The following is a 110792-nucleotide window of genomic DNA, read 5'->3' as shown; positions in this document are numbered from 1 at the left end:
TAAAACCCCAGCACTTTTAAGTTTGCACAACCGCACAGAAATTCTTTGCTGCGTGAAGGATAGTTTAAATTAGACTTATGTCTCGAACGCAAAAGATGCCGCAGCCTTTAACAGCACGAATTTACATTTTCTAAATATTCCACACACTACAAAATTCAAATTCGAGAATGATCATTGAATTTTTAATGATATCCAATGCTATCTCACTGCCGAGAGTTATCAATAGAAACTGTTTTTTTTTAAATAAGATTTCCCTGATGTTGTAGTGTGCGGGTTGATAAGGCCGAGGGTCATTCTGTTACCGACTCCACTTATATGGATGAGCACTGTCGCCCGGTGATGTTACCTTTTTCCCCCACCTGAAGATGTCGGATTCCTAAAACTTCGTAAAGAAAAACCATAACAAGGGGAAAGATTTAATAAACGGATGCAGATTAGGACAGGATTGAACACTTGTTTAGCATAAATTAAGCATAAAAGAGAGAAACCTTGAGCTTCGGATATAAAACGACATTTCTTATACTTTTCGCCTCTCAGTTCGTCGGAAACATCGGATGTGCTGGCTGTGCTGTAGTGCGCAATGCAGGTATAGTGAAGTTGGCGAACAATTAGTGCAGATTAAATCAAAGTGTAGTGGGCTGCCGGCAAGCAAGTGTACCAAAACGGCTTATTGCAACGCTAGAAATGTTTTGCTTTCTTCTCTCATCCATCAGATTCTGAAAGTGTTACTGGTAGTGCTGCTCGTGGTGAATCTGACCACCGGGTTTTTCTTTAAGAAGAAGAAAAAAGTGTACGTCCATCATCCAGCACCGGCGCACCCACAATACACCGCACCATATCCGTACACCTACAGCCATTACTATCAACCTGCCCCGTACTACCACTATGCACCTGTACACGCTGCCCCAGCGGCTCCTTCTGTTCCTGCTGCCCCCGTAGCTCAGGATATCCCTATTGAACCTATTGCCTATGATGTTCCTGCTGTTCATGCTGCTCCTGTAGCTCCTGCTGTTCCTGCTCCACCTGCTTTTCCTGCTCTACCTGCTGTTCCTGCTCCACTTGCTGCACCTGCTGTCGTTCCTATTCCTGCAGCTCCATCTGCTGCACCTGCCGTCGTTCCTATTCCTGCAGCCCCACCAGCTGCTCCTGCCGTCGTTCCTATTCCTGCAGCCCCACCAGCTGCTCCTGCCGTCGTTCCTATTCCTGCAGCTCCACCGGCACCGGTACCGAGTACCGATTCATCGCCAGTAACGCATCTGTCCAGCAAGCAGGCACTGCCCGTCTTCGAGCCGGCAAGCTTCAACACTGGTGCATCGAAAAATGTAGAGATCGTACCATCGCTCGGATTCCAAATGGGTACAAAAACTGATTTTATAGAGATCTACAAATCGGAGGGCAAATACATTGAGTTACCATCGGAGACCGTTCCAATCGATGATGTCGATAGCATTGCACCAATCGTGCCCTCGGCTATCCCGAACGTTGCTGGCGGAGTGACAACTTTAATCCACTTGAACAGTGCCGTACCCGAAAAATCGGACCCCTTACCGATCCTGGTGCCCAACGCGGAAACGACCGTGATTGACAGCACCGGTAACGCTCCAGCCATTCGCATTGACGCTGAAGACGCAGAGCCGATAACGATAGATGAAAAAGTTGAGGTACCGCCGCAGTCCGTTGAAATCACTGAGGCCATCAGTTCTGCGCCGCTAATTGAGACAGTTGTTGAGGATGAAATCTCAACCACCGAGGCTGCAATTGCAGCTGTATCAAACGATGCGCCACCATCCAATGTTGTGCTGCTCAACACGGGTGATTCGGTGCAGGTCAGCCCTTCGGCAGAAACCGGTGAGCTAGGTTCAACACCGTTGGATGTACTTCAATTCCCTGAGGTTCAGCAACTACTTAACGAGCTTATAAAAAACGAGGAGTTTGATGGAAAACGGTTTAATGTTGGTACCATAACTGACGGTGACCTTCAATCATCGAAGACGGTTGAAATTGATCCCCAGGTCAGCTATAGCCGAGTAGTGCGCCAATAAACGTTAATGCTGCATGCGTTACATTGTATACAATAATGATGGATGGCGGACGGAATTGCATGCAGTTAAGCGTGTGCAAACGTTACAGTAACGTAACGCAGCGCATGTTATGATTATGTTTTAAATACACTAAGAAGTGACACGTTTCGCAAGTTCTGGCACCAGGAGAGAGCATCCACACAAAGAGGTAACACTAATCTGCATACGTTATATGCCACTTTAGTGTTATTTTATAGCTGTTTCTTTGAAAGCACGCTGTCAACCATTGCCTCATTTGTATTACTGTCGTATACCTAAGGTGATTGATGAGCCGGTAGAATATCTGCTGGCCTGATCTTTGAAAACATGCAAAAAAAAGGAACAGCTATATGACATACTAACAAAGGTGGCTGATCGTCACGCTGATGGCGATAAGTAACACCTCTTTCTACGAACGCTCAGCTGGTGTCGCAACTTGCGAAATGTGGTCAGTTTTGAATAGCGGATAGTTAACGCTCTGTACGTCTGGAGCGTCTGGTAACTTATACGAATGCTTGTTGTTTTGCAAATAAAACCAAATCAATAAGAGATACACAGTACGGCATGACCTAGTAAAGTAAGTAATTAAACATACTTAAGTATATTTTTAACATCAACTAACTAAACCGCTGGCACGTCTAAACACTTTGGGATTCACACTTCAGTGAGTAGTGCTAAGGGTTCGTCTTTAACTATTCAAAATAAACGTTGGCATCTCTTTCCACGTTGTTGCGTCCGTAAATAGTAAATACCTAAAGGTCACATCTTCGGTATCGTGGAAAGGATAACCGAATGATGCCGGAAGACGCGGGCAGAGAGTGCGGTTACGTCACCGTCGCGCTGGAAACGGTCTTTGCCTGTAAGCTATTGTTTATCGATATGGGGTGTTGAAAAGCTAAACCGGCCAACTGGTTTCGCTTCTTTCTTTCGCTTACCAGCGTCCCGATGCGTGCCGTTTTATTTACCCATCTATAAGTCAACTAATCAATCAACTTAGACACGGTCACAGCGAAATTGGCAGGTTCACACTTAAGGCACTCGAGGCGAAAGATTGCCTTCAACCGGGTACAATTTAAAGTACCTGCAATCTAATGGACGGCGGGGTGAGATTATCAAATGACATTGAATTGCAAGCAATGTATGCGGTGATCGGGTGTGTCGCACATACCGCACAGTAGAAATTGTTTACCGATGTATAAGGGCGTCGCAGCGTCTGCTTAAAACGCCCACTCTTCAAGCGCAACGTCACACCGCAGGCAGGTGTACCACCCGAGGTCGCTCCACCGAAAGTGAAAGTGAATTCTCCTGCAATAGCAAGACCGCCGCGGTGTCATGGCGCGATGTGCAAGATCATGGTCCAACGTCATATTTGCAGGATGTTTTAACCTTGAGGTGCGCTCAACGCAGCTGTATATAGAGCGGAGAACATAGAGAGAAAAAAACGTCATTATTATGCAGCTCGTACATATTTAATTGACGGTAGGTTGAAGGGCAAACCGGAAACAGTGTTGAAAGCGATGTAATGTCTGTAGCGAGGTCGCTTAAAAGCTGTATTTAATGACTTATTTAAGGCTATTATTGTTGCAATTGTCCTTAATGCGTGGAATGAGGATGGGAAATTAGTTCCCATGCCACTATGTGATTATTTTACGCACCGCTGCTACTGCCCAGCAGGATATTGCCGATCTCATCGACCCGTCCCACCCCAAAAGGTTACCAAGAAGCGGGAGCGATAGAGAGAAACCCCTAGCCGAAGATACCTGAACAATGTTAGGGAGCACTTGCGTAACTTCCTGCAGAGGAGGATTGGTTTTGACGGATCTACGGTTCATACGGATCTTCAGACGCGCGACTTGCCGCAGGTGAAGCTGGTGCGTACGATGAAGTCACAGACCTCCAGTCATCTAATCGATGATAAAACAACGCAGCTTATCCTCCAAAACATGTTCATATCCACCCATTCACCCCACCCCTACCCTCCCGACATTCAGCTATCCTAGGAACCCTCCACATTTTTTTTATGTCATCAGCAGCGGTTCGATCTTGTTCCCAGTTTTCACCTTTCGAATTCGTCTCTAAAATTTCACGACCCATATATGCTTCCTCGGGTACGCCCATTGCGTAATTTCAACCCAATCGGGCCCGCGACTGAAGTGTGCCCGAAGTATGCTGAAAACATTTTTATTTCCTTGCCCCCGTACGCCATGCAACGGTGTTCAGGAATTCGAACCGTGATGTTTATGAACTTTTATTTCAAATATATGAAATGTTTGTTGGGAGTGTTGACCAATCGAGTCTGCCAACTGCTGATGAGTAAATCTAATTCCGAATTACAAGTTTGAAGGTTTCTGCACCTTCGAGTGGATGATCCTGAGTCACCACTGTGAAGATGTATGGATTTGGTTTGTAAAAGTCAACTTCATCAATTCCTTGGTGATTCCTTGGAGCTACATGGACCTTCATAGACTTCAAGCTTCACGAACCAGAAAACGAATATAACTTCTCGCAATTCAGAGGACACTCAGTAAAGAGTCATGAAGCAACCTGACATGACGCCCTAGTAAACATCTCACAGAGCGGTAACTCTGGGAACTTTGAAAACTTTATGACTATTTTGAGAGTAGCCGCGAATGACTCTTCACCAAAAAATCGCAACGCACCAGACTAGCTTCCATGTTCTATTGACTCTCGCTCATATTCTGTTTAGCTAATGATCTAATACAGCTCACAGTATCGGTAGCGGAGTTTACCTTCAAGCAGTTTGTTTTTCCGCGTTTACTTGGGAATTATTGTCCACCCATAGATCATTAATTGCTTCATGCTCGTGGTGAAACACATCCAAAAGCTATGCGCAAGAATTTATGATAATATCACCCAAATATTGACACTGCTTGACCATAAGAAGCATAACTGTTCAAATTTCTCATTTCAAACGGGCAGAGCGAAAACGTTTTGTTCTGCCGCAAATGAGGGCCACGAACGGAAACGTGTTGTCACACGTGTTGTACGAACACAGTTGATAAAGTACGAGTCCCGCGTGTGGGACGCACCTTATTGAAGTTCCAATTGATTCCATGGTCAATGTGGGGCGTCTCCTTGCACACGGCGCTGTGTGTTTAAATGTGCTTGCAGTTCGACTAAACATGGTCTAACGACGAAAACATTGCCTATTGACATACGCTTGCATTTGATCATCGATGATTTCGTTGTTAAACATACCACACCGCGGCATTCAATACCAGCACGCGGTGTGCGGAAAGGGACCAAACACCTTCCCATGCCGATTCGGTGGACGAGGGCGTGTACCTCTGAACCGGGCGAGATGGTTCGGCCCCTGCGGTTGCCTAACGTTGACGCTTAAGTGCCAAGGTTGTTTATCGTTTCCAACTTAACCAGCCTTCGGGGGTAGCTGAGTGTTATTGACATTAACATGGTAACCTGCGCGACGCGGATGTTGAAGAGTATTCTTTTTCGTTCATTTTTCTTTCTTTTTGCCGAACACTGACCAACCTGGTAAAGATGTCACCACCGGGTAGCAGCCATGCGCCCCGCATCGACATCGAAAGTAAAATAGAAAGGACATAATCGGCTTTGCGCGCGCGGTTGCCGTTGCTGACCCAACGGGTGGGTTTTGGGTGTTGTTTGCTTTTCCCCGATCGAGGGTCACAGGCATTACAAAATAATCGCAAATAATGAGAACGCCCGTTACCGCTGGGTGTTACACCGCGTACACGAACATTACATGATTCATGCGTGTTGTTAAAGCGTTAGCCGGATTATCGGCTTCCTAGGTCATCTACGATTGTTCGGACGTAACTGGGATAATGTTTTCATCACAACGCCTAAAGTAATTGCATCTTGCGCGTCTTGACAACACCTTCCGCAAGAAAATGTGGTGCAATGCAAGGTGCTTCTGTTGCGGATTCCTCCAATATTGCTCTGCTTAAACATGTTTGCTATCGTTCTGCTAAAGGTCACACGTTGTTTAGGCGCGTTTGATATCCGTTTCCGGAAAGGACATTTACATGCGATCGTACATAAATTTCTTCGTGCCGGTTCCAAATCCCAACAGGCAGGTGATGGTAAATATTCATGAAAACAATAGCCATAAAAAAAAACTTTCTACTGACATGCAGTAGATAGACACATATAGAGAGCACGAGCACGAGCATCGCCATGAGGAAATTTCGCTTTTTACACATATACGTAAGGATTTTGCAGATTGAATAAGAAATATCAAATTAAGAGAAAAAAAGGTTGCTTTTCACAGCATTGGAAATTTGTGGCCTGTTTGTTTCGCTTTTTTTTACGCTTAACGAACTGGTACGAGATGCCGCAAAGCTGTGAAGCCTTCCACAATGTGCTCTTGTTGTTAGCTAACTTCACAAATTTATGGTTTTTATTTGGAATACCATAACGAACTGATAATGGCTGAAACGAAATTGGTCCTGGTGTTTCTAGGATATCTAGGGGACCTAAACGAAAAATAGTGCTCTTTGAAATTTTTGCCTACAATCGACAACTCTTTCGGCTGCTATCCCTAGGGGAACTGAGACACGTCTAACGGCAACCTGCTGGTGGCGGCGCCGGTCTTCACACGACAGAACCGGTCCAAAGTCCCATTCGAACTAATCCCCCGTACGCAGGGGACTGACTGTCTAGCTAGGAGTTATTACATTCAAAGAAAGCCAGAAAACGCAGGTCTATTCTAGACCTCTTGAAGTTGTTGTGAGCTTTAAACCTTCATTGATTCACTATAGGTACTATAACATTGGAACGTTGTGTCTCATAAACTTCCGATAACAGTAGACATTAGAGATGTGCATAATGAGTCAGATTGAATGAATGAATTGAATGAATTGTGTTTTTTGTGATAGAGTTCATTTGAATTATGAAAAAGAGTTGTTTTAACACATTTGTGATATAAATTGCTCGCAGAGTTCTAATTGTTGTCCTTTTACCTGCCCATAAAAAAACAATACGGCATAAATATTCTGTATGCCTAAAAACCCTGCAAAAATATCAATGTACAGGTGAGTTGTTTTTATTGAGCAACAGCCTTAATACGGCACATCACATCATTCTGTGTAACACATATTTCGATACTCGTGAGTTATCTTTGTATCGACCATCAACTCATCCATGTGTGGGTGAGTCATTAGACTCGTGGGTGAGCTGTTTAACACATGACTCTTTGTAGCGATTCTCCACTCATTCGTGTGTGAGTCGTTACACTCATGAGCGAGTCATACTACAGGAGTTAACTCATTCTTATCTGAGTTGCTACATTCGTGGGTGAGCGGTTTGACACATGTGTCACCCATCCTTTACGACGTCTATCAACACATTCGTGTGTGAGTTGATACACTCATGTGTGTGTGTTGTTTAACATATGGGTGAGTGCACTAAGAATGGGTTACTATTTGGCGATGAAATTCAGCGATTTAAACAGTTTTGTGTTGTTGGAATGATATATAAAGGTAAAAGAACATAAATCGGTCTAAATGAAATTAATTGAATCATTGGATCATTTGTAATTACATCGTTTTGTTGGTAGTGGGTTTTGAGAAGTAAGCAAGAATTCAAATGAGTCGCCCAGCGTCGGATAATGAGTTGCAAGAGTTATGTAAAGAGTTGACTCTTGTATGCAATTCATTGACTCTGAGTTGAATCTTGAAAATGAGTTGATATTCCCGTCTCTACTAGACACTTGAAAGATTTCGTTAATCCTACAGTTTTTTAAAAACTCTTGCAGAATGTATTACTTCATTAAATAAGGTGTCACTAGTCCGTACGATCGGCAGACATAAGCATCGATCGTCCTTGCAGGAGGTATAAAGATCGATACACCACATCCTCACACCCATTTGTGATGTAACGCTACCAGCGTGAACAACCGTTGGCCAGAGTTTTTAAAATGCCAGCGTCAATGAATTCAGCAGCGGTCACTTCTCATCTGGCAATCGTTGGCCAGCTCCCACTGGCGTTCGATGTGTGCGCAGTGTATATACATATACATAAAAAAAAACAAGGAGAAGTAATCCATAAGAGCACGCAGCAGCGATCGGCAAACAAATGACTGATTACAAGGAAGATGATCGTCGCGTGTGAACTATGTTTGGAATGATATGTGTTTCAAGTGCAGCAACCCATAACAACATAATTCCTCATCATCAGTTATTCCTTTTCATTCCTTCCTTGCCACAAGCTTACATAATCGATACTACACACACAGTACACAGTGGGTCGCGCGTTTGGTTCCCTCAAAACAAAAAAGGGGAGAAAAAAAAAACACACACACACACACACACACACACACACACACACAAATCACTTCCGAACACCAGTGCGTGCTCTTTCATATTAGATTCATCTTCGGTTCGATCGGACCGTTAATGCTCGGGCATGTTGCTACCATCCCCGGGTGTGCTTGGGGGGCCACGTTATGTGGTTCCCCCATTTTCCCCACTGGCGGCATGTTGTCGCTGGTTTTGGGGAGCGGGTTTTCACTTTTCGTGTTAAATTGCGCATTGCCTAACCTCATCTCTCCTTTCCATCATCAATGCAATTCGAGCCAATTTTATTTGTTATATATTTCGCTACATTCGATACACCGTGTTCGCTTACGTCGAAGCAATCACCCTTGTACATTGCTTTTGATCTTCCGACTTGGTTGCAAGAGTGATCTGAATAATCTGCCCTTTGCAGTAGCAAGTCTTTGGAGAACTTGATCACTGTGCCAGTTAACCATGAGAATAACATTGGAAGAGGATAAAACCGACCGGATTGCATGTCCGGAGAGGTGGTTCCAACGATTCATTAATTAGTCTCTAATCTACCTGAAGTACCTGTTATTTGGAATGCGCTCACCACGATTGAGTTAACTTTAGCCATGTTGGAATTTTATGTAAATTAACGAACCATGGAAAACAAAGGTAGACAGCGAGGCAACGTGTGAGATGGGCTTTGATTAACTCATCGTTAGCTTATTGTTATTGGTAAAATGCCACCAGCTGCAGCGACTCGGTTGACCTCCAGCGAGACGTACGTCAAAACCCCTCGTGTGCCGTACTGCTACCAAGTGTGCCGAGTGTGGAATTTTGCGGCTGGAAGGAAGTCCTTACCGATCCCCGGGGAAGCCATCGTCACTATCTTGACGAGTGAGCCACAAAAGCTGCGTGGTAGGGTGCCTGCCTTGTACACGGTTATGCAATATACGAACCTCAGGCACCGGGGCACGACGCGCGAAGTCTTTTTGCTAGTCTCCACGCCCAACAACACCGCATGCCTGGTACGTTTTGGATTCCGACCACAAATGGCTTAAGGCGCAGGATCGTGTTTTGGTTGCGTGCGTACCCAGAAACATTTCTGACTATGCCAACTACTAAAGTTATCTTAACTTAACTAGTTAAGTCTATCCCATCGTGAAGTCAACGTGAAGTTCTACGTTTTTGATAACAACTCCTGCACTAAATGCATTCAATACGGTGGACCCATTAACGTTACAAGCATCCGTGTTGTAGTCCGAACAATGTACTCACCAAAAAACCCGTTCCCAATCCGGTTCGGCTTTGGCTATCGGCCAAAGATGAGTTAATGTTTGGGAGCGTGCAATCGGTTACGAAATGTTCGAAAGAGAAATTTTATTCAAATCGTAGCCTCATTAGCCTTAACCAGGGAATAGCGCTTTAGTCTACAATGTTTGCCGACCTGCCTTTTGGTTGCGAATATGCGTTGACGGAAACGAGTCCGTTTCGATGTATGCGTATCCGTGTGTTGACGCAGGTTCTAAGAGCGGATTAGGGGGACTCACTCTCACTGAATGCATTACTATTACAAATAACCTTGATGCACACAAAAACTCTACTTTATTATTACAATCGTCTTCTTTTTCTTCTTTATCAGTACAACAACCTCCAGAGCTCTAGAGGCCTGCGCCATTTCTGGCATTTTTTGACATTATTTACCCGTAGTCCTTCGCGTACGAGGGATTGGTTCGGAAGGGATTTTTGGACCGATACTGTCGTGTGAAGACCGGCATCGCTACCAATACACCATCTTTCTCCAGCATCTTCTGAGGTTTGAATTTCAGGACTAGAATAAGTTATAAATGCATTCTTTACTCTGCTACGATTCTTCACGACCTAGTGTGACGTTATACAACTTTAGAGTTCCAAAATATCACTGATGGATGGATGTAGATGGACTCACAATAGGCACTACTCGAAAATACAATCTGGATGCACAAAACTCTACTTAACATACTTTAGCTAAATAAAGCTAGAATTAGAATAAGTTAAAACTAATTCTTTGCTTTGCTCCGATTCTTGATGACCTAGTGGGATGTTGTACAACTTAAGAATTGTCTTTGGTTTGTCAAGAATTGTAGCACTCTCCCAAATACATCACTAATGGTTGGGGTCTTTTTCTAGTTAAGATCTACTTCCTCTATGTTTGTGAAATCTTTCTATCTTTATAGAAAATGTATTTGCTTTGGTTAATGAATTGTGCAGATATTACTTAATTATTGTGTTAAGAAATCGATAAAAAAAAACCTAGACTGAACTTCTGGTCAGTAGCGCATGAAAAACACAATCAAATCTAATAAGATTGGAACCAATGAATGTGGGAATGAGCAGGAATAAGCGTGGTACTAGCGAAGTTCACACAAAGTTCAACAAAAGGCTTTGTTCGATATTCAAGCTATTAAGTAATCGAAACGAATTTCGCCTTTGGCTTGCCCAAAAACTTGGTGGTGGGTTCGTCCAGGTCACTGTCATATTGATGGAAATCGTTATGGATACCGGTTAACATCACCGAACGTGGATGGAGACTGGATGGGGGAAAAACTGCGTGTGGGGGTGATGGTGGACAGGGTCGTCTTCACACGGAACACTTGATCGTGGGGAATCGAAAAGCCCGACAAACAATTCCTCCTGCCAAACGGTGTTCGGGGCTCAGCGAGATGCAGAAAGAAGGAAGATGACAAAATAATCATTGACACACATAACAGCGGACGCACACCCCGTGCGCCGTGTGGGTTCGACGTTATTAGACGATGCAAAGACGCAGACATTTTAAGGTGCACTATCATTGTATCCTACGGGGTGGGGCGAAATGCCGGAAAGATATACTGATACAGGTTGGTTGTTTGGTAAGGTTGTTTCATAATAGAAAAATGCAAATACAATAAAAAAAACCATCTCTCCACGAAAGAATGTCCAACGACTGGAAGGATATTAGGAATACACATGCATCGGATACCGCGAGGATCAATTGCTAGATCACGTGTAGGTATGAAAAGGTTCAGATCATTGCTTGAATTAATTAGCAAAACAAATTTAATTAACCAGCCGGACGAGAAGAATCTCAAACCTCAGCACAATTCTCAATCAAAAAAAAAAATGTTTAATGTCAAATTGATCTTCGCCCGATGAAGCGCATACATTCGATTCAAAAACAATATATGCGTTAGATTGCCTGGGCATTTACATGATGGTGGAGAGCATCTTCCTTCCCTTTCTGGATCCCAAATCCCACCTCGAAAAAAAAGAAGCTTTGTCGAACTGTTTTGTTCGCACGGCAACTTCGCGTGGAAGTGGAAACGATGGCGAAGCTGACAGCAAATCACACCATCCGGAGGAGACAGTTTGCGGGTGCGTTACACAATGATGCGTTGCTGAGATGAAACTTTCCACCGTTGGCGGGACATGAAGATGCTGCCCGCCGGTTTGGTTTATTTTTTTTTCAGCCCCCTCCGATAGAGCAAACGGCCGATGCCTATTGTTTGGTGCGAATGGCACCTGGTGGACCACGAACCGGGGATAGTATAAAATTGAGCGCAGATGCGTTACCAATTATCAGTGTGGCAGTGTCTCGTGGATCACAAACAGCACGCAGCCAACAATGAAGGTTAGTGTTCGGTTATATACCGAATTGCGACTGTAACGATCGGTGTGTTGACGATCAGTGTGCCTGATATTAGGGAAACGTTCTGCTAAGCAACTAGAACATTATTAGTGGCGTTACGCAATCACGCAGTATTATTTGGTGGTTAATAGTTAACAAACGCAAAGCTGAAATACGTACGAACTATTAGACAGCAAGTGTGCAACAAAGTTTCAAAAGCAAACTCCAGCATTAGTGTATTGTGTTTTGTGTGTGTCAAATATTTTACAAAACTTTATGTGTTGAACACTACCAAGAATTGTGGTTATTTTTTGGCCGAAAAGTGATGCACCAGCTGCACTTATATTTGTGCAGCTTGCAAAAGGACATTAATTGCATAGACATCACAGCGCATCACCACCAGCATCGATCAATATTTCATCACCATTCAAATATTACCGTTTGAGAGTGCACAAGGATTTATGTTGGCAAAGAATATTGGAACACATGGATACGATACCTTTTAACCTCCACCAACATGACGGATTGTTGGATGTACTTGACATCCCGTGTTATTGGGATAGCAAGATTCAACCAACGCGGTTGATGTACTGGAGCTATTATACATCCTTTATTGAGAGAATAGGATTTTGTGAGATTTCCTTATCCTATTTGGTGGGACTCTCGGTTTCTCGAATTACCCAATTGCTGATATTGTAGAGTAGAACAGGATTTAGATATCTTCCTCCTGTTGGACTATTCCCACTATTAGACACATGACTCTCAAGATCTCTGACTGATCTGATCAAGACTCTCAGTGACTTAAAGTACCGAGAGGTTGGTAGTCTCGAGTATTTTACGGTAAAACAGAATTTGGAGATGCGTATTCGAGAGATTCGTTTATTCCCCCTATTAGTTCCATTCTAGGGATCCTCGGTAACTGTAATTACCGAATTACCGAGTCCCGTGCACGGTTGGAGCGGTCTAACAGAGACTCAAACCAAGACCAGACGAGGTGTAAACAGGTTTACGCCTCTGTTATTTAGACCAATAACCAAGAAAAGAGGTTGAAATAATTGTTGTATCGAAGATGTTGCGTAACGCAACATTGCGTGTTGTTGTAACGCAATGCGTAACGCCAACTTTGTCCTAAAAATTAAAGTATTCTTCGAAATGCTTGTAGGGAACTGCTCGATAGCAGGAAACAGCGACACACGTGTTATAGCAAACAGTAACTACTACTTCATGGTAGCACGAACTGAGTGATACTCCTGCAATTACTCACCAACAGGTCTTGGCTTTATCCACTATCCACTAAATTGCAACTTGTTTCATTCTCTGTTCCATGCAGGTCTTACTAGTACTATGTGCACTTGCAGTGTGCACATCAGCCACTTTCGACAAGCTTTTTAGCAAAAAGGACTTCGACCTCAGCGGGCTGTTCGATGGTCTCTTTGAAAAGGAGAAATCGCATGGTCCTCCGCCTCGACCAGTCTACGGTCCACCACCTGTACACCACGGGCCACCACCACCAGTGTACGGGCCGCCCGCACCCGTCTACGGACCGCCCGCACCATCTTACGGGCCGCCCGCACCAGCTTACGGACCCCCACCAGTACATCACGCACCTCCTCCACCGCCACCACGGCCAGTATACGGTCCGCCAGCTCCGGCATATCATGCACCTCCGCCACCGCCGCCGCCGCCACCACCACCACCGCCACCGCGCCCAGTCTACGGACCTCCGCCAGTACATCACGCACCTCCACCACCGCCACCACCGCGTCCAGTGTACGGCCCGCCAGCCCCGGCATATCACGCACCACCTCCGCCACCACCGCCACGTCCAGTCTACGGACCCCCGCCGGTACATCACGCACCTCCTCCACCACCACCACCGCCACCACCACCACCACCACCGCGTCCAGTGTACGGTCCACCTGCCCCGGTCTACAATCCGCCGCCACCGGTGTACCACGCACCTGCGCCCGCTCCTACCTACAATGCACCACCACCAGCTCCTGTCTACAATCCACCGCCGCCAGCACCAGTATATCAGGCACCGGTATACCATGCACCTCCGCCACCACCTCCGCCACCACCACCGCCACCACCACCACCAGTTTACAGTGCCCCGGCACCGCATCCTGAACCAATCCAGCTATTGCCGCTACAGAACAATCCTGTCAGCTTTTCTGGCGCCAGCTCAGCCTCAGTTGCTTCCGGTTCTGTTACCGATGATGGCTATCACTATGGCGTTGGTCATGGTTCTGGTCACTAATCCCACCAGCACAATTCAATCCATCCTTTTCGTCTCCCTTTCTTACCCTCTCTTGTCCAACCCCGCTACTATTTCATCTTCTCCCTTCCTTCTAGACAGCCTGAAAAGGAAACAAATCCGTTCGTGGATTGTACAATACCAAAAGTATGTTTTATTTTGCTAAATGTTTCACGCACTGTACTCAAAAAGGGTCGTGCTGTGCTAGAGCATGAACAGATACCTGTCGAACTGTGCGCCCAGTAAACACTTTCCTCTGTGGAAAAGGAACAAAAAATATTCCCAGGATATTGGGACCGATCACACTGTATGTACTGCACAGTAGTGATTACCAGACCATTTCCTTGAATCGAACGGAAGTTTCAGCAGAGTAATAGCCAAGTCAACAGTCTAAAACAAAGTCACAACGACCGGTCAACAGTGTAGTGCTTTTAACACAAATGTACAAATATAGAAGCGACCTTAAATCCTCGTGAGGCTAGGCACCGGCAAGAAAGATGAAAGTGATATTTGCAGTCTTCACCTTCGATAAGCTCAACCGTGGTAGTTCCGATCACCGGATACCATATGCCATAACATTGCTTTTCAAGCGGCATGCTACATGTACTGAATTCAGTTTCTAATAAAAAAACATGATTATGTTATCGACAGTGTTAGTCTAAAATAATGGAGAATAATGAGAAATATTTTATCTATTACTGAAAGAAAAGATAGGTTTGATTCACATTTCATCGGGCTCTAGATCCATTACGCTATCGCTTGTTGAAATGCGAAATTTTTATCAATAAATTGTACGATTGAACGCATCTTTCTGCGAATTTTGTCCTTGGCGGATTCAATGAAACGTCATACAAAGACGAATTTAACTGTATGGAATGGAACTAATCGAAATTTCCCAAAAACTTACATGTTAGAATGGAAAAACTATAACTTTAATTTAACCATTACGCACATTGAAAACTGGCAAACTAACCGGCAAATCTATTGTTTACATGAAACTGACAATTTTGCAAAGTTTGTTTACGATGGTGTTCGTATTTCGAAATGGTTTCGAAAAAGATGGCTGAACACAAGATTGTTCGAAACAGTCCGGTATGTATTTACCTTCGGCTTGCATATGTGTGTGTGTGTCTATGGAATTAGCTTGAACGGAGAATAATTGTGTGAACATTCTTGTGTTTTCACATTGCCCGCAGTGACATTCTGGTTGTACATACCATTTCCCATCTCGCCAGCTCTCTTGAACTTTTTAGGACATCAGGAGCAAAACAATTGAAAGAGTGCTATCGACACGCCGGCGTTTTCCAGTCGCGATGGCGCTGTTACATAAAAAGTCTTCAGAAATTCCGGAAGACGCTGTCCGTTTGAGCGAGGAGGATGCAATCCAGTACTTCTTGAGCTTGGTAAAAAATTGGGAAAACCAATCAGAAGTCTGGCCAATCGTTTACACACCTGGGATACTTGGCGCTGGCACGGTAATTTCTGGATTTTACATCAACAATTACTACCGCCGGGTGCTGAAGCTGGCCAATTATGGCAGATTCTCAAGCTATTTGCCAGCGGTTGCGCTACCGGCGATCATGGCCACCGTATTTCACTCTACGTTCGTGCTACCAGATGTAATGCTGCGAAAGGAACCGTGCCCAGTTTGTCTGCAAACACGTGCTGCTGCATTTCAAGGTGCATTTGCAGTAGCATATCCAATGATGCTGGTGCCGCTCTCATCATTTATGGTATGTCTGTGGAAGCATTGCCCCAAAGCAAACGATGCAGTTTTCATCGATCTGGTTTTCTTTTGCAGTTTGCCACTCGACATTTCACATACCGGCTGCCATCGATTGTGGAGAAACCGAAGGAGGTGTTGAAACTGTATAGGAAATTGTCCGGACCTATTATGCTGCCGGTTACGTTGATGCTTGCATTTAACGTTGCACTGGCCATTTTCTTGACCGGCAAAGAGTTCGAAACGGTTTATAAGATAAACTTCCGGATGCTTGAGCTAGAACGGCAATTTGAGGATCAGGCTGCCTTTGTTGATCAGTCGTAACTATGATGGGATAAGGATGTTTATTCCTTTACGAAGTTTGTACAGTAAACCAAAATCGAACGTTAATAGAGAGTCATAGCGTAAATAAAATATATCGCGATTTACTTCTACGAGAAAAGTACATGCTTATTACAATTTTATAATTTAAGAAAAGTTATAAAACATCTAAAATAAATAGAACAAAATGCTAATTCTTCGGTTGTTTGCATAGAAACGGAAAAAACAATCTCTTTTGTCGATTATGTATAGACCTTTACCAAATGTCTCAACCTTGAGCATTTGACACTCGTCTGTTTTTGCTATGGCCACAGCTTCAGACATTACTTCAGCGTGAGATGAGTTTTCTGCTGTCAAGTTCTTCATTTTGAATCAACATCAGGCGCAAGCGAGACAGAGTAAGAGCAAATGCAAATTGAATTTCGTTCAGTGTTCCCTGTATTTGTGATTTTCCTTTGCTCTGTTAACTATTTTTCATGTCCATAATGTCTTTTTTGTACCGTAAGCTGGTGATGAAAAGTTATTCCGATTAGTCAGAAGCGATTCCAAAAGACGCTGGAGAGGGTGACAAGTACCGGCGTAAAAGAGACGTATTGTAACGTTGTGTACTTCGTCACGCATTCCAGCTGAGAAACGTAAGCGCGTCTGGTACCATTAAAGAATCTACGCGCGACGCGAATGAGATCAACTGTTGCAGCTGTTGCCGAAAAGTGTGGCTCTAACTTTAAGCTATCCGCAAACAGATTTACCCATCGTTCCTGCTACAAGTTTGGACTTTATTGTACACAAAGCAGGTAGGTCAATTGAAAATATATGTGGTTTGTATAAAGGTGTTGAATCTGGTAGGGTAAGTACCAGCTGTTTTATAAAATATTTGCTACTGAACTATGATATGTGCAAAAAATTATGTTTTCTCTTATGCATTCCGACAGGAACTCACCGTAAATCGTCAATTTGGTAGCAGGCAGAATGAAAAATGCTGCCATAGCACCCCCAATCATGTCTTCCAGTACTACTTCCGGATCATCTCGGGGCATCAGCAATAAACGTCAACAGCAGATTTACAGTCCAGGTAGTGGACCGCTACGGAAAACCGACTCAAGTGCGAACAACCGATCGCATCATTCCGATCAACCAGACGATCAGCCAAGGTCACGTTGGACGGTTGAAGAATCCGATGGCGTAACAAGTGGTTCAAACCGGGGCAGTTCTTCTGCCCAAGTCCAGCATTCCACGATGGACCCAGGCGTGTCCGGAAACCGTCCTGCAGGAAGCGTTAATTGGCGGCTGGCAGGACAATCAAACTATGCTAACAATCATCCGGCACGCGACGAAATGAGTTCAAGGAATTTTTTACCGAATAACGCCCCGGTAAACAGCCGGGCAGATCGAATGCAGCGTGACACGCGAAGTGTCGAACCCCGGTTTGTTGGCGGTTCGAAGAAATCTTCCATACCCTCGCTTTCGCACCTAGAGAACCTGGCACCCCGTTTACTGAAAAAAACACTCCAAGATCTCGGACTTCCGCAGAACTATCTAGAGATTAAGCGAGCTGAACATCAGCAAGCGATGTCTCAAACGATGCCGAATCGTAACTGTTCTCGCCAGAATCGAGGACGTATACGCTATTCGGGCGGTGGACCTAGTGGTGGAGCAGGAAATAGTGGCTGCTACTCAAACACTGCATATAATGCTGGACGAGCAATGGGCGGTGGTCGACAAATGAACGATGACTATTATCCGCGTCCACGTAGTCGTTCGTCAGAGGTTGATACCGTTCTGGAGAGAGGTTATGCACCGCGAAGAAGTCAAAACAATAGGGAGAGGAATTTAGATGCCGGAACAAGCAGTCGGAATTCCAGTTGTGACCGATCCAGGGGTACACCTATCGGATATAGCGGTGACGGTAGTAGAACTGGAACCCGATACAGACAGTACTCGACTGATAGTAACTCAACAATGCCTGATATGCTAAGTAACGACGAGCTTAGCGGTTTGGTTAACGATGGTGTTCCTTTGTCAAAGTCAACTAATCATTGGAGTAAAAAGGAATCATTGGTAAGAATGTCTACCTTCTACGTGAAGTAGACCTCATTTATAATTTTATGATATTCTTGCTTTATACGCAGGACTGGGCGGATGATGGAGGTTTGGAATTGAATGTGGCAGTTGACCATCCGGGTAGACGATGGCAAGGAAACGTTGATATGGACCTAGTACCACCGTCCTCTAGTAAATCGGTCCCACCTGTAGGCAATTATCGCAACCGACAAAGAAATCGAAGGTAACTAAAGCATTATATGAATGGATTAATCTAACATGAAAGCATTGGATGAATTGTGGCATATGTTATCAAAATTGTTATGTCATTTGAATTTTTTATGTTGATGATGATCAACAAGTTCTACCTGATGCCCATACAGGTTTAAGAACAACACAATTACCTTAAAGGTATTTTTAATCTATAATTCCAATGTTCGTAAATTGGTGATATCGAAGCGTACATCTAAGAAGTGTGTACAAGTCTCATTCCTAGTCTGGCGTTACTTGTTCAGTATAATTAAATCTTTAGAGCTCACTGTATAGCTCGGTACAACGCAATTTGAATTTTTATTCTACTGTCGGACGTACGGCCTAGTCGTATTTCTTGAATTTGACGAATAATTTATAGTGATTTATGGTAATCGTATTGAAACATTTTTTTATCTTTTGATCAATAACGCTTTGCCGGTACCAAGACCTGACCGTAGGGATAAGCTTAAACGATCATCGTAAGTTAATTTATAGAATGATATTACCGTAGAGTTGTTTAATTTGTATTAAAAGATAGAATGTATGGAAGTATAATGTTTTTTCTTATGTAATAATGTATAAGTTTTGAAATTACTGATTGGTCACATATTATGAACATTTTCAATTGCAATGGATTGTGCCACTGCGATAATGTCCAATTATATAAATGTTCGTACTAATTCGAGCATTTTCTTATTTATTTGCAGTGATTCTCGATCCCGAAATGATTATTACGATGAATTTAAAGTGCCGTACCAACCGCAACGAGCTTCCAACCGCAGCCGACGAAATTCTCAATCATCTAATGTAAGTCGGGATAATAGTTCCGAGCGAGGCTACCCACGAGGCCATGCTAATCGACGAGGACATTATCGAGACTCTAGCATCGATCGAAACTATGAATCAGGCGGACGGTTTCGAAGACATTCACGCGATCGGTACATGAATCGTAGCCGGGATAACAGCCTGAAGCGGGAGTCAGGTAATCGACAGCACGATGAAGATTATAGCGACAACTGGCGATGTGCTAGTAACAATGGAGCGGGACCGTTGGTCCATAAAACTGAACAGGCGATTGCTGAGATGACAAAACAGTTCGAAAGCTCAATCGGTATTCAAAAAGCTCCCGGTGTGTTAGTCATCCCAACGCGACTGCCGTCCAATAATACTGACACCATGTCAACAGTGGGACCAGATAACGAACGTGGAGCAACAAAGACTCTGTTTGATCCAAAAAATCCATCCCAACCAATTATCGTAACACGTACGCAGGCAAGAACACATCCGCGTGAAAGTTTCAGACGTGATGAGACAAGAGACTTCGAATCGAATTTCAATTTTAAAATATCGAGTGGACCGGCCTGGTACGATGCAGAGCAAGCGAAACTGCTGCGTGAAAAGAACCTGGTCTACCAAGTAGTGGAAGCGGACGCGCAGCTTCAAGAATTGGTTGAACGCGGCAACTTGTTCACTGAATGGGATGAATTTATGGCGATTCGACACCGGTTGCAGCAATTGCTTGAAATTTTCTTGGTAAAGGAAATGCGTTTCGCGCAGGATGTAAATTTGGAGCACCATTTCTGGAAGCTGCTGTTTTACGGCATAATCGAACAGCTACGAAAGATGCTAACTGAGACGCAGGATGAGCAACAGAAGCAGTTCTTGCAGGAACGAGCACTCGAAGTGGTTGAAGGTGGAACGAAATATTTTGAACAACTTTTAGCATTACTCGAGCGAGAGTATCGATTCAATTTGGAACAATTCATTGGTGCGAATGCTGCATCGAGCGTGAAGGGTCTGCGCTATGGGCTGGCGCTCGTCTCCTCCCAGAAAATTTTCTTATTTTTGGGCGATCTGGCAAGGTACCGGGAACGGATCACTCAAGGTCAAAACTACCGCAAAGCCACGCAGTGGTACGTGAAAGCACAACAAATATTGCCAAAGAATGCACGGCCGTACAATCAGCTTGCCTTACTATCGGTATACGCGGTAATGTCGTCTCTTGATTTACCCTTAGCTGGTTGTATTATATGTAAAAATAACTTTGATATTATGTTGTCCCCTTTACAGAAACGAAAAATCGACGCTGTTTATTTCTATATGCGAAGTCTAATGTCTTCTAATCCCTTCGAATCTGCACGGGAGAGTCTAATGGATTTGTTCAACGAAACGAAAAAGAAGGTATATATAGAATTATTTGTTAATTTTTTTAAACACATTTTTAACATTTTTTGCTTTTATGCTGTGGCACTATGATTATTTTTGAATGAGTGTTAATTTGGAGTGAAAACTATGCTATTAGTGAGAGGTTTTAAGATTAAAGTTAAACAAATTGCTTTCGATTTCCTACGAACATATGATAGATGTCATTCAGATAAAAAAGTGATTCAATTTTTCCCTTTTTAATCATGCTTACAAACTGGAAATGGATATTTTCAAAAGTATAAATTAGTGGTGAGTGTACGGAGCTGCTCAACGCGTGTTAAAGATCATTCAAATCAATTTTCGTGTTGTACCGCACCTTATGTGAAACATGTATTCTAATCCCTTGTATCATTTTTCTTTTTTCATCAATAACACTGAATAGTTCGAAAACAATCAACGCAAACGTGCAGAAAAATTAAATGCAAAACGCAAGGGAAAAGAGCAACAGCGTGTCGAAGGTAATTTGCGACGTGAAATTTGGTTTCATCCAGAGGGTGGATTGCGTTTGCATCGAACCGGGCCGATGTATCCGATCGGTGCCGGGAATTCTTGTGATACGAGCGACGATGAGGAATTGAACAGTCTCAACACGATCGACCTGAACAAGCGATTTATTGTCAGTTTTTTGCATGTGCTCGGCAAATTGATCACAAAGACGGGGTAAGTTTCGTGAAGCGTACATGCAGCGAAGTGAGCGTGTTGTAAACATGATTCATTTTCTATTTGTTTAGCATGGAATCATTTACCCAGTGTGCTTATCAGATGTTACGTGAGTTCCGTGCCTTGATGCAGTATGCTCCAATCGCTGTTACCAGTTATCGACTACTCCAACTAATGTCGCTGAATATGTTTGCGATCGAGATGACAAAATTAAAAGGTAAGTGATAAACTTTATTAACTATATGAAAATATTAATTCATTTTATTTCAAGTGATGATGCATGTAAAATAATATTTGGCTTTAGAGTAGTTTTCATCGTTTCAAGTCGAGCTGCGACGAGTCTACAAATGTGTGTTGTTCATTCTTATCTGCTAGAGATTAAAGTGTGTTGGCCTATTATTCGCATATTGAATACATTCAAATGAACAAGCAATATTACGTGATAAGTTGCTAGTATTGTATTGTCAACACGCAGAACGTAATAGCGATAAGAAAATAAGGGTAACTTTCCAGCCCAGAAATTATAATATTTCGTGATAATGCTGTGATTATTACGCTGCATTTCTAAAGCTGGCGCTAAATGTCGTTGATATTACAGTACGGCGTTGTGATGAAAGTTATAAATGAAATAGATATAGGGGATAGTTAAGATCAAAATCAGAAGTAACGTGCGCGAATGTATTTATTTACTTCCGCCGGTTGCAAGACGTTTTCTTTTCTGATCTGGTCACTAATCAATTATCCTGATGTTCTGAATCATCTGAATTGAGACGGCCAATAGGCCAACATAACAGAGCCTACAGCTAATTATTTTATCTTCTTATCGTGTTCTGAAGAAACAGGACCTTCAACTGATACATCATACTAATTAATTTCAGATGTCAAGTGCCAAATGTATCTGTGCCCTCATTAATCTTGGCCAATTTAATATTTCAAATAACATCACCAGCGCTAATGAGTGGCCGATTTTGTGTGCCGGACTTTAGTTTTCGATCGGTCCTCGGGCAGTAACAATGCGACTACTACACCGACGAGAAGCCACTTAATTGGGTATGATGATAGCTTGTTTAAGCCGAGCGTTATAGCCGTCAATCGATACGTAATTTTAAACAACTATTGCGCGAAAATGATTGAATTGCGTATGTGGGGTAGGTTGTGCCTTACAATATGCATCTCGAAAATGGGAGTGCTACTTATCGCCTCTTTGAAATGGTTCGCTAGAAGAACGATACTCCAGTACCAGTACTTGGGCGAAGATGTAGGTAGATATTGAGTCGAAGTAAATGTATTTTCTTTATGTGTTGCACAATAACAATGATTAATTAACATTGTTCTTGGGTGTATGTACGTTTAAACAATCTGTTGATGTATACATATTACATATAACATGCCTTTTTGTTGCAACCGAACATTAAATTAAATTTACTATTGCTTGCTAGTTGTAAGATTGAAGAGAGTCTGGTGCCACGTTGTGGATCGATTTTATTGCAACGCTCCGTTTATCGGAGCCGCACAACGATCTGTCGGAATGGATGAACTCTCTAAGGCATGCCCTTACCGCAATTTGACTACGTCCGTGCTGCTGTCCCATTCGGAACTTTTGCCGGCCTTCTGTCTGTTTTTCTTTAAGATAGTTTAAGAAGTTTTAAAATAGTTTTGCTATCGCTTTTTAACAACACTGTCGTATAAATGATTGCATAATTTATGTTAAACTGGGCATTTAATCTCAAAAAATTCTCTTGTTGCAAAAGGTACAACAACACAGCTAAATCGTTTGTTTCTTACCATGACTAACGCGCTAGAACGAATACTGACTGAGCCTTTTTTGAAATGAAAATGAACCTTTCAGCACGTTGCGGTTGGTGGGGTTTTTCGTTTCACATTGTATCGCTTTTGGAGCGAACGAACAAGGCAGTTTTTAACAGTTTATTTTAATGACAAGTTGGGGCGAGAGCGCAAGATCAGCAGCAGCTGCTTCTGGGAGGGTTTAAAGCTTGCATGCTTAACTCTCCACCCGAATGGATGGTTGATAACGGAAGTGTGTGAAAATCATTACAATGAGTGAAAACCATTCCTGTGTTTTCGCACATCTTACTTCTTTTGTTTGCGCCTTTCTTTCCTTCCCGTTTGGCCGGCGGAGTGCTAGATTATATTGTTCTGTGGTGTGCCTCTTTAGTCCAGGTGCTGTGTCCTAGCACTTTCGGATGTGTATTACGGTCATTAGCACGGTCAAGACCCTTTGGAAAAAAGTAAAGGTAGCAAGAAGCGTACGGTAGAGCAAAGCTCCATCCAAGCTCAAGCAAAACAGAACCGCACATTGAACCCATGCTTGTTATGTAAACGAACGGGATCATGAATATTTGAGTCTTTTTCCATGCCGGAATAAATGAGGCTTGCTGGAATTTATTGTAACAAGTCATCTGCTCCGCACGACAACATGACATTACAATTAATTAGTCAATCAGTAAGGAAGAAACAATTAATCAAATGTAATAGCACACTGTTTTTTTTTGTCTGCAACCGTCATGTAATACGTGTAGGAATACGCAATATGGTGAAACCCTTTATGTACATTGCACGATCGGTACAGGAGTTTTGTTTTCCTCTGTATCGGAGGCCGAGTAGCAGTGTGGTCGCGCAACTGGTTTTGGGCAAGATACCATGAATTAGGAATATCTTTATAATTGTTCAGAAGTCCACTGGAATCCTCCCCCGATGGAGGGCAGTTGACGGATGCTTAGGGAAGTGGAAAAGAAAAGGTAGATAAGCATTGATTGCGTTCGTTTGTTTGCGAACACGACCCAGGGCCGGGGCCGGCACATTTCAATAAAACAAAAACCATTTGCACCCTCGTAAACAAGTAACGTGGAACCGGGAACCGGGAACCGGGTGGAAAACAGCAAATGCTTACCGTCCAGGTGCATAAGCACTTGGAGGCACACAAGCGTACGTACAGGTTGGCATGGCAAAACGATGCCTTGGAAGAAAGGCCGCAAAGGCATCTTTTTTTTATTATTGAAGAAGGACGGCTAAGCCGTACTGCTCGCAAAGGCATCTTGCAAGAATTTAAATTTACGGCGCCAGGTTCATATTACGCACTCCGCGCTCTGCCAAGGGTCTTATTATTTCGCTTATTTCTTAACACTAGAACCGCCATATGGGACAATTTTGTATTCGTTATGTATACATTTTTAGATATGTTTATTATTACCTAAGTGTTTTTTTTGTGGTAAAATAATTAATAAACATCATAATTAGGAATAATAAAGCTTTATTAGCAACTTAATCAATAATTAAAATTGAATTGAGATCATATCAATCGCATACCAAGGATATCAAGGCCAAGTTTTTTACATTAATATAACATTTTAGGACTTTTAGTGATAAACGCTTTTAATTATTCCTTATAGGATTGTACGACAGTGAATATAGGCTTATAGCTATTAATTTTTTATACAATCAAGTGATAAGTAAGGTTTTTATGATCATAAAACAAGTCTTTTGTTCTAAGTTGTTTGGGTCTACGCGGGCGTATGTGACTCCCTTTAGAAACATTACAAAAATTCGATGTCAATATAGCTCTAAATGACCAAAAGAAGAGGACAAAGCTTTTTTCGAAAGCAAAAGGAATACCTAGATTAATTATGTTAAGCATCTATAACACATCTTTTGGTTTGGTCAGAATCTGGCTCACATGAAACGCATACGTACGAAACTCTCTGAGTACATTTTGTACATACTGGTCTATTGCATGTAAATCATTCGTTAGCACTTTTGCCCTCGTGACAAGACATTTGAACCTGGCAACGCCGACGACCACAAGTTCTGGAACACACCTTTTTCGAGTGCGATGGGACAAAAAAGTCCCATCGGCGGTTCTAGTGTTAAGGTGCATCCACACCCATCCAATTTCTATACTGCAAAAGTGTATGTGTGTGTGTGTATGATTTTTCCTTCTTCAGCAAGGAATAGTCACACTATCGAATCCAGCATAGTTACTGTATCAATGTAAATCTTTATCACATTGTAATATGTTATAAAAGCATATAATCATGGTTTTATAGTTACAGCGTGGTAGCTGTTTAGCTGTAAGTTTTATTTATAGAAAGCAACACAACAACAAAAAAAATCGCCAAGTTCAAGACACTGCGCTGTTCACCTTTCTGTTACGTCTTACGGTGACATCTTCACAGCAGACGCGTTTGCCGTACGCCGTCCTTTCCGGCGCAATGACGTTTTCGTTCGTTTAACCGGTTTCTTCGGTGCACTCGTGGATCGGGGATCGCATAAAAACCGATTGTCCGGTCCGCTCCAGGTGATGTGCGGCGGTCTGCCTTACCGGCCGGCCCAACCGGGCGGTGGAGAAGGTTTGAGAATTATTACCCTTAAATCACGTCCACACAAACGATTACATACGTACGTACCGGTCCTGCAAGTGTGCGTTGTTTCTCGCACATGCACATTCCGAATTAAAGCAACGATGGGTTGGGGTTACGGGTCTCGGAGATACATATATTCCCGCACCGATGCCAGGGATGATCGTTTGTTGGGCAAGCGGTTAAAACCGTACTAAAATATCGAATCTCGCTCTTTTGTTCTGCGAACACAACGATAGGAGATTTGAAGTGTTTCGTTATGCTACCGCAGCACCGATGTCTGTTGTGCTGTTACTAAATAAGTTTACTGGTCAGCCGGTGGGGGCATTATGGGGGGCATTAAGGAGCAACAAAAAAAAAAACATTCCTAAGGGTGCACTCATCTTCCACCGGAGTTCTGGTACCGGTTCACCCCCCGTACCGTCTTCCCCCTCCCCCATTACGTTGTTCGCGTTGGCCGAAAGGGTTGGGACTGTTTTGCGTAAACTATGTCCTTGAACTTCCGATTGTTGCCTGCGGTCAGTGTACGGGTTCTTCTTGCTTTGCGACGGGCAATTGCAACATCCCTTAGTTTGATGATCCGTGTTTTTCTCTTTCGTGTTCTTTGCGTCGCCTTATCCTGTTTCGTGCGATTGATGCAATCATTACACAATCTCGCAATCCCATGTGCAATCCCACCGTCGTTGCTTTGGTGGTGTTACAGTCGATTTCGGACGGGCATTGCTGTAGAAGATTGCGTTTCGGTATTGTTGGGTCGTATTTATATATATGTATAATTTATATACGACGTTATACTGGAGATCCTGTTATGCTCAACAGAGTTCTGGAGAGGAGAAAACATAAATAGGCGTCAAAGTAATACTGTAGTCAAGTTTGAGGTAGATTTGTTAGATATTTTAGTTCGTCTACGACTCGATCAAAATTCTCGCTTTCTTTTATAGAATTGGAAATATTTCGATTGTCGAGGATTATTTATAATAATAATTATATATTATTTATTTGTTCGTGTCTAATGAATTCATATTATTTTTTAAACACACCAATAAATATTTAATACCTAATTAAAAGAAGTTAAGATGGAATGTGGATGAAAACACAAAAAAGAAAAAAAGAAAAAAGAATAACAGCACACAAAAGTGTGTACAAACAACAACAACCTCCTTCGGGAACAACAACGGCAAGAGAAAATAATAATAATAACAAAAAAAAACAGGATCCGTGGGAAGCAGTTGGTGAAGGTGATTTAAATTAACCAACTTACTAATAATTACTGACTGCATCCACATGCAGGAAAGAATCCGGTTTATGCACCATGCTACACCCCGCGGCTGGGGGAAAATCGCCGGGCTATTTGGAATGCGAGAAGCCTTTGGCGAGGAAGGGTGGAAATAAATCGCTACTAGTAGCTCATCAATTCTATCTCCTTGTGTGCGTGCAGTGTTCTAAATTTAGAGCAAAAATACTATCAGCAGCACGGTGGGCTGTTTTCGCATCCCCCCCAACCGCATTGTGGATGAGGATCACACTCTCCACCCCTCACCACCTGCTTGGGGAATCCATTTCTGATCACCAAAGCTAGTTCCGTTGGGACGTGTATGTGTGCGGAAAGCAGAAAATAGCAATGGTGGCGTAACATTTAGCACCGTTAGCAATTTTCCCTAAGATACTGTTTCATCAGCGCGAACACTTAGTGTTGTTGGAACCCTTCTGTGAACGAAAAAAAAAAACAACAAAAAAGCAACGTGTGGTGCGAAGGGGAGATGAGAAACCACCAACCTGATCTCGATGCGAAAAGGGATGCGAATCAGAAAAAAACGGTGGACAAAGAAATTTTTCTGCGTTCAGCGCTGCTAGGGATTAATGCGTGCAGCTATGGCCAGTTGCAACATAATTGCAACCATGCCGGTACGGTTACAGACGTATTTAATGTTACATAAATTTCATGTTTTATAAAAAAAAAAGTGTTTACAATAGACATTACACAGAGAATCGATCTACGATATTAATGATATAAAACATTCTCTTTACACAAAGCGGAAGCATGAGGATAACGATCATAGATATTGTTTTTAAATAGACAGTTTGAAGATTCGATTATTTAAGCAAACAAACACTTCATTTTCATATTTCAAGAATTTCGGCGTTAGACATACACACTACTGTTCGGATCGGACAATACCATATGTTGCACCAAGAACGAAATGTCGCACAGGTTTCTTTATTATTGCCGCAGTTTATCTTCATCGTTCACTGTCATTGTTAATTATGATTGAAGGTGAATTAGCCTCTTATGCTTGACTCGCGCTATTGCATACGCTTCGCCGCGTACTCGACAGCAGGCATCCTTCGTCATCGTACATGGACGACCTCAGATGTTGTTAATGTTTGAAGAAAGTTCTACTTGCTTTACGAGAAAACTCGTTATGCGGGCGTTATGTTCATGTAAGTTGTTTATCAACCTGAATGAACATTTATTGTTGTGATGCTGTGACCTTCAACTCACGATTTTTGAGCTAACTCCGAATTTAAATCTTCACGGCGACTTTCAACTCACGGTTTTAGATCAGGGAATTAACGAGTGGTTCCAACCAGCAGCGTACAAATTCGACTTAATTTTCGCAACATTTACGTTTCGGTATCTACGAATTTCCCAGTGTAAGGACATTTTTTGGAATTTACACTAATACATGGAAGACACTTTCTGATTATTAATCTATTTTTTATATTTCCATTATTACGGCTTTCGCCGTATTATGATTATTAATCTAAATCTTATTTTTTTAGATTACATTCTAATTGTTATTATTTTTTAGATTACATTTCGCCAAGTAATTCGCAAATTTGTAATACACAGCGATTGATTCTGACGAAAAGAAGGAACATCGAACATCGGTTAGCCATTTCCGATCCAAATCAATCTCGAAATAGCAATAGTTCACCATTCGTATCGAATGCCTTAATGACATGAAAGTTTACGAACTCAACCGACCAAGAATATCAAGAATAGTGGAGATTTGTTTAAACTTTCTCCCGTTACCTTTTTTTCTGTCGCGAATATATCGTTTAAATCTTCTTCTATGGTCAGTATAATGCGCTTGTTTAACAAAAGAAAAAAAAACAGCATGAAAAATCACCAACGAATCAACTCATTAAGTGCGTGTTTATGCGCATACATTAACATATATATTATTCAAATGACATGACACAATTTAAAACGGTTCGTGTCTTTTAGGTCATTGACGTGTTCGAGGATCTGTTGATTTCAAGTATTGTTGTTTTTTTTTACATTTCGTTTTGTTGACTGTCCAGTATTGTTTTAGTCTAATTTTTTGTACATCCTGGGGCACTTTAATAACAAGAATCGGATTTAAATAATCTGTCCTTGACTGATGGTGGGATAGCCAAACTTTTAATCGTTCTTTTGTTTATCTATATTTCTTGTTTAATTACACTTGAGCTACACATCGCATTATTGGTGCACTTGATGATAATTTGGTAGATGAATTATACATCGTGTAAACGATAGTTGTATGACAATTGGAGGAAATTATGCATCTCTTTTTCGCCTTCCTCTTGCGAAAGGAATAAGTTCAAAGTATTCATTACATCTAAGCATTTGATTAAGTATGATGTACGTCCATTCTGCTTTGTATACACATTCTTGCTTTTTTATAGAGCTGCTTGCGCCCAAGATCCCACGAAGATGGTGGCAGTTACGGTCGATGGCGTTACTCTACTTTATTATGTATGCAGTATGTAACACTCCAGTTGCAATTTTCTCCTGTGTGCCTCTCCGAAATGTTCGCTCACCTCTTTCGCCTTTTATAAGAAGAGACAGTTCACTGCTGGCGATCTTAAACGGTTTGGCCAAAATTCGAACCAGTTCTTGCGAAGATATGGATGCTTCCATATGTGACTTTTCCTACAGTGTATTGGTCGGGTTTTAATATTTGTATAAGTAAAGCTAATAAGAACTGTAATCGCAAATTACGCTTATCAAAAAATTTAAAATTTTGATATGTTGTCTTGTGAAAAAACCCTGCCAGCGCTTTGCGCCGGTCTGCGTTCATCGCTATCAGATCTGTTCCTCTTTTGTTGTTTTACCTTTCCGCTCGATTATGCTCGATCCAATTCGAGGAATCCACCCGGCTTCAAGTGGAAATAATTAAATGCTCATTACATGACAATTATACAACATAAAGTATGTTTAATTACGTTCTTAACGGCCATTCTTGGCTGCGTTTTCTGTTGGTTCTGGTGGCACGGTCGCATTACGCAGAGCGTTGCCTTTATAATGGCCACGAGCATAGGCCGATGAAACGATGACGCCAACTGGACGCCTCAGCTGTCTGGACAGATTTTGCTGTCCTTTTTGCTGGCGCTCCGCGCATGATATCCAACGGGAATCTTGACAAGAGTGGCCCGAGCCGATTGAAAGAGGTAAACGTAGGTTAGAGTAGGAGAAAAGAAGAGAAAAAGAAGAGCAGTAAAAACACACACACACACATAACAGGCAAGAAAAAGGAAAGGAAAAACAAGAATATATTTAATAAGGAAAGAAGAAAGGAGAAAAAATGCTTTAGCTAAAGAACTTCGCGATCCACGCATGTACGTTCGTTTAAACCAAGGTGTTCACATAATTTGTTTGCAAAAGTTTTAAATTTAATTTTTGTTTTGCAAATTCTATCACTAAGATTAATTTAATTGTGTTTATTTAATGATAAATTGAAAACAATAATCGTTGCGAGACGATTTTGTGTTGGTTTGTGTTTGTTATACAAATTTGAAGATGCATTTTATCTAATCTTCCAATCAAGGTTATTATAACTAAAAATTAAATTTTCCTTTTTGTATTCTTTTAACTGTTGAAAGTTTTATTTCTATTAGATTAACGTTAAATATCATTTAGAATGTGTTTCTTCTTTCTATTGAGTTATCGATCTTACGCCACAAAATGTTGCAATAAGTGTTGAAATGTTTAGTGTGTGGGTTAAAGGAAGAAACTCTATAAGAAATTTTTGTATCAATTCCTATTATGGAATTGGACAAATAAATGTTATATTTAAATAATTACTTCCAGGTATGTTATCAAATATATTTCATGAAAATTTCAATATGTCAAGTTAAATCAGACACAAAAAGATAAAAGCCTTCTTTTAGTTAAGTTAACGTTAACTAGTTTAAATTTATTTGTATTTTTGTCTTCGGTAAATATTAACACGACGTCTTCGACATCCTCGAGTTCGAGGTGCATAGAAATTCTATTCGCCGTCAGTCGTATTCAACCAAACGCCTGACATAGTTCAATAAAACTAACCTAACCGTGTAATCTATCGCATATGATCATGCTACACGCTAGATTTCTCCTCGCGGGTCTGATTACCTCCGATTCCAAGTATTTTAGCGACGACGCGCTAGCAATAGGTGCGAGAGAATGTTACTGCGCCTCGTGATTTATTGATTTTATTCGGTTACAATGCCGTTTTATGGGTTTCTATTATGGTTCGCATATGTTCAATATCGGCATCGCGAAATCTTTCCCTTATCCGTGGACTACTTCACGGTGATTAAAAGACGGTGCGGCAGCCGTTCCTGGTGGTCTCTTCGATGATCGTTCGCCTCAAATCTTAATGCTGGGGCAAATTTAATGTCCGTAGCGCTTTGACAGATAAAGCACACCACACGGCTGGCGGAGAGGATTATTTGATTGATCGCGTTTGGTTTGGATGCGATGCATGATGAAAAGTTTATCCGACAAGCTGTAACCAATTTCGACAGCATGTCATCGAAAGGATATGGAATACAGAATGTCGGTAGGGAAATAATCGTTCTTATGTAGGTCAACTCACCAATTGGCTAGGGAACCATTCTAGCACAGTTCCAAGCAACTGCAGGCAAAGACATGATTGATATTGTGAGTAAAAATATTATGACGGCGCGTGTAAATCAAACCCGTGTACAAAAGAATAGACCGCTAATAAATTGCTTTTATTGCGGTGTTTCTCCAGCTTTTATGTCAAGCTGTTGACTATGATGTATCAGATTAAACTGTTTTGGGTGTTTTGAATTTATTAAAACGAATGCGGAGTTGCGCTGAAGAATCAAAAGGAAGGAAAGCTCAGGAAACGAAAAGCTTTATTACACACGGGGAAGCATTAGGTAGCAGAGATTCGGACGCAGCTTATGTCAGTGGATTGATTAATTGTTCTAGTTCGGTTTTGCGTCGGTGTTACAAATCAATCTCACAATAAACTCGTTTACAGCTATATTTGAATAAAATGGTAGTCGGCTAGTGACAATGGGGCGGCAAAAAAAAAAAAACACACACACTGTGACAACACTGACAAAATTTATGACAGTTTTGACAGCTTGTTGAATTTTAAATAATCACACAACATGATTGATGAGCAATATCGTGAACAGAGTCGTCGGACCCGCTATCTGAGGCGTTAGCGATCAAACGCAGCCGGCCCGGTCGGCGTTGCGGGATGTTTAGCTTGGGTTATTCCTTAATTTTAACAAATGTTTTATGGCATGATTTACCACATGATATCAGCGTTTTGAGGTCGGGATGGTCACTGGGGCGATATTTTACCATATATCACTATTTTGTGCTAGGGTTAATCAGGTCATTCTTGACCGCGCGCGACATATGGGTTAAGAGTCCGCGGTTGAGCTTTTGATTTATTGTTTCGGCCGGTTCTATAATCAGCATGTGGGTCGTATGATGGTTTTGTTGTGGCCGTGTCGCTTATCGAAATAAACAGATTGTCCTCTTTTTTACAAACATAACTGTAGTTTACCATGCGATGGTGAGGGTTGGTTTATTTTTATGGAGATTAGATGCTGTGGAGGTTGGCAATAGGGCTCGAATTCTGATGATGTGGAGTTGAAGGTGATACACAAAACCCTCCATGAGTAATAGATAGTCCAGTGATATATGAAGTTCGGTAGATCGAAGAATTTGTCGGCAACTGCGAATTGGCTTAGCAATTTTCTCAGTCCATCGTATCTTAAGTCTTGAATGTCAGATCACCTTTTTTGCCTATTCGGTCACGGTTGAGTTTTGGTGAGTACTGCATATATTACGTATAAAGTATTGGAAGTTTGGAGAAGAAGTGTCTACATTAAAGAGAATGCAACTATTTTTACCAGAGTTATGACGCTGAATAAGCCATTTCTTCTGTGCCCATTTGCTAGATATTCGTAAAATGCACATAAATAGAATATTCGTAAGATCTTTGACGGTTTTCCACCGTTCCAGCTTCTTTCTCTGCTTAACGGTTGCAGTATCCCTCTGGTAACGCTTTCCATAGTTATCGGATGCTGATCTAGAGTTACTGTTTAGAACTTTACTTCGATATCGCGCTGTCCCCCCGGTATGCGATCAACCTGATCGAAAAAGGGAAGAAGGAAACATTATCACCTGCAATCACCCCCTTTACCACCATTTTTTTTTTGCCGGCACACCTTCCCCGCCATGTTTGTTTGTGTTCACCTTGAATGGGCCCATGATGGTGTACTGCCATGCCTTCAATCCTTCGCAAACGCTAAACACAATATCCACGTTAGCGAATTCCTTTTTTTTTTGTTGCTGAAGGACAGTAATACAAAACAGAATGCAGAGACGAAAAACTAGAAAAATTAAACGAGATAGCCACCGCGGATATGTTGTGTGTGAAGATCAAGGGGTAAGGGGGGGGGGGGGGGGGAGGTAGCAGTGCGAGGGGAAAGGAGAAGCAGATAAGAGTCGGGCTGTCGTATTGTCGGGCTTGCCAGTTCATTCACCTTCCGTTCGGTGATGAACCCCGTCGGTGTGTATATACCAGCGCAGCACCGCAAGGGCCCCGCGTATCTATATCGTTGCTACCGAAGGAAAAGCCACCAGGTCGGTGGAATACTCGAGATAGAGATAATTCAAGACCATTGGCTTTGTCTTTCGGACCATTCCCTGGCTGGCTAGCGTCTGAATTGGTCGTTTGCAGCAGGAGCAGCAGTAGGAATTCACCCTCAGCACCATCATCATAATATTTAGCAGAAGGTATCGGCCACCGGATGTAACGATCATCGTTCCAAACGAGCGGCGCGTAGTAATTTCGAAACTAACGAGGTTTTTTTTGCAGAATATTGGATGCTGGTAAAATGGCATTATACATAAACTTGCTAAAATGTGCAGGGCTGCGTGTGTGTGTGTGTAAGGAGGTTAAAAGTTAACGTAACTTAATTATCTTTCATATTTATCGCTTTCATATACCGTAGGCAAAAGCGTCAACTTAATTTTGGCATATCTTGTGCGCTAATGTTGCGCATTACTTAAAACACAACGCTTGATGAAATATATAAACAACATGCATGGTAATGTGGTATCAGCATCATTTCGCCGGCCGCGGCTAGTGTGTGTTTTAATGAAACGCAACGAACGGCATGAAAAACGGCAAGCCAAATTTCAGGGAGTATTTCTTAGAACCCATAGCGTATCGTTTCGCGACCATGCCCACATGATACATATCGTTTACGTTTGGGTCATCGTCACCGTACATAGAAAGGATGGAAAGCGAACCAGATCATTATCATGAGCTGGCATGATTGGTTGCCTGATTGTTGGTTGCTTTATCAAGCACCAGATAGTTATTTATTTGTATTTGTGTGCAGCATGGTGATGTGTGTGTGTGTGTGTGAAGCTTTCCGTTGTAAAAATTATATTGAACTCTTTTTGTGTCTTTTTTTTCGTTGTTATTTTATTTTGCTAACCAACAGCAGACGGTTCACGAAACAGCTAAACATTCTACCCAAAACTCATTCAGATCTGTCGGATGTGGAAGGCCGATAGACGGTGTTTTCTGTACAAAAAAAAAAATCTCATCTTTCCCACTGGTCTGTGGAAGGGTTTGTTTTGATTATATAGCACACATTCACTTTCGTGTATTTTTTTCGCTTCCTTCACGGGGTGGAGATTTAATTTACCCATCGATAAATGATACGATGAAAAGGTTGATGAGCTGCCCCGGCCAACCGGGGGTCCGGCAGCATATATTTGGATACGCCGCTGATGAATGGACAACGCACCCAAGTGTACGCAACTCAAGATTTTTTTTTCATTAAAAAACCAAAAAAATATTTTGGATTGAATGAATTTTATTGCTGTTAGACTTCGCAAACATACATCGCAAAATGTGAGCCTTATTGTACTTTTTTTTCACAGATGATGTTTTATGTAATTATTTTTGTTTTGTGCATAAGCAAATAAAATTCTCTCTGCAATGGTCAATGTATTGTTTCTGTAGAGCAGCATAACAGCATATTCCTGAACATGCTGTTTGCTTTACTGGATAAATACGGTAAGAGGGTTTTCAAGCAGACAGAACGTTGCACGAAAACGGAATGCGCGGGAAACATAATTATGTTTATCATAATTGAGACAATCAAAACCTCTAATTTCAACGGAGCGAGAAGGCTCCACGGTAATGCTCGATTGAAAATTTCCTCCGAATTTATCTGCGCCCCTTAACTCCTGCAAATGCGCAAGACGGGGGATGCGATCATGCTTGCTGCTTAGCCTCCATATTTGGTAGTTAATTCAGCGTCAGTAGATTCGTTGGAATTAGTCTGTTTGCTGCATTTGCACCTATCATTCACATCCGCATATAAACGCAGTGAATGTTGGCAGATCTTGCTATCATCTGCTCAGGCACCCTCGTGTGTTACCCTTGCCGTAACGTTACGTTCGAGACGGTTTCACGTGGCCACCAACGTTGAGCAGGAAAGGAATGCGAACCGTGACGGCGCAAAATCATTTCGCATGACATTGGTTTTGACACAGCCAACCAGTGCAGGAGGATGATAACGAGTCGCTCCCATCATCCATGGGAAGAAGTCGCAAGGAACATTAGGGCACCTGGAACTGCTGCACCGCGTGATGGTTTAATATTCTCAAAATTCCTAACAGCTTCATCTTGGTTGAAGGAAAACGATAGCATAACTCCAACTCACTAGTTATGCTCCAACAGCTAGTTCCTGTCTCATGTGTAATCGTACTCATCTATTTGCCTATATTGATATGTATTTAAGTTAGTTTTTAGCTGTCATTATGAAATAGATAATATGTAAATTTTTGGGAAATATGTTTCCGCATTTAGATACATCCACAACGCCGGTAACTCGGTCGGAGCTGCAGCAGTGTGCGCTCTCATCCGGATTGCTCATGTTTGGGATATTGCTGGAGCGCTTAATTTGGCTAATACAGGAAGCGCTGGAAAAGGCTAATGATGATACGAATGGAACGAATAACGATGCGAACAGTGCGGATGAAGTTCCGAAGCTTGTCCTGCCCGATGATGCCAAAGTGATACTACCAGCAATCAAGGTAGTTATAATAGAGCTTTAAAAGAGTGATTTAAGAATGTTCCATTGAAAAAAATGCTTTTTATCACTGTAACGGCTCGTAACGCCCGTTACGACATACAGGTCTGGTGCGATTGGATGATGTCTAACACGGAAATTTGGAACCCACCGCCATGCTGTGCTGATCTAAAGATCAGGTAAATTGACACATCTTTCCCACACTATATGATACACTGTTTTGCATGCAATGTCTAATTGTTTTTTTAAATTTTTGACAGAAAATCTAACGCCCATGATCCGTGGTCCGAATTGGCGGTCCTGATGAATATACTCAAGTGCTTGGATACGAACCGGAGCATACTGTCCGTGGAGCAAAAGCATGGTGAGATATCATTCGGCATCACTTCCATCCGTATTCTTAATATCCTCATCAATTTTCCTAGGGTACGAAACAGTGCGACTGCCGGAAGATGTTACCCTTGCCGGTTTCACACCACTTATGTACTACGAACCGGAACCAATTTTTGTGCATCCCGACTGTGACATGGAAGAGGCACAAGTAATTATTCTGGAATTTTAAATTTATTCGCATGAAATATTTATTCTCACCGCTCATTTTGTTTCGCTTCACATAATACCTTTTTGGCAGAATGTGCTACGCATACAGAAGTTGCTTTATTTCGGTACCGATCGTTTGTGCAACTGTGATCCGCCGGTGCTTTGCCGGGAGGCTGTACTAAGCGGGACGCCGGAAAGTGCTGCCCAGTTTTACAGCGTGGTAGAAAGTCGTATCGAAGGGGTAAGGAGTTTGAGTGCAGACACTAACGAAACTAACGAAAACGAGTAAAAGAAAACCTGTTACTGATGCCTGATGTTGGTCCATCTTTACAGCTGGGTGATATTGGTTCATCGGTGGAAAGCTTCAGCGATGACGAAGCGCTACCAACACCGGACGTCCAGAACGATGCCGGCAATGCGCCGGAGAATGCGGAACGCACCGAAATACAGGCCAAAGTTGAGGGCTGGACATCACCTTCTGCCGATAGTGGCGTTCTAAGCTGTAACAATAGCAACAGCCCGAGCAGCCTTGAAACGCGCAAGCTGTTGCGGCTGAAGGATGAGCTCGAGCGCAAGCAACGGATGCAGGAGAAACATAACCAGCGAGTGCAAGTGAGTGATGATACGACCGTACACTTATACACGTTCTAATCGAAGACCTCTATCGTGCAAATCGCGCAATTCGTTATGAGCTTAGTGCGCTCCCACTAAGAAACCACGTCGGGTTAAATGACCGGAACTGTCTTTTGTCGTGTTCGGCATGGTTTATTGATAGGCAGCACTTCGCCGGTTGCTGATTGCAACTTACGACCATTTCATTAATTACATATAACTCACACTTCCGGGGGAAACTGAAGAGCACGGGTACAAACGCCCCGGAATGAAAAGCGCGCTAGGCGAGCAAACAAAAAAAAGGGCAAAAAACTCGAACGAAATTAATTTTTGATATGATGAGTCTTCTTTTACCCATAATGCTCGAGATTCTTATAGTTGACCTACCCGTGGCCAGTGCCAGTGGGACCAGAAAAGCCGATGCTTTCTGGAGTGTTGGTCTGCACAGCAAAAAAAAACGAAGCAAAAGAAACAAGAAGGCACACCGGCGGTTCATAAGCGCTTATGAATATTAATCATAATTTGCTCACCGGCACCCATGCCTCATCCGACGATTTTTATTGTTGTGCGCTCGCTCTTGTATCAAGCAAATTAAAGATCAAGTGCGAAAGAAAGGGTGCGCGAGAACATGCGAAAGATTTGCTGTTATGGTATCGTGGCTTATTAGTGTGTTAATAGGCTTTTTCGGGTTCATTTTATTATACCACACCGCGCGCGCGTGTGTGTGTCGAAGAAGAAAGGCAGAATCAACGGATGCCCGACGGCCCCATCGCATGGTGTCTTTATTTTGTTATTGTCGGCAGAAAAACCGGGCAAACCTGGGCAACCCATCCCAGCGCCTTCTTCACAGCTATCAGACCGATCGTGTCAGTCTCTAGGGAGCAGTCGCGGTGGTTGACCCGCCGCTGTCATGTCTTACCCCCTTCCTTTACACATGCATATGCTGTGTCGCGGATGCCCATGGCAACGGGCGTTGGATAGAAGCTCAACTAAAATTGCAAACATTCGGGCTTCCTATCGAATTGCTTTCCAATATCTGTCAAATGTCCTTGAAATTAGCTTTCATGGAAAATGGGTCAGTTAAATTTATTCCTTAAAGGGTAATTTAAGCTTAAACACACTACGGCGCGTCACGTATCGGGAAGGAATATTCTTGTTTGTTGTTATCACAAATGATAAGAATTGTTTTATTTTAATTCTCTGCGTTGAATCGTCCCAACGGAATGATGATCCACGCATGCAATTTCATTAAAATCTAGCACAGTTGACCAATTTGACCGTAGCCGTTGAGCGATAAGACTAAAAGCAGCTGCCTGCACAATAAGACAAATTGATGCTTTGTCCCGGGGGTGGTTCCCCCCCCGCTCCATTCCCTTTTTGAAATCGAGGTCGTACGCGATACTACCGGAATAGACTAAACTTTAGAGTTTCTGTTACACACCGACGCCCTCCTTGCCGCTTTCCATGCGCTTTTTCGAACATACCGTACCGCTTTATGTATAAACGGAGCATTCCTGAACACTCCATCCTGAAATGGACGCAGCGAAGAGCGTACGCTTACAAACGGTTTAAGCTTTTTTTTGCAGAGGGAAAATATTAAAAGAAAAACGCCCGGGTAAGAAGCAAGAATTACCACAACTTCGTCACTTGAGTGTGTTGCTCGTGCCACGTATTGTAATTCCACTATCCCACTGTGTGCGTTGTTGTTGTTTTTTTTTGGAATCTTGCCCTGGATGGGGGACTGGATGGACAACATGGTGAACGCATATTGTGTGATCTGTTCCATGTGCGCTATTTAGGTGAACGAACGAGTGAAAAATTCATGGTTTGCGAGTAATGTGAAAAGTGAAACGAAGCGTGTGCGGAAGGAGTGTTAAGCGGCAAGCGGGCAGGGTAAATTGAAGTCGCCGTAGCGAATAGTTTTCGCCACGGTTTGACCCCGTGTCTTGTCTTTGCGTGCGGGAGAGAAGAAAACAAAAATCGCAGCGATTCACGTTACTTCTATTGGAGCAACCGGTGGGGTAGCTTTACTTCGGCGGCGTAAAGATCGAAGCGAGCGAGAAAATGGAGAACAAAAGAACATAAAGAGTGCTAATGGGGTAGAGGATTTCGGGTGATGTTAGATAAAGGTAGGAAGCGGCTATCAGCTCTCCCTCATCACAAACGAAACGGGAACCCCACCGTCTGCTGCAGCTTTATCGAAATTTGCGGCCGCACTTATTACACATTAAATTAATTGTTATTATGTTAATCGATTTGAAATGTAAAAGACGCAAACAAATCACACCATCGTTTCCCCCTTGTACCGGGTTGTGACGGATGCGGATGCATTCTGTCCCTGGTGGTGATGTGCACACCGGGCATACTGAGGAAAAACATCAGCAATAGAGCCGCTGCGCGTTATGTAGCTTAAAAGTGCTGATATCCTCCTTCACCTTATCCGCCGCAACAGTCGTCACTGCCAGATCAACAATGCCTGTTGCGCAGGATAAAGTGCAAGAGCAGTGGGTTGTGCTTTAGGGCGAAGCAAGGGGAAGAAAGAGGACGAGAAAAGCAGAAAAGCGGGCGGAAAAAGATGGTAAAGATGGAACAGAAATGGATAAAGCAGTGTACAGCAGAGACCAACCGAGGCGCGGAGAATGGCACCAAAGGGTTGGTGTTAAGTAAGGGGAGGTGGGGGCGCTTGTCAGTGGCGGAAGGGCGAAGGTGAAGATCGCGAAACAGTTGTGGAATGCACACGCGAACGAAAGGCGCCGACGGTTTCTTGATCCGGGAGAAAGAGATTGCGCGTTTGGCAGCGCAAAGGGCAGAGCGAAGAGAAAGAACGCGCATAATAGACATTCTCCGTACATAAAAGTGCCTTCATGTAGTGCTTTTCTTTTTCGTATTTTCCACTGGCCGCGCTGGGAAATGGGCAGTGTTTGGCACACACGCACACACACACACACATAAATTTCAAGGGCATAAAGCGGGGGGCGGAGGGGAGGGGGCGACGGTGGAAGATAATGAAACGCTACCTTTGCCCATTGTCTGTGTGTGGGGGCAAATTAGGTATTTTTTTTGTGACTAATAGATTGGGCGGTGCGGAATTTTCCGCAGGACGGAAGTCGGACACGGACACGGAAGGATGAGTGGGTGGATGCGCTGTAACTACTATGCTATGCTAAAAATGTGCGGATTCATGTATCAAAGCAGAATGATTGAGGTTATCGGTATTACTGATGAAGGGTGACGATATTGAAGTATTTTTTTTGACATAGAATTCCTTATTTTAAAAAAAAAACTTTAGTACAGTAATTCCTTCTTTATTTCACTTTCGTTTCAAGCATGTTGATGAGTTTTGTGTTTTTATGTAAACTTATTTCGCATATTCCATACAACGCAAGCCTATATGCATGCTCCGGCTCTCACACTAGGGCAAGGTCTCTCGGTTGTCGTGTTGCTTTCAGGCTTACTCCTCTTTGCACGATGCTGAAACAGGTTTGCCTGCTTTGCTTCCAGCATCATAGCCGCTGTCCGTATCATGCTCGTAGCAATTGTTCATCAACCATCAAACTTGGATTAGGTTGATTCGAACGGGCGAATAGAATTGAGAGAAAGTTCGGACAATTCTGTTACTGCCAGGTAGTTCTCCAAGAAGCGTTTCCGTACGAGAATGGAGTGTAGTCTCACGGTGCTAACTTCGTTATATGTTGGTGTATTGATTTTTGCTCAACATTTTTGAGTTTAGCAGACTTTTTTCATAAATGCTGACTGTACATCTCCGGTTGGCAAATAAAACCTCCAAGTATTTCACTGCTTTGATTTGCCTATGCGTTCTTGGCAAAAAAAAACTTGCACCAAGAGCTATCATTAGACGCCTCCTATGGAGGCCCCACTCTAAATCTACATAACCCTTACCACTCGTCAGTAGTTCCGATAGCGCAAACATGACAAGAGTAACCACAAGATTCGTTGTCAAACATAGAAAACAAAAATATGGTTTCGTTTACCACTGTTTATTTGCTCATGTAGGCGACTTGATGCATGCATGGCAAATACACTTATCTGCAGTCTGTTGAATAAATAGTTATCCTACTGAATGAAAATATTATTCAAACACACAACACAAAAAAGCGTCTGCTTCCCGTACGAAAGGGAAATGAAGTTAGTCGAAAAAAAAAAACAATCTCAATTGAATTTTATACTTTTTTTTATAACCTTATCGATTGGATCGGTTTAAGGCCCTGTTTGCCCTACAAGAAATTTAACCCCTGTAGGGGTGTTGTTTTCATAAGAGATTCATCAGGCTATGAGATTTGCTTTTGCACACTCACGTTGCTTCCGTGTCATCAGCAATCGATTATTCTGGCTAGCAAGCTTCTTAGACACCAACATTGTTCCGGAAGAAGCTACCTATATTTGCTCAGGTCTCCAGAGTTCTGCGCTTAGTGCCAACTATTTATAGCGCATGATGGCTTGGTAGTATATTTAAATCAACCTGCGAGATGTGGCTGTTAATAGCGTATGAGTAAGTGAAGATATGCAGCGCAGCTGGAATTGCAACGAAGTTTACCCCGTCCCCAACCGAAGCTATTACAGCACCATTGTTTATTTTGTGCCTTTCTTAAGCGTTCGAAGTGCTTTTGATGCCGAATGTTTTGGGGGTACGAAACACGGGCGCACACACGCGGAGTGTCAAGGTCGTCAAATTTGACGTATTAAAAAATAATGCATTGAAAGCTCATTTGCGCGCTGTGTTTGCACTTTTCGGACACCTCGCAATTCCAGCCACGAGATGCGTATTCCGCTGCATCGCGATGACGTCTAAGCGAGCCGCAACACAACAAACACCAGGAAGGGGTGGCAAAGGTGGTAAAATATTGACTACCTTTTTGCGCCTTACTTTAATTAAGGGTAAATAATAAAGGTTTCACCAACAATTGCGGTTAGTTTTGGCGCTCCGTACCGGCGTGGTGGAGACCGATATGTGGCGATGGTGATAGGTCCACACCGCCAATATTATGTCGTCTGCTCGATGCAATCGGCGGGGCCGGGTTCATTGCGTCCAGCCGAGCAAACAAACCGTTTTAAATGGCACCATTTGCATAAAATCTGCCGTCCATCCGGTCCGGGCAATGGAAATTATAATGCGTCGGGCCTGTTGGCAATTAGGAAAAGGTTTTGCCCCGCATTCAATTTGCTCTATGCCAACGATCTTAAAAACCCTTGGCATGGTTTTTTTTTTGCATTGCATCAGGCAAATAATGCAAGACGTAGGAAAAGTATGTTTTTGACGATTAGCAGCGGGTGGGAGTAGGAGGGGGGGTGGGGGGGGACCTGTTGTGTTTTGAATCGCAAAGAATATATAGAAATGATAAATCACGTCTTGCATGATTCGGCTTTTGGTTCGATGGTTGATGTTGGGCTGTCGTGATTGCCCTTTGAATGGGCTGCGTTAATCATCAGCGCATCCTTGAGAAGGTTGGCTGGTTTTCCGACCTGGTGGTAGCAAGTGTATCCAATATAGAAACCAAAAAAAAAATATCTAGGTTAATGTGTTCAATTTTATGGGAGTTATGTTAGACACTTAGATAAAACTCACTTATACTCATGCAACCTATTTAGAGAACATAACAAGTTTCATGTATCCTACCTGTACCACGTAATGTCGAATGGCTGGCTATCTGTGACTTAAACTAACCCTTAACATCAAGATACTGTCGCGATATTTGAACCCTGACCGACCGTATTTGGTAAATTTTTGGGTTATTTTCTACATTACAGCGTTTCTCAGATGATATTGTAATATTTTTACCGTATTATGTAAACGCTTAACATAAAATGGCACACACGCTTATATGACATTGTAAACGCTTCAGATGTCTTTGTAGGTCTTGACGTTTTTTTTTGTAATGCCACCATATGAAATGGCATCTGTAGCAGATGATATTGCACAATGGTTTTGGAGAGCATGGGAAAGTATTTAACTTAAAATTCGGGAAGTATAAACGCATTCTGAAAAGGATTTTGGCAACCAAACGATGTTGTTTTGATCCGAAGAAACATTTACTGCATTTATCGAATTAAATATGCTTTATTTAATGAAAAATACAGTAAGTGTTACTAACAATCATCGGATGGATGTGAAAATACATCCTCAAACACGTTTATACTCCTCGGATCGTACTTCACTTCTACCGTCGTACTGGTGTTGTGGTAAGCTGCGCTGCGATTGTGATATCATGTGATTGCATTGGAGTATGCCTGGTGCGGTTGTGGTGTCTAGTGAGGTCATTGAAATATCTTGTGCTGCGCTTATTGTGCTTGCGTTGTTCTATCATCTCATTAACCCTGTATACACCACATTCTGAGGATCAACAGAAACGACTTATTTAAACGATTATTTACGTTACCAATATTTTATTAAAGTGTGTAACCACACAGAGAACGATCGTAAATAGCTTAATTTTTTACTTGTGCAAAACGCACCCCTAACCAGGAATTAGGGATAACAGTATCAGCTATTTGCATAAGAAATGGTGCTCAAATTTCGTGACGCACACCTATAAATTTTGACTGTTTTAGCATTGTCTCGTGTGTAAATGTAGTATAATCTTGCATGGAATCTGTGTGTATAAGTATTTGTGTCATTGTGCTCGTTAAATACATTGGGTTTAGGCAAAATACCACAAAAGCATAAGGATGAATGAACGGGAACATTCTTCTTTTAAGCGGTAATTAGAATATTTGCGATTAGTCTCATCCGGAATGATTGAAGGAAATAGTTTTGTTCTAAAATATTTCACAGTCTTAGCTTTACACACATACCGTTACCTGTAACCGTTGTGCTATTCATTATGCATTAATAATTCAGACTGACTTCTGGCAAAGATCAAAATTATGATAATGTTGTTGAGCTACCGGATAGAAGTTGACAATGTCGCAGATAGACAAGAGTATTCGGACGAGCTAAAAACTGGCAAAGAATACGCATTGATGAAATAACCCCATAGCAGCGGCAAGAGAATCTGTGAACTATGGATGAGAACCTGTACCGGGCGTGTGCATGATGATGCCCGTCATAAGGGGAGGGTTAAAAACAAGGATCGTAAAATCGCATGACAGATCAATCGGATATCAATGGTGTTCATTATTTAACTTTGTCTTCTTCGGCTGTTCTGGTAGGTTTATCTTATGGGATGAGAATCGACGAAGAACAAAAATCGTTCACGCGCCGCTTAATGAGCTCTCCGGTTGCTGAAACTGGTTCTAGCGTAACGGTGGTTTGGACGATATAATATGCCATTAGTCCAATCATTTGTTTAGTTTTACGGTAAGGAATGTACCGAACATTAGCGAGATTTAATTCGCACAATGTCGTGCAACTACCTTGAACGATGTTTTTTTTCTTTCTAATATAATAATGAGTGTTCTTTTGCAAAGAATTGCAAATGGGTGATTTACTGTTGGGTAGTATGTACACGGATCTATTTAGATTTTGTGTAGCATATGTAAGATTTAATACGTTCTTAATGTCTTAGTTGTAAATTAAGTTACATTTCGTTGTTCGTAAAGATTTTTATAGAAAGTCGCCTGTTTTGAAAGTTGTTCGTTTGTGTCAAATAACATTCAGTGGAGCAACGCCTCAACCACCGTAAGTTAAGAAGGAACTAGTGCATACACCCCCTTTTGATGTGTGAGCGTGTGCATATATGTAACATTGTTGCACATTTTGCTTTGTCGCACCGGTGTGTATGCGTCTTGGGATCTTGGTCATTGATTTGCTTCCTTTACCCTGTCACATTCCTACTTTCTTTGGAGGGTTGTATGTTAGACTGTTTGTTTGGTGCGATTTGTTTGCGCATTTGCTCGCCCTGCTTTCCTTTATTGTATGCATTGGGCCAGTGGGATGCATTGCACGAAGGGACGAAAGGTGTGGGAGTAGGAATGTTCAACAATCACCAAGTTCCTCCCACCCTGCCGGTGAAACATTAAGGTTTCGATGCAGTGTATCGGGGCAAAAGTGTGACAGTCGTGGAATTGCTCAGCAGCCGCAGATAAAAAGGAATGTGAGATATAACAGCAACAACAACAACAAAAAAGAAGAGAAGTGTTAATGGGTGAAGGAACTGGGTACGACTATGCGCAAACAGTGTGCAACATGCAAATATATGTTTGCATTCTTAAACACACAACAACCGCCATTTCGTCTCTGCCGGGTCAGGTGTCCTTTTCAAACACGGCGCAGAAAGCTTACACACAAACGTTCAGCGTGCAGCAGCACTTGTGCCGGAGCTGCCAAAGAGTGCCCTGGTGATGATGATGATGAAACGGATGTGCGGCGGAAATTGGTAATAGTTGATACGGGTGGTGTAGGATACGCTGCGCCGCCAATTTACATCAGCTGACTGCCACGCACGATGCGCGTTCTAGCTTTTAGTGTCATACTGTTGTTCATTGATTCTTCTCCTCCATCTCGGCCAACCTCGGCCTCCGACGAATGTGCGTGCGTTTGTTGGTTTTACTCCTTCGCACCTCCGGTGCCAAATCGCTCTTAGAGTGCTGTGCGTTTCTGCAAGTCTGCAAGCTGTTCTGAAACAATATATTGACATAAGAGAAATTGGCGGATAGTTTTGCATTATAGACAACAGCAAGAAAGTTTATCACTATGTTATGGGTCAAGCTGTGAGGAAATTAAATTAAGCTGTACGCATCTCGAATGATGTCTTAACGCAGGTTCGGGTGTCAGTTTATACGTCTGTACTAATTTGAAAATTTCATCCGTTTTTCCCATCCATAGGACATTCTTTCGCAAAGTACGATCGCGGTCACCATTGAAGTTCGCCCAAGGTTTTTAGTTCCAGACACGAACTGCTTCGTCGACTATCTGTCAGCCATTGAAATGATCGCAAAAGCGCATCCACTTTACCAGCTAATGGTACCAATCATCGGTAAGCGATTTATATTCCCTCCCTTGAATTTCAACACTCTTTTTTTAACACTGGAGTAACACTTAAAATGTTTCTTCTCCCTCGTCCTGCTCCCCAGTGATTAACGAGCTCGAGGGCCTTTCAAAGGGAATAAGACATCCGACGCCGAAACAGCAAACGTTGGCTGGTACAGCAGTGAGCGAACTGTTAGTGCCGGCATCGAAATCATTCGCACTACCTACTGCGCCTGCCAGTGCGGCGGACCCGGTTACACTACCAACCAGCAGTAGTGCGCTGATACCTAACCTTCAGCATGCCGCCAAGGTCGCCGAATCATCGAAGAAAGCGTTACTGTTCATCAACTCACGCAATCCAGCCGTCAAGTAAGTCTCTTTGCTGTTCTGGATTGAAAACTGGATTAATGTTTTACAGTGTGTGAATATACCGGCAGCTCTTAGCAGTGCAATCGAACTGTACACTACATGTATGCTGATATTTATAACTTTGTCTCTTTGTATGGCGTATTAGATGCGTTACGACTAAAGGATCCATATTGAAAACGTCATCATTCACGGAGGAGGATGATGTTGGAGAACTCAAGTCCAATGATGATCGTATACTGGAGACGGCGCTCAATCTCTGTCGCCACAATGCGAAGGACAAACAGAGTAAGTACACCTGTTTAATACAGTAGAAATTGTCTCGTCTAATGATTTGCTTTTAGTAGAAATAGTAGAAACATTGACATCCCATTATGTTTAGTTCCATACAATACGCAACACCTGCATATCCATTTCCAATTTTCTCTACCATCCGATCCAATTCGATGAAGTTAATAAGTCTTCAGTTGCTAGCTTCAGTTGCTCTGTTTCTTTCTATCTGTTCTATCTATTTAATTATTTATCTACTCTATCTATCCATTCTTCATGTATATGTTATTATTATTATATTTATATTATATTTATTATCATATTTATTATTATATGTATTATTATATTTATTATTATATTTATTATTATATTTATTATTATATTTATATTATATTTATTATTATGTTTATATTATATTTATTATTATATTTTGAGTTATTATTCGCTTATCTTAGTTATTATTTAGAGTTTAATCGCTCTTATTCTACTTAACACGCTCTGTCAGCATGTATCATTCATCCTTGTCTAACCATTGTCCTTAACTATCATGCCCTGTCTGCTACACATCTAAGGTCTATTGCATATTCAAGTCTCGTAATAGGAGGGTTTTGGAAAGTAAGATGAGAGTTAAAGGGTGACCCCGAAAGTATAAGCACGATTCAAAAATTAAACAAAAAATAAAACCTGTTCCAGAAACTAAATGTTTATTGGATAAACAGTGTTTGTGGAGTGTTTTGGACTATTTCCAAAAAAAAATTAAAAAAAAAACTCAATTGTATGCTAATGATCGTACTTTTGATCTGACGCCTCCCATTAGGTTCAGCACAAACTTGTCCTGAACGATTTTCGACACTTTCTTCCAGTCTTTTTGAAAACTGTCGATGTCCTCCGCAGCTTTAAAATGCTTTTTCAAAAGTGTGGCTTTTGATGTACCCAGTTTTGGAGCCACATCGCGAATGGAACTTTCGTTTCTCGTTCGTTTTTCGCTTGAACGCTTTTGCTATGTCCCGGTCCAACCGCTGATCGGCAGGACCAGGATTTCGGCCACTTTACGGCGCATTCTCGAAGCTGGACTCCTACCGCGTATACACGCGTATACACGGCGTTCTATTCCTTTATGAGGACTGCTATCCGTAGTAAAGGTAGTTTTCTGGAATACCCTACTATAGTCTATCATTTTTTGTTTCAACATAAATTTGGTACTATAAACTAAGTGAGAATTAAATTTAAAAAAATATTAGTTACAGTGTGTCTCAGGAGCTAGTTGTGCAGTATTTTTTTACCAACACATATCGGAGGCCGCTTCACTATCAGAATTGAAGCCATGATGTCTATATCAGCATTGGGCTATTACGAGACTTCATTACCTTCATTATTTCATTACCCTTACCACCTTGTACATACCCCAAAATCCGCATGATCTGCAAGTGTCTTACGCTAGTTTGTTTGTTGTAGAGTTATTAGCTATTTATAGTTCTTTATCTTGTTCCGAACAGTCGAAAGTCGCAACCTTACTCTTGACGTCGTACTGCTAACGACCGATAGAAACCTGCGCGTGAAAGCCATATCGAACGACCTTCCGGTGCGAGAATTACCAGATTTTATCAAGTGGGCCGGACTGAGCGCTTAGCAAATGGCGTCCCGGTTGGGAAACAGTTGGCTGGTAGCATTTCGGTAGCGGAAGCGAAACATGCAAGTGAGCATACCGTGTACATCTTATTTAGTTAATACTGAGTTTAAAAATAAACGCAAAATAGCGTACATGGGTGGTTTCTTACAGTGCTTATAGCACGTTCGGGTTTAAACTCGTTTTAAGGACTGAGTATGTACAGCAACGATCAAACGTATAGTAAAGGTTGCAAAGAGTAGACAAGACCAGTAAGGTGTTACGCGAAAAAGAAAAAAAAATAACAAATTTTCGCAAAGGTGATTTATCAAATCGTGGGTTTACCCCCTGGAAGAATCATTTTGCCACAAAGACCAAGAAAGGAATAAAAATTAATAATATCTCCCAGGCGCGGTCATGTGCGTTAGTGCTATTTTATCATGCAACTTGACAAAGCAGCCTCCGTCACAATAAGACGATTGTTTTGCACGGAAATGTATCCCAACTAAAGGTATAATAGTTTACCCAAAAGACACATAATTTATCACAAACCCCGATTATGTATTGCATGATTAAACGATTTATTTTGGTTAATTATTGAACCCAAATGTTCATACCTAACACTTTGCCGTCTGGCAACACTGGAATCGTGTTGAAAGATCTGAATGCCATTCGATGATCTATTCCGAGAACTCACAAATCAAGCACAAAGTTGTGTTACCGGCAGTATACATTCTACTATGTTAATGCTAAAATGTTCGCGTTCTAAACTACCAGTGGCTGGTAAAGTGTTAATGCTAGAATCTATCAATATTTACCGAAAATCCCGATGAGAGAGAAATTCTAATGACAGTTCTAAAGACAATGTTCGAAACAGTTGTAATGCAAGCCATGCAAATACAGCCTAGGGGATCTCAAACAGGATCGAAGAGTTTCCATCAATATTAAAATTCTGTTTTAGAAATTATTAACTATATCACTCCAAAGCCGAAAAGAAAATGTTACTATAAAAATACGACCAATTGAAGAATAACATATCTAGAAAAATACGATACGAACGATACGATCGGGGTTGTGTGTTTAGATCAGAACTGACCTTCTAGAATCCACAATTCTAGCAAGCTATTAGTGTACGAGCCGTTATGGCCAAGCCCATGCCGTTTCGTAAAAACAGCAGGCAGAGAAGATCAGTTGTCATTTGTTTGTTTGTTTTTTTAAAGAAAAGAAGGTTGTTAGCGCGTGAATACCTTAAGACGGCCACTAAGTTTACAGTTAAGGTGCTCTTAAAGTGTTAAGTTCGTTGGTCCTTTTAACAAGTGAAATGTATCAGAAGTGCTATTACTCGTCCTGAGTTTAACTATATGAATATTAATATTGGTTATACATAATATTGACATCATTTTACCAAGTACTCGTTACTCGTTTCGCTGCTTTCATAAAGAGAGATAATTTATGGGGGAAAAAAACTATTTAAAAAAAATACTCACTGTCTCACTGCGCTAAATATGTGAGTAGATTATGGTCTTTGTATAACATTTCTTTTATTTCTCATATTCTATTTAAAGTTTGGCTATTATTTTTTTTTTGCAATCTTTTTTGAAGTTCTAGAAGTAGCCAGTGGGCGCTAGGATTTTGCATAAAGCGAACATTCTATGCTTTGTTCAGTTAAAGGGGATATACGTAACACATCTTATGTTCAAATCAATTGATTGTTTGTTCTTTAAACTACATGTGTTTTTAGTTTCTTTCTATTCGTTCGTAACTCAAATGCACTTTCGACTGATGATTATACAACAGCAACTAGGCAAGATGCTTTGTTTGCAATGTACGCGAAACAATTGCGAAAGGCTTAATTTTTTTTATTAAATTAAATAAACACATTATAATTTAAAAAACGTATAAAACGTTGTGTAAAGTGGCGCGGCGCTAGTACAACATCCGAAAGCATAAAAATACAAAAAAAAAAAAACATTAAACGATGCGAAAATAAAATGGTTAGCAGAGCACACACTTCTCCCAGCAAATTAGCAAGCTCATTCATGCCTAAACATGGTTTACCGCCTATTTAGGGGATGATTTGACAATTAGGTTTTTGTGTGCTTACCTCCTTTACGACGGTAACACCTTCGTTCGTTTTTGTTCGGTTGGCTGTCCTTGATCTTCTTGAAATCATAAACAAAGTGCATTCTATATACGCAAAACGCATCGTAAATACACAATGAGGAAACTATTAACGCGGTTGATGAGGATTGCTTTGTTGGGGGTTTTTTTTTTAGGTTTTTTAGTTTTGATTTTTGCCACGATACGGCTGTGTTTAGCTTCCTACCGCTAGCCGTTAATATAATTAATCCGGAGCCTAGGGGCGTTTAGAACCCGAGTTCTACGGGATCCAGGAATTGAGATCCAAAACAAGAGTTCAAAATGGGATCGTTTTGATAGTATGATCTGTTATAATTGGAACTCTTTAAAATATGAATATGTCAATCGAAGATAAAGTGTACCATTTTCTATTATTCGGATTCGGAAGATCGGACCGGATATTCTCATCACTATTATCGAGTAGGGTGCTCATCGGACCGGATATTCTCATCACTATTATCGAGCAGGGAGCCGTCGTAAATCGTTCATGTTGATCACACTTTTATCGCCATCCCGTTGTGCGTGATCCAACATCAATTTTAACCTTATTAAGCACTTTAGCACAAACAGTGAAATTCGTAACATCTCCCAATAAGCATTGCTTTTGTGGAATATTCCCTCTGTTATTCACACGCCAGTGTTAAGTGGTGCAATTATTTGCTAGAGACAGCATACACCATCAGCAGGATATTCTACGCTGAGCTCGAAAAGGATTGGATTGACGTATGATGTGCTGGTGTGGGGCAGAAAATGAACTTAAAGAGGCTCGAAGACTCGAAGAAGTATCAAATAAACTATCAAACCCGGTATGGGGAACACCGGGAGGGGGATGGGAAAGGAAGAAAAAAATATGTATAAGCTCCATATTGCCATCCCCCCAACCCAGGGTAGATGGCAATTTTATGGTAAACGCGTAGAAAAATCCGAAGAATCAATTACCGCTTCCTTCTGACACATTGAATTAACGTTCCTCTTCCGTCTCGTTCTTGATTTCTGTTCTCGTTTCTATCCCTGTTTGCATTTTTCTGTTTCCAAGTCAACGCGTTACACATCATTTGCTAACTTCCTGCTGCTTCACCCTCAGCGTGCTTTAGGTTCTGCTAACGCGCAACACCGCGAGCGGGAGGAATGAGACAAAAAAAAATAGAGAAAAGAAACTCAAAGAACTTCCTCATTGTGGTAAGCGACGAACCCGTCCGCGGCGGGTTCCCGACCCCGAACAACCGGTGGGTCATTTAAAGCAGAATTCACCTCCAAAGCGGTCCGTTTCGCGGTTGTTATGCGTCGTACACCTTACGACCATTACGAACCAATTGTTACCGGATGCGCCATTTGTATGGTGGTTTCGTCCGTAATAAGGGTAAACATTGTGTGTGATCGATGCATCGCGATGACAGCTACTTGACACTGATGATGATCGTCGATTGTTCGATCCGGTGCGCGTTGAAAGGAAGCTGCACATTGGAGCAATATATTATTTTCGAAGAGCGCTAATCCTTTCATGCCCATCTACGGCATGCTGCACGTTAGCATCTCGCTTTCGTTGGTTGTGTGTGTGTGTTTTTTTGTTTGACAAGATTCAAAGATATGTAAATGTAATTGCATATTAATAACAATCTTTGCAATCTTTTGCGGGGCTCCGACAGTGACGCATAGCTATTATTGATTAGCATGTATCAATTATCAATGCCTTGAGAGGGCAAAAATTAATTACATTTAAGTTTAACGCAACAAAGCAAACGACAACATCTTCGGGCGGTTTCAGTATCAAATGAGAATATGGCTAAAACAAAAGTAAATAAACAACCAGTTGGAAGTTGATGAACTAAGGTACTTTTTCCACGAATCTCTCACTCTCTCTCTCTCCCTGTCTGTCTCTTCAACCCTTTTGCTAACGAAAGCTCTTCTTATCCTTTAACCGGATGAGCACGTCGGGGGCAAAAAGATAATCGTATCTTGCGCTTAAGGCTAACGTTCGATCGCGGGGACAGCATAATACACTGTCTCGAGCGATCGATGACCGACCTAACTGCCGATTACCTGTAGAATAGAGCACTGGGCGGGAAGAATGGAAGAAAGAGAAAAGCAACGATTGAATCAGCACGAGAAAATCGGGTTTATCAGCAAACGCTGGGAAATGCTGTGGAACAAACCTCCAAGACCTCTCTGCTTATACCACCATTGAGAAGGTTCAGAAGGAAAAAGGGAGATAGTTAGAGAAGGCCAAGAACAAGAAGGAGAGATAGAGAGAGAGAGAGTGGGGGGAAAGAATAGGGAGACTTAAGGACAGCACCGAAGTCATCGCCGTTCTATTACTGATCGTCGTTCTGTTATGTTTGTTCCCAGCCCCGTACCATACGCCTCGTTTTGAGGCGCACGGAGCGCACAAGGATGACGACCTTCCAAGGCCGCAAAAGCTCCTCCATAATTTGTGCACGCAGCAGGGCCAAGCATACCACTGCCGACCGGCACCGGCCGGACGGGCCTCCACATTTTCGTCTTCTAGCGTTGCGCCCCGTGTTACATAAACATCCGATCGTGCGGATTCCTGCTCGAACGCTATCGCTGCGTTGTAGCGTTTCGCAGTACCGTCCCGGCCGTGTCAAGTAACGAAATGTGGGGTTCGTCGCTTGTACAGCGCAACAAGCGCATTGATGTCTATCGTTTCAGTGCTGATCGGCGTACTGGCAGGCGGACAGACGGGCACATGATTATGAAAGCGCGAGTAGGTGAGGGAGAGAGAAAGAGAGAGAAAAAAAAAAGAGAGAGAGAGAGCAGATAGAATGGAGGAAAATATTTGTAAAAAATACACACCACACACCGCAAAATACACATTTATATCCACAATCCACCAACATATTCCGCATCGAATTCTGGCATGGCAACATGGCAATCGGTTGTTTATGTTCATTCGTGTGCATGCGAATGTTTGTGCGAGCATGTTGAACACGTTACATAACTTTTAATTCAAAGTTATATGTTGCATTCGCTTTTTTATTGCTACTATTATTACGTTTTTTTTTCGCTCTGCTCTAATGGCACATCGCAAGAAAATATCATATTCTCCTCGAGAGAACGGCCCGATCTGCACACTAATGTTCTCCTTATGCTACATTTTCTTTTCGATTGAAATTGGTGGTTATTACAAAAAACGAGAAAAGTTTGCTGTTGTTTGCTGCGAAACGAAACGAATTTTAATGCCAGCTTTTCGTGCCAAAAGTCATTGCTAGCGTTTGCAAGATTCGTGTATTGGTGGTTTTCGACACGGTGGAAAAATGGTTCTTGATTCCACCAAACATCCCCAAACTCCCCTCCCTTCCACCCCTGTTTTAGACTCAACCTCCATCCTCCACTACCACCAAAACACCCAAGGGTGAATGACTCAAAGGACGTACGGGAACAGCAAAAAGGGCAAAAATTGCAACGAAATCATTTAGGCACTGGTGGTGATGACGCCTCGCTGTTCAGCGGTGGCCGTTGTATTACAGCTACCTTCAAGGATGCACCAGTGAGTCGGCGCGGATAGTCATTTAGATCCGAAGGGAGAATTGAAACATAAGTACCGATGATGGAAGACATTTTCGTCCTGTCTTCATTATCGACCGAAACGTGGGGAAGGAAGGGAAACGCGGTACCGGGGGAAACGTTGCCAGGGGAAGGGATACGGTGGTTAATTTTTGATTGATTCGGATGGATTTATGGGTTTGTTGACTCACAGCCGGCGGTGGCCTTGTGTGTCTCCGTGGCATCGATCATTGCTGGAATGAGTGGAAAAGTGGCTGGTTTGCGTTTTTCCTTCTTCTCGTTCTGATTTTTCATTCGTTGAGAAACAAAACGAAGAAGAAAAAAATACAGCATCAAAATCAAGCGAAAGCGGATGCATGTGTAAACACCAATACTAATTATGCCAAACTAATGTTGTTTTTCGTAAAGTTTTAAAATAATGGGAACAGTAATTTAAAATGCCTTTTTGACAGTTTAACTAAGTTATAAATATGTAAAAAATATGAATCTTTTAAGAAGAGCGGCTGAAATGAATCTTTAGTAAAGAGTCATTTCAATCATGAGTCGACTCCCAAATGATTCAAAACTTGCTGACGATAAAGAATTCAGTTTAAGACTACATATGTTCGCTTTACATTAATATTGAGTACATTAAGCATTAAGAGTCATTTCAATAAATCTTAATTGAAGTGTACTTAAGTAACTCTCGCCTGAGTCAACTCTCGGTATTTTTGTCAACTCATTCTAGATTTCTTAAAGCACCCAGAACTTTGAATCTTTGAAGATTTCTTGAATCTAGAATTAAGAACTAGAATCATTCAGTCGGTTTAAAGATTAAAGGCTCTTGAATCTGCATCATCAGTTAGTGAAAATGATTGATCTTTTATTTGTATCTTGTTAATATACGACAAATCGGCCGTTAACACTCGGAATAAGGTGACCCTTCATTGTTTGGAGCAGGAAATGACTTCAAACGAATGTGAATTGTATACAAGATTACATCCTTAGTTACCTTAATTAAGTTTCCTTTGATTCTAACCAATACGGTCTGGCCGTTCTTCTTGAATAAACACAAAAAAAAAACAAATGCGACAAATACGACAATGTCTCGAGGTTAATTATTCCTTGAATTGTATGTCCAATTGTTCCTAATTGCCTGGGTACTTCAACCAGTATTACTTCCAACTCGTGGTAAAATTGTCAAGTTTTACTCAATAATTGTTTAATTTACGTTTCTGCTACCGCACTTTTTTTTTAAAAGCGGCTGCAAATGATACTTTTTGCATGTCAAACATGAAGCAACCACTCGGACATTAAAATAAAACACACAGTTATACCTGATTTCAACATCATGATGTCATAGCTGTAAATGAACACAAAGGACGAAAGAAGATGAACAGACACCAAAACGTAACCCAATAAGCGAAAGAAGACCACAAGATGATGATATGCTCCGATAATGTAAAAAAAAGCCCACAATCCTCGTACTAATAAAACAAAACAACAGCCAAATGGAAGATAAAAACACCTTTCGCTAGTGTGGTTTGGTACGCGGAATGGCAGAAGCGTTTGGCCCACAGCCATCACACACGCATGTCGAATACCCTGCCCGGAGGATCGTGTGCCACGAACGAGCGCCGGATGACGTGACGTGTGCGTGACGGTTCTAAAGGGTCCACGGCACACACCGAACGGCATGGGCAAGCAAAAATAGGAGGAAGATCGTCATCGGGCTCCATTCGCCCCGACGCTCTTACTCATCATCATCGTCGTCAGCGGACGGCCCAGCATCGTCATCAGCCGTTAAAAACACAGATGACCTTCGCCGAGGACAACAATGATGATCATCATGGAACGAACGAACCAAGTAAGCTAATCATAGTTCAAGTTTAAGGTTGCTGAAACCCCCTTCTCCCGCTGCTCCACCCCATTTGGTTCCTTCCCACCGCCACCTCGCGCCCAGCAGAGACGACCCCTCCGCTGCTGAGAAAATCCTTCCGGTGGTTGCAGTGCACAACAAGCGTTTCGTTGCCCGTTTTCATCGGACACAAAAAGCTGCACAGTGGGTCTGCACCAGCAGACCAAACTTTTGGGGTGTTATTTTATTTTATTATTTTCAAGTTTATCAAACATTTCGCAGCACTAATCGCAGCGAATTGTGTACGCACGTTAATCGCGCGGTAGATAAGTCTGGCCAAACGAGTTTGGACAAATTAGCTTTACCGCCGCTACCACTGTGCGATGAGGTTCTTTTTCGTCACTGTACGAATTGGTTTACAGCGGGATGGTTCGATTAAATTTAATTTTTTGTTCGTTTCCTCTAAAATTTTACCTACCATCGGACGAGTAGGCAATGTATGAATGTGTTGTTTTTTTTTGTTTTGGCTTTTTTTATTTTTTTTTGTGTAACTGCGCTCTGCTGCGTCACTTCAAATTCAACAATGATGCGCGGTGCGTTCATCATCTGTTTTGGAAACGGCAACAGCATAATAACGGAAAAAATTTAATGTGGAATGCGGTGGTGATTTATATCTTGTGCGATGTCAGGCGTTTTTATTCTCCGATCTCGATTCGCTCGTATATTGTTTCGGAATCTTCTTTACCATCCCCCCTTCCCCCTTGGCCGGCTCATCTTGCGTCCTCATATTTCCCGTTCCCCTTTTTTCCCAGCCGCTTCCCACTTAAATACTATTGATTGGCCACCCACTTTGGCAGAGGAAGAGGAAATGCGGGTGGTGGTGGGGAAAGGGCTGGGGAGGTGGTTGAGGCTCAACAAAAATGATACTGATTGGCGTCGGACGCACGCGACACGGAAATTGGAATGCTACGCAGGGTCGGTATCGTCTTATAGTCATCGATATAGTTGCGTCATGACAAGGGTTTATTGTCGATGGTGTTGTTGCTGTTGTTGTTTGCGCGTGCTTGTGGCTGTGTGTGTGTGTTGTTTTCAATTTTTCCTTCCCCAAATCACTCGTTCATCGTTCGCTGCGTTTCCGCTTGGAGGTGGAATTTTAATTGCATCAAAGGGAGGGACGGGCGGCTGTTTCGGTGGCGGATTCTTTCGGCGGCAAGGGAAGTTTTATAGTAAACAAATTAGCTAAATTATAATTCGAAGCGATTTTTATTCCGTTTTTTGTCTGCCAAGGCCGGCCCCAAGGTCGACACTGCTCGATGGTTTCGTAGTTAGCGCTTTGGCGCTGATGAGATGTTATTGCTCTCTTGGGAAGCGGGATTGTAATTCCCGCCTGTCCATCTTCATTCTAAATGCGATATAAGCGCATTGCGCAAAATAAAGCAAGTCGTTTGGCGTTGCTGAAAGAAACACTTTTGCATGTTTCATGTAAAGCTGTTCATGCTGACGGTAGACGGAGTTTTTATGGAGTAATTAACTATAGCAAATAATATTAACGACGAACATCAATAAATACTTAACTTCGTTAATGAATTGGATCGCAGAAGTGGAAAACGTGGTATTTTAGTAAAAAAAACGACAAAATCTTAAGCCACTTGAAGAAAGTTAAAATGGAGGATACCAAATGTCTGATAACTTGTTTTTTTTTTAAATTTATCAAGCTGTTAAAATATCAAATTTGACAGATTGTCGCAAAATGCTTAGAAAATTTACGTGAATTTTTGTTATTTCTATCAACAACAACATACTGTTTCTGACCAATTGAATAGAACCATACCATGCACATATGTTTGTTTGCTTAAACCAGAGGTCTCCAAACTTTTCAGCCCGCGAGCCCTAGCGCGGAACTAGAAATGGGCAAAGTGAGTAAGAGTGAGTGAGTTGAAACGTACTCATAAGGGAGTTACACTCACTCGTCGCTTGAAGTTTTAACGACTCTTTTCGGTTTTACTCACAGATGAGCATTTACCAGTGGCAATGCGTACATTTGCAAAATAAGTATGTGTGCGAGTTGAAACGATAACAACACGTTTGACTCACTCGTGAGTGTTAACTAGTCGCCACGGTGAGTCGTTTACGAAATGAGTTAGAGAGCGAGTTGAAACGAAAATGAGCGAAAACAGTTTCAAAACAAATAGCGCGTGTCACTTTTCGTGGTGGTTTAAACATTCTCTTTTGAATAAAGGCCAAGAGGGAAAAGTTTCACTATTAGTTTTTGGATACTTCTGTGTGAAATGTTTGGAAAATGATTAACAAAGGAATCATAATTTTGCACTATTGGGAGGGTTCCAAATAGTAGCTGTTATGTCGTTCATTACAAATAAAATCGAATGAAAACTTGGATTCTTTCTTTTTGGAGATTCTTCTTGGAAAACTAATTACATAAGGATTTTTCTATAACTTAAATTAATTAGATTCAACAATAGAGTTATAATCTTGTTTGTTCACATAATATGTGAAGACATATTGCAGATTATTATAATTACTCCTCGAAATCGACTTGAAAATTTTCAGTTGTATCCAAGTAGTTGTACCAAATTTTTATTGAAGCGTAAACGCTGGTAATGAACCAAGAGACTCTCAAGAGAGTCGTTAAACGAGTTGGCTCATTATAACGATTCATTTTCTAAGAGTCAACTCACTAAAAAGAGTCATTATTCCCATCTCTAGTTCAAACTACCGGGCCGCTTAAACATTAACTCACGGCTCGTTTACAAAGATCTTTCGGTCAAGGTGATTTTTTACCGAAATTTCTAGTGTTTAATGTTATTAACTTTAATATAACATAATATTTGAATGGTAAAACAATAATATAATTATTGTTTAAAAAGAATATTATAACTATGGTTTCAAATAATATAACCTCTTAAGATTAACATTTGGGGACTGCTGGCTTAAACGATTTGTTCTTTGGCTCTTGAGTGAATTGTGGCTAAGCAACGGGACATGGCTAATTTATCTGTAGCGTGCAAAGAGTACAATCGGATCGTATCAGTATTGCATGGGCTGCAACAAAACAAACACATTCCAAACCCTTTTACCACACAACCCTCTATTCGGTATCGTAAGCGGAGAGACGTGGTAAAACCGCAAAAAACAATTGCGTTTCGAAATAGATTTCATCCTGAATTGCTGATAGGGATATGATTGATTCGAATGCACGTAATTTTTTGTTCCTACTTTCCATCAGTCCACGCGTTCGCTCGCCATCCATCCATCCGGCCGTCGAATCTGTCGAATTGCGCTCTACTGCTTGTGAATGTGTCAGTGTAGTTTTTTTTTATTATTACCATACCCTGTCTCGACGAATGATGACGGGATTCGGGATAAAATGTATTCCTGTTTTTCAGAGAAAGGATGTGAAGGTTGACACATCATGGGTTTATATGCTACGAGTGAAAGGAAATTTGTTTTCATTCATTAGCGAATTTTGCTAATGCCGAAAACGCACAACGGTGCGAACGCAGCAGAAAGGCACACACACCGGAAAACGGCGATGGCCCCGATTCCCCGTGGCTCTGGCACATGTGTGACGAGTGTTATTGCATATATGCACTCGTTTTCGCTGCCCCAGCATCCCGCGCGAAAGGACAACACTGCGCAATCATCGTTGATTGCTGGTGTATTATTATGCTGGCCCATTTTGTGAACGAGGTTTGAAGTTGCGAATAAGTTGAACAAATCGATAAGCGTAAGGGCACGGTAGGCGAGTGAAACAGCGCAGCTGGAGGAACAAGAAAGAAAGAAAAACCCCATCACTGATGCACTGATTGGATGCAGCTCGTTTCGAATGTTTGTTAAGCAATAGAGCGCGTTGTTGCTGCTTTTTTGCTTTGGATTATTTGCAACAGAACACTTCTTCGGCATTAGCGATATGGATGTGTTGGATTAGGTGTCTAGTGAACGAGGGAAATGAAGGTAGCATGAATCAATTCAATGCATCAAAACAACCTCGATAACATGGCAATGGAATCGAACCGATTTAGTAGCACCAGCAGGGGTAGCTGAAAGATGAAAATTGTCCACAATTTAACCACACCATTCAACAGAAAAACAATCAGAGGATGGTAAGAGGGCAAAGATATCTAAATATGAGAAAAAGGGGAGAAAGATCGGTTCGTAGTAAGTTTTGTAAATATAACTTAAAATATAAATTATTTTTGAGTAAGCTCGAAATCAATTTAGAACATATTTTGTAGTGATTTGATAATAGAATCTTTGAAGAGATTCGAATCATCGAATCCAAATCCTACTGGGGAATTTGGATCCCGAATCCCAATCCCACATAGAAAAGTGGGATTTAATTTAACATTTTTTAGTTTCAGTAAAATTTTTGAAAATAAATTAATAATCTATTATCTAATAAATAATCTCAACATTTTGACAGTTCGTATACTCTTGTACGTGGAATTGAATGCACATTACATTTTTATATTTTAAACATATTACATATTATAAACATAAAATAATGCGCTTTGTACCGTGAAAAGAAGAAATCGATCACTGAATACTAAATATAAACGATATTATAAAGGAAATTCAAGTTTCGAATTTGGGAAAAGCCTGTACTTACTTTAGGTTATGAAAAGCACTTTGTTGTGTAAATTACATATAATTCTAAAATAATTATTTTTGACGTTTTATGATTTTCTCGAAAACGAATCAAGTTAGCAATCATAAAATGAAAAGGGCATTGTGTTAATTAATTAATTAATTTTCATCAGAACATTGCATCGATATTGGTAAACGTTTTCATAAATTATAAGTCACCAAAGTTTCTAACTACACGAGTAGCCGTTTGCCTGGATATAAGTTAGGCTTTAGCTTTGAAACAAGGGATCGGATTATCGAATCATCCGAATCCCAATCATCCCAACACCAGTATTTTAGTAAATATTAAAATATAAAATTATATTAATTATAATTAAAATACTTATTAATTATTATTTATATTAAAGTATTAAACGGGCCGGGACGCCCCGTAATACATATAAGTCAATCATTCTGTTCACAATTATTGAGCGAAATTATGAATTTTGCAAATCATAATTTATCATAAATGTGGCAGATGACATCACATCAGCATTTCAGAATATGGTATGGTATGGATATCACGTAGATTTTTCCATTCATTTCCAGGGGAAAAAAACCTCTTCATCGCATTAATTGCCTTGGTAAATCGTTCGCATTGGTTACTCGGGTGATTTGCTAATTGATTATTGACCAGGAGGTGCGGAATTATTGGAATTAAAATCCCCCTCCTAGCATCAATTTCATCGTCCCTTAACGGTCCATTAGCAAGGGTGGCGAGGGTGGCCACCCCGTTTTCGGTTTTTATATTCCACTAAATCATTTGCATTTGCATCCCTCGCTATTTTTTTTAAACCTCCCACATCGTAGAACAGTGCAAAAATTCATTCCGGACAATCGCCTTTGCGAGAGAGCATTCGATCGACCGAACAAAAAAGGACCAATAATAGACCGGGCGCTGCATCCACCACCAGCGATCGGGCGTGTGCGTGTATGTAGTGCCAAAAAGAGGGCGGACAACAATGCATGGATTTCTTTTTACATGCTCGGCGCACATAATAGGACTCTTTCATCCTTCGCCCACGCTTCGAAGCTAATATTAGCTTTCGTTTAGCGTTGGCAAAAAGGGCTAAACGCAGCACGGCGATGGATTGCATTTCCTTAATTCCTACCCATTATACACGCGCTCGTTTCGGCCAGGGGAAGGAAAAAAGAAAACCAACAACGTACCAGAAACACTGGGCAAAATGGACAGTCGAAATTTACATGCAACTGGATAATTGATATTAATTCCTTGGCATGGACTACCCGGTTATGTTTTCCTGCAACCGTGCGCCCTCGGCGGGTCAGCATGCGCTGCCGGTGCAGGATGGGGATGGGATTTTTTTTGCGCTTCACAAATACCCCATCGCCTTGCTTTTGACGCCACCCAAATAGGAGGTTTTCCATCCCTATCGCTCTGTGTTCGTGTTCGTGTGTGTATGTGCGGCGCTTTTGTTACTTCCATCGGAAAACTTAACCCATTATACGTGTTCCCCCCCCCCCCCCCCCCCCCCCCCCCCACCATGGAAGGGAGGATGGGATGGAAAGCGAGCTGTGCAGTATCGGGGCATTGTGCGGTAAAGTGGCCGGTTTCGCACACTCTCCAAAAAGGATGATGATTTACGAGCGGTCGCCCGGTCCAGGCAGACTGGCCTGGTTCGGGATTAAAAGCATATTTCGCTTCCCGAAAACCTTCGCTTCGAATCGATAGAGCTGGCCGGCCAATAGGGCCGGAAAGGGCGAAAGAGGGAGTGGGAGGGGAAGCGTTCCTAGGCCGAAGCTTCCAGAACCATTCCGATTGCACTCGAGAGCGTGTCTGGGCGGATGGCGATAGTAGCATTGCCGGGTATTAGGCCATTCGAGTAGCACTAATCCGCCTATAAATTGTCTTTGCTTATTCACGTGTGCGACGGGTGTGGTTTAGAGCATAGTGCTGCAGATAGGAAGATGCCAAAGCCTAAGCAACGGGAAACTGGCCGCAAACAAAAGCGAACCGTTTCTAGTAATGGAAAGATTCAAACGGATGGGTGCAACAACAATATGTATAGCAAAACTTACGAAATTCTCATAATTTATACATTTAAAAATAGAAATATTGTATATTCGACAAATGAAATTGCCTCCAAAGCACCGTAGAAGAAGTGAATAATTTAGATTATACATTTACATTTTAATACATTCACACATAATGTTGAAAACCACCTCAAAAACCCGAGAAAATATTAAAAAGAAAATCATTACATTACCGTTTAACAAAACTCATCATATTCTGTTTTTCTTGCACTTGAACATTTTCGCCGTGTTTGTTTGTTTTCGTAAGGATTAGCTCGCTACCGATAACAAGCGAACATAAATTAGAAAGTTCTCCATCGTTTAGACCTATCGGATGGAAAATAAACGAATGTTTTGCGAATAAATTAAGCGTATCCATTTCACTTGATGGTGAAATTTTTCGTCCTCAAGCGAAACATCTGGTCGACTGTCGCATCCCGTACCATGCTGCACACTACAGCACTAGACACTGACACTGCTGTGCGAATGGGGGCTAAAAGATTCAGAAGGGGCTACAGAAACTGAAAAATAAATTATATTGAAAACCCCCAACAACAATAATAAAAAAGCTCACCCCAAAAACAGGCTTCCTCGCCATTCTGCCCGTTGAAGTCTTTCGTCTTTGGATGGCAATTTTTTTTTCTTCCTTCGGGTTTTTCATTCACACATCCGGTCGAAATGGTAATTAGTTGATTATATTTTAAAGTTCTTCTTGCTTTCTTTGCTCCGTTTTTTTTTTTGCTACCTGTGGGTTATTGCTTATTTGCCCCATTCACCCCCGAACCACTGTACGACGTGTTGGTATAGCCACTTCCTGCTGGTGAACAATATTACAGTACGAAAATTTATTCGAAACAAACGATAAAAATAAATTCCGATCCAAATCATCATTGCAAGGTAGTGGATGGGGGATTAATGGTGGGAGGGAAGGGGGGGGGGGGGGGGGGGGGGGCAACAACATCTCTAAAAAAAATGCCAAAACAAAACCGCCTAGGCGAGAGAGATCGAAGCGCCGTTATGATGGAGACGGTTTTTATTTTTATTGTTGGAAGATTCTTTCTTTGCCCTTTTTTGTTTTGTTTTTTTTGTTGGTGGGTTTTGGACCGTGCTTTCTTCCTGCCCCGATATCACGTCACACCAGATCGTTTATCGCGCCCGACGGACGGACACACAGAAGGACGGACACACGCAAGGTAAAGAAAGCACCGAAAATTGCGACCGAAACAAAACAAAAACACGAGCGAGCTAAGAAACCGCTTAAAAATTGGCATAAAACGTTGCCCGGTTAATGCGACAGTTTGCAGCCAACAACAAAAAAAAACATTTTGAATTCGGGCGGTACGGGGGAGAAAGGGTCGCGAGCGGGGGAAGGTTGGCGAAAGCCAAAAAGGTAGATGTAGAAGCAAAACAAAACATATATTCCGTGAAACAACCGTTACGACGTTCGCGCGTTGTGAATGCATCCTGCATGTGTTTCCCTCTGGCCTTGATCTTAGCCTTGATCTTACCCCTGATTCTGGCAATCTCTTTCTCTTGCTCTCTTTTTCTCTCTCTATTTCGCTCTTTCGCTGGCTGTTGGTTGACACGCACTAACATTTCGTTGTTGGACGATAGTAAAAATAAACAAAACAAAACAGAGCAGCAACAGTAACAATCTTGCAGACAAACACACCACACTACACGGCAACTGCATTTCGTTTTGTTCGAAAGAAAGCATGTTGGATGATCGTTTTTTTTGTTTTTCGGGGAGGGGGGGAGGGGGGGGGGGGGTTGGGCGTGTATTTTGCATGGATAAGGCAAAAAAAATCAAACGAGAAGAAAAGAGGAACTTTTGGGGGATGTCGCGCGTGGATGATCGCGCGTTTTGGGTATTTTTATTTGCAAGCCGCAAACAAGCCATCGAAGCAGCCGCAAACAAGGACTTCCTTTTGTGGCAATATTTAATGATCATGCTTAACAGAAGGCAAAGTATCGCACTGAATAGAAACTTACCGATACGGAATGGCGGGCCATTAATTTATAGCAGCAGTGAAACGAAAAATAATATTAATTTAGAGGTTAAAAATGAGCATTTTGCATGGGCCAGAAAAGATTTCAACCATTTTACGAATCTGAAGTTACCGTTCCGTTCGCGGCAGGCCAGTGAAAGGACTGACCTATCGAAGTCAGTACTGACAGAAAGAAAAGCAGACAGATAGAGAAAGAGAGAGAGAGAGAGAGATGGGGAGGGGGTACCTTTCCCGGGAGTTTGATTTCCCCTCTCCGATTTCAGTGCTCCATCCAGCATCAACCCTCACAAAACCACTCGCATATATGCCCGTAAGAGAAGAAAGCAACAGCAAAAAGAAAAAAAAACGTAATACTTACAATAAAAACCGCGCCCGGAAACAAACGATTGGCAGCCAAAATATCTTTCGATTTGTCTTCCCTTTTTTTCCACCCCAAAACAAAAAAACCACCCCCCATCCCCTTCCACGAGGTACTTCAGCGTGCCAGATGCCCCAACTTCTCTTGGCTGTTCTATTTTCCACCACTGCTTGGTCGCGGGTAGGTCTCTCGTTCACGTCTCCCCCGGGATCATCTTTCCCGGCCCGAAAAGCGTGGCCAAGCAGCAGTGGCCGAATGTTGATGTGGCAACAGTTTTGCTCTGATTTTGGCCCGGCCCGCTGCCCTTTTTCTTTTCCGCAATGCCGCGCGAATTTGGGAGGTTGAAAAGGGGGGCCTGGGGAGGGGGGGGGGAGTCCTTTTACCATTCCGCGACCATCGTGTCCATCTGGTCGGAGAGTGTTACCGTTTGCGGAGCACTTTTGCGGTCCATCCTTTTTGCTTTTCGTGTTTTTGTTTTTGGTGTGAGCGGATTTTTATTTTGCTTCGTATTTCGGTCGTTTCACATATTTAACATCATGGTTTGCATGGTCTGGACGCAGTGTACCTTTTTCCGCACTTGACGGTTGACCACCGTAAGGGGGGGAGGCCCTCTATATCTTTGTTTAACGGCTTTGGATTTTAGCTTCTTTTTCGCCTTCTGTTATTTTTTTTGTTGTAACAAAGCTGAAAAACTTTCGTTTGGTTCTTCCTTTCTTTTTCCAGCGTACGTAGATTGTTTGTTTGCTTTTATTGTTGTTGTTGCTGTTGTTTTTCTTTACTCCCCTTTTTTTCTTAGTTACCTTAGTGACAAAACGTGTACGCATACATGCATGTCAACCAAAGGCGCATTCTTGGGGATTTGCTTTTTGACAACTTTCTTCTCACCGTGTCGCTGGTTGCATCAACCTCCTACTTACGGATGGCATTTCATCCGGGTGATGTCCGGCGCGATTGAGGGGGTGGTGGGAAAGGTGGTAAGGAAGCCCAGCGAGAGGGGGGGAGGTACGTTGAAATTAAGCGTGACCCTTTGTCGTTCCATTTTTTCCGTTTTGTGCATGTTAATGCTCTATGCTGTTTTTTTTTGGGGGGGGGGAGGGGGGGGGGGAGGGGGGCTTTTTATTTGCTGCTCCATTTCACTGGAAAACAGACCCAAACGGTCTGCTGAAGTGCGTCAACGCGATGTGATTGATGTTTAATTCAGCCACCACTCGGAGATCGATGGTTGACCATCTTGCCACGGATGACAAGCGCCTTGTGGTAAGAGTTTGACTTGCAAATTTTTAGTACACAGTTAGTAGAACATTTACTGAAACCATCGGCAACTTTGACAATGTGTTCACAAGAGACAAGAGAAAGATTTGACACTACGACGTACGAGGTGACAGGCATTTTTTCATATGGATTTTAACAATACGTGCGATGCCGTCGTGTGAATCTTCATTACTACTTAATTAATTAATTTTTAGAGAGATTTAATTTTTAGAAATTTGAATCAGAGTCAAATCAAGAGGTTTAAGAATTTGAAACCTTAACTCACTCTTTAGAATTTCAGTAAAAAAAAAATTACGCTGTAAAAAAGTTTTTACCACTCTTTCGCATTAATACTCACTCCTGCTTCCTGTGCCAACAAGAAACTCCCTTCCTCACTCACTCACTCACTAACTCTTTGGATTATAACCACTTTGTAAGAGTGAGTGAAAGAATATTATCACTCTTTTGGGATTGTAAACACTCAACAAATATACTGGTATTAAAACGTTTGTATATTAAAAATATATAAAGAATTATTAATCACACCTACAGAACACCACAGAGCATTCTAATCCAAGGAAAAAAAACACTTTTACTCACTCCTGAGTGAGTTCCTAGCTGGCACAGAGTGTAACGGCAAAAGTGTGGTAAAAGGAGTCATAAAAATTCTTCGTACTGAGTTATATTCATTCACTCCCTTGAAGCTTTCAACAGAGTGATTCACTCACAGAGTGATTATAATCCAAAGAGTAATAAAACACTTTTGCTCACTCCTGTGTGAGTAATGTAGCAGGCACAGAGAATGAGAGTCAGTATAAACGCAAAAAAATCATAATAGGAGTCATAAAATACTCTTCGTACTGAGTTATATTCATTCACTCCCTCGAAAGTTTCAACTCACTCACTCACTCTTACTCAGTGCACACATCTCTAATCTCCAGAATCGTCGGATTGTCATTTTGCTTCCATGTGAGCACAGTGTTACAGCTCTGCTAGAGCCTCCTTACCAAAAGTGACAACGCGACTGGAAATAGTAGTTGCCAACCGCTCGCTACTCCACACACGCGTGCAAAGACACACACGAAGGTAACTGGAGCATTGCGTGACCTCTTCCTTTAACCCTTCCTTTCTTCCCGCCTGGCTCCCACCACGCCGCCCAAGTTCCGTTCTTCATCACCGGGAAGGATTTAGCATGGATTTCAGCGCGCGATCGTGTGTGTCATCCAGCACCGGGCTGGCTTGTTTAAAATTTCCGTGCCCGGAATGATATTTCGAGACGGAATTTCAATTTCTCAAGGTATTTCGCTGGCCGATAATTCACCACTGCTCGCCCAAGAAACCGGAGCACACACGCGGGCCGCGTTTGCTTTCTCAAATATTCTGTGCACATTTCATTTGCAACCGGGGCGCGCGGAGGTTTGCGGATATTTTTGCTTCTTTCGGACGTTTTGGGGTGTAATGTTTTATGCTTTTTTGCTGGTTTTCATACACAACTTTTCCCTCCCGCCGTTCTTGTGAGGGTTTTCTTTTTACTCCAGTTTTTTTTTTGCATGTCCGCACTGGTTTGGCGTTGGTGTGCGTTACCCCTGCTTTGGGGTTGTTTTTTTTTTGAGGGTATTAAATGCTATTTAGTTTCATTTAATAGTCAATTTTGCACGTCGTGTGGTTTGTCTCATCAAACGTCTTGCGTATTCTGGGCACATACACGCTTCTCCGGTCGCACCGGTGTAGCGGACCATTGCCCATTTGACTCTTTTGCGCTTGTTTAGCGCCCGTACACGCAAACTAATTTAATAGGTCAGCAGTGAATTTGGTTGGAAATTCCACCAAAATGGGTTCCGTCCAAAAATTCAAGCAGAATGCATTCTTCGTGTAAATTTTAAACGTGGCCGCTTGATTGTTTTCTCAAATATTCACCGATATATGGGGTTTGAGCTTGTGTTTTATTGTCTTATAAATAGCCCACCACTAGTAACTCAACCGTAACATACCATTTACTACGTTCCGAATAAAACCCATTTTACGATTTGCCGCATTACCGACGATAAGGGTTTGTGCGTCTGTAAATGAACAAGGCTGGAAGAAGGCATAAAAAAAACCCACACCCCCCACAAAATAGATAGAAATCCTAGACAATCGCAATGGGGGGAGATAAATCCCAGCTCCGAAAACGGCCGTAGTGCCGTAGTTGGTATGAGTTCGCGCGCGTTTTGCGAATGAGAAGATAATTTTAATCCCTTAATTAATTAACTCAATTGACCTTGAGGCGAACGGTTGGGGCGTCGTCTAAATCACGGTTGCAAAATTGGTGTGGGACGGGTGAATATGAAACCCCAAACACAGGAGTTTCAACGGGAACAGGCCGAAAGCTAATAAGGGAGCGATAGTAGCTTACCGTTACCCCTTGCTGACAACTTGTTCATTAAATTAATTTTCCAATGTGATGAAGACACGCTCGCAACTGCGCAAGGAGCACACTGGTGACAAGGATATAAAATCAACGCGCGCGAAAGAAAGAAAGACAGAACGCCCTAGCAGGGAGTTAATACAGCAGACCAACGGTGCAGGGAAATCTCGTTTTCGGGAGCTATTTCCCGAGTTTCATCATTCTGCGTCTTTATCGTCGGTAGTGTGCCTTCAATTTCGGCTATTGTATACCGCAAATCCCTTTTGCAGACGCGGACGTATCATGATGCGGTAATTGCAAAATTACTACGAAACGGAGCTAATCCACCTCCAACCCACATCCACATGTTCCAAAACGCTAGGTTCGTATAAAATATCAGGAATGTGTGATTTGTCGGGTAAATGAATATATTTATATATATAATTTTATTTAACAGTAAGAAAATTACCGTTTGTGCTGACAAAATGTATTTATAACAACTCAATTTCATTTATTTATTGTAAGTTAGTTAGTTAAATGCCCAGATGTACCGATTTTAGAGTCATCAAAGTCAAATTATGGGAGTAGTAACTTTTCCGATCTAGCCGAATGGATTAACGGTCGTTTTTAAAATTTGTCGTTGCGAGACTTGAATAGAATCACGAAAAAAACAAAATTTTGATCTAAATCATATTGGTAACATGGACGAAGCTCCGCTCATACGTGATGTCTCCTCAAACAGAACTGTAAATTTGAAAGGAGCTAACCGTTCACATCCACTTAGTAAACTCTCCCTAGGGAAACTGAGCTGCTCGGTCCCCAAAACAGACGGAAACTCGTAGGAAACTGGTAGGAAACTGGTAGGAAACTTTTGACAGTACTAATGTCAAACCGATTGTTGATATCTGCACGAGTTACACGATTTTCATATAGTAAAGATTAATTTTGGAAAAAAAACTCTAACTATATCGGATGACGTGGATCGTGATGACGGGGATGATGGCAATGAAAATGTGTTTGAAAACACTAGTGAGGACGATATGGAAGAGTATTATAAATTATAATGTTGAAAATTAATTAGTACAATACAATTGTTCATTTGTGGTTAAAAAAAAGAGAAAAACTATACACTTATGTGAATATATGTGCAATTTAGTATTGGAACAAAATTGTGGGACTTCTTGACCTGAAAATGGCCAGAGAGTTTAATGATTCAATATGCATTCAAAATATTGTCGTTTGCGATGCGAAATTTGTAATGAAGTACAACTACCTCGTATAGTGTGCCAACACCTGTCTGTGCATGAATAGAATTGCAGCTATTTAAAGAAAAGTCACTCGATATGCGATACGCAAATCATTTTCGATTCACACAAATCAGCTACCGGCTTAGTTCAGTTGCTGGTTCGATTGCATCTTTGGACGAAAAGCGTAAAATTACACAGGCTTTGTTTTTTTGCCGTTGCGCACGTTTTTTAAAGGTGCGATGGACGCTATGCGAGTTCTTGCAAAAATTAGCATCCTCATATCAAGAATAGTTTCATCGTCATCGAGCATTTCTGTTTGTTAATAAGACCAACACACACGGCATGATGCATACGAACCAATTAGAGCTATGTGTAAGCGTTTCAATGTGACCCGTCCATTTCGAACTGCAATTAGTAACATTTAGGGAACGTTTTCGTCTTTTATAATTGTTTTGTCATCATTCTGCGCCTGAAATTCTCGTTTTATCTATCATGTTACTTAGATTTCAGCACTCAATTATACAACCACTGGTTCATTGTGTTATTTAAGATATAAAACACAATTAAATAAGCCTTATAAATAACTATCTATAACAGATAACACTTTACATCACAGAGAATATTTGGGGAATGGCCGAGTGCACCCGGGATAAGGTGACCTTTCACTGTTTGGAGAAGGAAATGTCTTCAAACGAATGTGAGTTGTATATTAGATTAGGTAAAAACAAATCTCCAGAAACAATTGGGAAATGTTGCTTTTAAACGTCTATGAAGGAGGGAATCAGAATTTTAAGCAAATACTCGAGTACTCCATCACGGTAGTAGCTCACTTTTGGTCACTCTTGCTCAACTTGCCTATAAGTTCTTGTTGTTTTCTGTTCAGCTTAAAATGTTAAAACAAAAGTAAGTTGAAAAGTATTCATTCAATACACACAACGAGTGATTTCATTAAGCCTTCTCATATGTTGAAGGTCCTAAACAAGGAAGTCTTCTATTTCCAAGTAAGAGTCGTTGCAGCCGTAGGTCAAGGAAATGTGTTTGAACCTGAATTGATCGATCGGTCGGAATGGGCAGATCGCGACCGAAGATGCGAGGTTCTCAAGGTTTCTCTCCGTTCATCAATGCTCCAAGGGAAGGCACATCACACTCCAAGGTCTGGGTTGGGTGAATGCATCGCATAGGTCCATTACTGTCACATTGCTGCACGCCTGTCGCCGCATGGGAAAGCTGGGCAAAATACCTGACAAGCCTAAAGGGCACAACACCACCATAAGTACCAGCCATCAGCTGATGGCGAGAAAAGTGTCTGGGCCTCTGGGTGCGCGACGTCATTTTCTCAGGACGGTGCACCGCGTTGGGGTAAGTGCCTGCCCGGGCACTGCACAATTTATAGCGTCTAGCGCAAGTGGGCAGGCGAAATTGGGAACGAACCATTCCGATAGTGCGGCCTATGTGCTACTGGGCCGCTGTTGTAGGTTGTGCTAATTCAATCAATCAATCATACAATAAATGCTGCACGAATTCACGCCGAATATATGTGGCCCCGCGGGGGGCTATCGTTTTCTTTAAAGCAAAAGGGCGAAAATATGGGGGATCTCTCAACAATCGGCTCACGTCCTGCGCGAACCGCTCCTGCGTGCGTGCTCCCGTACATCCACCAGGTGGCGGCGGAAAGTTCTCCGGTACGCGCATGTCAGCGTATACAACGCACGGACCATGAATAGTAATGACGCGACGCATGGTAACCCAGCTGCAACAAAAAAACCTGGGAAAACGGTGAACCGAATGGGCGAATTTGGCGCGATTTGACGCCAGGCGAAGTTAGCCGCCGAGCCAGTGACGCCAATTATTCTAGGTTGCATCCCCAATAGTGGGCACTGTGTTATGCGTGACCAGTCCTGGGAAACATCACCAAGCTAGCGCCCCATTCGCGATGGTCTGATTTTGTTTTGTTTGTTCTTCCTGTAAGAAATACGGGCAAATGTTTTTTAAGCAACGCACCAGAACCAAGTTGTCGGTGTCTGAAAATTCTTAGAACCACGCATCGTTTACGGTGTTGCTAGCGTGACAGCGAATAATTGTTACTGCGAGAAATATCATTACAAAAATTAAACAAAAAATATTCCAATCCAATCTTGTGCAGTTGCAAAAAGAAAAATACAAACGGTACTCGCAACACAACACTCTGCTGCCTGTGAATCATTCGGAAGGCATATCCTAAGAATATGCAATGTGTATATACCAGGTTCTACGGCTCTAGAACGAACTCCTCTTCCCGGATACTGCAGTACGGACGGATTTATTGATATTCATGCCTGCTGCGAAGGTGATTGCCTCATCATCATCCGCACCAACATGAAAGGTCGTTTAATGTTTCGCGTGACTCCATGACTCAGACAATGTTGCGTTGCCGTCCGCTTACAACCTGTTTGTACGATGTGCTGTGATCGCGCACCGGGGACCGGTGTAACAAATGCGCCAACCGCGGAAGGACTTGGGTCACGATTTTTGGATGCGTCCTTGCGTCGTTTACTTGGCCGGCCGTTCGCTTGGCCGCAGAGGTGAACGCTTCGAAAACGATCGATGATGTCGGTTCCAATTCGCCGATGACTCACAAAACCCCTACCGATGGCCTGGAATTTGGGGGGAATCGTTCGTTACGTCCGAGGCATTAAATCAAGCATCCATCTTCCGAATCCACGCGGACGAAATCGCCACAGCCAAAACGCAACCGGCTGTACCGTTTTCAGGTTTTGGGGCCACCGACGGTCCGGAATTGGTCGACCGGAAGCTCGGGTAGTGGTGAAACGAACGCGTCTTAAGGTGTGGGGTGCCTGCGTGGTTTTGTGGTAAGGGATGAAAACAAACCGACCGATTTCTTCATCTTCACCTTCCGCGCACACTTCCGTCCGTTGCGCAGCGAAGAAAGCTACGGCGAAAGCAACAGGCAAACACAACAACTAAAATTATCGCAATGCCACCGGATGCTTCCGGATCGGGTTGATCGTGATCGTTTACTTATTTGAGCGTATTACTGCAAGCATCGCTAATTGCACTTAGTTCATGCAACGCAATAATATTGATTAGCCGTAACGCTAATGGCACTGGCTGGTGGGAAGTATTATTGATGGTAGTAATGAGGGGTACGGGGTTTTTGATTTGTATGTCACCTATGTTTTAACAGCACATGCAAGCATGTTGAACTCTGCTGAAGATTATTTTCCATGTCTGTACAACTTCACGCTTTTCACAATGTTTTCAAACTTTAAATTTGGATTCTCCCTCTGTTGGTTTTGCATGAAAACTGCGCTCAAATATTGCCCAAGAATTCCCCGAAACCTTCAGACTAGTGTTGTGCTTTTGAATCTTTTGCGAAGAGTCATTCATGTTAACGAGAAGACTTTCAAATCATGAGTCGATTCTCAAAAGATTCATGAATCTTAGAGATTCCTCGAGTTTTAGAAATCCATAGAGATTCATGAATCCTCGAGATTTATCTTCAGATCTTCGGAATAGAGATTCAGATTCATTCATTCTGTTCAAAGATTCATTCAAATTCATGAATCTGTATCTGAGTTACCCAACACTACCTCAGACAATGAAGGGTCCACGAGAATTGCAATGTCCAGACTAGTTTCATTACGCGAAAATGTTCGTTCCAGCAAATGAAAAACAGTTATCCGGGCGAATGGACGCGAAAAAGCCACAAGGGCACTAACGGGGAGATCACTAGTGATGTATGTCCCACCGAACGCACGGGTTCCGGCATTGCACAAAATTGTCTTGTCTGACCCTCGTTTAGCAGGATATTGTATCTATGAAGCAGAAATAGAAGACACAAGAAAAAACAACATAAACAGAAACGATTAATTTTTTGTTGCTGCTGCTTCGTTGCGTGTGGACGTTAGTTCATCGGTCGGGTGAACGAAGCCCAGAAATTGGAAATCATAAACAAATTAATCCACCTTAAGCAACGACGGCAAGTACGGAACGCACGCTGAACGTTGCGTCCTTGACCGTTGCCACTGTCATGCCACCGGTTTGGAGGTTCATCTGTAATAGACGTCTTGGTTGGAAATGAATTCCTTCCTTTTGAACAGGAAGCGCAAACAGTCGCGCTACACCACAAAACAGGGCCCTTACCGACTTGAGTCATGAGCATGAAAAAGAGGGGGGTTACTCGGAAGGTCTTAAAAGGCTGGTAAATTATTTATCACCTGTAACTATAGCGGAGAGGAAATAAACCATCAGCACCGCCTGTCTCTTTGACAGGAGGAGCGGATTGATCGACAAAGTTATATCATCTGCCAGAACTTTATCCGGCCGAGCTGGCGAGTAATAGGCTAGGCGGCATGATCTCATCAACCACCGGGCACAAGCATCGCTACGGAAGAGTTTAAAAGTATGCTGACGTCGTTTAAACAAGATTGAAAGCAACAACAACCACAACAAAAAAACATATACATTTTAAGATGATGTTCCCGTCTCATCGTGAACTTTTGAACTTAGGTGCTCAATGCATCAATGCCATTCGTCTTTTTTAATATTCGAAATCCAATAAAAAACGAATGTCCGAACCTGAGGTTAGCTGTTTGTTCAATTGTAAAACTGACGATAGGGTACGTTTACAAATATGGAAGATGCCGATGTTCTTCAAACATAGATATGTGCTGATAATGTCATACAAGACGTTGAATTATTGTGCTATTTGGTTTAGTTCGGTTGTCACGATACGCGTAGCGTGTGTCCATTCGAAACGGATAATCTGAGCGACGGGCCCTACGGAGTCTGACATATTCTTGGGAAGAGTGTTTTATTCACCTCGCACATCTGCCCACAATTCAATGCTTTCTCACAAGTCGATGCCATTTACACCGACTTCCAATCCGCTTTCGATCCAATATCTAATCTCGCTTTAAATACATTCGTGCTATGTGTCTGTTTAATTTCTGATGTTATTTGTTTGATTTCCACCTCACTCTGTCGTCCTATCGTAATCGTCTTCGACCTACTTTGTAACTACTTCCCCTTTTTCTTCTTCTGTTCTATTACTTCGCTGCTTTTCGGTTAGTTTTTGCTAGTTTTATAATTGTTATTTAATTTTTGTGCGTTATCTCTAATTTTTTATATATAATATATATTTTTCTTAATATCAATTATTAATGAACACTACGAATCTAAGAATTTGTGTAGCATTAGCAGACAAATGCGCAAATAAGTGAAATGAAATGAAAAGAGTTGTTGTACGTTTAAAACCATTCAAACCGCTAAGAAAATACTTTTCTTTCCACGTTCCAACAAAACTTTGTATCCTCGGTACTGTAGCAGTTACAGCCTAGAAGTATCTGGGCGTCGTAATTATGCTTTGCGATGAACCTCTACCTCCAACCTACTATTTCATGTTCAATCCTTCTTGGAAGCATTTCTCAAAGTGGTTGTATCCCCAACGCAACATACAAAAAAAAAAAAAAGAAACTCAACACCGCAACCCCCGGTGCTCTCTCTCGGTGTCACTAATAGCACTGCTAATTGAATCGCGCGACTGTCTGATCGTACAGTGCCCAATTATCAGCAGTTGCGCGGCGATGTTGTCCCTCGGCCGACGCAGGGTGGCGGTGTTCTGTCCTACCTTTACTGATTGATTGCAGTCAACTAGAACCAATCTGCCCGCCCGTCCCGGGGGCGATGCGTTATCTAGACGCCTGTCTGTTGTATGAGCTTGTTACTCATCATAATAAATAAATTGGCCCCTTTTTGCCACGGCGAACGAGGGAAGAGAGATGATTGGAAATATAGCCACCCCCCCCCTCCCTCGAGAGGTGCGGTGGAGCAATAGCGTCCTGTTTGGGGCGTCCTCCTCCGACGCAAGTCACGAGAATGAGCAACTATAATAAGTAATTTACATACCAGTTGCCCACCGGTCACCTCGGCGCCGGTGCTCGGAATTGATCGGCGTACCAATCGCCCCTCAACGGTTGTCTAACGGGAACCGAACGCTGGAGAACCTGTAACACAACCGGCAGTGCTTCGCCCAACGGAAAAGCATGGGTTTGTACGGGGGAGGGCGCAAAACAAAACAACGAACGAGAAACAGCAGGCGAACGGATGGATGGAGATCACGATGACGAACGATCCAGGGGTGGAAAAAGCACCAGAAAGCAGAAACTGAATGACGCACGAAGATGGTGACGACAACAACTGCAAACGATGCAGATCTGATGTCGTGTACGATTTCATTGAGCGAAATCAATCGGAAAAGGTATTTGGGTATTACCCTACCTATCGTATTAGGATTTTGGATGATTAAACACGGGCAATGGGAGATATAAGCGGGCTGTAGCAAGTTTTGAATCATTGGGAAGTTGAAATCGTACAGTCGGTGAAGTACAAGTTGGGATGTCCACAACTTCAATTGTAGACAGTATTCACCTAGACTATTCACACCTCAGATCCCAACCCATGGTCGGTCAAGACCAATTCCACTGTTAACTAGAGCTAGATACAACGAAACAAGTGTTTAGAACTTCGAATTCCATTAGGAAAAGCCTAGAAACAGGAGTTCTGGAAAGATAATTAAGTTGTAATTTTTGCAACACCTCCCGTACAACGACGACTTTAAGGTCTTTTCGGTGGGATTGGTCCTGCTAGGTGATGAAGTTTCTCACGACTAACCCAAATTTCACCAATCTCCACTGCATCAATCGTACCCAACCACCTCAGCCTTGACCCAGTGCTGACCACCCCGGGGTTCCGCCCCAAGCTCTCGACCGAGCTGAGGACATAAAATATTGCAGCATGGGCGCATGAAGATCGGTAGCGCATGAGGACGAAAATCTTTGTCGCATTGTTTTGGGTGGGATTGTTGGGTTTCGGGTGTAGACATGCACCGGAGCGGAAGCACTACGGCACGACAAATACGCGGAAGTGGCTAAGGTTAGACCAAGAGTAATGACTGCTACGTCTAACCCCATTATCGGCTGCCAAATGGGCCCAACAATTTGTCAAACCTGGCAATGGCCGTACTACTGTGGTGGTCGCTTATGTGTGTCTGGGGTAGGCACGTTTTGATTGCTCCAGTGGATTCTCAATGTTTGAGATGGAGATTCAGAGTGGTATTTCCGATATTGTGAAGAAGTGCTAGCTAACAACTTCAAGACACACTCAACTCAACTCCAACAACGTTTCCGTATTTTTGAGCAAAGTTCTGAGATTTTTGCTTACCAGACACTCAGTAGGTTCCCAGCGTGTTCTTGCACCTCTTATTCAGATCAGTTATCAGCACGGCAACGGGTGATAGTGGAGTCTCTAGCATGCCACTTTAACCCAGAGGTCGCTGGCTCGGTAAACCGTGGCTGAACCCTTCCGTCAGCTTTATGTGGTGGTGAAATTCTGAAACCGCCCGGCGCATTGATGCGATGAAAATTATGCAGCAGAAGAAGATGATAATGAACTTTAGGCGTACAGTTATAGGCCGGACATTTAATAAACGGTGCCGCTACGGAATCACCATTGTTGCGGATAGGGGGGGGATTGCACGGCCTGTATCTTGGCATGTACAGTTTGTCCGTGCCTGGGATCCGTTGTGCTACCCCGCTTGCGTAATCGTGTAAATCGTGCACGCAACTCAGCGGTACTATCCATCCTGTTGTTTTCTTTTTTTAATTTCCCCTGCGCTCTCTTTTATCTTTACTGGGGTGGTTTTTTTTTCTCTTGCAGGGGTTGCTACTCTGATTTCATGGTGCTTGTATGATGCAGGCGAATGGACAATTCTAAACATTCTACCCGTACATTCTCACCAATAGCCTTCCGCTCAAACAAAGCTTCCACAAGAGTTACAGCTGCTAAGATTGATTCGTTGGTAAAAAAAAGTGAGTCGTTTGTTTGGTTTGGTTGTTTCAATACACCCATCGACACCCCTGCATTTCGTCTTCGACCAAATAGCGAAGGCGAGGGCAGATGAAACATCTGATCTGTGCGCTGCTCTCCATTAGTCTCGTGGAGGATTTTCGTCTAGAAAAGCCAGTGAAAGGAAACGGAAGAAGCAAGAGGAACTTTTCTTTGTCGAGGAGAAGGAAGAAAAAAAAAACGCACACAGCCAGTCATTGCGTACTCATCTCGATCGCTCTTCGCCGCTTGTTCTTTCCATTCCCATACGGCGATCATTCCCCCGACTGCCGCTGCAACGTGAAACGCAACGGGAAAAGAGTTCTACTTTTTTGTTTTGCCTATTTTTAACTTCATCTTATTGTGTGCCGCTACACACCGCGTAGCGAACAAGAATCACTTTAACTCTGACGCCCCTCCCGGCTGCTACGCCCGAACTGACCACGCATAGCATTGGGGCACGCGCTTGCTTCCGCGGCCGCACGTTGACATTCTTCGCTCGCCTCCACCTCGCTGTTTTTTGCTTTGCAAAAATTCATTGTACCATGTTTCTACGGTACCATCATTCATAAATCTAACGTTATTTTGCTGGCTGGTGGATTAATCGTGCCGGCCGATTCGAATATCCCTTGCAGGAACGTGAAGCTTTTCTCTTTTAACAACCGCTACCACTATCTAACCACCATTTGGTTTCCAAGGTTGCACTTGTATTGCATGGTTGAAGAACAGGGCCGAAATGCCACTCCACTGCGAACTTATCCGGTGCGAAAGGAGGCTCTCAGAATTGCTCACAGAAACTCAGAATATTGGAGCTGATAGTACAGCGTAGCTAACTGTATCTGTGTAACAGGAATGTCTATTCCGATACGCAGACATTCCTTGCAATAATAATGCGTGAACTCGCATTACTTTTGCTGGATGTTTGGAGGATTTCCTCACAGGCAAGCATTACCTGTAGATTGCGTGCAACTCATCCGACGATAAATACTCAGAAGCGATTATTTATTGTCTACCACCACCAAACCACAAGCTGACCAGAACGGTCAATATTTTGATTTGAGAACATTGCACTTGAGCAATGCTATGTCAGAATACCTGAGGATTGCTCAATACAGGCACTGACGCTTCTTCGTCGAGCTCCGTGTCAGGAGGGGGCCACTCACTTGAAGAGGGGCTACCGGCAGAATAGTCGTCGCACGGCTATTCTTAGACAGCCATAGACAGCCGCCACGTCCTTGCCGGACCTTTACTTATCTGCGTGGTGCTTCGTGTGCGCGCGGCGAGAACTTCCACACCAAGAACGCCCTGAAAGGAAGGAATTAAAGGTAGAGAGCATCGCATCGCATCGCATCGGTGCGGATGGGGCTCATGCCGTGACCTTCGTGTCGAGAACAATCGCCCAGGAAGGCTGACGAATCGAGGCTTGGGAATGGAGGGGGAGGGCAGACAGGTGCCGGGGTCGGAGGGATCCGTGTGAATCAATAATTTGGCGCGAGTCGAGAAACACGTGGTTAGTTATTTTTAGCGTCCGACGTAAACGGACCCTGCAAACTCATCAATTTTTGCTATCATTCGCCAGTCACGAACCGCTCGCCTGAAGCCTGGAAGATGAGTAAAGAGGGTAAGAATGCGAACCACCAGGCCCGTGCTTGGGCGGGTAGCGCATGGTAAGGCTGGGAATGGGGTTGCTGATGAGTTTGACGAGGAGGCAAGAAAAGAACCTCCGTTTGCTTGTATCTCGCATCTCTAGCGGCCGGAACGACCGCTCGCTATCCTTCAATGATGATGCGGCTCTCCAGCAAAAGATGTCTATGCCACCACGGGCTAGTGATAAGGATTCGTGCTGGATGTGGCATTAAATTATGATGAAGTAACATCATCTCCAACTGTCAATTCGAAACTCATTCTCGCAAACAGCATGCTGCCCATGTCCAGACCCGCGTCGCGTTTTGATTTCTGCTGAAACATTCTTGCTTCAGGGCGGAACACCACCGAAACAAAAACTGTTTCCCATTACGCTTGCTCAAACGCGCGATCCTCCGCGAATAATGCGAACAGAACTTTGGGCAGACAAATATGGGGGAAAAAAAGAGCGTGACTCTTGCTTAAATTCGACACAGTCTGTTGACGCGGCAGGACTGGAAAGTCGATCCTTTGCTGTCCAAATACTTTTCACGCATGCTTCACGCAAAGCGAGTCGCATGTTTCGGGTGAAGTTTGAGTAATCTGTTTATGATTTTTTAATTTTTCACTGCTGTCCCACAGTGCACACAAGACTGAGCATCATATTTCGCACAGAGGACGAACCCTGATCGCGAATGCTTGTGGTTTTTGTACATTTCCAGCATCAACCCGAACTCCTTGGACCAATATGGCTGGTAGGTGAAGATAATACCCCAGCACCAGTCACATTAACATGGAGTTTTAGCAATGCAACACGGTTTCCCGTTGGCCAGTTGGGGGAGGGAAAGTGATGAAAGAGAAGCCGAATCAGCCAACCTACAGCAGCTTCCCTTTGATAGGGTGGCCATTTTACAACTGGCCACACCAAAAATGGTAATCCCATTCTCCCGCTCGTCTACATCTGCGGTGGGAATTAGAATCGTATTCTGCATCCTATGCCAGGTCCGATCGGCCAACTCAAGCGGTGGAAATCTTCCAAATGCACAGCAGATGATTGTTGCCGGCGCATCGGTTACCATCACGAGAGCCTCAACGGTTGCGACCTACTTAACCGTGTAGAGAAAATTAAATACGCTCCGATGTCATGTTCCACTGGACAACTCCAAGGATGCTGGTACTTCCTCTCGCTTGCGAGACGTGCGCGACATTATTGTATTAGGCGCTGCCGCATACATCGAACAAACAAAGATTAATCGTTTCTTCCATTTCTGTCCACCTTGAGTGATGTTAACCTACGGCTGAAAAATCATTACGTGTACCGCTCCAGCGCTTATCGCATCATTTTCTCAAAGCAACTACGTATCATCATCTAAGATTTCACTTGCCCGGTCGCTAACGTCGGCCGATAAATAAAGCCAACATTTTTGTCGCTGTTGCAGCTGTTGATGTGATGCCTGGTGATCTTTAAACAAGTCACTACCGGTGCTGTCCGTAGCGCATCATCGCATTGACCCGTCAAGATCGCTGTGTTTTCATATTGACGGAGCCTATCAAGCTGGTCATCGTTTCCGCTGGCGAAGCCATTTCATTGGACGATAAATACGCCGACAGTTAAATCGATTTGCTTATATTTTCCGTTCAGGAAGGACCCGAAGGTCATGGTCTAATTGGGTTAAAATATGACGCGGCACGGCACCGTGTTGCCCTTTCGTTCGCCCGTTGATGCCCCGACGCTAATGAGGTCGAGGTCTGAGGGGACAAGAAGGTCAGAAGGTCCCCGGTTCTTCCTTCGTTTGGACACACTTTGATACACATTTATTTATTCTGAGTCAGTTAGCGCTAGGGTTTTTTTTAAAAAGAATATGCAATTTGCACCCCAATTCAATTCAGTACATTAGTAAGCGAAATCCCACAGGAATGCGTCGAACAATTCGACTGCTGGAGGTTCAGCGAGGTGTATTTTTGTTGCAGGCACTGTTATGGTGTTTGGTGTTCTCACTCTTTAGAATAAATTAAACCCATTCCGGATCGAACGTTCCGTTCGGATCGTCGCACTAGCAGCAATGCGTGAACATTGACCAACGGCTCGGGATATGGATATTAATTTTAATCACCGAATATCAACATCAGCGTCGAAATCATTCCAACTCGATGTTCCCACAGTTCCTTATTTCGTCCGTAAATTTCGCCGTCCGCAACGTTGACGGTTGGCTTGCGGGGTTGTTTGGCAAATTATTTTTCTCATCGTTTTTTTTTCTTTTTTGCTTTTCACGCAAAACCCCCAGCATACATATCCATCAAAATACGTGAACGTTTTGTGAAGATTCGGACAAGGTTAGGTGAGTTTATTGAGGAAACTCGAAACCTAACATCACCGGCAAACCTATTGCAATTCTCACCGACCACACGAGTTAATTAGATTCTGGCAGGTTTACAGAGCTTCAAAACATATTCTCACACGGTTGATGTTGCGTTTCGCACACCACACTAAATCACAACTTCGCCAATCGAAGCATGCAGACAAGAAACTCCACATATAATATAATAAAACAAACGTACTGCTTGGAAACAAATATCTGCTCATCTATCTTCATATCAGGCGGTCTTGGATGAAGGGATCACATTTGTTTTTTTTTGTTGAAGAAGAAATATTTTAATCTCAACTCGCCGGGCAATGGGTACAAATAGAAATCCCAAAAAAAACAAAGAACACTGTTATGGTTTTGTGATGAAAATGAGCACCTCGGACATGGGAACTTTTACCTGTCAAGAAGGAATGTATTCCCCAAAAACAGACAAATGGGATAACGCAACGCATTGTTGAGAAAATGTGAGATGTGTAGAACACCTCATCACTTACAGCTCAGTATTTTAAATTTGGTTACATCTGGTACCTATATCACATATGAAATAACCTTCTTGTTCTAGAGATATTATCTAAACTATTAATTCCTTCAACATCAATTATTAATCTTCAGAGCCTTGATGAAATTTGGATGTCTGTCAAGTCAAAACTTGAATGTCTATTTTGAGCCATGGGTAGTGTAGTAACAATTGTCATACGAAGTAAATCTGGAGATCCTTGGTGAATTGTGGATATCAGACAAGTAAAACCTTCGATGCCTGACATGTCCAGACTTCCAGCATAATCCCGATGTGTAAATAACTTGGTGGAAAATAAATGAGCTACACGCAGGTCAGTAAACTCAGTATCGCTACTGTAGAAACAATTGTCATACGAAGTAAATCTGGAGATCCTTGGTGAATTGTGGATGTCAGACAAGTAAATCCTTAGATACCCAGAACTTTGACATATCCAGACTTCCAGCATAATTCTGATGTGTCAGTAGCTTGGTGGAAAATAAATGAGCTACTCACAGGTCAGCACACTCTGACCGACCAAACGAGAAACGAAAAAAAAGAAAAAAATTAAAAAAAGGTCATAAAAAACAAAGACAGAGAGAGAAAGAGAGAGAGATAGAAAGCAAAAAAAAAAAGCAGAATACCCGTAGGAAATGGAACAATTTCCTTTCACCTTCACGATGGGGTAAACCAACATACCGTGTCAGCGTTAGCTTTAGTTCTGTTCCTTCACCGTCATCAATATACTGCTGCAAGTACAAAAGGTTTGGAGAATTGAGCGTTCCTCCGCTGGCAACACGGCCACGGAGCGAAGAGCAGCGAAAAAAAAAAACCACCCAGCTCTTGGACACACCCCATCCGCTTGGGACCCACCACCACCACTAACCCCCCTAGGCATACGTAGGGCGGTACGCAGCTACCAGCAGGGCCTTTCTATTCGATGGGGCACGGGGGGTGGTTGAAGGGCAGTGATGGGGGGGGGGGGGGGGGGGGGGATACACTTTTGGGAGCAGAACGAACCACCCGAAATGATCGCGGCATCCCAGTTTGATTCATCATCTTCACAGCGCACTCGGCCGTGTGTGTGTGTGTGTGTATGTTGGCTTCGTTTTGGTGAATTTTAACTTCTTTCCTTTCGCGTACGGTTGCGTTCTTATTGCACGGGGTTTTTGGTAGTGCGCGCGGCTTTTGTAGTGGACGCTTCATTTCTTACTTTTGCGATTCCTGGTTTTGATTTTGCTTTCGGAACACCACTGAATTCCTTAATTTGCCGCTAATTTTTGTTTCTTTCTTGATGCCTTACATCTTCTCCCCCCACTCCTTCCCCCCTCCCCCCCGGCCCCCTCCGCATGCCATCTTCCTTCTTCTTCCGTTTGTTGCCTTCGTATGAAAAATATGTTTCAAGCTTTTTGGTCGTTTATTTTTTTGTTGTTGTTAAGGGCATAGTTGCCAAATTCGCCTTTTGCTAGCTTTTAGGGGGGGGTGCTTGGGTGCAAACGTTTACACGAGAGTGTTGGACGCTGTTTTGTGCTGTTCGTAAATCAACAACAAAAGGCGAATTTTACACGCCACAGCAATATGCGCGTGCATGATCCTCGCGGATTCGATAGATTGGGGCGATATCGTTCATGTTGCTGCTGTAGTGATGTCATTGGGTGCTCCTTGCCGGAGTTGGGTGGTATTCGAGGTGAGGCTTCTCTCTCAAAAAGCAGAAAAAAAACCCAACGTTCATTGATTAATAAATGTTCATGAATTATGTTATTGTGTGCGGTTTTCTCAACAATACCAAGTAAATATTCAATTATGTTGGTTGCTGTTAAAAAAATCAAACAAAAAGCTGGATGTAATAAATTAACAACTCTACCTAAATTTTCCCAACCAACACCTTACAGGCGGTTGCCCCACAGGGGAAGGGGGGAAGAATATCACTGTTGTTAACATGTTTGATGAAATATGTTCTTTCCCCTAGGTAACGTAACGGTTTTCCCTCGGACACGCTGAAAAGACATTGCATTCCTTGCATACCCGCGGCTTTTAAAGCGTTGCATTTATCATTCCCAGCTGAACACAGAAAGGAAACGATGAAATTGGCAAATCTTGCAACTAAAAGCCATCCTGGCCATCCGCGTCCAAACAAGTAAATTTGCGCCGATACCGCTCGAGACGGAGCTGGCGTGTTCTAAGGCAGTACCAGGGACGGGATACTGCACGCGGTATAATGATGCATGTGTACGTACGTGTCGCGTTCTAGCGGAGAGAAAGGTATGAAGCGAACGCAATGGCAAACGAAGACGCGACCATTACCCATTACCCGCACCGAGTGGTGGGGGGGGGGGGGGGGGGACTATACTGCCCCAAGACACCAGAAGTCCCTTGTGCTAGCAAAACAAAACAAAACAAAACAAAGCAAAAAAAAAAACACACACACACACACGACCAAAACATTCGACAACTTTCAAAACAGGTCGACGCATTTGGTAAAATGTGGTTGATGTTGTTGCTGTTGCTGTTGATGAAAGTTTTCTGTGTTTTTTCCGTGTTTTTTTTTTGGTCGTTGATTTTCTTGTTTTGTTGCTTTTCTTCTTTTTTGACCCTGTTATTTCATCCCGCCAAGAGTGTGCGCGCGCACGTGTGTGTGTTCCCTTTTACATTTTTTTCTTCTCTTAATAAAAAAAAACACAACAACCCGATCAAAAGTTCGGAAGATCATCAGTTAGTGCGAAGATCGGCCACGTCACCGCATTCTTCCCTCCAGAAAACCCATTTCCCCCTTTGTCCCATTGCATTGCATTTACTGCCACCTCCCCCCCCAAACAGGAAGTGAGTTATTTATTGATTGGAGACTATTGGAAGGAAAGTTTAAGTGTGCGCACACTTTAATGATCGCCGTGGGGATGTTTGGGGAGAGGCTCTGAAGAATAGAGATGCTGTAAGCACCCCAGCATGACCGGTCGCCCTTTTTTTATTGTTTTCAAATCGCTACCCTCCTGCGTGAATGTGGCCATCGTCCGAGAGATTCCAAAGCCGTCCCCGTGGCATCGGACACGCATGTTTAACAGTGTTTGGGGATGTGGAAGGCCCCCAGCTCGGTGGACTACCCAATGCGTGCGAACAGGTTCTAACGAAATGCACACCGAAGAGTGGGGCCACGGACCGAGAGAACCCCGTCCGGCATATGGTTTCGGTGTGGTGTAAAGGACGCCCATCACAAAGAGCATCCCTATGGCCCATAAACAGTGCCCGTGCGAAACCATTCAGCAAAACTGGTCAGGGGGGAGAAATTACCTAAGCGACGGTGGGGGGAAACGCTAGAAGCGAGAGCGGAAGAGCAATAGAATGACATTCCTTGTAACGGGGCAACAACCAACAACTCTCACACACACACGCCGGGTTGCGTCGCTGCAATGTCCACAATGGACCGAAGTTCGAAGTTGTCATAGATCAATAATAAAACATTCTTCTCCCCTTTATTTTCCTGCCCTTTTTCTTTTTCGTGCAGTTTCCCCCGACCAGGGTCCAGATGACTTAGCAACTGTATGCAACAACGCTCTGTGCTGGCGTTTCCCTACAACCAAATCCGATAGCGCCGTCTCATACGGTGCCTCGTGGGGCCGGATCCACCATCCACGCGAAAGCCGCCGCGGTCGGCCGCCGCTACATTACACTTGCTCGCCATGCTTATGTACTTTTCTTTTTCGAGCTTCCTCGTTTATGTGTCACACCGGGGGCACAAAGGAAAAGCTAAGTCGTGGCAAAGTTCCTTCGCCTACCGATAAGCCCTCCGCCTTTGCATTCATGCTCGCCTGCCATGTTGACCTGACACCAGGCCCCCCCGCCCCGGCCAGCGTACCAAACCAAGCGAAAGTAGGTTAAGGTCTGGATGACAAAACCAACACAGTCCCACCGCAATTTAATGGCCGGCCAGCCAAGTCGACATTCGCCATCGGCGTATATACATATGTATACATTTCTATATACGACACGAAAAAGGCAACACCGATCCGTTTGACCCGGTGTCATCGCCACTCGGACACATAATTCGTGGAATTTCGTTTCTGCTGGCCTGGAACGATCGGCGCTTTTGCTAGCGGTGACGATACGCATTAAAGGAGGCACTTTGATGCCACAGTGCCAAAGAATGCGCCTCTTCCTAATTGTTTTTCTACACTGCAAAAGAAACCAGCAAACGGCACTGCGATGTGCGCTGGAATACGATCCTTCCCAAATGCAGTGCCTGCTAGGCAGACGGTTCCTAACATTGTGCCGGTTCCCCTCTCGGTTAGCTCAAAAAGACCGCCCCGTTAATGGTTGAATGATTTCTTCATTTGACAGACCAACAGGGATCACTCTGGATGGGGTTTTTTTTTTCTTTCTGGCGAATTAGCAAAACTCACAGATTTCACGGTAGACGAACCACGCATCCACAGATTTTGCCGCCTTCAAAGCAATTCCCGCCACTGTCCAAAAAATTGCGAAACCGTCTACCGGAGTATTGTTTGCGTTGCTCGCAGTTGCTTCTTATCCTGCTGGAGTTTTGGCGCAACAACTTCCTGGATATGGTATGATTTCACATATTTGTGCGCCATCGGACGGAAGGGCTGCTAACGAAATGAAGTAAATGTGATACTAATGTAGTTAGTATTAAGATTCACGAATCTGATTGAATCGTGCAACTGAATCACTTTTGCGAATCTGAAATGCGAATTTTTGTTTCTTTTACGATAGAGTACTCAAATAGCTTCCGATAGTTGAATTAGTTGCTTTTGATGAATCTGCATAAATCTTCGAACTGAATGAATGAATCTGAATCTCGTTTGCCAAGATTCGTCAATCGTGCGATCTCCGAAAATGTTTTCAACTTCAGAACCTCCAGAATAACAACTGGTGGAAGAATCATTAAGTTGAGAAATCATTTATAGAGTTGTGCTTAATTAATCTTTTGAGCAGAGTCACTCAGATGAATCTTACGTAAGGAATCATTCATATGAATCTTACGTGAAGAGTCATTCATATGAATCTTACGTGAAGAGTCATTAATGTGAATCTTACGTGAAGAGTCATTAATGTGAATCTTACGTGACGAGTCATTCAAATCAGGAATCGACTCAAAAATGATTCATCAATCCTCAAAGCAGACGTGAATCATGCCTCATGACCTACAGTGGAATGATAGTCGGGTCCATTTTGTGGCAACTGAAGGGCTGTTTTTGGCTGAGGAAAGGAGAGGGAGGAGGAAGTAAAACTGTGATGAGTTCTTTGGAGACCATACATCTGGGATGTTGTATAATTCGTAGAGGATACATGAGAGCGATTCTAAATCATTCATTCCGTTCAAAGATTCATTCAACTTCACACAACACTGTGCACACAACCTTCAAAAATTCTCTGAAAAATTAAAGAATTGTAGACATCAACGAATCGTTAGATAAGATGCAAAGGACTCATGACTCCCCACTGAACATTCATATGCAGTGATTCTGCTCGAATGAATCGTTTAGCTCAACATTAAATTTAGAGCTACGCGTTCAACGTAATGACAGGTACTTTCAATATATTTGATGACAAACATTAAGTAAGCAAGCACATATTTTATCGCCTTGTATCGTGGCGTTGCAAACGCTGGTTCGTAATCTGGATGGAAGCATCTCGCAGCCGACGTCGATCAAACTTGGCGCTCCAACACGGCCGCTCATTAAACGCAGCACGTAACCGGCGTTGGCGCGCTGCTCAAATGGGGCAAGCGGTGGCGATGTCTTCCGAAGATCGTGGCCAAACAGCGATGTACCGCTATATTTGCTCATCTTCATTCATCCCGCGCTTTCGGGTAGCTGAAAAGGTAGCTCTGGGAGCGATCCCCATCCCTATCGGTTGTCTCCGAATGGCGTCTGTCGCCGATCGTCATCGCTTGATCGCTCTCCCGGTGTTCATCGAATCGATTAAGCGATCAATTGAATGCCCTTCTCCCCCCCCCCACCACCCCAAAAAATGGGCGGTTTTTTACTGCTATATTGGGGTCTTCACGGCAGCGGAAGCGAACGATGCAACGAAATCTAGCACTCTGCAACGGGACATTTTTCGTATGACCTTGTCCTACACCTACACGCAGCGCTGGACATCGACGGCACTTGGCACAACCGTAGAAGGTCCTGTCGAGGGTGAAGGGCGGCACGGAGGATCACGGTGTAATGAAATGCCGTTGGAATGAGAAAGGGAGGGAGAAAAAACAAAAACAACAAACCAATTTGTTTGATGATGTTTATAGCCACTGTTTACTGACCTGATTGATAACGTTAGGCCGGATATTGGAAGAAGGGCGGTTACGTGCGCTAGACACGTGCGTGGTACGCAGCTTAATCTCGCGCAAAGCTTTACGCTTCGACTCTTCGACCCGATGGCGATAGATGGGCAGAGAACTACCCCCACCGCCTTTCCCACCCCTACGACAGGCCCGGTAGTAATGTCAACGCCCGGTCAAAATTTTGTCTCCTCGTCGCAACAACTTCATTGCGCCGGTGTGAGGGCAACATGCTTTTTTTTGTTGTTATATTAAGGCTTGTTGCTAGATCCTTCATTCCTCCCCTTCGTGTGAAATCGGTGGCAACACTTGGGCTAGCCGCTTAAGCAAAACTAACGGGAATCGATCGATTCGTTCGTTTCGTTTTGTGTCTGCTCGTTAGGTCGGTCGTTTTCATCCGTTGCATTGATTCCGGGAGATGTCTGATCCGATCAGATCCGTTCCGTTGGCCGTCCGTTCGTCACGTAATTAACTACGAAGATCGTCCAGCTGGGCGTTGCTTTTCGTGAGGATAAAACACACACACACACACGAAAACAACGAAAAACAACAACAACAACAACAACTAAATGTAGCAACACGATGATAGCCGCGAGTAAGGTCTGGCTATTTGATCGCTATAGTTGATGCTTACCGGAGGGACGCCATACAAGCGGTTGATGGTTTTGGTGCGTATTGCTACATTCTGCACTACATTCAATTTCTTGTTTTACCACTTCGCTGGAAACCAGGGGTTCTGTTTTTCACGATTTCCTGCGACTCCCATGTGTGTGAGTGTGCGTGTATTACACTCTCTCGCGATTATGTGCAATCAGGGTCTTGATAGGGCATGATCACCATAAGATGCCAGTTGCTGTGTAATGTCTTCCAGGCATCCTACGCTAGACGTTTGAATGCCCAGTGCCGCAGATATCACTTCCAACTTACGTTCCGTCGGTCGTTGTTTATTGTATAAAATCAAGGTTAACAATCGCTGCTCATCATGGTAAAATGTGCACTTAAATCAGGAAGTATCGTAGTGCCTTAAAGCACGTCGGTTTTGCTGGTGCAGATGTCTAACATACCACAGAGTATGTCATGTATGCGTGTAATTCGGAAAGTCTTGATCCTATTTACTTCAACACTGTGTAATCTTCAAACTCTGAGGCTCTGTCATAGCGTATCGTGAATCTTCAATTGATTAAACATCAGTAGTTCACTATCTGAAGATTCACTCAAGATAAAAATGTAAATCTGAAAGTCTTAACCCTATTTACTTAAACCCGGTGTATTCTTCAAACCTCCAGAATCTTCTAACTCTGAGGCTCTATCATAGCACATCGTGAATCTTCAACTGATTCAACATCAGTAGGTCACTATCTGAAGATTCACTCAAGATAAAAATGTAATTGTGAAAGTCTTGATCCGTTTTACTTGAACCCTTGTAATCTTCAAATCTTCAGAATCTTAAAACTCTGAGGCTCTTTCATAGCGTATCACGAATCTTCAAGTCATTTAACATCAGTAATTCACTATCTGATGGTTCTCGAATTCCTGAATATTGAAGATTCTTTGAAAAATTGAGTATTCATTAATAATTCGTGAAGTTCTAAAGATTCATCAATACCCAGTGATATATGATTTTGTCCATTTTGTCCAAGGTACTAAACCTTCGATTCTCGAATAGAAATATGAATGAAGACTTTCTGAGCACTTATTCTACGGTTGTAATTCGTAGATTCGTAGACAGACGTCAATAACAATCATTCAAGAGTGGACTCATGATTTCAATGACTCTTCATTGAAGGTTCATATCAATGGCTCTTCTTTTTAAACAAAAAATCATGAAGCCACATAAGTTATATTTACCACCTAGTATATATCAACCGAGCTTTGTCCTACGTTCACCGCTCCGTAACATACTGGATTTAGTAATAAAAATTGTGCTTTGAAAAAATAACCGTAAAAAAAAACGCACGCACACACACGCACACAGAAACCGAATACTTTTCCCTCCTTTGCGCTGGTACCGGTTACGAACCTGTCCCCTTTTTTTTAACGTTTTCCAATCGAAGCAGACCCAATGCAAGGCTGCAGATGTAGCGGCGCTGCAAAAGTAGAATACGTGCCTATTTTTAGATCGAACACAGTTGGAATTCCAGGGCGCCGGGAATCGAGGCTCGACCGATCCCCCCCCCCCGGCACCGGTGGGGATGCTGGATGACAACGCGATGCGCGCGCATCGCGTTAACGTCGGGTGCCACCCTTTCGCCGTTAGGTAATTCTAATTAAGGGTGCTTTTCTTTATTTAAAGAGCTTTCCTGCTTGTTGATGGATGGGTAACAGAAACGTCACAGATGCAGCCCGTGGGACTGAGTGGAATGAAAAATGATCATTACACAATTTTGATTGAAAAAAAAATCTCCCCCTCCCCCCACCCCCACCCCTAAAAGGAACTGATCGGGTATCATAATGAGATAAAGGCATGGAGCCGATTTTGTTCTATCCGCCATTGGGTTGGGTATTTATAGGCAAACCTGTATTGGGGTTGTTTTGGAGCAAAACATCCGAGATCTGGCGAGTGTCCAGCGGATGGAGTTCCACGCGAGCGGGTGACAAATGCTACACTCCTGCAAGCTGCGGACTCCTGCACGAACCGCGCAACCTGAAGCACGTTTCGTAATGAGCGGTTGCCGCATGTAACAACACCACACGAGCACATTGTGGCTTCAATGTACGGATCAGCATGCAGGTTGTGGCGGTGGATGTAGGTTCGCGAAAAAAAAACCACACACACACACACACACAACCGTCCCTACCCTCGTTCGAAAACCAGCGTCGACCAACTTCGGGGCACAAACGGCTTACACACGCACATACACGCACGGGGCACGGTCATGGCCACGGTCAGTTCGCACAGTCCGTCCGGTCAGCGGTCATACATCGAGATTCCGTTATAATTATTCCGATCTATGTAAACCTCCGTGGGCCTCCCCCCCCTTGGGGAGGAAAGGCGGGTTGCGAGTGTTGGTGTGTTGGGATATTCGCTATGATTTTCTTTTATTTTCCAATGCATGCGGAGTTCTTCTTGGACCCAGCAACTACTACCACTGCTTCGCTCACGTTTGCTTCGCATTTTCGTCTCCGATGGGCATATGCACTTAAGCATAAAACGGTGTGTGCAAAGAAAACACAACTGCACGAATTTGAACGTTCGCGGCCAGTTGAGTTACTTTTATGTATAAATATATACTTTTAAATGAAAATACGGCATTGCCGTCATAATGGAATTTAAATAAAAAAAAAAACTTTTAAATATATATAAATTTATATATACATAAAATATATGTTTGTAAAAAAGTTTATATATAAAGTTATCAATGTGTACATAATGTCGTCCTACGATCTAAGATCTTTCTCTTCCCGCACGAATCGTTCGACCACAAATCAGCCCACAGCAAAGGGCAAACAGGAAAGGCTAAAGGAAAGGGATGGAGCGCCAAAAAAAAACAGGAGTCTTCACTTTAACTTAAGATTCCCGTGCACTCTTCTCGCGGAATGTTGCTATGCGTTCGGCCCTATTGTAGTGGGCTAAGGTTGTAGCTTATGTCTTGTTCGATTAAAATACGACACAGTGGCTGGCTTAACTTATACAATTTCGCGCTCATTTCTGTCGCGGCCACCGCGGACACCAGCCGGGTGGCTTCGTCCGAAATCGTCTTCTTTCTCTCCACGTACTAACCAACATTCCGCTCGCTGCTGCGTGCCATCCGAACGCCCCAGCTACCACCCTCCCCCCCGGCCGATGGGCAAAATCGTTCGCCTTTATTCTGCTTGGCTTGGTATTTTACGCTTCTTGCTTTGCCGGGTGGATCTGTACGTTTTGCCATCTTCCCGTTTACCTTCTTGCTGTTTGCTGCTGGCTACTTCTGGTTTTTTTTTTAGTTTACCTTCCTGCGATCTTCACCCGTTTTGACTTTGCGCCATTTTCTAACGATACCGATCAGCCGGCCGCCCGTTCGCCAGGGGACCCAGGGTCCAATGGTCGATGCTAGAATTAATCCGCATGAGTGGCCAGAAACTATGTACCGTATTTTTGCGTGCAAAGAAGACGTACGCACCGTTCTCCCGGGTGTCTGTGAACCTCGCGTTCCGTACGCTGCACGGAACAAAAGGAAATTCCGGAATTAAAAACAAAGTCAAACACCCAAACAAATATGTTTCATAGTTACTACCGGTGGGATGGAAAGTAATGCGGCGAGACCAGTGAAACGGGTGGCGTGAAGTAAGTTTTAGTAATTATTATTTCGTCTAGAAAAGCAGAATTATTTACTAGCGTGTTACATGCATACTCCCGAACAATAGTCACACCCCTTGAGCTGGCAGTGACTAAAGATTGTCCATCATGGCAGATGATTTTCGCAATTAACTTTATTTAATTTCACACACAGTAATGTAAATCTTCGGATGTCCTTAATCTCTGTCCTTGAATAACGGTGGAAGTTAACGTAATGTGGTACTAAATTTTACACAATAATTTTATAGCCACGCTGAGGATGACAAATTTGTGGTTTGACACCTAAAATTAAGTGATCATTTATTGCTCATCATCCACAAATTGTTGATACATGACGTGCACATGCAGACAGCTGATTCACAGCACTACATTTGAGCATGTATTAAACAGGCTGGGGAAAAAAGACCACAAAACCCTCCGATTCCTGGATATTCCCAGCAACTAGTTGGTATTGAACGGCTTGTTGAGTCAGCAAAACCACCACCTCGAAAGCAACCTGCGTGCAGCATTTTGTACATCGTCCGGGCAGCACGCAGACCCTGGCCTTCACCTTCGAAATGTGGTTTGCTGCACAAAATGGCACAGGATTCTGGAATTTCCGTGGGTTATTGAGTGGACCTTAACCATGGCTGTGGACATTAATTGAGAGCATCGATTTAAAGATTGACCGCAAAGCAAACATCTCGACATCGAAAGTTTGCGGATCGTGCTATCTAGTTTTCTACTCATCGCTTAGAAATGTAAATATGCGTTGGAAAGATGCACAATACTAATGATTGGCGAAATCGCTGCGCTTCTGAGGACTGATGTGTGAATATGGATATCAACACAAACATCTCTAATTGAGGTTCCAACTGAGAATATCTACAAAGAACCCGGATTCACTCATTAATACTCTTGTTGGTTACTTATTATCTGTTTTTTAATTGAAATCCTACATGTTCTCTAAACACCTATGATATCCAATAATGGTTAAGTATAATCAAATTGTTCAACACTTGCTCCGCAACGAGAATCATGAATGGAGAAAGCAGTTCATTTGACAACGCATAAATCCCGACCATCCTCTTCGAATTGGCTCCAAAGTGGTGCAGAATTCTGGAATTTCCGTGGGTAATTGCCAATACTTTTATTCTCAGAGGTTAAAGTTGTTATGGACATGGACTCAACTGAGAGCATTCATTTAAAAGTTGATGTTTTGACTGCTGTACTCAACTCTTCATCGAAAATAATCGGATCGCGGATCATATGGGATCGCAGGGCGGAATTTGCTACCCTATCGCTCTTTCCTTTAGTGCCATTGCATATCGCTTAGAAACCTGGAGCCCTCATCGTACACATACATGCGTTGGATACAAATGTAGCAATCTGCTGAATCGTCGCATTTCTGAAGACTGATGTGTAGCTCCAGATATAGACACAAGCATCGAACGTTATCTCTAACTGAGCTTCCAACTCAGAGAACAAAGATTCCTGATTCACTCATGTTCACTCTTGTTGGATATGTGTTTACTATTTTCTAATTTAAAACGTACAAAATGTTCTCTAAACGCCTATGATATCCACTAAACGTTAAATCTTATCAAATTGTTTAACACTTGCTCCGCAACGAGAATCATGAACGGAGGAAGTAGTCCATTTGACAACGTGTAGACCCCGACCATCCTCTTCGAATTGGCTCCAAAGTGGCGCAGAATTCTGGAATTTCCGTGGGTAATTGCCAATACTTTTATTCTAAGAGGTTAAAGTTGTTATGGACATGGACTCAACTGAGAGCATTCATTAAAAAATTGATGTTTTGACTGCTGTACTCAACTCTTCATCGAAAATAATCTGCGGAATTCGCAGTGCGGAATTTGCTACCCTATCGCTCTTTCCTTTAGTGCCATTGCATATCGCTTAGAAACCTGGAGCCCTCATCGTACACATACATGCGTTGGATACAAATGTAGCTATCCGCTGAATCGTCGCATTTCTGAAGACTGATGTGTAGCTCCAGATATAGACACAAGCATCGAACGTTATCTTTAACTGGAATTCCATCCGAGATCATCAAGAGAGTGCTCTGTATGAGTCACTATTAGTTTTGAAACTCTAACTTAAACTTTAGTAATACTTTCTTTTATATTATGCTTTAGTTACTCAACGTTATGCCTATTCGTTAATAATAGTTTAAAAGAAATAGCTCCTCATTAAAGAACAGAAACCCAAATATAGAATACCTTCATGAAGTTTTCTGACCTCATTTCTAAACGATTGATAAACCGTGTGCGACCTTTTGGTTACATTCCAATGTCGATAGGAAAATAATACGAAAACTAAAGAAAACAGGAACGGAATTACGCAACTTGCATCGTACCTGGGAAAGGGGCTGCCGTCCGTGTATTGTTTCGGCCTTCGTGGCAGAATGGCGTGAAAAGAGGGAAAAAGGCGCACAAAAAGCGCATTCCCGGAAAAAATCAGCTCACAGACGCGATCTCGCGCAGTGACGAGGCCAAGTTTCGTGAACCTTGGACATGTTTCGCATAAACGATATTCTGGTACGTTCGCTGGTAGATATGAGGTTGCCAAAGTGGCCGAGATGCATTGAAGGCAACCAAGTGGGAACGGTAACGGGAGAGCTGCGCTGAAACTGTTGAGCGCAAAATTAAGTGGATCTGACGGATTGTCACCTTGGCTTCGGGACACTCCCGTTAGTAAGACCGAAAGCCTTACTTCCAACCTGATCTGAATATTAAGCCTTCCCGGCCACATCTTCGGACATCACTACGGCTCCTAATTTTGATGTCTTCGCTGAACGTCTCTCCTCTCCAGAGCTCCGTTATATTGCTTTTCTCTAGATTTTCCCTCGTTTTGCTCTCTTTTCGGGTGTTAAACGATCTTGTAAATCTTGTCGACACAAAGCCCGTGGCACGCCAGACGATAGAAGCTACGCGGCGCTTCGAAAAAAAAATCGAAAAACAAAACTACGTTTGCTGACACGCATATGCACAAATTAAGGGTGTTTACTAAGTAGCTAAGATTGATTGCAGTTGAAATATTTATTACACCCCGAATATCTTTCAACCCCTATTAAAGACTTTTAGTTGCGAAATCTCGAATTGCTGGCAGGAGGTTTTTTCTTTTGAAGCATCTGCAGATTAGATTATTTGTTTGATCATCTCTTTGTTAACCAGACAATGTGCCATTTGCTGGGCAGTATAATTTAAGAAGAATACAATTTGCTTTCTTCTATAAATGTTCCATGTAGCATAATGATGTCGCAAGATTCCAAAAATTATACACACTCTACGAGCTTCTTGGTTCTTGCGCCCCTAAGACCTAAGAAATGTGAACGAACCCAAATAAATACCCGCAGCAGGACATCCCAGCAAACATGCAGCCTGGAATTGATGAGATCGAAAATTGACATTGCTTACGCTACATCAGTCATATTGGTTACGAGTGGGTCTGCCCAGCGTCCGTATGATGATTGCGGTCAAGATCATTATCTAGACCCGGAGGGTGAAACAGCGTAGGTATCGCCTTGCATCCGGTGATGATGAATGCATTTCGCAAAACCACTGGCACGGCCGTTTAGATGGTAGATGGTCGCCGGACGGGGATCGCTAGGGATTACATGTCACATATACTGATTGCTCTCGGGGAGCCGTAATATTGCATTAAAAGAATGATACGATACGCGACAAATTACGCTAAAATAATCGTGCAAAAAAGAAAGGAAAGCAAGTGAGCATTAAGGATTTTGCCGGCTTCCCTTGTACAAAAACCACCCTCCTTTTTTGTCTCTCTAAACACCGTAGTGCTTTTGTACATCTTTCTCCCTCGCTCTCTCTCTCTCTCTCTCGTTCTTTCTCCGACACATACGTACATAGAGGTTCATAAGAATTCCATCCAGTACGCAACTTTAGTGCAGCGCAACGCCATCACCCCATCTCATTCTTCCAGGCGCGAATTCTCTTCCCAGCTTCGCTTCACTCTCAACAGCCGGTGACTATTAATGCTGTGTCCAGAGTGTTGAGGTATCGTCTTCCCCCTCCCCACACCCCCACCGCCCTTCCAAAAACCCAGCCTCGCCGATCCCTTCCGTTAGGAAAAGAGATGCAGCTAATCGGACGGCGCGCGATGAGATGAAAGAACAACAGAACTCAATCTGTCCGGGAGACAGAGAGAAAGCAAACGATGCAAACAGTGCAACCGACTGAAACGGGTGGCTGAATTCGCTGCTCGGAAATATCGCTCGCGGCTCGTGCCTCGTGTGCGCCCCCGGGGAAAGAGATACCAAGCATAAATGGAGAATCGGGTCCGATTTTGCCCGTTTTTGTGCACACAAAGTTACTCGTCGTCACCTGTGCTGAGCGAGCGCGTCACTCACGCTAAACGGCGAGGACGAGACCTCCCCCAAAACGAGACAAAAAAAACCCCGGCGTGGAAATGGAGAAAGAGGCAAGAATCCGCTGATGAGAAAGAGTAGTGCACGAGTGAGACGCACGAGAAAAGGTAGGTACGAGGGGGGAGGGAAGGGGAGGGGGAGAATGAAGGGTGGGGGGGAGGGGATGAAGGGAGGCTTATGAGAACAGGTGGTGGGGGGGGGAGTGGGGGGAAGATGGTGGTGGGTTCCCCTGAGCGTGCTGGAGCGGTGGCTGGAGCGCGGTGAGCAGTTGCGGAGTGCGTGTGTGTAGCAGCACATCTTTCGCTAGCCTGGCCGTTGGCGCTGTTAAGTTTCAGCTCTTTTAAGAGGACGCAACCAGCGCAGACGGCATTAGTGCAAGAGAACACATCGGCGAGGCAGGAGCTTTTCCAGAAGAGACCTCGAGCGGACGACTGTGTGTAGAGTTTTTTGGCGATTGGCGGGAGTAGGCAGTAGTGGGCAGTCACAACCGTTGCATATAGTGCGTGAATGTGGTCGTGTCCCTGTACGCGTGCGTTGTGCCTGTGTGCGTGTGTGTACCCGTGCGTGTAGTGTGCCAAAAAGTGCGGTTTTGCGGGTGTAGTGTGACCAGGTCCCGGGGACAGTTGACAACGGGCAGTTGGAACTCTGTTGCATCCTATGAAGGTAGACCATCCATCCTCCACAACCAAATCAAACCTCAATATCTAGCGAGAACGCGACCAGAACAGTGCATTTACACCCTTCCTGAGGGGTGGGTTTGCTCCCCTCCTGCACCCTTTCCGGGTTGTGGTGGCATATCTTTCAGTGTGGTAAACTAGAGCGTTAGCAAAGCCGGAACCAGGACACCCCGTGTGTCCTTGGCCAAAACAACAACAACCCGCAGCATCCCCCAGCTCAGTGCAGTGCGTGCATTTCAGTGCGTGTTTGTAACTGTGTGTGCGTGTGCGTGTGCGTGTGTGGTGGCGCGATCCTTAGCTAATTGTCTAAACAATTTGCAATCCAGTTAGTGAGGAGTCCCACTTTGGAGGTTATAATTTTTGGCTGGCGAAAGGAACGGTTACTCCCAACACGGTGTTTTTGCAGCGCACTGCAGTTCGTTCCGGTCCCAGGACGCCCTTAAGCCCTTGTTGCACTTTTACCCTTGCTGTTTTCGGTGGTGAATTCCGTGCTTAAGTTTTGCCTTTGAAACGAACCTTTTTTCGGCGGCCAGATTGTGAACTTTGTGCTGGTTGGGATGTTCCAAGACCAGGAAGCGTTTTGCTAATGTCACCTCTCAACACACACCGTCCGGCTGTTAGCGGATGTTGGTTATGTTTGCTGCCCTTCCACCACCGACGATCAAACTTCTTCTGTGCCGTCCAGCAGCCGTTGCACCAACAACAGTGACTCGATGTGCTAACCGTGACTCCAGCTGCTAATTACGGCAAATCTCGTCCATTCTTACCAGTGGGGATTCTAGTGCTGTGAAGAAGGGGTTTTTTTTTGGTTGTTTGTTATCAGTGTAGCGTTGCTAGCTGCGTTCCTGATTGAGGCAGGCAAAGCGCTTTCTATCTGAGTCTTTTAGCAGGTCACCCAAAAGTGAATAGTCCCGCGAGGTTGGCAGTGCACCACATCATTAGCGCGCACTTTTCTTCTGCTAATGTTAATTAGCTTACCGGGCGAGCGAGACAGAGGAAGAGAAAGAGAAAGATAAACCAAGAGAGAGCAAAGGTAACCAAAATGCCGGGTTTCGCATTGTTGCCGGTGACGCGCTTTTGCGAAATGCTTTCTTACTACCGCTTTTCCGGCATTCGGATTTTCCCGGCTTTCCCGGCTTACATCAGTTTGGGTCACAGACGCTCTTTTATGCAAACAAGGAGCATAGCCGTGAAAAATGACAGAGATCGTACATAGCTCTCGTGTTCACAGTTTACACACACACACACACACACACACACACACACACACACACACACACACACACACACACACACACACACACACACACACACCTACGCGCACGCTCTCTCTCTCTCGCTCTCACTTTGAGTCTCTTGTCCCTAGTGCATGATACACCTTATTAAGCTGTTGCGATATTCTTTGTTTTGACAAACAAACAAAAAACACTCCCGGCATTCTCGGTACAAACCCAAAAATTTTTGGGCCAGCAAAATGTTCGCCCGTTTTCCCTTTTTAAATAAATGGTGAGCGCAAGGCGAGTCTGCCGAATCGATTGGTGCTCCAGCATCCTGCGGATGCTGTGTACAGTGGGAATTTTGCACGCAGGGTGCGCGCTCGACAAACACAAGGACCAACCGTTGGTGGGGGAAGAATTAAACAACAACAACGAAAAAAAAACCTCCCCGGCGACGTCGTCCTTAGCAACCGGGGGCAGCAACTCCGAGGGATAGAGATAGAGTTGCGCCCTATGCAACCGTGCCGGTCTCTCCTTGACAAACGACCGTAGCAGGTGTAGACACGTGTCACACGTGGTGGCCGGAATTCGGCCTGATTGTTCGGTCGCGGAAAAGGGGCATAAATCAACCGGGGTACGGTAGAGTGAGACACAGGAAACCGAATCTATGGTGTCTGGCGAAATGAAACAGTCGCTGCAGCGCGCATGGTCGTGTTCAAGCGTTAATTGGAACAACGCCGAAACGGCCGTTGGAATGTGCTTATTTCACATCCGAGAGGGTAGTCTGGAGTACTAAAAAAACACGCACACACACACACACAGGAACAAGCAAACATTTCGTCAATCACAGGACACAGATATCGGAAACCATGTTCCGCCGCATACTGTTGATAGATTGGAATTCTGCAACGTGAGATAAAAGGAAGTGAGACGGACAGAGCGATGAAAAATTGCGAACAAAAAAATACAAAAAAGAGAGAGAGAGACAGAGAGCGGGAGAAAAAGAGGAAAAGAGAGAGAGAGGGAAAGAGAAAGACAGAGATAGGGAAAAGCTATCCCCAAGGAGATGTGTTTTTGAAGCGAGGGAAGGGAGAGGATGTCCAGATAAAGATGAGAAAACAACCAAGAGGTACTGCTAGAATGCAAGTTGGGTGCGTTGGTACGGCACTACCCTTCAAACCGAAGAGGATGAGCTGAGAATATGAGTGGCGGATGCGTTGTTTACGAACTGCCGATGAGAGACCAATACACCGTGCAGGGGGCGATTAAAGCTTCAGATGAAACGGTGGAGCCAAACGCTGCTATCCCCACGGTTTACGGGGCAACAGCAAGTGCAATGCAGTGTGGAAGTCTCAGCTGGAGACAGCTGTGGAAAAGTGCGATACAGTTTGCATTCAGGTGTTATAGAAAAGGGAAGAAAACACTAGCGTTGAGCATTTAGTAAGGGGGGGGGGGGGGGCGAGTATTCGAAAGGTTCTGTTTGGTTTTTGGGCCCATCATCTAGACAATGAGCAGCTGAAACAGAACCCACCACACCGGAGGTCACTGTTCTTTCCTATTCTTTCCCTCCAACAACTCTCACCCCCACCCCCTTTCCTCACCAACCAGAAATGGAGAAGATTCCTTTTCCGGTTTTCGGGGCGAGCAATGCAATAGAAGCGAGAGCGAAAACGGTTTTCCGGAAAATCAGGAAAATGCGCCCGAGATGCCGGAGAAACCGAGCGGCGCTGGCGAGATAAAGAAAATACAATTAGAGAGCAAGAAGCGGTACTACAGAAGCGAGAGAAAAATGAGAACAAGAGAAACCTGGCAAGGTTTAACCCCGAATAGGAAGAGCCTGGGGAGAATTTGAGCAGGATAGGTGAGGGGTGTGGGGGGGTGGGGTGGGAGAAGAGGTATGAGGGGGGGGAGGAGGTTGTCAGGAAGTAAGGAAGGCGGGAGGGGGGAGGGGGTTTATGCCGGACTGGTGGAGGGGAATGGTGGGGTGGTAGGGGGGAAGGGAGGGGGGGGGGGGAGGAAATCAGAATCTCGGCAGGTTTATACACGTCGGGGGTTAGGCTTTTTGTGTCGGTGATGCGTTGATGTCTGCTTAGTTTGTACGTGAACGCCACAACGGACGGTTGGGCTTTCATCGTGTCTTCGGCCGACCAGTGTTTGCCGGAAAGTGTGGCGAGAAAGAGACCGAACAGAGCAAGGAAGAGAGAGAGAGAGAGAGAGAGAGAGAGAGCGAGCGATAAAGAGGTTAGAGGTAAGGGGGATGCTGCTAAAGATGGTGCCTGTCTTGAAGGGGGGTGGGGGGGATGGTGCAAAAGAAAACGGCATTACCATTAGCAGCGAGGGAACGGGCAGCAGCAGCAGCAGCAGAATCGCTGAGGGGGACCAGTTTCGGTTTAGGTGTCCACCGTGGCAACTAGCGAGCGGCCAACCAAGTTCAGTCTGTTTTGTGTGGTCGGTGTGGCCAGTCGCGGCCCGCCATCTAGCTTCGAACTATCCCAGCAAAAGCCGATAAGTGGGTTGCTGCCCCGAACAAAAAGTCTCGGGCTAGCTCAGTAATTCCAGAAGGTTTCTACATTTTTGGTGTGTCTTTTTTTTTTGTTTTGTTTTTGGTTGTTGTAAATTTCCATATTTTTTTGTGTGGATCTTGTGGATGCTGTACAACGGGACGGGCTTAGGGCTCGACCACCAGTCACTGATCAGTTCTTACCTTAAGGTACAGGGTTTTTTGTTGTACTGTTTGAGTGTGCTACCAGATGTAAAAGTTTCATTCAACCAACGAGCTATCCTTTCGGCCTGTTTTCGCAAGTGGTTTAATTTTGAGCTTGTTCTCACCTTGTACTCGAATAACAAGTGCGTGCGGTGTTATACAGAGGAAGCATTCCTAGAGCACGGATTAGCCAGTCGGTAAACAGCAAGTGAATAGTGCGTGGCGTGCGATTCCCACTGAACTTCTTCAACCAACAAGTGTGCAATACGGACAGAATAGAAATGTTGGCGTACGAACGGCAGTACTCTTTAGAGGAGCCCTCAACGTACGGGCAAAAACTCCAATAGTGAAGCATCATTATCGCCCGCAGATCACACGTCTTCAATCAAACGGACCAATTAAATTGTAGGGGAGCAACGCCCTCGCGCTTAGCGCTAACAGTGATCAGGATGTGGAGGTCCTTGGGGCAAATAGCATGACCAAACGTTCCACTCTACTACCAACCTAAACTGTACCGCACATCCCGATTCGCGCACCATACTTGCGTGACGAAAATAAGATCTCCGCTCGATCGACGGAGCGGAGTTTTTGTTGGTTTTTGCGTTAAACATTTTTACATTCGACCTCGCAATGCACACTGGATAGTCAAACATTTTAATTTAAGCTTGTGTTTTTTGTACCTTTTGTTTATTTGTTTGTTTGTTTTTTTGTTTTATTTTTCTTCCACATCTTCCGTTCATCAACCTTCTTCAACTACCCTCCGACGCACACCACCATGCTCATAATGCGGCTCTGGTCTCCTCTTTCGTGTGTGCTTGCACGTGTGCGGGTGTGTGTATGGATGTGTTAATGTGCATGTGTGTCTCGAATCCTTGGTGTTCCGGTTGGTGTGTGTGGCTTGCAGCCGTACGTATAAGCCCGTGCGTGCTAGCAGCATCTCTTGGCAGTAACAGGATTCGCAGGAAGCAGTAGTAGCCCTCACATTTCTCTCTCTGACTCGACGAAGAGCACGAACGAAAGCACACATACACACACACACAATCAACCCCGTTTCGGCCGTGCGTCGCGAAAGCAGCGGAGGTCCACACTCACCGGCGGATTCGGTCAGGAACCACCAAAGGCAAGGTGGGGGTGGAATCAGTGTGAGGAGTTCAGCGATCAATCCCGGCCATTGCGGAAGGACGACCATCCAAGGCGCGAGGAGCACTGGGCGAATCAGTGTATAAATCCACAAGTCCAAACAACGACCACACTACTATACAGAGGTGAGTGAATCCTTGCAATCAAGCCATTTTGTGGACATGGGCACTTTACTTGGGAGTTCGAGTATTCACCAGCTCTGAGTGGTGAAGTTGATCACAAGCAATTCCTACCTCACAAACAGCGAACAGAGCACATTCTTTGGAATTCTCATGAGTTTCGTGAAAAGAATTCGCGTAGAGGTCATGCAGAGAAGATTCGATTAGGAAGATGACTAACCCCTAACATAATAGACTAGTAGAACGAATAGGACTACTACAGGATCCTCTAATTCTCATATTATTCTTTAAGGCTCTTGTTATTATTTCTAACATAACCTCAACTTACATTTTTTAAAACTAACTTATCGTACTCACTACATACTACTGATAAGGAGTCCCTTTGGGACCTTGAGTAAAGTAAGGAGTTGATCGAATTAGGCGCCAAAATATGGTAATTTGCTTCGTGGTTGTTGAGCGGTATGCTTCTTCCCACTGCTCAAGATCCCCAATCAAGTAATGCGTCCAGTTGCTCCAGTGTTCAGTGTTCAACGGTCGATCGAACGACTCCGGTAAACCTTGAAGACCACCACACAGGTCCAGAGGCATTTGCGAACATTCAATGTCCGCACCCTCTACCCAAAATCAATTGTCTATCGTCGCGTCTCGCTCATACTGTGGGGGTCTTCGAGGGCCGTTTGCCTTATATACGGACGGTGGGAAAAACAGTCTTCTTCCTGCTGGAGCACGGAAAGAAGCGCAACCAAAAGGCGGCGACTTCCCAATTGCTTCGCCCCGAACAAACCGCTGCTGCCCCCCCCCCCCCGCCTTCTCCAACCCGAAACGGTACGGACGGCATGGCGCTCCGGACCCATTCAGCCCTCTGCCCTCTTCCCCTGCTTCTTCTACACTTTTTCTCACCCCTTCTGCAACTCCTGCGAGGCTTTGGCCGTTTCTGCCTTTCTTCTAACTGCTCCACACTAGGCCTGTGCCATGCGCTACAAAACAGCCAAAGAGCCGTGCGGATCGAATCTGCGATGCGATCTCGGATGGGGTGGTGGAATGAAGGGGGAGCGGGGGTGGGGTGGGGGGGGGTTCATTTTCCTCCAAGCGAACCCAGCGAGCGAGATCGCCGCGTTAAGAGCGAACGGTTTTCTTTTGGACTACCTGCTTTTCGTCACCGTCTTTTGCTTCCATTGCTCTTATTTCAGCGGGGTTTTTAGCCCTCTTCTTATTCGCCGTTTTCCTTTCTGTTTTGCCCTCTCAGCATTCCCCAACCTCCCCCCCCCTTGCCTTGTTATTTTTCCATGTGTTTGATATGTTGATGCTTATTTTCTTTTGCTTCATCAAATTTGCTTCTTTCGCCGTTCTGGTTTTTCTCGCATTTTGAAGCAATTTTTTGTTGCTGCTGTTGTTTTGTTTTCATCCTTCTGTTGTTGTTGCCTCTCTTAGTTAGTCCCATACGGTTGTGTAGTGAGAGAGAGCCCAAAAAAAAGGCTTTTGTTAGCCACTCGCCTCGTCTAATACTGTTGTTTTTCAGCTATTGCTCACCGCGCGCGTGTGTGTGTGTGTGTGTGTGTGTCTGGGGGGGTAATTCAGGGATTGGGGGAATTTGTTGTTGTACTTCTTCTGTTTCATAGGGCCTCTGTTTTACTCCCGGGGGGGTTTTCGTGTTGCTGCTGTTGCTGTATTTAGCTTCTTGTTTGCTTCTCGCTCTACTGCCTTGCCCCGCTGCCGTTGCCTGACTTGTAGCGCGCGCACGGACCCCGGTCACTCACGGGCGCTCGCGGAACCATCATACGCTGGCGGAAACTTGCTAATCAAATGTGTGAAGTGGTTTTAACGGATCATTCACCTGGATTTTCTGGAGATGCCTTAGCGGACTCTTTCTCCATTCTATGTTTCTCCACTAGCACTGAGCACTAGCAGCGATGGACGTGGAGCAGAACTGGGGGAATTGGGGAGAGGTTGTTCTTCTGTTTCCTTTTCGTATTCTGGTTTTTTTTTTGTCAGTGCTCTTCCCCCAAATCATGGGCGGGTTACGGTTTTTCGATCGATGCTGCTTGCGTTAACCCCACCTTCCCCCCTGGTCCAGGCGGCGCCCAAGCAATACGAAAGACTTCAACGCTTCCACCGGCCACGAACCGGTTGCGATGCATTTTTCCAGCGTCGGTCGATGGTTTTGGACCATGTTTGCAAAATGCACTATCGGGAGGTTGGCGTGTTTGTTTTTTAACGCAAGCAAGGAAACGCATAAAATACGCAACATTATTACCGGTAATATAAATGAGATTAAGTATAAATCGGTATGCAAATGCAAACGCATCTGGGCTTGAGTAGCGAAAGCATTTTTCACTCACGCCTCAAGTTTTCGGCACGATTTTTTTTTCTTCTGTTTGTTTGTTGGTTTCCTTCTAATGTTTCCCACTGTACAAACAAACGTTAGGCGCTATATGTTGCGCTTTAGAATGTTGCCGTTCGTGTCTTCATCTCAATGGAAAGGTCAGGCCAATGGGAAATAAAAATGTACGCGCTCCACGCTGAAAGGCGATCGTAGCGAGTGAAAATCGCACATTCGGACACGCTAACACAAATAAAATGTTCAAAATAACACTCCCACTTTGCTTTTTGCTCCGATTTTTTCTTCGCGCATTAAAGATTGCAAAAACAAAAAACCATACCAGCCCCAATACTTCCCAAACGGCACACTCATTAGGGCCTGCAAAGCACATCTCTTAAACCGCACGTCTTTCGACGGGGGGTTTTTTTTGCGTGATTGCGTGTCTTCCCTTGCAAAGAGAAGACAAAAGTTGCGAGTTGCTTGCATTCCATTTGATGTATCATTGGCCGAACCTTACTTAAAACGCGAACGATCGCGACACCAAGCCACGGTCAACGTCGAATGCCGCGGTCAAGGCACAAACCGATTCACCCCCACCGAAGGGGGTGTTTTTCCATTAATATTTAATTTTTCTGGGCGTTTTTCTCTCTGTTGCGGGTTGCCTAGAATGGCCGGATGAAGCTAGCGGGAAATATTTACAAACAAAAGCAACCAGAACACGCTAAGTGATGCTGGGGGGTTTTGAGGTGGTTCGGACACTCCAAGGCAAGGACGGGCGGTTTCCTTCAATGTCTGCGCAAACAGAAGATTTTTATATGTATGATCTGGAGATTTGGCTGCTGAAACGCTGCGTAGCGGGCAAGGTGCCCGGATACTGCCCCCATCGTTGATGAATCGGAACACTTTTATTGCTGGGGCCGAACTTGACCATTGGGGAAGGCAATGGAGTAGAGAAGCCTACAGTGCGATCCCCTGTAAAAGAGGACACGAAGTAAAGGTGTTCAATATGTCGCCACGAAATATTACTATCGCACTCGAATAATGAAAGACAAAAAACCCCGAGCCTGACGATGCTTGGCGGCAGTCTTGGCGTGGTGTGTATTGACGTACGAGCATTTGAGTCGTGTACCTGCACAAAGAAAACAACTTCATTGCAAACCTGGCAATTCTCGCCCGAGCGAACGTGACAAACCAATCATTCAGCAGTGCTTCCGCTCTTCCGTTTGGGTAGGTTTTCCACCAACTGAACCGGTTGCACTAGGTTGTCCAATTGGCAACCCAACCAAAAAAAAAAACACACACACAAAAACCACCGCTTAAGAAGACGAACGGTGGTGGCAGAAATAAAGCAAAAGCCCCAAAATAGACGGCCACCACCAGGGCCCGAGCATTAAAACAAATGAACTTCCATTCATCCAGTCCGGTCCGGTTCGGCTTATTGCGTTTTATTAACCATGTCTCCGGTTGTCACACCCAGCGTGAGGCATGCTGGAGGTGGGTGGGGGGTGGGAGGGCCTTGAGAAGGGGAGGAAGGAAGGGGGGGGGGGATCTCGTGGGAAACTATTGTGGTGCGGATATTATGAGCCACGCACGGAGCAGGGAAGAACCAGAATAGGAAATTAAGAAGAAGAAACTCTCAACCCCCCACCCCCCCGATGGGGTGACACCGTTAGGCGCCAATTTGGCTGGCGGTGCACAAATATGGAAAGAGCGTTGAAAAAGGAGACGAAGACGATCGAAAACATTCTACCCCCACTCGAAACATGATGTGTTTTTTTTTTGAGGGGCGAAAGACACGGCCTACCCCTTCATCAGCAGGCAATGACAGGTGATTATGGGTGGAACAGGTGTCACCCGGCGATAGGGACCCTCTTCGCCTACGATGGGGAGAGCAATCAATGAAGTCTGCGCGCTGCATACTGATGAGCAATTGGCCGCTTGGGATGAAAATAGATCTCCCATTCGGACACCAACAAAGCCGGAAACCTGTATCGGTACATCGGTTACACACAGCCTCACCGCCTCATGAAACCTGTATGTGCATTCCTGCAGCAGGCGTTCCGGCGCGGTAAAGGTAAACCTGTTAACCCGCGTACCGCGTGAAGATCCCGGGAGGCGCAATATGCTGCGGCGAAGCACCAAACCCGCACGGAACGATGAACCCGAAGCCGATCGACCGCTTGTGTCACCGTTAGTTACCCGTCTCCGATCCGATTCTCCGTCTGAAAGATTCTGGAGCTTACCCTTATGGCAGGAGCATCTCAACCGTGTCGAGACGCTTGAAAACGTGCACCCCCTTCCTCCCCCCACCCCCCCCCACCACCCTCCCACCCAACGAAAACAAAAAAAAAACGATCGTATCTCAGTCGAACTTTTGCGAGCAAAGATTTCTAGCTTTGGATGTTTTCGTCCCCCTATCCCCCCTCCTCCTCATCCTCCCACTTACCCTCCACCCCTTCTTCGAAAAAAGGAAGAAAAAAAATCGGCCCCATTTCCCTATCAGTTTTACAATTTTTGAGGGGTTGTGTGTTGCTTTCCATTCTTTCACCATTTCGATTTCACCAAACAGTGAAGAAGCCGCTTTAGGGATGTTTTTTTGTTTTTTTGTGTTTTGCCTTCCTTTACGTTCTGCCTCTTAAAGCTTCCAGGTGATATCGGCCAAACGTGTCGTCTATTTAGGTCAATCGCGCATAGCAGACGCGACGAATTCTACCCCAAATTTGTGTGTCGCGTATGCATCTCATTTGCTTCGAAGGCGAAGAATTCATTCATTCCACACGGGATCATTCATTCTTCAACGCCCACCCACCCCCACAAAGTGGGTGGGTGGGTGGTGGATGGTGGTGGTAATGGCCGATCATCTTACGGCGATTTTAGCATACCGGGAGTGTATGTGTACGTGTATGCATTGACGCAGAAACACTCGACGACCAAAATAAAAAAAAACACCCCTCATTCTCCACACCTTCTCACCCCTCCACCCCCTCCCTCTTTAAAACAAAAGTGTCTAAGCTTAACTTCAGCTTCGTCGCACCGCGGGATACCGGTAGCAATTTATTTATTAAACCATTCACTCGTCTCGTCTCGTTTGCGTGGTGGTGAGTGAGGGCTGTGCACTAGAAAATAGTGCAAACAAGCGAAACAGACGGCCTAGAGACGGTAGCGTCGTAGAGTGCGCTTCGCTAGCGTTGAAGAATGATGAGATGATCGTTTACCCGGGCGATGATGATCGCGCATCATCTCTCATAATCGTACGTGATCTTACGATGCCAGCAGCATATCCTCCCCCGCAGGAAACCAAGGAAATAGGGGAGGGGGTGGTCCATGGCAAGATAAGAATCGGATGCAGGTTGTTTGCCAAGGTCTCGACAATTTCGCAAAATGACCGTTCTCATCATGCGGCCACGCCGCTTCGCGAAGATTGGGAACGGTTTTAGCGACCAACCATTTCCCCCTTTTAGACATCGGTCGGCCAAGGTCCAAAAGGGGTGGGGGGGGGGGGGAGGGGGGGAGGTGGGAGGTTGATATCAAATTGACACAACGGTCTATTGGGTCTAGCGTTCTTGCTTGGGTTGGGCAAAGATTTGTCCGCGGAACCAGCAGCAGCACACAGCAGCCAAATGGTCATGGTCACACAGCTTCCCAATCCAATGCGTACGAGGGGCTCATCACGGCACATCTTCATGATCCTTCACGAAGATCTATCAAGACATTTTTGACTGTATGAATTTTTAAAAAATTGTGATACTTCATCCAGACTGGACTGGAATGAGTAAAATATTCGAAGATTACGCTACAAACAGCGGAAATTCATTCGTAACGCAGACGCAAGCACACAACTTGCTGCGGTTAGAAGCAGGAAGGAAGGAAATAGGAAATGGTAACTCTAGCCAGAAAAATGGGTTATCCGGAAGCGATGACCCGCTTTCAGGCACGGCCACGGATCGGAGATGCCCAAAAATAGATGGAGAAGATGAGTGAACGAAAAAAAAAAACAACCCCCCCCCCCCCTCCCCCCTGATGCACACACCGGTTTTCCGAAACACAATGCCAATCAATTCCAATCACCTTCCACATTGATCGACTAATCTTTCTCTGTTTAGTTTGTTTATTTCATTCTTTCCATATACATTTAACTGGCTGTCTGCATTGTCTGCTTAATCTTTTCGCATCTTTTCGGACTTGCTTTTTTTTTCGTTGGAATACATTTTTGTGAATGAGATAGAATATATTATCTACTGCAACGGCAAAGATGATAATACCAAAAAAAAAATAAAAAATACCCGCCGGAGCCAAAACATGTCAGATTCACCTGGTAAATGGTGTGTGATGCGTGGTTGTTGGCACCGTTTCCAGGTGTTCGAATTTGCTTGACCCAAAAAACGATCTAAAAGCTAAGCGCATTAGCTGGATGCTTAAATCGATTTAGGGTTCGGTAGAAAAAAAGTCACACTTTATTTTATCTCTCCCGCATAGTCCCGCGCTTTCTGTCGACGGGTCGTGTCGTACGGGAATAATCCCGCTGCGTCTACAATGCTTGAGGCAGTTCAATAATGCTTGCAATAAAGTAAGGAGAATGGAGGAGACATTCTAATTTTTACTGACTGACTCTGACTGTCACAAAACTTTGCTGAAAAGTGCGAAGTGCCTTCTAGTGCATCTCCATCCATCTTGGTCGATTGGCGTTCGAAGAATCGCCGGGAAACCCGAATAGCGAATAGAATTGCTGCAGCCCACCCACCTTCTACTACCTTCATCCCTTCCGTGACGTGTGTGGTAGAGTTTACACCCTGCATGCACCCCCCCCCCTCCCCCTTTCACCCCACCCGCCCACTGGAATATGGGGTCTGGCCGGCATCGCCTTTCCTTTGTGCGCGCTGTCCCAAAAGGAATTTATGCACAAAAACCCCACACAAACTGTGTGGCTGGCGAGGTGAATGGTGTGTCCATGGCAAACCGTTGGCCGATCGGTTCGCCCCGAAGATTCGAAACGCTTGGGAAAATGGACAGATCGCAAGATGGTGCCAGGTCGACGAGGGGGGGGGGTTGTGGGCACCTAATTCCTTGCATCTCTCTTTTGAGCTGTGGCGCAGATAGAACCTCCCCCCCCCCCCCCCACCATGTAACCCCTATGATCATCCAGCCTGCCGTCGCTTTCTAATCAGGTTCAGGCCACCATTCTTTTGCCGGTGACCTATTGAATGCCTACCCGGCCTACGATGGTCACAAGGTAGAGGGATGATGATTGTGTGTGTATGTGTGTGGATGCTGTGACTGCCAACTTCACCAGGCCATCTGCAAACATCCCTTACACACCTATATATATATATATATGCAAGTGTATACGGGACACATCCTCCCCAACCAACA

General features: G+C 43.6%; 4 protein-coding genes across 4 annotated transcripts; all 4 read left to right on the top strand.

Moving 5' to 3' along the window:
• The first annotated feature begins 580 nt into the window (after nt 1–580).
• Nucleotides 581–2042, top strand: LOC128306483 (calphotin-like). Its single transcript, XM_053044014.1, has 3 exons — nt 581–586; nt 714–942; nt 1168–2042. Exons 1-3 carry the CDS (start codon nt 581–583, stop codon nt 2040–2042), a joined length of 1110 nt encoding a protein of 369 aa, XP_052899974.1.
• Nucleotides 2043–13293: 11251 nt separating this feature from the next.
• LOC128307238 (uncharacterized) lies at nt 13294–14461 on the top strand. Its single transcript, XM_053044993.1, has one exon. The coding sequence runs from the start codon at nt 13294–13296 to the stop codon at nt 14227–14229; it is 936 nt and encodes a 311-aa protein (XP_052900953.1). The 3' UTR covers nt 14230–14461.
• A 990-nt stretch (nt 14462–15451) lies between these two features.
• LOC128307225 (uncharacterized) lies at nt 15452–16366 on the top strand. Its single transcript, XM_053044982.1, has 2 exons — nt 15452–15959; nt 16028–16366. The coding sequence occupies exons 1-2, from the start codon at nt 15540–15542 to the stop codon at nt 16271–16273; spliced, it is 666 nt and encodes a 221-aa protein (XP_052900942.1). The 5' UTR covers nt 15452–15539; the 3' UTR covers nt 16274–16366.
• Nucleotides 16367–17044: 678 nt separating this feature from the next.
• Nucleotides 17045–50353, top strand: LOC128306536 (telomerase-binding protein EST1A). The gene is made up of 18 exons (XM_053044071.1): nt 17045–17064; nt 17203–18328; nt 18400–18554; nt 19021–19041; nt 19270–20551; nt 20633–20743; nt 21150–21427; nt 21499–21644; nt 35940–36166; nt 36268–36341; nt 36423–36526; nt 36588–36703; nt 36794–36943; nt 37036–37314; nt 46097–46247; nt 46345–46609; nt 46755–46894; nt 48373–50353. The coding sequence occupies exons 2-18, from the start codon at nt 17240–17242 to the stop codon at nt 48504–48506; spliced, it is 4722 nt and encodes a 1573-aa protein (XP_052900031.1). The 5' UTR covers nt 17045–17064; nt 17203–17239; the 3' UTR covers nt 48507–50353.
• Nucleotides 50354–110792: the final 60439 nt, after the last annotated feature.

The sequence above is a fragment of the Anopheles moucheti genome, chromosome X, assembly GCF_943734755.1.
Source record: "Anopheles moucheti chromosome X, idAnoMoucSN_F20_07, whole genome shotgun sequence".
Taxonomy (NCBI): Eukaryota; Metazoa; Arthropoda; class Insecta; order Diptera; family Culicidae; genus Anopheles; species Anopheles moucheti.
The sequence above is the reverse complement of the archived record's forward strand: the minus strand, read 5'-3'. Positions and strand labels throughout refer to the sequence as shown.

Bases quoted from the DNA above. Each gene is read 5' to 3' on its own strand.
- LOC128307225 (XM_053044982.1), top strand. From the start codon at position 15,540: ATGGCGCTGTTACATAAAAAGTCTTCAGAAATTCCGGAAGACGCTGTC. The intron at 15,960-16,027 runs GTATGTCTGTGG...TTTCTTTTGCAG, and splicing joins TGCCGCTCTCATCATTTATG to TTTGCCACTCGACATTTCAC.
- LOC128306483 (XM_053044014.1), top strand. The intron at 943-1,167 runs AGGATATCCCTA...TTCCTATTCCTG, and splicing joins TCCTGCTGCCCCCGTAGCTC to CAGCCCCACCAGCTGCTCCT.
- LOC128306536 (XM_053044071.1), top strand. From the start codon at position 17,240: ATGAAAAATGCTGCCATAGCACCCCCAATCATGTCTTCCAGTACTACT. The intron at 19,042-19,269 runs GTAAGTTAATTT...ATTTATTTGCAG, and splicing joins GATAAGCTTAAACGATCATC to TGATTCTCGATCCCGAAATG. The intron at 20,744-21,149 runs GTATATATAGAA...AACACTGAATAG, and splicing joins TCAACGAAACGAAAAAGAAG to TTCGAAAACAATCAACGCAA.
- LOC128307238 (XM_053044993.1), top strand. From the start codon at position 13,294: ATGCAGGTCTTACTAGTACTATGTGCACTTGCAGTGTGCACATCAGCC.